At 38.7% G+C, this 121,896-nt stretch overlaps 3 protein-coding genes across 3 annotated transcripts; 2 read left to right on the top strand and 1 right to left on the bottom strand.

The window, feature by feature from the left end:
• Nucleotides 1-27,836: 27,836 nt before the first annotated feature.
• On the bottom strand, nucleotides 27,837-28,505 carry LOC140245430 (uncharacterized). The gene has a single exon (XM_072325012.1). It carries the CDS (start codon nucleotides 28,503-28,505, stop codon nucleotides 27,837-27,839), a length of 669 nt encoding a protein of 222 aa, XP_072181113.1.
• A 27,896-nt stretch (nucleotides 28,506-56,401) lies between these two features.
• LOC140246013 (dual serine/threonine and tyrosine protein kinase-like) lies at nucleotides 56,402-102,526 on the top strand. The gene is made up of 10 exons (XM_072325462.1): nucleotides 56,402-56,564; nucleotides 63,150-64,358; nucleotides 77,206-77,438; nucleotides 78,927-79,010; nucleotides 84,038-84,163; nucleotides 87,225-87,408; nucleotides 93,412-93,568; nucleotides 97,987-98,236; nucleotides 99,008-99,257; nucleotides 100,235-102,526. Exons 1-10 carry the CDS (start codon nucleotides 56,402-56,404, stop codon nucleotides 100,432-100,434), a joined length of 2,856 nt encoding a protein of 951 aa, XP_072181563.1. The 3' UTR covers nucleotides 100,435-102,526.
• A 6,997-nt stretch (nucleotides 102,527-109,523) lies between these two features.
• LOC140246014 (uncharacterized) lies at nucleotides 109,524-120,918 on the top strand. Its single transcript, XM_072325463.1, has 2 exons — nucleotides 109,524-109,610; nucleotides 120,346-120,918. The coding sequence occupies exons 1-2, from the start codon at nucleotides 109,542-109,544 to the stop codon at nucleotides 120,706-120,708; spliced, it is 432 nt and encodes a 143-aa protein (XP_072181564.1). The 5' UTR covers nucleotides 109,524-109,541; the 3' UTR covers nucleotides 120,709-120,918.
• Nucleotides 120,919-121,896: the final 978 nt, after the last annotated feature.

The following is a 121,896-nucleotide window of genomic DNA, read 5'->3' on the forward strand; positions in this document are numbered from 1 at the left end:
GAGATTCAGCAGTGCCGTGTCATATAAGTCGATACCCACAGATTTTTTTATTTATTTGAACTCAATCTTAGAGTAGCAGAGCATCAGTGTTGAACACAATAATGTAATATGATTCAACATTTATCGAAACGTGATATCTATATTGTTTGTTTTGTTTGTTTGTTCATTTCCATCCGAGAGATGGCTGGATAGCCCATATTCAGCTACGTTAAGTTGGTCTTGGTGCATGGGGTCCAGTTGGATGTGAGGTGGGACCACTTCACCGGGTTAAACACCCTGCTCTTTGCGATGAATGAATGACGCGGGATATTTTACGTGCGTGAGTTGTTGCTCTCTCATACACGGGACCTCCATTTTATGTCCTATCCGAGTGATATATATATATATATATATATATATATATATATATATATACATACATATATATATATATATATATATATATATATATATATATATATATATATATATATACATACATATATATATATATATATATATATATATATATATATATATATATATATATATAGTGTCCCCGGGGTCTGTGGATTTGCTGAGCCATTAAAAGCTAAAACTTGTCATTTATGAAAAACAAACACTTATCCTTTCTTGGCAATGATTGCACGTGGGTGTTATTCCAGTATCACTGGCAAATCCTTGTTTTTTCATGTTTTTGCTGAAGAAAGATTTGCATATGACAAAATGTAACGCACTGACAAGTTTGCAAGTGTGGAAGTTGGGATATTATGTACAGGTTAATGTTTTTTTAACATTCAGATTGCTGTCGAGGAAGTTGGATTAGGGAAAATCGATGGTGTAAAGTGAGTTTTGTTTGTTTGATTTTTGTGTGTGTGTAAGTGACGGGTTTGCGACATCAAAGATGAAAATAGAAACATTATTTCATGAGGCAACCGTGAAATCTGTCGCTCATTTAGGACAACCTTCATAGCCTTCGTTGCGTGCCCAGATCCTCCGCCGCGGTTGTAAAGTGCTGTGACGTCTCGCTCGGATGATCTCGCCGCTCTTTTGTAGTCAAAATGTAACATAATGAACATCAATTTGTCATATAAACTTCGACATACCTTATGCATTTCCCACTTCATAGTTTGTCATTCGTTGCAACTGTACATTCCATGTAAGAACTCATTTTAGAATAGCTTCTAGGCATCTACAATCCACAAGCAACGCATTTATATAATGAGTATGTGTAGATTCTTCATATTTACATGGTTGTATTCGTACTCGTATTTGTTGGTATTCGATAATTTGCACATGCCATTCTTGATATTAATATGTCTATAATTGATAATTCACTCGTGAATTAAAATGTGGAGTATGGAACAATCAAACTAGATCAAATTAACGCACACCAAATCATGAACAACAAGAACTTCAGGCAGCTTTGTAAGCTTCTATTGTGAATTATGTGGATGAGCAAACACTCATTTGCATCTATAAGTGTAAAGAGTTGCATAATAAATTCAACATTCATGCATATACGTTATCTTGTGTTCGATGAACTGTCCTTATCAGATGAATGAAAGTCAAATTGACAACATATACCTCTTTGAATCATTTTTTTTCTTTGATGGAAATGAATAAAATATTATATTGGAATGAATTGAAAAAAAAATGATCAATAATTACGTGCTTGCTGTTGATCAGTTTACATTTGTAGACATAATGGCCCGAATTCACGAAGGTGGTACAAATGAAGCCATGGTTTAAACCATGGACAAAAACCATGGAACACCAAGTGTCGCATGGAATATTTCGTTACGAAATCAGTCATTTCGTCGATGAAATGATTTGTAACGAAATGACAACATTTTATAGCTAAATGAACATTTCGTCCACGAAATGATAATTTCGTTAACGAAACGGTAATTTTGTCGACGAAATGACCAATTTCGTAACGAAATATTCCGTGCGACACTTGGCGCTCCATGGTTTTTGTCCATGGTTTAAACCATGGTTTCATTTGTACCACCTTCGTGAATTCGGGCCAATGTATTGGTATATATGCGCTCAGCTACCGCTTTTTGTATATATATATATATATATATATATATATATATATATATATATATATATATATTTGCATTGATAATTCCATGTCACAATTACTCTGATTTTAGGGGCTGATGGTTATCATAATATTATTGTTCGTGGTCTATTATTGGATTGCTAAAGACATGAGAGACATCGCCATGCTTCATGTTTCTCCCTTTGAATTCTTGTCAGTGTAGAAACAGAATGAGGGAATCAACGTGCAAGATTATATTTGAAGAGAACGTTTTAATGGTGAGATGCGCTCCGCGGCAGATGGACCATAGAGGAGATGGTAGTTGGTAGACATGCCTGATTGAACATGGCGCAAATCAAAAGCCGTTCAAAAGCTGTTCAGCGTCAGCCCCTCAAATAAACACCACATCTTCAGTCAAGCGACAAATACCTCACTATATGACAAACAATACTCTCGCTTGTTGTCATGGTGATAAATGGATTTTTTTTTTCGAGGCCCCCGCTCACCTGTTCCGCCTTCATTTTTTCTTTTTCGTCAAGAATTCTCCGCTTAAATATTCTCTTCGTTGAGAGTGTAAGACAGATCAAAGAGCATGCTGTAGCGCCATTACTGCTCTTTTCCATGGCCAATTAGATTAGTGCGCCAAATTTGCGTTGCCAAGACACATTACGCAGTAACCCCCGTTCAATCATGTCAATCTCGTCCTGAGCTAATTCACTTTGATACTAAAATCACAGCATCTGGGTGATTTACATTTTACGGGGGTGTCCTGTGGTCATTTTCGTGGCAAACAATGGTGTTTGCAATTAGATGGGGTAATTCAGCGCGACAATTAATACTCTGTCACATTTTCTTGAGTTACTGATACTCGATTCCCCTAGGGTACGACGTGGAAGGTCCGTGGATCAGATGATTGAATTCGACAGGCTCTAGTGCCTCGAGTTGGCCCAGAGGGTGAGGTATGAGATATGCCGAGGTTGTCATAGTAACCACAACTTTTGTTACTGCATCATGAATGTTGAGATCTCAGTGCACAGTGCAGAGAGGGTAGGAAGGGCAGTCACCCGGACCTGATCTTCATCTACGATGGTACTTAGACAGTCACTCACACACACACACACACACACACACACACACACACGCACACGCACACACACACACATACACGCATACACAGACAGACATACACTATATGAGTGTGTGATGTTTGCTGTTTGTGTAAGGAATATCCGACGCCTTCTTTCGTAAGCCAGATGAAGTAATAATATTGATGACAAGAATACAACGTATAATACTAATGATGATGATGATAATAATATTGACAATAATATTATGAATCGTGACGATACTCCACTAGCTCACCACTATTGGATTAGCCGTTTTCAGCGGCGAATTTTTGTATGGTTGTTTTGCTATAAAAATGATAGTAGTGGTTACTTTTATGGTGCTATATCGACAGATGATTTTCAGACTTTTGCTGTTGAACATGGAGCTACTTGTTGTAGCTCTATGATTTAAACATCTATGCTGGGTTTGCATAGAGAGCTACAGAATTCATAGTGATTGGGATAAGTAATGTGAATAATTTCAAAATTTATAACAAATCACAGTGAACAAGGATGATGACGTAGCAGCTTCACCATAGGAACGCATGAGTTGGGGCTCAAGGAAGCAAGACAAAAGAAGGAAGCATGCATGAATTCTACACAGGACTGTGAAGTTGTCAAGCAAGTGGTATTGTAATGGAATTACATTGCTACATTACTGGAATATGTGAGCCTCCTATGTCATCATCCTTGTTCAGTGCAATTCGTTTTGGGTTTTTTCCGGAGTATTGGCCTATCCGCTCAAGGACCACAATAGGTTCCACAAATCTATACACATGGCACTTTTGATTTATGTACTACATGATGTGAAATTATGAAAATCGTCCGGAATTTCCCTTTAATTTTTTTTTTTGGAAAATGAATGAAAATGGAAAATGTAACACAAAATAGAGAATAACCCAAAACAGACAAGCAACATACAACAAAAACAAACCACTTGTATATAGAAATCAGAAGGTGGGATTTTAATTTATCTATGAATATACTAATATTGTAAATTTCCCCGAATGTCTTTAATTGTAATTTATTCCAAAATATTGGACCTCCCATGGATAAATGACCGATTCCTCATTTAGTTTGAATTTCAGGTGCAACATGATTATTATGAAATGGATTCAGATGAGAGGAGTGGGATACACATTGATGAACAAGAGGTAATCAGGGGCAGGGCCATGGACACAATGACACATGCACGAGTATTTTGAATAGATTTCTTGATACACGGGCTAACAACGTAATGATCGTTGGGTATATATGATCATGACATGATAATGTGATCATTTATTTTTTCTTGAGTGAGTTGTACTGGCAACTGCAGTCTGATGTGTTTCAAGGCATGAGAGCTGATTTTGAAGCAACTAAAAGGCCCGAATTCACGAAGTGGGCACAATCTTGTCCATGGTTTAAACCATGGACAAAGACCGTAGTTTTGTATGGGGCGCCAAGTGTCGCATGGCCTATTTCGTTACGAAATCAGTCATTTAGTCGACGAAATCGACGAACACCTGGCGCCCCATATAAAACTAAGGTCTTTGTCCATGGTTTAAACCATGGACAAGATTGTACGTATACCACCTTCGTGAATTCGGGCCAAAGAATTGAACATTATCAAACTCTACCCAGAGGATAAAAGGGCATGCACAAGTTTCTCGGTAATATAGACTTTTTGAAATATTTCTGAACCAATCCCAAAGAGCGCAAATAGTGAACAGATTTACAAATCACACTGATACTGACAGACATGATAGACATTGACGAATCAATTAACACGACTCCTAGATTCCTGACAGCATCAGATAGTAGCATATCAGCACTGCACTAGGGATATCAACTTACGACGTGACTTTCGACATACACCATTCAATTATTATTTCTCATAATGATCCAGTGTTGTCAACTTACCCAGTGATGAAGGGATTATTTTAACTTGATCAAATACACTTTACTAAGAGGGTTAAAAGAAAATCATTAAGTTGGTGATCTTATGCATGGTCTACCCAATTCTTTTGATAAAAATTTGATATTGCTTTATTTTGTGTGTGCTTGTGTATGTGCGTACACACATTTTTGAAAAATGGCGTCACACCAACATGTTTACCTCTACGGCGATTGATTGCTAAAAACGGGCAATAGCTTGACTCACAGATAATATGATTATTCAGAATCAGGACAACCAATGATGGATCGGTGCCTCTAGCTCTTTTTGCCCCGGTTTTATTTGTTCTTCAACAGATGGATGATCAGTTTGTACATAAATGATAGCAAAAAACAGAGATAATATAGCACAACTCTCCGCCACGTATTTTGAGTTTTTAAAAAAATAGACAAAATAAATCGCTTTCATGTTTGTGCATGAATATCAAAGAGAAAGTACAGCAAAAGCTATGCCCCCCCCCCCAAAAAAAAATGACTTTCAGATCACCTGTATAAGAAATCAGATTAAGAAATTTTGGGGACAGCAGCCAAACAGTAATTTCCGGTTCATTCAGCGTATTCATAGACCTAGATATAGGTGAGTTTGGAGGGAGTGGGGTTGCCTTTTTGGTGTTCTTTTTCAGGAGAGGAATTTCTTGTTTATTCCAAGCATTATTACAGTTTTGTGTGTGCTTGTGTGTGTGTGTGTGTGTGTGTGAACGCGAGAGAGAGAGAGAGAGAGAGAGAGAGAGAGAGAGGAAGGCATGAACGCGAAAATGTGAAGTAAGTGGTAACAAATTTCGATCAAGAAATGACAGTTATCTACGCATGTAAACTGTTAAGCTAGTCGAGTTTTCATGCAAAACAAATTTCGGCATTTCCACCGAAGGAAAAAGCAATCGCGAACAGGATGGTGCGTTGTTTTCAGCAGGCAATATCATATTTCTATATACCAGTGATGCGTTGAGTTCTTTTGGGCGACATCGATACCCGTACTAATTCTCGTATACCTTTACTTTGAGCTCAATTCATATGCTGTGGCAGAGTATTATTTTGTAAACAATATAACGACGAACTCGCCAAAGCAAGTTTTGAGAAGAACGTATAATTATTGTCACATGCTTTACACATATCTTTCCTTAAGGTATTTTTGTTTTGTTTTGCTTTTCAGTAAAATCTTTATTCTACAAAATAAAATACTCGAAGAGAACCCAGGCGACTTAGTCTTTTGTCAAGGCCCTCTCACTGTATGATAGCTATAACGGGCGAGCGAAGCGTGACCAGCCGAACGCGACAGCGCGATCCAACTAAGCTGAGCTCACTTGGTTCGCCCCATTCGCTCACCACCACATATCGAGAGGGCCTTGGCAAAAGGCTAAGTGCGACTGGGTTCTCTACGAAAACCTCCAAAAACCTATGAAAACCGACGGAAACCCAAAGAAGAGTTGTTGTTGTTGTTGTTGTCGCGCCTCAAACACAACAACAACAACAACAACAACTCTTCTCCAGGTTTTCGTAGGTACTGACTTAAAGGCAACATAGAATGTCAAATAAAATTCGTTCTTTGCACAACTTACAAATACATACGTACACAAAACTATACAGCCGGTCTGAATTGATATTACCTGTTTCATACCTTGAAGTTGAACACTTTGTTGACAGGTCAAACGACAGATTTGTAATTGCTGTAAATTCTATTATATTCTTGTGGGGGAAAGATCGCAAAAGTACTCACTATTCAAACAGATACAGTATGCAGAGGAATGTGTTTAAATAAAAGCGACTGTTCTAATACATACATTAGCGTGTGATTTATCATTAACCCACGTCATTTGTTTCGATCAATGTTCCCTAGATTTCCCTTCTATCAAAATCAAATTGGTGAAAAAAAAATGTTAAAATGACATGACACAAGTAGGATTATATGCGCAAAGTCCATGTGACATATTATGCGTCATTCTTTTTTGTTTTTCTTATTTCAGACAAGTTTATTGTGTTTACCATACAGTGCAGCTGTCTCACTTGTGCGCCATGTGCATGAAATTGAAGGTAAAATGCCATAATAATGACAAACGGCGTTGATATACGATACAAAACAAAAATATTTTTCAAATCACATCTATGGTTAACAAGGATTTGTGAATAATGAAAATGATGATACTAGTATAATACTTATACATACACCTATACATATTACATACAGTGTATATATATATATATATATATACATATATATATATTTATATATATATATACTTATTACGAGAATATAATGACAGGGCCCTAACAACAATAATAATGGATTATGTATAAAGCAGCCTTAGGAAAGAAAACACCGATCTTCAGGCAGCGGCTTTTAGCAAATTGGTACGCATAATTCATGGTGGGCCTGAGGATCTCAAAAACTGTGTGGTATGGCTTTTTACTAGAAATGTACCCTTGACTACCCCTCGACAAAGGTGTACTAAAATTTCAACTGGGAAAAAACTGAAACAAAAAAGGAAGCTTATATTTCAATTAATTGTAAAAACACCAAAGGCTTTTAATCTTTTTCTTTTTTAAATCTGAAAGGCGGGAAAGCGGACATACTGTGACTATACCATTTGCACTGATTTGTCATAGATTAGAATCCCTGATAGTGTCGTAGAAAGAAAGCCCGAAGCTTATCGCAAGAACACACAAACACGCACACACACATACATACATGCACAGAGTATAGTGAATACATAACAAAACATTTTAAAAGTATCGATGAGATGGACTGAAGCTGGGTTGGTATCCCCTGTGGTTGATATTTGCACTTTTATGGGGGTTTTCTCATATGTCATACATCTTTCTGAAAGGTTGCAGTATATCGGTAACTGGAAATCATGAGGGTAGGGTAAGTGATTTGGAAATCAGCGGAAAACTTTTATCAAATCAATATTCACCTCTCTGCGAATTCAAAACAGGCTAATGTTTGACTCAGAGCAATTTTGGTACTTGTTTTGATATGTTCCGAGAATTCCCCCAGGCAAACTAATCAGGTGCGTATCTACTGTGTTCATCATAGGGAATTTTCCTCTTCTTCATCTTCTTCATCAGCCACGTATTTGAACCACCCTTATTATACTCTCCTTGAAATCAAATCTCCTGTTTATATAACTATTTCAGCGACAAACATTGATGTGACTTTTTCTTCTCCTTCTTCTTGTTCTTGTGCTTCTTTTCACACAATGTGCCTGGTTGATACCATTTTGCTGACAACTATTAGTCATCTAGGGCAAATCTCGAGAGTTCGGGATCATTTGCCCGTTATCATGGTCATGTAAGTATTACGGTATGATTATTTATTAACCCTAAAGCTACGTTTACACCAAATCCGGCACGGGTCACGGAACGGGGTTTTGCTATGGTGCGCCAAGAGGAACCGTGTCTGGTTCTGCTATCAAAAAAAAAAGTTCAAAATTAACCAAAATGTTATTCTTATGTCAAAATCAAGAACAACAAAATCAACAGTAGAATATTCATTTTGTAACAAAATTATTAGTGGGAAGTGATATTGTAACAGAACTGGATATGGTTCCTTTTGGTGCACCACAGCAAAAACCCCGTTACTACCAAAACTACCAAAAGACCTGTGCCGGATATGGTGCAAACCCTGTGATGGAAGGGGAGATTGATACATACGTATGCGTGCATATAAAACGGTGTACCATGTTGGATTCACGTATTGTAAACAATTGATATGCACTGTAATGATAACACGAGGTTGTAAGTTTACTTTCTTTAACACTTGTTACAACTAAGCATAATTATGAAGGCGTATCATAAATCATGCAAGAGCATATAAAAACCTGTGAAACCGCAGTGAACTTTTTGCCTAGTATTGGTGAAATTCATTAAGTCATACATAAATGTCGTTTATGTGCCAGAGGAAAAGATAGAGTACCGATATGAACCTGTTGTTATTTTTTTCTATTTCTATTTTTGTAATCTGAGAATGGAGATTACTTTCACAATATAAATATTATTAGTATGCGTAAACAAGTCCCTCAACGGGTATATAAATAGCACTGAAGTAAGCAAATAAGCCAAGATTTGAAGATCGCGTGTGGGCGGTTAATCTAAACAACCTAAAGAGTTATCGTAAAACATGTTGCTTAATGTTAATAATGCTGTGTTCCCACTATCACGATTAGCGCCACGATTGAAATCATAGAGCAATCGATATAATCTTATTAGATCTTATTAAATCCTGAGGTCAATTGCGGCAATCGCGTTAATCGCAGAAATTGTTTGGACGGTTCAAAAAATGTCTACGATCAACACGATTAATTATCAATCGTGATCATTGCATCAGATCGTCTTGGATCGTAACAGCGGATTTCATCTGAGAGTGGTTCTTAATCGCGTTGATCGGGATCAGTCTTTACACTTCCCTTCCGCTTATATTTGCACATCTATTTTTGCATATATTTAATATCTTTTAAATCTAATAAATGTAATATCGATACTAACTTTACATATAGATTCAGAGATTTGTGAAGATGACCAAATATGTAATCTATTTTAATGCGTTTAATGATATTTTCAGTTGAGGGTATGGCATATTAGAGGCTGACAGAAATCGACTAAGGACAACTGAGCTGCTACTGATTTAACAAAGGCACTAAAAACTTAATGGCATGGAGATATTTAGTCGGATTATACAAGGTTCACTTTTCATTGATTTTGTCACTTCGACGACGTTATCAAAATGAAAAACAAAATCGACACGTGCCATTGACATTAAATGAAATTTATTAAACCATAACATATTGACACAAACTGCAAAGCGAAATCAAGGTGCTACTTCATAAAATGATTCAGCTGACTTTGTCTCAATGAGTTCATACGTAAACAGTAAGCCACTAAGCATATAGAATAGCGTCAAATAAGAATACTTGACCTTTGGCATTTATTTCCATAGTCATAATGGTGTCTGATAATAAGAAAGATGTCATGTTAAGAAACGTTTCATTTGGCATGCTCTGAATTTGTGCGAAATTATTATGGTGGCGTAATAGGGCCATAATTTGATTTGAATAGGCAAGATGGCGTTTAAAACAAGATGTTATTTTATGAAATTATCAATTTGACATGACATAAATGTGTTCCAAATGAAGGGGGGGGGGGGATATAGGGAATGCGTTTCCCAAGACACAGAAATGCAGATTTTTTTTTTTCTTTGACTGCAATTTAGGATCGACATTATCATGATTATATTTAGGGCTTAATGCTATTACATTTGTAGTCGACATAACATTAAGGGTTAAAAATATTACAGCTGGGGTTAAACTTTTTGTTACATTCATGTTCAATACTGCATTTTGGGCTAAAAGTTATTACTTTTAGGGTTACAAGATTCTACATCATACGTTTGCTCTATTATTACCGTGAGGGTTTGAGGTTACTAGTACTCGATATTGCATCTAGGGTAAAAGCCGTTATATTTAATGTCGATATCAAATATGTTTAGGGTTAAAACGTTACACATTAGGGTCGATAATACATATCGGGTTAATTTGAAAGTTATTACATTTAGAGTTGACTTGATTATTCCATTTAGCAATGTTTAGGGATAAAGATAAAACAAAGTTTCCACATGACTGCAGAAACAGTCGATTTTTGCTCTAGAATGGGCATAATACATAAGAATTAAAGATATGCGATTTCAGTTGAACTAAGACGAAAATGCGAAATATTCCCCGAAAAAAGGTAATGTGGAAGTATTGTAATCTCAGATTATACACGATCAAGGTTGCTAGGTGATGTTTTATAATCGACTACATTTAGGGTCAATTTTACATTTTGATCACATTTAAGGGTGATAAAATACATTGTGGCATAGTAGTGCCACAATTATACAATATGGGTAAACGTTTTTTCGCAAAGATGGTACGGGTACGTGAAAGGACTGGTGACATGCGTCGCTCTGGCAAGTGGGATGAGAATGAATTGAATTGAATTGAATTGAACTGAATTGAATTGAATTGAATTGAATTGAATTGAATTGAATTGAATTGAACTGAACTGAATTAAATTGAATTGAATATTGAATTGATTTTAATGGAATTGAATTAAACTGAACTGATTTAATTGGACTGAATTTAATTGAAATGAAAATTGAAATGAATTGAAATGAATGAAATTGAATTGAATTGAACTGAATGAAATTGAATTGAATTGAATTGAATTGAAAAGGTCTTTATCAAAGATCTGACTGGCAACCAAAGGTCGAATTGCACCGATGTACATAATTGCTCAAGAGTAAACATTGACATAAGAGGAATACTTTCATGTACATAAATTGAAATGTGACAATCAACGAATTCAAAAATTACGTGCAAATAATACAAAATAAACATTAAACATTATTGTGGGATAATTCCAACCAGATATAATATAAAGAACGAGTATTAGAGAAGGCCTTGTACATAAAAATACCAAGGTCAAAGTAAAACTAATCCGTGATCCGGTTTGTAGGGGACAAAACTCGGCATGATTGATAGTTATTATGGCGCGTTTTTGAATGCGAAAAAAATTCTAATGATACGCTAGTTGTATTTCCCCACCCATGAATTCCATCGCTGAGGTAGGGAGATTTGAAAGTGGAGTATAAATGTTTTAGTTTGTGAGGAATTCCGGTGTTACTGGACAAGATTTTGTATAAAGAGTTGACATGGCTTTTCCCAGATAATTCCCTGTCAATGTGAAGCCCTATAAGAACTTCCTACTATCAGCTTGTTTAAACTTACATAAATTATCTTTACATTATCTGGGAAAACATTCAACGAATCACTAAATATCTTAGTTTTTGTTTCCAATATTATAAGATAATTCATTGGCATAAATCCAAAATTATCCGGTATCCATTCAAGTTAATAATTCATCCTCTCAATATATAGATTATCATAATTGGACACCCTATGCAGTCGATTTGAGCTGTGAATAGTGGCCACTGATGCTACAGATTGTTTTCTAGCTGTTAAGTACATAGTTCTGAAACTATTCAATTGCTTGCACTTTTAAATGTGAAGGGGTCCAACAGCAAAATTGATTCAGAAAGAAAGAACAATGCACAGCTATTTTTCAGATTTTTTTTTCATTTTATTTCACTTCATTTCCAGCAATACAAATCATTTACATACACATTATAACACAATATCAATACAATGTAGTAACGAATTAGAAATTAACAATACTATACGCATCACTTTCAGATGGTATTGAATTAAAACTAAAGCTGCAGTACATGAAGGAGACGTGCTGAAAAGCCAAGCTTGTGGACAATATAGCTAATTACTGAGCAAAGCTGATAACACAATGGAAGCAAGTTGCTTAGATTTTAAAAAAGAAAGAATGAGAGAAAAAAAAAAACAGAGTGAAAGAAAAGAAAGAATTAGCTTTGAAGGAGAAACATTCATTAGGTCATAAAGACGTTCTTTATCAGGTGCATGTTATGTTAGATTAAACACGATGGCGCATGATTATGGAGATGCCATGGAGTTTCAAAGTCACAATAAATGAAAATGTAAATATTGTTAAATAAGGGCACCATTTGTTGAATTGTTCATTTGAAAAAAAAAAAAGTCTATTGATGACGTATAAGCTTGTATTACTCGCCATCGAAACATTACATGAAGATGCATTTTTTTTTAATGTGGTCACTGTCGCGCTTTTGTGTGTGTTTTTTTTTTTGGTAATATTGTTTGTAAGTCTGTTAATCTTCTCAGCATGATTGAAGAATGGTTGAGGGAGCCAAAATAGCTTGAATTAATCATGGAACCATCAGCGACAGGTGACCAATATGTATCATGAGCCATTATTACCATTATTATGAGCCGACATAAATGATCAATCTAACACCTCCCACAGGGCATGAATGCTATGAGAACCCCTGTCCTGTCTTGTCAGACACACCCACCGTGCACCCCGAGAGACTAAAAGAGGTATACGCCTCGGTACCTCCTTGGAGACACACCGCAAATAGGGTCACAGCTACATTTCGGGCAGAGAGCGATTGGAACGGAAGACAGCGCCCAGGAGCGCGCACGCACACACACACACACACACACACACACACACACACACACACACACACACACAACAAAACTGATGATAGACTGATAGCTTATCCCAGACAAATTTGACTGATAGGGAAAATATGCATAATCAGTCCTTTTGCTCACTTTTTTTTTTTTACGATGAACGATGCGAAATCTATATGACTCGCATGCAGTGTTGTAAAGGGGTGTGTTCAGTCAGCTTTGACAGTACGTCGTCCGCATTCTCAAGTCAATTCATATTTTCCTTATTCACTCAAATTGGAATATGATCCCATAGTGGCGATTGTATCGATGGTCAAGCACCTCGCTCTTGAGAAAAAGTCCGAATGTAGAAATCTCTTAAGTAGCCACGTCATCTTGTTTTCGGAGTCTGTATTTAAAGGGATAATTGCTCAAATCGTTATAAGCTCTCGGAACTAGGAGGAAATAAGAAAAATATCTAATACAGTGACGATAGGAATGTTGACGATAGAATAATAATGCTGACACAAAAACAAACAATATCATATCAATAACTGTACTGATGACGAATTTTTGCATTGTAATTAACAATATGATCAACATCATCTTCAATATGTTGTAAAACATCATCTTTATTTTCACTATAACATCAAATAAAAATGGATTCGAATTCAAAACTGTTTATTTTTTCCTCGAGGTTATTTTTTCCGTTATGCGTCAATGATCACGAGAGTTAAAATCACTTGCCTGGAGTGGAAGGGATCAACGATCATTATATCGGTAGCAGCACAAACGAGTAACCTAACCTAGATGTTATATTCAAAACTGAGAATTAGGTACAATCATAAAAAAAAAGTAAGACGAGTTTGTCCTACTTTGCGCGGCAGAATTGGAAAACCAAATATTCTGTTACCATGAAAAACGATTCTGTTAGGGGAAAGTATATAGGACATAATATATTTCATCAATATGGGCTTAAAGTATGATTGAAATAGAAATATTAGTCCTTCCAACTTACCCCGCCGGCAAGTTAGTTTGATAACAAAATAAATATCAACAAGTACACGAAGATTTTGGAAACTTTTTTTTTTCAGGTAGTGTTGCATAAATGATGGTTGACTCTGAAAACTCGTTGAAGCTCCGACGCCAGCGCCGCGAAATACCAGAGGCTTGATGCTGACACAAGGTCTAAAACCAGAATAAAATCTACTGGGAGAGAGGGAGAGTCATTTCAACTGAATTTGTTCGCGGCAGCGGGAGAGTTGTTGAGCGCGCTGCCAAATCATTCAAAACGCGTCTTTTCCACTGGACGTCCCTGGGATTAGCAACGCTCGTGGCGTTGATCCATTACTGCGACCTACTTCTGCGAGCTGGCCCGGCTTCGGTGTTCGTCATCTCAGATTGTGTGAGAGGTTGGACAGACCGTTACTGTCACGTCCATGTGGATTCAACACACGCTTGACTTCGCGGGAAATGAAATATTCACTAATTTGAATGTTTTACCCTCTTAGCATGTACGTCGCGTTCTTTGAAATCGTTTGGACGGGGATCAGGTCAATCGACTGTGGTTGGAGTCACATGTTACTCAAGCTTTATCAGCACTTTTTTTTTTTTTTTTGCAAAGTAGCGATGCGAAAGAAATGAATTGTAAAGAGGTAGAACTTTTTGAAGAAAGAATGAATTCAACATCTGAAAACAGCACCAGATCAAAAAAACAAACAAAAACAAAACAAACCCAACAACAATAAATGAATAAGATATCCAGAATAAAGCTCATCCATAGGAATCTACTTGTAGTCCCCCCCCCCTTCTTCAAAATATATAAAGCTATTTCGACGGTAAATCAGTATTCAAGGAACTGAAGTGCAGAACAACATGATGCTAACAACAATATCAACAACATTAATGAAAAGTTGAAAAAAAAGATACTAAAAACTAAAAATAAGTATGACGAGTATGACCTAAAATATTTTACACAGGCGCAAAAACGGCAGAATGCATTAGACGAGATAAAAGTGGGTTTCATCAATAACTGTATAAACGAAACCATTAATATACATATGAAATTATCGCTCACCAGCATGAAGATTCTTAAATGGCATAAACCTGACAAGACGGTCTACAGTGGGAAGAATTAAAGGAACATTGCCAAACGAGCCATACAAGTGGGTAAATCAGGAGAAAACAAACATATAATGATAATAATATGACCCTGATCTACTCAGTGTTCCCAGCATCCAACGTTCTCAAAATCTTGATGCAAACACTCGACAGAAACAAACGTCTGCGTGCTGTTTGTTAATTTTGCAATGCTGCGAGAACTATTCTGCCTTCACTGTAGCGAGTGGTGATCCTCTGAAGACGCCGTGTGCAATATTTACCGTTGGGAAAAGGGATCTCCGTCAGCGTTTCGGTAAAAACGAACATCTCGCATTTCTGTGCATGATTCCACTTTTTATGTAAATAATGGACCGGCGTTTTTCCCGTCTTCTCTTTGCCGACGACGCTGAGCAGAGGGGGACACGGAGACATCAAGAAGACAAGCAAACTTGAAATGAGGTCGAGAAATTGCCATGTGAAGAAGCAAAGTCGGAAAAATCAAGCTAATGCCAAGATCGATCTTTTCTTCAGCTTAAGACGGATGCAAGAGAGCGGCAGAAGTGCCGCGTCCTAATCAACTGCAGAGACAAAGTAGCAGGTGATAGCAACTTTCCACGTAGGACAATGACGACCACAGCAGGGAAGAAGAAAGGTTGTACATCCTAAATACACAGTGTCTTGATTTCCCCGACCACTTTCTTACGGCGCTGTAATTCCAACAGTCACTCTTTCCAAAGCATTAAGTCTATTCTCATGGGTGATGGACAAACGTCAGACACAAATTCTGTAGTGTGTTTTAATTAGATTATAAAAGCAATGTCATTCACTTCAACAATACAAAGCTGTGAGTTCTCACAGGCAGCTTTATTACATGTTTATCCGTTTATTCACTGATTGGTATCCCTTCGAGGAAAGACGTGGCGTTTTATCAATTTCGACCTGCCCTACATTATCCAATTCTGCATGTCTACTTTACAAACTATAAAAAACTTTACAAAAAACCCCCACAACTTTACCATACTTTACAGTGCTTTAACAAACTGATAATTATGCTGACTGTTGTGTATTTGTGAAACACAACTTAATAGTGTTAGTAGTGATGGTGGTAGAAGTAGTAGTTGTAGTAATAGAAGCAGTAATGATAGAAAATGTGATGAAACAAAAGTTGCAGCCACGCAGAAGTTGTCTTTGTTGTAGTGTCGTAATTGTTTGATTTTTTTTTTGTATCTGAGAATCAGCAGCATTTAAGAGCAATTATTAGCTTTAATAACACTTGTTGTTCTTGCCATAGTAGTAGTAGTAACAATATGGCTGTCACACTGGACGTGAAGGATTCGTGTGTAGCAAATGTAGATATAGACACTCATTTTTTTCCCCTTCGAAGTTGCTTTATCGGAAAAGGAGCGATTTGCTCATGGAGTAGATCCTATATTAGGATTTGCATGCCCAGCAGATGGAATTATACAGAATTATTCAGTGTCCAACCTCAGCATGGCTGTTAATATACGGCGAATATAGATTACAACATTCCAAGAATGAATAATTGTCGTGGTGCTGAATAATCACCCCTGTGGCGTGTTTGGTCCACCTCCGCTATTCGTAGGCCTGCCGTGGGTTTGACAGCCGTGATGAATTGATCGTCATAGCCTCTTGTACCACATCACTTCGGCCAATTTGTCTCATCTCTGTCTTCTTATGATAAATAGCCTTACCGTCTCCTTTAAGTCCAGAGGCATCAGCCCAGGCCTCGACTATAGATGTTCTACTGATCTCCACCAAATTTTATGTCAAGATGGCATTTGGAATATATTTTTATTTATATCTATATGTAAAGAGTATCAAGAGCCTAATCAAACCACCTCCAGGTTCAGGAATAAAAATATCCGTGCAAACAAACAAACAAAATCGAATCTCCTCTCTTGATCTTTCAGCGTCCGTGTTTGTTTGCCTGTGGCTGCTGAATACATCCACCGTCGTCATGACCTGTGGAAGCATTAATACTAAGTCTCCTTCTATCGACAGTCATCCCTGGGAGCTTCCGGGGAAGATCGTGTAGGAGGAAATCAGTCAAACGGCGTTGCCATTCCCCGTGACGGCAAAGTACAGGATTTGCGAGAGCTGAGGTGTCACCTGAATAAAAATCAAGTTCGTGTTTTTCCTCCTCCTCCAATGAAATGTGCATGAGATTTGACATCAATGTCACCAATGGCAGCTCTTGATTTGCCAAGGATCTAAATCAATATATGACTTTAGGTCTCTCGTCTTCGACACCAATGAAGTCTCCCCCCCCCCCTCCCCCACACACACAACCACCCCATGTCATCTTGGTATCGTAACTCACGGTATACATACACATCGGAGAGCAATATCATTCAAAGGGCGGTGAGTTGGCTCATTTGGTAGCGCTTCTGCCTCACGATCCAAAGGACCCGGGTTCGATACCCGAGTCCCACTCAGCAATGTTGTGTGTAATCATACTGTCCCCTCTAACTCTATGAGGCAAACCACTCTGTCTCATACCGTCCCCTCTAGTAGGAGGCAAAACACTCTGTCCCTACAGGGAGGTGGGAAGATCCACCTCCCTGGTCTCTCGGATTAGGACATAAAATGGAGGTTTCGTGTGTGAGAAAGTCGCATCTCATGCACCTAAAAATACCGCTTCATTTCATCGCAAAGTGCAGGATCGACGTTTAATCCGGTCGGGTGAAGTGGTCCCGTTTAACATCCAACTGGACCCCACAGAAGATCAGCTATTGCAGCTGAATATGGGCTATCCAGCAATCTTCCTAGATAGAAATGAAACAAACAAACACACAAACAAACAAACAAACAAACAACAAACAAACAAGCAAACAAAGGAAGACAAGGTACACTTTAGTGTGTGGTGGACTTTTTCCATGGCATCCACAGGTGAGAAGTGCCTATTATACACCCGATTATCACATATAATCAGGTGATGGTCATGATTTATTTATTACATTTGTTTGTTTATCTATCTATATATGTTTTTATTTATTCATTTATCTATTTAGCTATCTGCTCATTATTCATTTATTTTAACATAAATCTATGCAGGATTAAAACAGTCGGCTTACAGCTGCTGTTTTACATTAAAGTCTAGAGGTACCCCCTTGGGAATTATCTCTGGACGAACCTTGGGAAAGTCGTGGGTTTTGTTGTTTTCATCATTGTTTGTGAGCGTTTTTATATCATTTTTTTTAAGAGCCCCCTCCCCCTGTTCCAGACAAGACTGCCAGAGGCCCTACATTGCTAGCTCGCGTGAAATGCTAGCGTTACTCACGCTGACACTGTAATGTACACATTTACATTATCATTCTGTAGCCACTGCTGCAAACTTTCCACCAAACAAAAGGTTCTCGGTACCCATCATGTGTGGCTATTGGTGGGTAAAACACGAATCGTTATAGTCATCATACATAACAATAAATCACAGTCTCATGCTCCAACTTCGCTGAAGGTGAACCATTTGATATGGTCCACTTGTACAATTGACGAGCATCCGTTCCTTCCCATTACGTTTCCCCTGTTCTTACATTTGTCATCGTTTGCTAGATTGAATTGTTTTCCTCTGTGTTTTTCTTATACAATAAACCTCTTCAGACAGCCATTGTATATAAGACAGGCATTGTATATAGTGTTGCCGATGGTATGTTAGAGATAAAGACATATTCAAGCTAACCTTAATCTAAATAGTATAAAGATCAGACAAAAAGAATTGCAAAAGATGATTAAAAACGAACGGAGAATGAGAGATATGACGTGTGTGTAAGCACTTTCACCTGTTGTCAGGTAACAGTGGACACAACCATGATATTTGCTTTTACAGAGGAGGTGATGAATCCAGTACGTCCATCACACGTCTTCTGCTGACGTAGACATGTCAGATTATCTGGCATATAAATATATGTCTCTCTCCCCCCCCCCCCCCCAATTTAGATACTTGAAGCTGTGCTTTCATATTTCTGTGATCATAGTATACCAAACAAAGTAAAGCGGTATGTAGAGTCGATCAGTATATTCAAGTACTGAAACGTACTTTTGACGTAAGCGAGCTTTCCTAGTACAAGTGTACCTCCTTGGTCATATACATACAACAAAGATTTAGAACACTGTATACGACACACCAAAGCGTTACCTCAACACGTTAAAGATAATATGGTAAAGTTTTGGTTTAAGTGTAGATAGGGCTTCGGGTTTATGAAAGAGCATAGAATATATAAGAGGAATCAAAGTTTATTTGATGAAACTTGGTCTTGAAATAGCTGAGTTATCAAAAATTAAGCGATCCTGATAAAAGGTGGGATCCATCTTACAGTATCGCTTTGTTTTACTTTGTTTTTGGATATCTCAGCCATTTCAAAACTGATTTTCATCAAACAAACTTTGAATTCCTCTTAGAGTCATTGTATGCTCTTTGACATTACATGAAGCGGTTTTTAAGTCGACTCCAGCCAATGTGCGATGATTCCGAGACATAACAAGTGGTCCTACATCCATCCAACTTGATGACGCAACCTCAGACCCAGAGTTTGGATCGCACCATAGCTGTGGACTCCGCCGAAACCCTTTTAATCTCACCGCCATCACTCGCACCTCTCAACGATGTTCGTCAAGTTCCGAGGTTATGAAAGGGGACTATAGGGCAATTACCCCCCCCCCCCCCCGCAATTACCCCGGACCCTTCCCCCTGACTATAACCCTAATCCTAATCCTGAACCTAATCCTAACCCTAATCCAAACTCTAACCCTAAACCTAACTGTCGCTACGCTGGAACGAAAGAGATGGCAATCGTTGAAGGTCTTTCGTATGCATAATCCTAATCCTGAACCTAATCCTAACCCAAACCCAAACCATAACTCTAACCCTAAACTTAACTGTCGCTACGCTGGAATGAAAGAGATGGCAATCTAGAAGGACTTTCGTATGGTTGTAACTTTTTGCAGGATAATTAGAAACCACTTATATAAAATATCAAAGAGCATACAACTCTTAGAGGAATTCAAAGTTTATTTGATGAAAATGGGTTTTGAAATGGCTGAGATATCCAAAAACAAAGAGATCCTAATAAAAGGTGGGACTAAACTTTTATTAGGACCATTTTGTTTTACTTTGTAAGTAAGTGGACGGTGAGTGTATAAAGTAAGGTAACTATCGGACTACACATCCATTCATTTGTCACAGACACAAGCATGACAAGGATGATGATCTATATGTGCTACCCGCTAGTTCTAAGTGTCCGTGAGTGTGTTTATGATTTCTGCTTTTAGGCAGAGAAAGAGATTTCACTTTCTCATGATAACAAAAAGGGGGAAAAAGAATGAAAATATGATAAAGCATTCAGAACCAAAGCCTTAGTCAGGGAATCGCATTGATACATGTTACAGTCAGGACGGCTGTTTTGGCATTCTTTCTTCTTTCTTTCCTTCTTCTTGTTATGTCCCAGAAACAGCATAAGCCTGGAGCTGGATTGATTTCCTAAGGAAATCAAATTTATTTTGCTGTTCCTGCCAGATTCCTCAAAGCAAATTCGAAATTGATTATAAGGCGACAATCTTTGCACGCATAAAAAAGACACACGATTCTACATGTGATCAAGGAGTATATTCCGCGAGTCGTGATCATGGCGGTTCGCTATCAAGCAGGGAAATTGTATCTGAATGGCGCCACCCAAATAGAACAACCTGCGTTAGGGACATATCGGCATATAATGCACAATGCCTCCGATGTGTCAAAAATCTCACGTTAATTCTGAACGCATTAAGGAAGAACTCCCTGATCCCTCCCAGATCGAAGAACCATAAATGATGGGGCGGAGATCATCATTTATCTGCTCATTCCTAAAGATTCCAAATGCTATGACTCATCTTTAAACCTGTCGAACAAACAAGAAGTCTTTTACAAGAGCAAGTCGTCTTCACATTTACTAAATGAAAATTGAGAAAGTCACAGATTCAAAGACTGGAACAAAATGTGTTTGGCAATTCTGCGAAGTCTTAAGTTTGTTTAAACAAATGGTATTCGTCATATCCTTTGTATGATTTCAGGGTTCTTTTTAAAATCCTTTTTGTCCTTCAGAGGAAAATCTTCAGAAACATACAATGTCAGATATTGAGACACTGACGTGAGCAGAAAACAATCTTTCAAGTATTTTTCTTGTCACAAAAGTAGATCAAGATGAATTCAAGCATCAAAATAATGTAACTTGTACTTGTTTCCTCGCGCCCAAGATATTAAGTGAAACTCTTGTGCCTGGTTCGACAAATACAAAGATTCTTTGGAAGCTTAAAGAATATCATTTAATTCATGAGAGTGTTGTTTGTGAGGCATTTGTGAAAAATATGATATAAGAAAGTTTTCAGAATGTGATGATCATCGCACAAGCATTGTTCGCCTATCTATACAGGAATTATTACCCCCCCCCCCCTCAAAAAAAAATCATAAGAAACAAGATCCAGGATATGACGGTCATATCGAACTATGCAGCAGACTTTTCTTATTACTTATAATTCATACCATAAAAATTCATCCTTTTCAATCATAAAACCGAGTCTCATCTCAATACTCACCCCCACATGATAATGGGACATTGATTTTGTCTTCACACGCTTTGTTTGCAGGTCATTCATAATTGTGGATTGCGTGGAAAGGGTGAGTTGTAGAGTCGCGTCGCGTCGCATCGCGTTTACCGGAACCCCAGCCAAAGAGCACACAGCCTTGTCGAAAGGCTGTGTTCTAAGCGTGTCGGCTATCAAGTAATTTTACTTGTTAATATTATAGGAATACTAATGACAACATTAAAATAATAATGATAATGTTGAAATCATTAAGAAGAAGAAAGAAAGAAAGAAAGAAAAAAGGAAGAATATGAAGCAGAAGAAAAAGAGAAAAGAGATGAACAAAGAGATGAAGAAGAAAAAGAAGAAAAAGAAAGAAGAAGTGCTTCATCCTATTATTGATCATTGAGCTACTTTGATTTATGTGAACTACTTGTCCTTTATCATTGAACGTAAACAAAATTGAACATGCATACAAACTAACCATTTGAAGTCAAACACAGAAAGACACGATGGTGAGTACATGCACACAAACACACACAAACACATACTATGGAGGTATTATACGAGCACATACACAAACATACACCCACACAGACATAAGGCCAACAACACTATTACTTCATTTACAATTTTTCCATGTTTGTCCCAAATGAAATGAACTTTGTAAATATCTCGCTGCGTGAATTGTAGACACTTCGCTCCTGTTATTAACGTCAGAGAAAATATATATCATTACTCTTGGCAAGGGTTGCTGATATATTTGTGTTGATTTTTTGTTTTATTAATCAGAGGGTATGTACTGCATTATACAAGTTAAGCTTTTTAGCGGTTCCCTCCTTTTCCAGCAGCCTACTTTATAATTACTCATTATTTAATTCACAGGTAATCAATTCTACATGACTTTGTTTAAAGTTTTACATTATATTATAACAACCACGCCCTGATATAAATATTTGAATTCTTTTATACTTTGTATTCCGATACTTCCGTTGTGTATATGATTGCGTATGATTTCTGTTTCGAAATGGAAAATTGATGAAATAAAATGAAATGAAATGAAATGAAATGAAATGACTGTAGAGCAATGCCAAGAAAGCTATATTTAAGGTTGAACATGACCCATAATTTAGGCAATTTCTATACTTTATTTCATAATTTATTTTCCTATAAATGTTCTTATGTGGGAATCTGACGGGCTAAAGACGCATGCACAAAATAACACGTGTTTGTGGACACACAACACACATACAGGTACATTGAAATAATATTTTGAGGACATTTTAACTGTTTAGAGGCTGTTTTTATTTCGTTCATGTTATGGTCAAAACTATGTGAATGTGCTGTACGAGTATTTTTCTTTTTCTTGGCGAGGTAATGTTCTTAGATCTACCATATTATTGATGCATAGGCCTATACCACAGAGAGAATTATTTAAAGGCGTTGTTTACCATTTGCAGATGAAACAAAACCCCGTGCACCTTTAGTGCTTCAAAATAGTTCTTAAATGTGAGTTAGGGATAGAAACAATCAGTGTAAATGTGTTAATCTAATAATCAGTGATAAGTATTGTTAAATAAACAAAATGTGAACAATAGTGATAATAAAATTGTTTCCAGACTAAACCGTCTACAGTAATGGTTTACACTGGTTTAATGAGAAAAATAGTAATATCTCCTTACATTTTAGGCTTTATTGCATTTTTTTATGTGGTAGGATGTTTTGTGATACAACTGACCTACACAATGTCATATGCATCAAATGTGATTACTCGAAAATTTCTAAAATCACTTCTCCCAATGGTAAACAGTACCTTTAACTTTTATCTCATTAACCTATCAACAACACAGCACATTTATGAAAATTACTTTGCCATGAAATCCGTTGGAATCTAAAAAAAAAAAAGGCGGCTCAGAGTAACTTAAAAAGAACATCATAAGGGAGAGATGGACTGCGTTTAAGATCTGTGTGTAACTTCCAATGACCAATCACATCTTCTTCGATTAAAAGAAAAAATGGAGAATGCAAAGACCAAAAACTCAAATTTCTAAAGCTGGGTTCAAATTTCACAATTTATATCTTACATATTTACTGTCGCCTTCACAGTGGTGACAAATCAATAAAATGTGTTCTCGCTCTCTCTCTCTCTCTCTCTCTCTCTCTCTCTCTATATATATATATATATATATATGTGTGTGTGTGTGTGTGTGTGTGTGTGTGTGATAATATCTAAGTAATAAGAATGATAAAAGGTTTTGATTAAATCAGGACAATCAGGTCACAGCTTACTGTATATACTGGGATGCCGCGAGGTGCAACGTTTTTGGCGCGACTCCACAGAGGATTTGCAAATAATTGGGGAAAAAATCCACAACAATTTTGCATTATTGCTCAGCTCCTTCGGCATCATCTCCACTTCCTTTTCTTGTATAATTTGAAATAATTATCATGTTGTTACCATCAATGTGTGGTGGTTTTTTTTTTTTTTAATCAACAAAGAAAAGTATTTGAAAGCTGAACAGCTCCCAACGCCCCCTATTGGCAAAACAGGTGAGGTTTCAGTCAACGCGGCTCGAAACGACGCTACCCACTCAACTCAATTTGAATTCAATTCTTTCGGTACAAGACCATACATATTCATCAACTAGACTTACGTGCAAATGTATGCAAAATACTGATCTAGAGCTATGTATAGCTCATCATCACATATAGCATGATTCATGAATTAGTACTAGTTGTATATATATATATATATATATATATATATTGTGACGAATGTTCGCGTCGCTGTCATATATCCCACTGGTCCTGACGCCATATATGTGTTGTGAATAACTTTGGTGGTAGATGTGTGTGATGATAGATTGGTGTCTACGACGAACTTCGGTCAGGATGGCCAAGCTAGGCGCGAGTTCGTTCGGCCGCAATATACGGCCCAAGATACCAGTTAATTCCTACCAATTATTTATTCCTACCAGTTCTCCATCAACAGTCCATCATACCAGCTTCACACATTTACTACTGAATTACGTCTACCAATAGAACTATCTTTACTACCAGTCACCACCAAAGACCACTCACCTGCACTCACTTTAGGGTTCTCACGTAGGAAAAATCACTCTTCCCTCAATGGTTTAACTTCCAACTGGTAGTATTTAATTCTGAATACTTGAATAACAGTCCAACAATCCAACACGCGTTTACAGTTCACTGCGCCCGCCCACACGGTTTTGCTACCATCAAATTCCGAACCTTAAGTCCTGCTCCAGTATGCTATAGGTTACAAAAACCTAGGGTGCGTTCGAGCGCTCTCCTAAAGTGAACTGTACCGTACCGTACCGCGCCAGGGGAGCGTTCGAACGCTCCTAAAGTGTACCGTACCGTACTGTACCGAGCCAAAAGTGGACCACTTCTCGATGTGCTCCAAAAGCGTACCAAAGCGTACCAAAAGTTCGTTGTAAAGCATGCGCGTATTATGCACATACGTCACAATGCAAAAACATCATTCTCTTTGTTCTGGACAGCTGTAAGTAGTTCAAGCGCCAGGGGTGAATGACTTTCATGCTACAAACAAGCGTGACCTTTCTAAAAATAACTCGTGAGTACGCTTTCTCCACAGAGCGCTCGAACGCTCCAAAATTGGCATGGTACGGTACGGTACGCTTTAGTTCAGTTCGCTTTAGAGCGCTCGAACGCACCCCTAGACTAGCGTCACTCTTAGTCCCTGCAATAAATCTGCTAAAGGCTCGAACGCTAAAGCTCGATCCACTCAACACGTGCTACGACATGTTTACCCTATCCGTCCCAACTCGACATCGAATCGTGAATTTAATTACCCTATTATATCTTTACTCAATAATTATAAGCGTAGTTAATCAATATTTCTACCACTAAATTACCAATAAAAGGGAGCAATTCTCACCAAACCCCTACATATTTAGTCTCAAATTACTGGTATCTATTATTTCTCTCTGAATCATAAATCATCTTACCCCCTCCATGCCCCTATCTTACGTAATATTCAATAATTTTACCAAAACCGGGATTTTAGACCTCGCTTAGTAACGTCATTACCATATAATAATCGATTACACTTTTAGTACTATCGATAGTGAATTATCAATACACAGCTTATTATACACAGACTATACAGCGGAATTGATCAATTTCGCTACACGACCCCCCGACCCACCAAGCTCGGTCCCCGAGCTTATACCACTTAATATTCTGAACACTTTAAACGTCAATACTTTAAACACAAACCGACCTCCATTACATTCCGACTGGTATCAACTACCCTGGTATCAACTACCAAAATACTTATACTGGTGTCCACCGACCACCAAATCTTTTAAAACATCATCTTATGATTTATAAGAACACTCATTACTTCTTTCGGACCATAAACACTATGTACATTCTAATGCTACTTCTCCAACCTTGTCTATTACCTTTGCTTCCAACATGGACACAACAAACTCTAAATGTGAGAAGAAGAAGAAAGGCTATGGCTCCAAAACCAGCCGTCATATATACCAATCGCAATGTTGATACCGATATGATTCTACCAACTCTTCCGAACAATTCTACCAACACCTGGTATCGCTTTAATCACTTTACTCCACTACCTCTCGGGACGATTACATCTCCGTACATAAACTTCACTGATTCCAACTTAATACCATCGTTTTCTTTTGAGAACAATTACATTGGTAATATCCATCAATCTTCAAGAAATGTTCAACTGTAACAACTTAATGTCCAATTTAAATTGGGCAGATTAAATTTAGCGTCCGTATCTGCCCTTCTCTACCAATAATCGCTTCCACATCTTCCTTCCGGTATCTGCTACCACTTTCACTATCTTCGCGAACAATTAACTTGGTAATACTCATCAGTCTTCAAGAAATGTTAAACTGTAACAACTTAATGTCCAAATTAAATTGGGCAGATTAAATTTAGCGTCCGTATCTGCCCTTCTCTACCAATAATCGCTTCCACATCTTCCTTCCGGTATTCGCTACTACTTTCACTATCTCCGCGAACAGTCCTCAAAAACGTCCAATTATAACTTATTGTCCAAACTCAAATGGGCAAATTATGTTTAACGTCCATACCTGCCCATGAATTTCTACCAAATTTCGCTTCCACTACTTTTCCTCCACGGTTTCCGTCACTACCTCCAAAAACTCGCCACCGGTCGTCAGGAACCGCTCTGTCTTCCTGGTCCACGTTCGGCCAGGCCGCAACATCAGCGTCTCGGTAGCGCTGAAACAGGTCTTCCCTCTGCGACGTAACTCTCCTAGCCTCCCTCGGATAATCCCCCCGTCAATGTCGGATGGTGACACCTGGACCCCGATTTCACATGTTACCGGGGATTTGACTTCAGGTACCACGTCCTCGATCACGAATCGCCTCCTTCCGCCCGTCAAGTCGAGGAGCCCGCCGCCATAATTATCCTCATCCAGCACCGGGGTACTGCTTCCCTCAGAGGTGACACTCCTCTCCGGGCTAACACTCTTCTCAGGGGTGCACCTCTCAGGCGTGCGTCGGGAAGGGGTTGAAGTAGAGGGGTGCAGGGGAGATCTACTCCTGGGTCTGCTTTGCGTTGACGGCGGCTTCTTATTCTTAATTGGCGCATAAACTGGGGTTTTCAAATGTACGCGCCCTGGAGCTACATCGGTGGCGTGAGTTCCGTAGTGGCGTTCTAATTCTCGCCGGTGCAGTGTCTGGAAAGCACAGCGATCGCACTTAAATTTAGGGGTGTGCACGTCGAATTCGTGTCGTTGCATCGAGCTTCTACTGGAAAAGGACCGCCGGCACACCTTACAACGGTAGACTTCTCCTCTATCTGAACAGGACTTGGGCTTGGGGGTAGACATCGTTCTGCATATTCGACAAATAATACCAATCGAATGTTACTCATGTCTTTAGTCAAATTCCTACAGTCATTCATACACATCTTAATAATCAATTCGTGCGAAGCTGGTATCTGACATAGTCCATATTCGCTGCTGCTTCTTCTCTTCCGGTGTTAGTTGCTGGATGCTGGCGGTACTACTACCTAGTATCACAGCTCCTAAGCCGTCCGGTAGCATTCCGTGGGGTTTTGAAATACAGCCCCGCTGTGCTGACGTCACTGGTAGATCCAGGCCCTGCTGACCCAGGCAGCTTTTTCTTCTTTAATAACGGACAGTACTTAATGGTGTGAGCCTCGTCCCTGGTGGCGCGACAAATCGGGCATCTGTATGCCCGAAGCACAGGACAGGTAGTTTTTCCGTCTATGGACTTCAGCGCATGGCTTCCGTAGACTTGCAAACTTTCACCATTGTTTTTGCAGAAAACGCACCAGGGCACTGATCTGCTGAGTGGTCCATCACTTCCATCTCGTCCTCGTAGAGCGGTGATGTCTGGTAGAATCCCCTCGTTGCTCAGCCAACGGCTACCAGTTGACAGACACCCAGCTGCATCGCCGTCCTTCCGTAAGGCCGGATACTGGTATCTCGCCCCTAGGTCCTGGGATCCACTCTTTTTCGTCACTGTCGCTTTACATTCGTTTGACCCCAGGTAGCTATTGAACGGGCCTCGCACCTGTTCGAAATCAAAGAACTGGTTGCCCGTCTCTTGGTCCATGGACTCCCTCTTCTTCTTCCCCGTTGACACCAGCTTACTCAGCCCGAAATAATCGTTGAAGGGACTGTACAAATCGTCCCCTTTGGAAGATGCCATGGCGTCACCTGCACTGCACCTGCACATTAATAATACCACAGTCTTTAATCCTCTTTATTTAGCTCGTCGAATATATTCGAGTACCACTCGATTATTTAGATTCGTTACTTAGTGCCTAGTTATCTATAATACTGCGGCCGACGCCTATCCCTCCTTGGATAACGCCTTCCCCCATTCCATTCATCATCGTCTTCTGCCGTTGGCACAGTCGGAGACTCCCGGTTCCTAACTGGCGATTGAGAATCCACTTCTCCCTCTTCATAGGTAGAGGGGTGGGTAGCATCAGCTTCTTCCAGCCCTGACTCTTCCAGCTCTACGTTGGCAGCAGTGCCTTGCTGCTGGGTTCCAGCCTGTACTGCCTCCCTGTTTGGCTCGAACTCCCAAACTGGTCTTGGTACCCCCGTGTACTGCTTCAAACGATCTACGTGGACAACCAGTGGCTTGGAGCGAGGTGTCAATTGGAGTCGAACAGTCACGTCGGATAACTTGGTGACTATCAGGTACGGTCCCAGCCATTTGGTCTGCAGCTTTGGACTCTGGCCTTTCACCCTCATCTTGCGCCGTAGCCATGCATACTGGCCCTGGTTGAAGGCAGATCCATAGGCCTTCTGGTCATAGAACTGTTTCTGCTTCCTACAGGCCGACATCTGTTTTGCCCTGGCTCGGTTGTGGGCCCTCTGCATCCGAATCCGTAGCCCCTCCGCGTAATCGGTCTGGAGGTCCTGCTGGCCGTCAACATCATCTGGCGTGACGAGATCCCCGGGTAGTACCAATTCTCGCCCCAACATTAGCATGTTGGGAGTTTCCCCAGTTGATTCCTGAGCACAGCTACGGTAGGCACAGGTGGCGAAAGGGAGGAGTTGATCCCAATCCTTTTCCTGCCTCTCCACGTCCAGTAGTGCAGCAACTGTGTCTATTAGTGTGCGGTTGTACCTTTCTACGAGCCCGTCTGACTTTGGGTTGTAGGCTGTGGTCCTGGTCTTGTTCACCCCCATCAGTTTGCAGACTTCACTGAAGACTTCAGAGATGAAATTGCGGCCTTGGTCTGAATGCACGAATCTCGGCACTCCAAATCGACAAATGTACTCCACCACCAACTTCTCCGCCACTGTCTCCGCCCTTTCATCTGGTATTGGGTAGGCCTCCATCCATTTTGTGAAGTAGTCGCCAATCACCAGGATGTACTTGTTCCCATGCTTGGTCCGGGGGAAAGGGCCCATGATGTCCAGTGCCACCCTCTCCATCGGGAACCCACTAATTCTTTGTTGTAGTGGTGCTCGATTACCTTTACCAGGACACTTCCTTCTGGCACATACGTCACATTGTCTGAGGGCGGAACGAACATCAGCCGCCATGCCGACCCAGTAGTACCGCAACTTCAATCGCCCTAGTGTTTTTTTGAAACCAAAATGTCCCCCAGTAAGAGCTGAATGGACCTCACGTATCGCATCCTTGATGAGCGCCCTTGGTAGGATGGTCTGTCTCCGGGTGTTGGTACCATCCGCTGACTCCCATCTGCGGACCAGCACGCCGTCTACCACTTCCAATGCGCCCCAGTGCTCCAACAATCGAGTTGCTTTTTCCGGCCAAGATGACACCACTTCATTGGCTGGCTTCACCCCTCGAATCTTCGCAGCTCTCACCACTTGTATGTCCTCATCCTTCTCCTGAAGATTCCCAATACTCGGGGCTCCCAACGCCTCCTCTGTCAGTGCTCTGACTTGCCCGGGTGGGGTTTCTTGGTCCCGGCCACACTGCCTACATGGTCTCCGAGATAGACCATCAGCATTTCCATGGCTCCTCCCCTGCCGGTGCTGTATCTCGAAATCGTACTCTGATACCAGCTCCAACCATCGTGCCAGCCGCCCTCTGGGGTCCTTGAATCGAACCAACCACTGCAATGATCCGTGGTCAGTGCGGATGATCACATGCCTTCCATAGAGATATTGTCGGAACTGGTTGAGGAAGGCTACCACTGCCAGTAACTCCTTCCTGGTGACACAGTAGTTGGCTTCTTCCCTACGTAACGTGCGGCTCCCGTACGCAATAACTCTCTCAATCCCTCCTTGTACTTGAGACAGCACGGCTCCGATTCCATGCTGACTGGCGTCTGTATCCAAAATGTAGTCCCCTTCTGGGCAGGGATATGCCAGAATTGGAGGTGACACCAGTCGTTGCTTCAATTCGTCGAAAGCCTCCTGGCATTCCTCTGTCCAGAGAAACTTCTGGTTCTTTTTGGTGAGTTGGTGGAGTGGTCTAGCGATCGAAGCAAATCCTTCCACAAACTTCCGGTAGTAGGAGACCAGTCCTATGAAGCTCCGCACCTCTTTGACGCTGTTTGGTTTCGGCCAATTTTGGATGGCCGCGACCTTCTCTGGCTCTGTGGTTACCCCAGCAGATGAAACGATGTGCCCCAGGTATTCCACACTAGTGTGGAACAGTTGGCACTTAGCTGGTTTCAATTTCAGACCAGCTCCACGCAATCGCTGGAACACAGTTTTCAGTCGACCAAGCTCCTCTTCCATCGTCTTACCAAAAACGATGACATCGTCCAAATACACCAGTAGCGTCTCCCACGTCAGGCCTGCCATCACTCGATCCATCAGCCTCTCAAACGTGGCCGGTGCATTGCATAGGCCAAAGGGCATGACCCGCCATGCATACAGACCACCATTGGCAATGAATGCTGACTTCTTCTTGGCTTGTTCATCCAGCTCCACTTGCCAATACCCGCTTGCTAAGTCGAGTGTAGAGAACCACTGAGCCCCACTCAGCGCGTCTAGTGTCTCATCGATTCTTGGTAGAGGGTATGCGTCCTTCAGCGTGACAGCGTTCAGCTGGCGGTAGTCCACACAAAAGCGCTTACTACCATCCTTCTTCCGTACGAGAACCACATTGGATGCCCAAGGACTACTGACCCGCTCGATCAAGCCCTGGGAGAGGAACTCGTTTATCTGCTTGTCAATTTCCTGTCGTTGTTCCATTGGATGCCGCCTTTGTGCTTGTCTCACTGGCCTAGAGTCACCGGTGGAAATTGTGTGTTGTACCAAATCAGTTCTGCCCAGGTCCGTTGGTCCTTGGGAGAAGACATCAGCAAATTCGCACAGCAATTCGGCCACCAATGAGTGGTGTTGCTGCGGAACCTCTTGAATACTACGATTTAGCAGCTCCGTCAAATGTGATGGTACCCCATCACTAGCTTGTACCCCACCGTCTCGAATCGCCTCCACATCTTCGGTATCACGTACTCCAGTTAAGCAGGCAACCGTCGTCCCTTTCTTTACTACCCTCTCTTCCTTCGTTGGATTGAAGACTCGTACTGGTAGTATCTCAGCGTCTGCTTCGATTACTGCTCGTGCTACCAGTAGTCCCTTGTTTAGTAACTCGGTGGAAGTTGTCGGTGCTTCTAACAGACCAACTCCAGTCGCCTGTTGCCGTCCGTCCGCTACTTCCCCCTTTAGTATGGCCTCATGGCCTGCTGGAACAGCCGTGGTTTCACTGGCGACAATTCTATGGCAGAATTGTTGGCCCCGGTAGTCTCGGCATGGAATGATGGCCCATGGCGTGCGGAGCTCCATCTTCTGACAGTCCAACACCGAATTCGTCTGCATCAGGAAATCCAACCCCAAAATTCCTTCGTTGTTGACATTAGCTACCACTACTTCGAGCACGAACAGTAGCTCTCCAAGCTGGATCTCGGCCATGGTTTTACCCCTGGTCTCCAGTGGAGTACCGTCCGCCTGATGTACTATGCTGTCCACACTCTGCAGCGACGGCTTTCGTTCCTCCGCAATCATGTCATAAATGGTGGTAGACACGATTGACTGGGAGGAGCCCGTGTCGATCAAGAAGGTAATTGGCTGCCCGTTGATTTTGGAATTGATGAAGAGGCCCAGTCGCCTACCATCTGCGGTACCCAATGGTCGTGCCTGCTCCATTCGAGCAGGTGGTGGTTGGAGAGTTGGACCCGTATTACCTTGTGCAGATACTGGTTCTCCCCCTTGGTTGCTGCTTACTGGTGGTGGTCTCTCCATTTGCCCATACGGACAATATCTCCACCCATGGCCCACCTGATTACAGTTGTAGCATCTTCTTGCATCCATGACGGGTGTATTGGAGACTGGCCGTCTTTGTGGAAAGGGGCAATCCTTCTTCCAGTGCCCCATTTGTCCACAATTGAAACACCTCTCATTCTGGTAGATTCCTGTTGGAAGAGCAGGTATCTTTCCCGTGTTGGCTGCTTTCTGGTTGGTAGACTCAGACCGTGCAATTAGACTTTCTACGGCCTTTGTCATCTTGCTAACCACTCCCTCAGCCTCCTTGGTGGTCCCCTCCTTCTGTTTTCCCCCGGTGTTTGTTAACACCCGACTGTAGCGTGGTCCCCTTCCGTCGCACCTTTCCGCCTCCATCTTTAGGAATGCCTCTGTGCTTAGTGCAGCCTCTATCGCCTCATCCAGCGTGCGAGGCTGTGCACGGAACATCCCCTCTCTTATTTCTGGCCTCACGACAGCATCCATGAAGTGTCCCCTAGCCAGACGGTCCTGCCCCGCCTCATCGAACTCTTGGTAGGCTAGAGCCGTCAGCTCCCGAATGCTCTGGCCCAGCTCTTGAAGTGACTCTTTGGGTTTGCGTCGCCTCGTTCGTAACTCCGCCAGAAACATCTCCGCCTTCCCTGCAGGACCAAATCGGTGTTTAAGTCGCCCCACTAGCTCTTGGTAGGTTAGTTTTCTCCCCGTTTGTTGCACCAGTACCTTAACTGCAGGACCTCTCATGCTGGCTGCCAAATACTGCAAAGCCTCCTCTTCTGACCACCTGTTTACCCCAGCACATGCCTCGAAGTGGGTCAGGTAATCTAGAATTGGTCCCTTTCCATCGTACCGGTCCGGTGTCATCCTCACTATTACATCACGACCCCTCTCGTGATGCTTGAATTGCCCCTCGTCCCACAGCTCAGAGCGGCGCCATGGGGTGCTGATTCTTATCGGAACTTCTCTCTCTGGTACCGGGTTGGTTGCTGCTGTCTCCCTGGTTGAATTTGATGCAGTCTGCCATTGTCTCGTCTCCGCCCTTCTGTCAGCTGAAGGTGGGTAGTAATCGTCTTCCAACGTTACATCTGCCCTGGTACTGTCGGCCCAGCTCCCTGCTATAGCACCAGTCGTCCTCCCGCTGCTGTTGGTGCTGGTTTTAGCCCCCGGAACATCATATTGTGGTGGTAAAATACCACCCCTGCTTCTGGTCCCGTCAGCTGGCTTTACTCCACCAGTCCTCCCTGATGCTGGTGGTGGCCGCCTCGTACCTATTTCAGCCCGAAGTTCATCCATCATCCGCTCCACTTCTATCATCTCAGACTGCAGCTTCCTCCATAGCTGCGCCGGTGACAACTGCTTTGCCATGGCTGGTTCCTAATTTCCTAGTTGCACTAGCTGGTTCTTATCCCCTTGGTAGCGCTGGTTCTTTGAAATCCCACTCCTGACACCACGTGTGACGAATGTTCGCGTCGCTGTCATATATCCCACTGGTCCTGACGCCATATATGTGTTGTGAATAACTTTGGTGGTAGATGTGTGTGATGATAGATTGGTGTCTACGACGAACTTCAGTCAGGATGGCCAAGCTAGGCGCGAGTTCGTTCGGCCGCAATATACGGCCCAAGATACCAGTTAATTCCTACCAATTATTTATTCCTACCAGTTCTCCATCAACAGTCCATCATACCAGCTTCACACATTTACTACTGAATTACGTCTACCAATAGAACTATCTTTACTACCAGTCACCACCAAAGACCACTCACCTGCACTCACTTTAGGGTTCTCACGTAGGAAAAATCACTCTTCCCTCAATGGTTTAACTTCCAACTGGTAGTATTTAATTCTGAATACTTGAATAACAGTCCAACAATCCAACACGCGTTTACAGTTCACTGCGCCCGCCCACACGGTTTTGCTACCATCAAATTCCGAACCTTAAGTCCTGCTCCAGTATGCTATAGGTTACAAAAACCTAGACTAGCGTCACACTTAGTCCCTGCAATAAATCTGCTAAAGGCTCGAACGCTAAAGCTCGATCCACTCAACACGTGCTACGACATGTTTACCCTATCCGTCCCAACTCGACATCGAATCGTGAATTTAATTACCCTATTATATCTTTACTCAATAATTATAAGCGTAGTTAATCAATATTTCTACCACTAAATTACCAATAAAAGGGAGCAATTCTCACCAAACCCCTACATATTTAGTCTCAAATTACTGGTATCTATTATTTCTCTCTGAATCATAAATCATCTTACCCCCTCCATGCCCCTATCTTACGTAATATTCAATAATTTTACCAAAACCGGGATTTTAGACCTCGCTTAGTAACGTCATTACCATATAATAATCGATTACACTTTTAGTACTATCGATAGTGAATTATCAATACACAGCTTATTATACACAGACTATACAGCGGAATTGATCAATTTCGCTACAATATATATATATATATATGCCTGGTTCAACTCTTGCGCTTTTCCGAAAAGGAGGAACAGTATAAGAGGAATAATAATGTCAAAGCTACGCACCGATTTTCTCCTTCCTTTCTCATATCTCACATAATATATATACATAAACGTACATTTTAAAGTAAGTCCATTGTCAGATATAGTAAGATCTCGAAACTCATTTTGCGATGTCACTTCATGATAATGTTGCATAATAGGCTAATCTTATGTATATGTATATATATATATATATATATATATGATGAAAGAAGGGCTAATAATTTATGCAACTTGTTATACATTATCAGTATATTATGTGTATTTCAGCTAAGTACCTTTTTTCTCACAGTTATCTTCTCGCTTTTTTTTTCTTCTTCCACTTTTGTTTTAACAGTAACAGTCTGTACGAGGTCTGCATGACAGCAACAATGTTTTCATCAGTGGTATAGCGTAATGAATTATTCGGCCTCAGTGTTCCTCTCTATATGGAGCAGCAGAACGTTTCCACCAAAGATTTAACACATTGAGGCACACAAAGGCTGGCAGAAGTGGTAAAACAAACTGCTCTTGGACAATATCCGTCCTGAAGCCCACGGAAAATTAGCATATCGGAAAAGACAGGGGGCCAGTGGCCGATACGAGTCGCCGTGGCGAGCGGGGGAGGCACGTAATGTGATCGGAGACAATCTCATCGCGCTGTAGGTTACCCATAGGCACGTTTTGCAAACATGAAATTTGAGAGCATCTCAGGAAATAATATCGCAAGTAATCGCACCTGAGCAGGCATTCTGTTTGCAAATTTATATGAAAGAACAATTTGTGTTCTGTTTTTAATTTCTGGTATTTCTTTTTTTTTCACATTATCTGCTACACTTCTGTGATCGAAATGTAGTTATTCTTGGATTTCGCGAAAGAGTAAAGAGGTTTTTCGTTTTCCCTTAGCCTGAATTCAATTAAGCTTCATTTGATGCTAGATATGAATTTCTTGAAAATGAAACCTTATAAGCAGAATCGAGGGACTCCAGCGTTCATGGTAATTTCTGCGACGTGTTATTTCAAATTATTGCCAGCATTGGTATTATGACACACTTATCAATTCTATACAAATACCATGATGACCATTACTATGTAAAGACCGAGATAAGGAACACGGATACCACATAGGACCAAAACAATTATAGAAAACAAAAAGAAAAGAGAAGATACTCGGGGGATATAGAAGAGTCTTCTCAAATAGAGATAAGGAAAACAAATTAACCTCATCCTGCAGACGGATAAACAGTTATGATAGCAATGTTGAAAATATAGTGTAATGACGTGATTAGAACAATTAGAACTATACATTTGGGTCCTCAGGAAAGACTGGGTTATAGTATTCGTTTTACGCTAGGTTCAATACTGGGACCTACGCTTAATAAGATTTGCTTTGAAGTATAGGTTCCATCATTAGCATCATATCTAGATTCAAATTTTCGTAGATATTCATTGACAACCATGTCCTATATGCTTGCAATGATTTATTGTGCATTCTTAATAGCCGGATATTATATATTTTTTGTAGTGTGTCATACTTGATGTATTTTTTTTTTCATTTCGAAAAATGAAAATGAATTGAAATTGAAATTGAAATTACTGCATAGGGGCTTTTCTCTCACTCCCTCTCCCTCTCTTTCCCTCTCCCTCCATCTTTCTCTCCCTCTTCCTGGCCCTCTCTCCCGCCTTCCTCCCTTCCGTTCTTTGTAATCTTCTTTCTTTCTTTCTTTCTTTCTTTCTTTCTTTCTTGGGTCTCATTGTCTACAAAACGGCGCAATATAATAATGTTGCTATGGTTACTGATTAAGAGACTTGTTTCGGCGCACCACTGCCATGACTGCTGCTTTATTTATGACGTATGGGAGTAGCGACAGTGATGATGATGATAAGCATAATGAAGACTTTTATGGTGACAGTGCTGATCGCAATATTATACAAAATCGATGCACAGGATAGAGTGCGTTAGTGGAGGCGTAGCGCACTCGAGGGTATTTACAATTGTGAAACATGCATGAGGCGGAGCCGAGTGCATGTTGCACTACATTGTAAATACCCGAGAGTGAGCTGCGTCTCCACTAACGCCACGAAATAATCCTGTGCATCATTTGTTTTATAAAATGGGTCGAAAGCTAACAACATTTTTCACGTACCTTTGTGGATCAAGATGTCCGAAGATGTTCGTCCCAAACACGTCGCACTCGGAAATCCCGCACATATAAGTACTGTACGTACGCCACAATATGCACACAAGAAAGGCCGGCCGGCAGCGCAGCCCGAACTAGAAGTTGTTTACAAAGTAACAACTGATTGAGTGCGCACTGCTAGTGCAAACATTGTGACGTCGGCCGTGGATGTTAGTGAGAAATTAATACAAGCACACGTGACTCATTTCAGCGCTTCCAATTGGCTACATTCTTGAACCCATTTTATAAACGGTGTTGGTGCCAGTAAAGGTAATGGAGAATGTCAGGGTGTTAGTGGTAGTGAATGGTGCTGGTGATATATTAGTGATGATGGTGATGTTAATGGTGGTGATCATAACGGTGATATATGTGGTGATGGTAATGGTGATGATGATACATTATGTTAGTGATGATAAAGGAATTGTATAGTATTGTTGTAGATGAGGATTGGGCTTATAACTTTCTGCGAGATACCAAGAAACGACTTATGAAATAACACAGAGCATACCATAATAGGAGGAATTCAAAATTTATTAGAAGAAAATCGGTTTTGGAATTGCTGAGATATCCAAACACAAAGTAAAACGAAGCAATCATAATTAAAGGTGGGACACACCTTTTATTAGGTAGCTCTGTTTTTGATATCTCAACCATTTCAAAACCGATTTTGTAACGTTGAATCCGTCTTGAAATTAAATACTCTTTCATACTTTATAAAAACTTTCTCAATATCTCACCAAAAATGTTAGAAACCTGAAGTTAGGTCTCTACCAAAGCTATACGACCCCTTTAATGGTGATAGTGGTAGTGATATTGATAGTGATAATCAAAGCAATACATTGCTATGAATTCTACTTTTTTCCAATAAAGAGCACACAAAGTTAGCGTCTTTGGTGATAATGGTGGTAATAGTAGCGGTGTAGTGATGGTGATGGCAATAATGATGATGATATATTAGTGATGATGGTAAATCAATGGTGACATCCCAGTGCTGATGGTGATGTTGGTGCGTGTCAGTGTTGGTGATATTGATTGGGATAATGGTGCTGATATTGGTTGTGATGGTGATGGTGACAATGATATCGATACTGATGGTGATGGTGATGGCGATGGTGGTAAGGGTGATGGTGATGGTGGTGATGACGGCGATGGTGATGGTGATGGTGATGGTGATGGTGATGGCGATGGTGGTGGTGATGGTGATGGTGATGGTGAATGGTGATGGTAATGGTGATGGTGATGGTGGTAACGGTGATGGTGATGGTGATGGTGATGGTGATGGTAATGGTGATGGTGATGGTGATGATGGTGATGGTGATGGTGATGGTGATGGTGATGGTGATGGCGATGTTGATGGTGATGGTGATGGTGATGGTGATGGTGATGGTGATGGTGATGGTGATGGTGATGGTGACGGCGATGGTGATGATTATGGCTGATTAAAGTAGCATGAGCTAATGTCCTTTACTTTTGTACTGCCTCTTTCCCTTTGATTTCATGAGACCAAGCTACTGTGTTTGATGCATCTTCAGAATCTGAAATCATGGTGTCATATGTATATATATGTATATATATATATATATATATATATATATATATATATATATATATATATAAATATGTTGCGAATTCACGTATTGGCTCCAATATAGCGAAGAATCAAGAAATAAACTAGTAATGCATTATTTCGCCAATAAGAATGAGTTTATTGAACAACTCAAATTTTCGGTGGCCTCCACCTTCTTCAGGAAGAAGAATGACGTCAACAAACCATCACCATCACCATCACCATCCGCGTCGAGACTCCTGAAGAAGGTGGAGGCCACCGAAAATTTGAGTTGTTCAATAAACTCATTCTTATTGGCGAAATAATGCATTACTAGTTTATTTCTTGATTCTTCGCTATATATATATATATATATATATATATATGTGTGTGTGTGTGTGTGTGTGTGTGTAAGTGTGTTTGTATAAATCTAGGATGTATGTTATCATCTTCGGGCCACCCTCCTAATTACGTTTTGTTTTGATTACTTATTGTTAATTGCATATTGTTTGCATACATAGAATTCAAGATGACATTTTTTTTTTGCCATGTAAAGTTATAGAAATCAAATGAACTTCAATGAATAATGTAGAAAAATATAAATGTGTGTGCGTGTGTGTGTGTGTGTGTGTATGTGTGATCCATTTGGAACGAAATATCCCTGATATTTTGTGCCACCATAGCGCACGTGCTGTCAATCACAGTGACAATGAATCATTTATTGGCGGGACCACATCACAATTCTTTTCGAAGCTCTGGCTCTATTGATTTGAAATTGACGTCATTCACATCTCAGTGACGTCATGTGAACCAAACCAATTAATTGAATGTGGTAAAAAGAGCGGATATGTGCTACTAAGCGGGAAATTGCATTCCGAATAGATATAAGTTCGATATACGAGACCAGTATGTAGTCAAATATGCTTTATATGATTGCACTCATTGTTCCCTCTCGCGTTTGTTCTATTTCACTACCAAACCGCAGTGAAGCTCTGCCATTTTAATTCAATTCATCCCAACCTTGTTTCACTTCCCAATAGAACAACAACAACAAAAAATGGAAATGCAGGGTTTGTTGACACATTAGTTTTTAGAGGCAAGAATGTATAGAGAGTTGATTAGATTCATACAATTTTCCATGTCATTCTGGTGACATTATTGTGTTCAGCCCAAAAGTCTGCGCAGTTACCAAATGTTTACCGCACTTGTGATTACCGGTACGAGATTTGATGCAGCTATTATGTACAGGATTGTGAGATAAAAGTCCCCTTATCTTGTTCCGTTTTCGTGGATATGAATTTGAATCTCTTCCATCATGAAAACTTCTCTGTATCAGATTAGATACGGTTCAGGTGTCGACTATCAAATATAGGCATATGTTCAGACGTCGTATGTAGAACTATTTAATAAATGGGAAGCGGTAACGAAAGTTTAGGGCTTGTAAGAATTATAAGTTCCTAAATATAAAGTAACGAAATGCTGCGGGCCTTACATGCACAACAAGACAACAAAGAAATACATCTTACACATGGAATACTGATATACAACAACTTATCCTTGAACTCTACAGGGGAAAAAGGAGTCAGGAAAAATGCCCATAAACATCGACTTCAAACGTTGTCTTCCCACACAGCGGTTCTAGCTGACTACATCGAGTTTTCGGAGGAAGGCTAACTAAGATTATTTCCATGTCTGTATTCAAAGTAATTCCCAGACGCCACTCTCTTCTCCTCTCAAGCTAAGAACCCCATTATCACACAAATAAAACTTGTAACGGTAAACTGGTAATGCCCATAGTCGTTATCTTCAGATAGCAGAGCAAAGGACTGTTCGTCGCAGTTTTCATACTGGTATTGGGACTTTTTTTTTTTTTTTTGAGTGACCATGTTTGAACTCTACATTGTCCCCATTTTGGGGGTGTCATGTCAAGAGTACAACGTCCTCATTTCTGCCCCCATAGACAAACAAATGTTTAAATGACATATGTCATTTATATATATATATATATATATATATATATATATATATATATATATATATATGCGGTGCACGCTGTGATAACAGAAATACATGGCATTTTATGTAAATTGAGTAAGTGTTATTCTGCCTGATGATAGATCGAAAGAAGTGACTATCTTATCGTTTACCAGAGTGAGATAAGAAAAGATGACAAGAGTTTGTGAAATGTCAGAGGGAGTTGAAGTTAATCCAGCTCAGTTTGCCGGCTGCTCAAACTGTCACTTGGAGGTATAAGTTGTATATAGCTGACTTGATGTGAGGATATTCCCCCTTGGGTGACAGGCTTAATAGCTGATAAGAAAAATTGTTGCAACAAGTCATGTGAAGATCTGTTGAAGTGTATGACTTATCTTTCTTCTATTTTTCTTGTTTTGTTTTGTTTTGTTTGTCTTTAAAAGGTGAATATACGCAAAGGAGGAGGTTATCCAACACTCTTGTACAAAAACATGGACAAACAAAATATATGGCAGAATGGGGCAAATTCTATGAGCAAATATACAACCACTGTCAACAGTATATCACAGACTTGCAGAAGATACCGATAGCTTGTTCCGTGACTTTCGTTCTCTTGTCAATGTGGATTGTCACAAAGTGGTCATTCTCCCTATAAGGAAGCAATGTTAATGGCTGGTTTCAATGTATGCTAATAGCCGAGAACATTTTGATAGCCAAGAACCTTATGTTTAATGACTATACTCTAAGGAAAATCAGGATTACCATAATTTATTCTGTTTTATGTAAGTAGAAAGGAAGGACCAAGTTCTGGACTGCCCGTTAGAGGTGCAATATAAGATGACATGTAGAGATCTACGTTAGATAATACGATGACACTTCATTTGAAGTAGTATTGAGATTTTTAAGAATTTTTTCAGGATTTTTTTTTTATGTGATCGGTATAGTTGACAAGACTCTAGATTTGCAAGCAAGAAATACTGGCTTCGAAGCTTGCTCTATTCGTCCATATTCGGACAAGATGTTCTGTTCCAGGTGTATAACATTAATGAACACAGCTTGGAGAATAGTGATAACACCGCAGAGGCTATTCTCGGAAAATGATACTTATCATTCATATATGTTACTGTCATTTTATCATAATCACTAATATTCAACATTTTATGATTATTTCTACTATTACTATGTATCATCATCATCGCCACCTATAATTCTAGCCATTATCATTACACTTTTTCTTTATGAAAATACAGATTTTGTTTTGTAGTGTTTATAACGACGATGTCTTCCACAGATTAATATATCAATTTGGTATAATAATATTCAATAATCTTATTCAAAGTTAAAATGTTCCAGCGGGGTATTCGCTAATCTCGCACTTGTGTTTTCAGACCTGTGGTGTCCTTTATTACTTTTCAACCTCAAAACAGTTAACTTGCTCAATAATTGCCGTATAACAATGAAGACTACATACAGGGTAATTCAGCGAAAGAAACTGACAAAAACTTGATTGAGAGAAATCGCATGATTTCCTGCTGCCTTCAGAGGAAAATTAATAATGCCACGATTTTTCCAAAATTCGTGAAATTATGTAAAGAGCTACGGGGGGGGGGGTGGGATGAAATAAGTAAAGTTGTGTAAGCGGTGACCGGTTATCAGCTTTGCCAGAGTGACGTGACATCTCCTCGTTCACTCAAATTGAGTGGAAAAGTTAATCATCGATTTTCTTATAACAGGGTCCCCGCAAAATCGACAATTTATCGCGCCTTTTTTTTTCCATGTAATTGCCGTGTCATGCATCAATTTAATCGGCCTGAAAGCGCATATGACAGTCTTTTTTCGCTTAGTGATCCATGCATTTCAGCCTCTATATCCTTCTCCAACAAAATGTTTTGCATTTTTGTTTCCCCTGACGCTCTTTCTGGAAAGTAAGTATGACGCATGATGTCGGCAAAATTTGAAATTTCAGTGTTCCGTTTCCGAATTGCGTGGTTTGCTTTCATAGATTGATTGGAATCAATTTGATTAAATACCCTAATTCACCCCCAGTTTGCCCTTTCCCGTGTCAGTTCCTATATAGCTTGCGGTTGCATCATTATTTTGAAGCAAAAGCAGTGTAAATTATAATCTATGAAATAATGTTACATGATATGACATATATGCTAGAATACTATGCAGATATTGCCTTTTCGAGGTGTAATATTTGACGTCCCCGCCAGTTAGATTTTCTCGATGAGATAATAGTTTCAAGGGGTGAATGTAAATTTCATCGGTCTGTCAAGACGACAAAGTGTTATATCACAATGATAGACAAGGCAATAATTCAAATTCAAATTTCAATTCAAACTTTATTTTCACTTTTTTTTTCAAACAGAATGTACAAGAAACAATATGTACAAGAAACAATATTATAAATTTGACATGCGAGTAATAAAATATACATAACCAGACAGGATTAACAACATCTTCATGTCTACATGATCAGTACAAAAAAGATACATACATAATAGTATGTATTCGTCCACAAGTATTACAGCCAGTCAAGTTATGAAATTATGATACACCTGACGTGACGTCACTACTCAAAATATAGATGTATCATGACTATCACCGACCAGTATTTATGCAAACTGTTCAATGTGTTATTATATCACCTCGTATCGTATCATATCATATGATACATGTATATAATACATACCCACACCGGAATGTACGATTTATGTTTATTGGACCTTTATCAAAACGTAACTCTCATCGTGAGAAGGCTTTTTTTTTTTTTTTTTTTTATTGCACTTCGGGGATAAAAGGTTTGTGCTATCAGGCAGACCGAAGGGGAAAAAAATGACTGAGGAGGAGAACATGCATATCAGAAATATCATGTTGTTTTAAGTTGCTGTTGATTTTTATGTTTGACGAGTGATCGATGAGGGCAATTAATCGACATCATTAACACAGTCAAAGCTGTCATTCTAAAACGCAGTATAATTGTAATGTTTCTGTGTCTGCAAAAACAGAACTCCCGCGTTACATTCTACCACGGATTCGCTTGTCGCAGTGGCACTTTGTATAGTTATGGTCGTTTACAGCGAGAAAGGTGAAATTGTCAACGTCACAGAAACGTATTGAAATGAAGAATTGCATTGAAGATACATTAGGGATCCGCTGATGGCCCTCTCTTGACCCGGAACCAGAAGTGCTGGGTGATGGTTAGGCCTATGTATAGGACAAAAAGCCCTCACATATACTAAAGTGAGTTGTATATGGTAACCTCGTAGTTATTGAACTGTGAACTGCGGTTATTATGACCATACAGGATGTAGGCCTACACTGAAAATTACTTATGTAAAACTTTCAGGACGGTTAATGACATGAATTTGAATTCGGGAAGAGAAAACAGACTTGGTTGAAATGAGAAATATTAAGAGAAGATGATCAACTACTTATTGCGTTTTTTCAATAATCAAACATGTTGTTTTTCGTTGCTATGAGCGAATAATAGTAACATAAGCCAATGTCCCTTCCTATGTAAAAAGCTGGGATCAAGAACAAGTTACTGTCCGACTCGCCTTTGTCGCCATAAACAGGTTAGAAATAGACATGGGTGACGTAATCGTGACGTCAGTAATAGTCACGTGTGATGGAGTGTATCCATCCTATATTTTTTGAGCACACAACCCACGTCCCATCTATCTTCCTTATTTGTATACTGTGAGTGAAGAGTAAAACAGGTTAGGTGCGATAGCTGTAAAAGTTATAGTTTGGCTTAGTTAGACTGAAAAACAAAAACAACCACAATGTCATGATGAAAACTGTAATTAAGTCCGTAGTGTTTAGTGTGCACCTGTCCACAAAGCGCACTGTATACGTTTCCCTCGTGCGGTCGTTATGTACAGATATAAATGTAAAATCTGCGCATTCACCGTGTTCTTAAATTTTAGTTTTCAGGAGTTTTGTCTCTGTTGTGTTTATGAGTTAAACCTTTCATAATATTAATAACCACGTTACAATAAGTGAGTATTTTATACACTACAGATGACAGTGTATTCTCACATTATTTTGACAGGTTCCGAAAATGCATACCACATTCTACACACGCACGCATTCACAAAATCATACATGCACAAACAAAAAAGATAAGAAAATTCACGCGTGAAACGCAGTAAACTTTTAGCATCCTGACGTTCACTCTTCATATTCGAGTTTAATTTCTCCATTAATATCTTCCATAGTAATAATCATGACATTTACTGAGAGATTGACCCCCTAAACAAAAACAAAAAAAACAAAACAAAACAAAAAAAAAAAACATCGGTAACATTGCACGACAAACACATAATCCTACACTCTTAAAACATCCGGGTCAGAACTGACCTGGAAACGGTCCGTTGGGGTCACACCCCGTTCCGGGTCAGAAATGACAAGGAATGGGGTCAGATATGACCCCATTCAGAGTCATGAATTGGGTCAGGGTGACCCCATTCCGGGTCTTCATGACCAAATTCCAAGTCATTTTTGACCCGGAACGGGGTTTGACCCCAACGGACCCGGTTCCGGGTCAGTTCTGACCCGGATTTTTTAGAGTGTACATAGCGAAACAGGCAAAAACAAGAGAGAGAGTATTACGGAGGATGTTTACATTATATGTAAAGCTAAACCCTCTGTATTCTTGAGAATGCTTCACAAACACACACATAAGCACAGAAACACGAATTATCATGTTACACATTGCTTGACAACTGACATGATACTGCACGTCATGCAACGAATTTAATAATGTAAGACACATATCTCTGTACAAAGATCAAGTGGTGGGAATATTCTATGTAGTATTTCATTTGTTATTTTATTCGTATCAAAGGACTTGTGTATGTACATATGTATCAAAAAAAGTTTGAGGAAGCCACATGAGCTTATTCATGTTACTATTCATGATATCATGAGTATCTAAAACCACTGCGAACTGCCTTTCACGTTCATTTTTCAGGACGATGAGAATCGAATATTCATTATGCATCAAAGTATTTACAATATTTTGTAGTTCAGAGCATAAAATATTGTGAGAACTTTTTTTCCTGATTGCTGACGAGATGCATCGCCTGTAACCTTCTCGTGTTTAGAAGTGTTTTGCTGTAATGGGTAGAACGAAGATATAAGGTCGAAAAATAACATAATAAATGAAAGAGGAGACTTAATTCGATACTTGGGGTCATAATCATAAACGTCCTGCTTACCTACTCAAATGAATTCAGTTCGTACACACATTTTCACTTGCACTCAGAGGGCAGCTTTTTCTTAACCCAGTATCATGATTACTTCGTATAAATTTTAAGAACTCTACGTAGTCTGTACCCCAAGACGAACAGATTTTGATAGCTGAAGCTAAATCTCTTCGAAATAGATTTTTATTTAAGAAAGACAAATCCATGGCTCCAATAATTTCCCTATTAAGGATGTAAAAATGAATTTAAAACAACAGTCGGTTTACATTTACCGTCAGTTCTCCCTCACATCGACTTAATAATTGTTATCCACGGGTCATTATTTAGGCATAATGTAGACTCAACGAAGAAGTTGTGAATAAAGAAGCAATAGGTTATTGGCAAACTTCGATTAAAAAAAAAAAAAAAATGAACCAGACGGATATCAACGCTACATGACTGTTGGGACGTAATTTTTATTCGAAACCTCGTACGGTGTTGCGACCACAATTATTCGCAGAAATAGTTCCATAAAGTTCAACAGTTGGTAGTGATACGCCGGCTGTAATATACAGATATTGACTTACCAGAGGTGGAATATAACATTTGAGATCCTCGCGGGAAGTTATATTTTTGTCGAGGATTATTATATTTTTCCGAAGCGCGTAGCGCTGAGGAAAAATATAGTATTCCGAGACAAAAATATAACTTCCCAAGCGAAATTAAATGTTACATTCCTACCGAAGGAAAAAGTCAATATCTGTTATATTATATGACCTACAGTACAAGAAATAAACTGCTGTATAGGCCCTAAAGCAAAACGACTAGGGTCCCGTTGCATAAAACTTTTTTAGCAACCTTAAAAAATTCAGGTTGGGATTTGCCCAACCTGAATTTTTTAAGGTTGCTAACGTAAGAATGTAAAATCCGTTGCATAAAAACTCTGGTTGGGAGCTTCCAACCGGAATTTTGTGATTTCAACCGGAAAAAAATCCGGTTGGAGTTTTATGCAACGGGCCCTAGGTCTAGAAACACTACTCCTTTGCATGAACGCGCGTACCGCACCGCATGACAACAGTGCGCTAGTGCCAGTGGTATTCAATCGAGCCACAAGTAACCTTTTGATACGTAGATCTAACTCCGATGGCTTTCACGTAGGCCTACCGGGAATTCGTTCTTCCGTGGAGTACGACCGTTGCCTGTTTACAATTTATCACAAAGTAATTTCTAGAACAGTCGTTAATCAATCGTACGTAGGGCCTAGTTTCGTGGCGGTAGAGCCAGATTTTGTAATGAGATATGTAAAAATTGTAGAAGACTAGACCAAATGCCACTTTTGGTCTGGGTAAAGCAAGCTTGTTGACATAACATTTGTTTGTGGTGATGTATGAGAATGTGAACTTTCTGATAATGTAGGGCCTAAAATCTCTTCTGCTTGCGGTCACTAGTACAAGAGCTGTTTAGACTACGGACCTGGCCCTGGTCCAGGTCCTGCGCTAGTACAAGTAGCATAAAAACTTACTCAGTTCAGGCTCTGGTAATGTAATGGGAAATCCTTTGGCTTTCCTGTCATGACTGTCTAACATTGATTGGAGTACAAACAATTCTTTCTCTCTCACAAGCGAAGGGCAGCTGCTCATCAAAGCTGCCATGCCAGTTTGACGAAAACAAATCAGTTGCAATTTCGTAATTCGCGCTTGCAGTGTTCTAGCGTGTGTCAGTGTGATGCTCATTTAATACCGCTATTGTTATCTAGCGCATTCTGTAAACGTATGTGGTATGGTGCGTGTGGTCGGTCGACCGGTCACGATTACATTCGTAAGTATGTGTGTGTGTGTGCAAAGCGTCTCTGTGTATGTTGCGCGCATCATAACAATTGATTTTTGATTACGGGCGTGATGTCGAGCTTGGCAATATTACTTATCTCTCCTTCTCCCTCAGTCTTTTTAAACATCTCTCCCATCTTTCTTCTCTTTCTATTCTTCTGTCACACTCTATACTCCTCTTCTCTCCCAGCTCAGAAAACTTCTCCTCTTTTTATTAATGTTTGTATTAGAATGATTCTGTGTTCTTGAGGATAATATTGATCTATCGAGAAGTTGATAATGTCATCACAACATTTCAAGCTTATTTTACAGTTATTATAGTAACAGCGCATAAATAGTATAAATACCGAAAAAAGCACTGTTCCTCTGATGGCGATGCTATCAGAACGGTAATACTAATTTTGCTTCTAGTAAGTAGCTGTAGTAGTAGTAGTAGTAGTAGTAGTAGTAGTAGTAGTAGTTGTAGATAGTAGTAGTAGTAGTAGTAGTATTAGCTGGTAGAATCCTCAGATAAGGGTTTAGTCCTTTAATCATGCAGTGGCTGATTTCATCCCCGAAAATGTTCCTTTTTAATGTATCTCTAACAAAGTTCTTTGACTCAAAGAAAGTAAAAGAAGCTGAATTATGTCTTCGTGTATACAGTGACGGATTGAGGTATCGTATCGAATGGTCGATTTGAATAGGTATCGTATTTATGTGAGTCATAGGTGTTAGAAGCTTACTTTCTAAAGCTGAGGTTACCTCTCTGGAAAATAAAGGGAAGAGGGAAAAAGAGAGAGAGAGAGAGAGGGGGGGGGGCAAATTCATGATATAACTGTCAAACTCTACTGTCAGAGGAAAACAAAATTATTTGTAAAAGACAAAGGTAATCGCAATATCAATATCAATATTGTTTCATATTAAGCTGTGATGGGATGGTCTTATACCAGTATCATCATTTTTTCTTCTACCAACCGGCCACTCATTGTGTTTTCTGTCATGGATTGTTGTATAGTCCTGCTAGCTCCGCAGAAATACACCAAAAAAAAAAAAAAAAAATGCACTGATGCAGTGGCAATGTAATTCACACAAGAATCTCGAGTGTGTTCTATCTAAGCCGTCTAGCTCTTTCGAGACAAATCCACCTCTTACTTTCTAATCTGTTTTCATTGTGAAGGATTATCAGTCAACAAACCACACGTATCATTGTGACATTTCAGATATCTATTATCTCCTCTAACATTTAGCGTCGCTTCAGGATTCGTGGCGGAACTACATACGAATATCGATTTCAACTGAGTGTCAATTTTGTCAAGTCTAACTGTAAAAGCCTCCAAGGACGGCAAAACCGTTGCAAAACGAAAACCTGGACAGAGAATCGGAAAAAGTGTATTTATCAGAAGACAGGAAATGAATACTAGTAGATGATGAGGGCTAGAAAAAACAGGGAGAAATAGAAACCATGATCTTGGAAATGGGAGATGGGGAACGGAAAATGCTGTCGTTACATAAAGTATTCATGTACTCTGTTGCGAGTGTTCGCGCCAAATATCCAGCTCGACATCTAAACATTGAGATGAGATAAAAAAAAAGAAAAACACAGATTCTGCTGAAGTTTGTTTTTGTTTTTCCTCCAACTGCGTTCTTCATTTCAACATCATTTATTGTTTTAGGTTTTTATTTTATAGATTTTTTTTTTTTTTTTTTTGGGGGGGGGGGACAGGGAGGTCTTTCACCTGACTTACTTTCTTTCTTTGTTTACTCAGGTAATTCAGACTAAAATGAACATCAGATTTAAAATACGATGGTCAAAACCTCGATTCATCATCATAGGTACCTGCCATTTAAACATGTTTTCTTGTTTATTTTTTGTCGTTCATATCTCTGTGAAAGAAATTAATTCATTTCCAAGATATTTGATTGCGAGAACAATAATTAGGTCATCTCTAACTCGTACTATATATGAAACGAAAAAAAAAAATGCCATTAATATCACTCGAATTCCGTCTGTCATATCAAAATACACTTTATGTGTACACTTCATATTTTCTATTGGTCTAATACAGACACTGCTTGAATTATATACCCCGCTGACATCGACATCTTCCTACACTAAAGCTTGAAAGTGAATTCCTAAAAATGATATAAAATCATATACCGATGTCAACAAAAAGAACATCAAAATGTGCTCATTCAAAAACGGCATGCAATGGAGATACAATTTCTTCTGGAATGAAAGTCATGAAAACGTCCTCCTTTTTTTTTCTTATTTCCTGCTCACCATCATTTGCATTCATCATCACAATGCAGAGCAAAATCTAATTTGAGACCCTGACAGACTTGTCATGGAAAACGATATCCTAGAATATTGCATTAGCATATTATGTTGGGATCAAATAAATATATTTGCAGAGAAGACAATCTAAGCAGGCCCCCCAAAATACAGAGGAATCCGAAAGATCAAAAGATAAATCATAACCTCTAGTAATCTACATGTATTTTGACGGGCGGACTTTTGACATAATTGTGCCTCGTTCGACTGGACTTTTAATCCATCTTGATGGGTTATGAATAATTTTACAACTCGATGTGTACTGGTGAATACACACGGAGAAATCAATTTGCTCCGAGCCTGCAATATCAAATAACGTCGAATCTTCATTAGATTATAATCACGAAACAGACGAGAATTCTCAACAGGTTCTCTTTCAAAGGCATCTCTTTTCTTCGTTAGATTTTTGTCTTGAAGCCTGCCAAATAAACGCCATCTTCTGTTTCATTCGTTGCACGCGACTGCAAGACTCCACCATTACCTTCACGAGTGCAAGTAATGACTTGTGCAATGTGTACAATGTCTGAGCGTTGAGGGCGACGTAGTTTGGGACACTAGTTCTGGTTTAACTCAAATACAGTACTGGTTTTGCCGTTTTGTGTGGAAAGATTACAGAGGACACTCATTTACCCACACGAATAATCTCTTAAAGGACGGTATAGTTTTGGTTGAGATGGGGATTTAGGTTCCCAACTTTTCTGTGAGATAATGAGAATCATCTTATGAAACATGAATGAGGATACATTTCAAGGAGGAATTAAAAGTTGTTTTTTCTTTATTTTGATGAAAATACTCTTGGTTTTGAAATGGCAGAGATATCCAAAAACAAGGAGGTACTAATAAAAGATGGGACCCGCCTTATATTAGGACCACATTGTTTTACTTTGTTTTTTGGTATCTCAACCATTTCAAAACTGAGTTTTCATCGTATAACCTTGATTTTTTCTTAGAATAGTATGCTCTGCAATAATTTCATTTAAAGGTACTAGCCCACATTTGCAAACCCACGAAAATCAAAACTGCATAAAACAGGTCCAATATGACTTCAAATACAAGTTATAACAGTAACATACCTCACCTGTCGCTCTTTGTCTATACCATTCGATAGAAGAGAGAAAATCATCGTTTTAAAATCAATTTTCAAACCGGGTCAACCCGACCCATGTACGAGCGCGGGCTATAGCTACGTAGGGAGCCTACATTGTACATGTAACACGTTACGTGGACCGGAGCTATACAGCGAGCGTTACGCATGCATACGGATTACGGTGCATTTTCATTAAGTTAAAATCTGAATCCTCCATCTCAACCAAAACTATACCATCCCTTTTTAGACAGGCGGCTTAAAAGGCAGCGAGCCGTGATGCAGTGTTACCCCTTTTGGTACAATAGGGGTAAAAATCACTTTTTCCCAATCTATATACATATATATATGCAGCGTTTACAGACAAAAATACAACAATAATAAAGCAATAATAATTGTGTTCGCATAAAGATATCAATGCGTAATCCTTTCCGTGGAAAAAACAATAAAAAAGAAATAAAATACTGTTTCAAAAGATCATACTCATATTCCACACACACACACACACACACACACAAACACACACACACACACAAACACACGACACGCACGCACACAAACGCACATGCACTTTTTTCAATAATCTTTATTTATTCAAATCAAAATGTAATGTTATCAGCTGATGCTGCTGTACAAACAGAAAAATCACACATTTTTGACGCACGTAACAAGTGTTCTGCCCTGGAGGTAATATACTACATTTCTTGCATAAAGAACAATTTCTTAAAAATTGACAATATATATAAACATACACGCGCTACCACACAAACGCACACACATGCACAAATCCCCAGTGATATTAGACAATTTATTATTTAGTTTCAGCTCATAAACGAGGGAGGACTTCCATTTACCACTTCGCCTTCTTTTTAGCTTTGTGCTGAACAGATGACTATATAATTATACGAGGAATGGATAACGAAAATAAAAAGAGACCCAAAAGAAAAATGACAAGCGGAATTACAGCAAAAGAAGAGGAACAAGGAAACGACAATGAGGAAAGCAAAAGAGATATTACTCTATTACTTTGATGGCGCTATCTCACTGAAATACGCAAAACAATAATAAAAAACCCCAGCAAAATTATCAGCCGGACAAACACGGGAGAGGTTACGTTACCACGTAAACGTAGTTGTTGACTGTCATTGATTTCTCTCCCCACCCCATCTCCCTCTGTCCCTCATTCCCTCCCCCCCCCCCCTCCTCTTCTGGAGTCGATTGACGTCAAGGGCACCACGTTATCCGCATCAGGTGCTATACAGAGGATTAGGTGATAATTGAGGTTGATCAGCGGGGCCGAGAAGGGGCGTGTGATGATTGGACACTCATAGAGGCAGAACGAAATGACGATCAACTGGGAGTAACGATGCTGGAGATGATGATGATGATGATGATGATGATGATGATGATGATGATGATGATGATGATGATGATGATGATGAACGACGACGACAATAATAATCGTAATGTCTTGGTGGTATAGTAATCGTAATGATGGTAATATTCATGTAGTATATTGCGTGTATGAGGCGATGGTAGTGGTGTAAGTAGTACTCAGAACATGCATGCAGCACGGCCGGTGCCACGTTTTTAAAAGTGAGGGTGGGGCAGTTTATCATTTCTGGTGCCACTTCCGGGTTTCATCAGCTGACAAGCAAAAAACAAAACAAAACAAAACAAACCCTCAGGTACAACTTGCAATCTTCCAATCGACATCGACAAACAGCAAAGCAAACAAAAAAACAAACAAACAAAAAAGCTTAACCACATATTCTTTTTCTTTTTCTCTTGTCTGTCCCACTTCCGGGGTAAAAAAAAAAAAAAAGTGGGGGCCCGAGCCCCCCGCCTCCCGGTTGCGCCAGCCCTGTGCAGTATACATTGTCGCAGTCATTGTTCCCACAGTTGCTGCCACACTAATGAAAAGAATCATCACAGTTTTGTCGTCACCACCGTTTGATACACCACCTGTGACATTTAAGGCAAAAAGGCAAGTGTTATAGCGCTTGTCAACCTGCGATTCACATTTGATTTTGTTTGGGCAATTTGAATGAAGAACATCTATAGTCTCTGACATTGTGTATTACGCCTGAAACACATGGTGCAACAAATACAATTTCTATATAAAACGAATAACGTCAATGGTGGTTATAATAGTATTATGGTGATGATGCTGGTGCTGACGCGCTGATGATAATGACAACGGGAATAATGATTTCAAAATGATGGTTTTATGAAGATGAATTATGATGATGACGATGATGATGATAATAATAATAATAACAACAACAATACAGCTGATTTAAAAACTCTCCTTTATCGACGTAGACAAAAAAAGATTATTCAGTTTCTGAGTAATAGCCAGGATAATATTACAGACCTATCAACAACAACAACAACAACAAAACAAAAAACAAAAAGAAATCGTGGGCCTACACACTTGGGTGGCATTTGTACGTAAATCATGTAAGGCCATGATTATTTATCTTGGCTATTACTAAGACATTGAATCATCGGTATCATTTACGTCGATGAAGGGCAATATGTCAATCAGTTGCAATAAAAACGAACCATCTCCACGCAGTAATGATTTATTTGCATTAATTTGCACAATAGCTATAAGAAGAAGCAAAAGAAGTCAAAACTGGTGCAGGTTCAGAGAGGAGCCGGAACTGCTGAACAAAGAACTTGAAATGAACAGTTGCGAATAAAAAGAGATGAACTTGTGAGAGCTGTACCCAGGGGCAGCTCTTCGAATGCAAACAGTGAAGATTCAAGCTATTTGAGGGAGACGTTAACCGAAGCAATGTGAGTGTGACTCTAGACACTTCAATCTCCCCTTTTTTCAATTCAATTCAATTCAAACTTTATTTCATTTTTCGAAAAGAACATAAACATTTCACTTTCATTGGTAACAGAGAATAAGAGAATAATGTTCAGAGAATAAGGTTACATAATCAAAACAAAGTAAAATTGAAAAGAGAACATAATTGTGGAACCTTGGGGTAACAAATAATGTTGTAATGAAAATTGACTGAAGTGATATAGACGATATAACATTACACAAAATATCGAACTTTTTAGTAAAGTTCAGTTTTGGTTGAGATGGGGCTTCCGGTTTTCTACTCTTTTGTGAGATAATGAGAAACCTCTCTTGAAATATGAAAGAGCATACAATTCTAGGAGGAATCAAAAGTCTATGATCTGATAAACTTTGTTTATGAAAAGGCTGAGATGTTCAGGAATAAAGAGTCTTAATAAAAAGTGGGACTCACATTTCATTAGGACCATTTTGTTTTACTTGTTTTTGGACATCTCAGCCATTTTAAAATAGATTTTCATCAAATAAACTTTGAATACATCAAATAAACTTTGAATACCTCCTAGAACTGTACGCTCATTACATCCCCATAAGTGTTTTCTAATAATTATCCACCGCAAAAAAAAATTTCGAATCTGAATCCCCCCATCTCAACTAATAATATTAATGACAATCCCTCTAAACTACGTGGAAGCTGGTGAAATGAGAGAGGTGGGGGGGGGGGGGAGGAGAAGGGGTGCAAACTGTAGTCACTGACAACAGACAGAGGCTATAGATCCCACGAGGATAAACACGTTGACATGATTCTATAGGGACCATCTCGTGCACAACTGTTCACGAATCATTCTCAGCATACGCATTTCGTATCTTTTTTTAAATGCTACCAATGAGTTCTCCAGATAAAAAAAATGGTTTGTTACATTAGGCAAATCACAAAGTATCTTTACGCAGCTGCCAAAAGCACATTAGGTTTTTGTCGATGTTTTATCATAACTTTTAAATATAAAAAATGCGATTTTATTACATAAAACGTATGACATTAAATGATATGGCTGTAATGAGCCTCATCGAGAGTAATTGCGATTGTTTTGACAATAAAGATAATCATAATAATACATTATTATTTTGATAGGAATAATCATGATGATGATGGCAGTAATAAAGATGAAAATAATCATAATAATGATGATGGCAATAATAATAATAATGATAATAATAATATTAATAATAATAATGATAATAATAACAACAATAACGATATCAATGATAAAAATCCAGAAACGTATCAATGTTAATGATACACTATGGTACTATTTCCATTTCAAGGCCCCATCTATAGCTTTTTATTTGAATATCCCAGTATAAACAGTTCCATCTCGATTTAAATAAAGTGACACAGAGAGAAGACGGTGGAAGACCATGTTTTGCATTTGTATCCAGGGCACAATGCCTTATATACTCCATAATTACGTCAACGAGAAACTGCACTGCACACCATTAGCATATTTTTTTTATCTATTTATTTTTTTATGCTTTGCAGAAAACTGAACATATGAAAATGTATGTATGTTATTGATAGTTTAAGATCAAGTCGATAATAAGTAATGAGCTGCTCGCTATATGGTTCATTTTTGCTATCTTTGAAGAAAGAAAATTTCGGTAAAGATAATTCAAGCATGCTAAGAGACTCGAACGGGAGAGAAGACGTATTGTTCACACACTAATTATCATGGCATATGGATTTCCAAGGTAAGAAGACGCCGATGTGATTAAACGGAAGGAAAATAATAACCTCTCAATGTTTGAACGGATCCTTGGTTGTATAGGCCTATATAAATAGATAAATAAAAAAATGCGGGAAAAAAAAAATCTTCTCGAAGTAGGCCCCTATTACTTCTTTTATCATGTGAACGCGATTTTATACTGAAATTTCATTTTTCCCCCCTTCCTTTGATCACCGGTCCTCATTTACATCTCTTTTATTCGTTTAATGCAAAACACTTTATAGGCCTGCCCTTTACAAGTAGAAAGTTAAGACCCACATTTTAAAAGATTTGTTTTCCACTGAGTTCTGATTGTTGACCAGTCTTGTATAATGATAATGATAATAATAGCGGCTACTTGTATAGCGCACATGTTCATCACGCTATAGGGCCCCCTACATATTATGCATACTTATGGTTTTGTTATGATACAATGTATTACAGAACACATTGTACCTACATAAAATAAGGGAAGGTGGGAAGACCCTTTATGATTTTATCTTCCCACCTCCCTGACAAAAACTGGACATGATCGTCCGGGTATGGTGTTTTCGACGGTAGAGGGCAACATGCTATGAATTACATTTTGCGCAGAGCACAACAAGTGATTGGGATTGATCGATCAATAATGAAATGCGATCTTCATTATCGATACACCACTTCTGTTGTAAACATGTCTTCCAGGCGGGGAGGGAGTTCAAGTTCCAGGCCCCGGGGCCGGGATTTGGCCCACGAAGTGAAACATTTTGGAAGCCTCACCAAGCACCTGAAGAAGATTATATTTGATTCAGACAATTGCTTGTCGGAACTTAAAACTTCAGGACATTTTGAAGAAGGTAAAACCCACAGCTCTCTGACTCTGCTGTCAACTGATTGTGTGCGTGAATGAGGTCGCCTGTGTGATTCCATACCGTTCTCATACTGCGTAGGCTATACATTACCAATTGTCCGGGTCCTTGTGCATATGTTGTGTGTAGCAGGCAGCATTTAACAGCCCGGCCCTAGCTAAACTACTTACGTAATTACGTTAAGTACCCCTTTTGGTTGTTCTCGGGAACATAGAACAAATGCCTGGTTGAACGACAAGAAATATAGGCAATAGTTTTATAGTACTGCATAAACTGGCCGACAAGTTGGCAGTTTGTTCACAACTCATCTGCTCATCGAATGCTCATGAACAGTTGAGTCAGTGCATTGGCGGTGGGCTAGGTATAGTTTGTAGTAATGAATGGAATGAAATGCCTGAAAACATTCAATTATAATTGTTACATCTGGATCTGGGAGTGAGTGGATATCAACTGTGAATCTGAGAAGAATAAAAGATAGGGATATGTTTATGATCTAGACCTCATGCTGAAGCTTTTCAGCTCTGTCAGCCCAGCACAGCATCAAGTCTGAGCTCAAGCGTATCGATCGTATTAAAGCATATCGATCGTCACTGATGTGAGCAGCTCACATGAAAATGTACAACCTTGGAATTGATGCTACATTACAACTATTCGTACATTTACACCAATTTCTTGTTGGAGTCCTATACCTGTGCTCCAATCATCTAGATATTTATAGCAGTGTAACTTGCACTTACTACTAGGTCCTAGACAAACTTCTGTCATATGACATCATACCAAATTTGTGAGGATTTGATGAATGATATTGACTTCAACTTTTGAAAATGCAATAAACTACTGGCAAAATCCGGCTCAGAATTGCATGCCAAAATCGGTGCACCATGCTTAATTTTATTGTGTCCTATTGGAGTTGTGGAAGATAGGGTATGCTTTGTCCAAAGGTAGGAAGGGCGCAATTCGAGACCCTAGGGTAACATCCCCAGTATTCGGTCACTTAAGCTTTTTTGCAATATTTTTCAAACTAAATTAATACATACATACATCATATCTACAGCTATGTATGTGAAATATATCAAATTTCTTTAATCTCAACTTTCAGTTTCATTTTATTAAATATCTCACAGAATTGCACAAAATCCCGAAATATTTCACCTTGAAAATTCCCCAGTATACGGTCACCGGCACCAGTATTCGGTCATGCGATGTGCGCGTTCAAAGTCAATGCGTGTTCAAGGCAGCTGAAAAATGTGCGCGTGCGCTACCTTGTTGGCGCAAAATTGCATCAGGGACGTTGCGGCGACCGTTAGTGACCGAATACTGGGGCCTCGGCACTTGCATTCAACCCTTGTACATTGGGACGCTGTATCGGCACGTACGGACATTTTGTTTTTCTTTTGCGTTTTTGAGGTTACTATTACACTCCAAGCTTGCGATAAGCGAAAAATCCCGCGAGAGAACGACGTATTTCTCGATTTTTAACACTTTTTCAGTGACCCATACTCTTAAAACTGGGCCTTATCCGCGCACGCTTTTGGAAAGTAGCGCCGATTCCGCACTTTTGACGGTAAAATTTGGGATTTTGGATGGATTTTTGGAGGGGGCTAAGGGAGTTTCCTGTTGTGAATGAGTGTGCAAGTATGTGAATTAATGTGATTTGCGTGTGTTGTGACAGTTGAACTGACTAGGTGGTGACTAGTGATAAGTGACCGAATACCGGGGGCTGACCGAATACTGGTGCCCTTACCCTACTTTTATTAGACCAGTTCTATCAGTCAATACAAAGTCGTATCATATGTTTCTGTCAGTTTCTCTAGACCCTATGCTGTCATTAGACATTGTGCTGACAGTCCCAACTTTGACATTCAGTACTTATTGAAATTACAGGTCTAGGCATAAATGATGCTGGATGCACACAAAATAGCATGATCTGTTATTAGGTTTTAGATGTCTACCAGTTCGCTCTACTCATCATCATTCATAGGAGTTGCGTATTTGCTTTTGCCTTGCATACATCGTGCATGCTCTACTGAAACTAGCCAGTCACTTTGTAAAAATGTCAGGGTATGGTGGCTTCTCTTTAGATATGCTCCTGAACGATGGAACAACTGCAGAGCACGCTCTAAGCATTTTGGCACTACAAGTTTGCTGTTTTTCATTCATTACTTTCTCTCTTCTCTCATCCTCCCTTTCCCTCCCCCACTGGTACATTGAAATTGTTTAATCATATTTTTCATACTGCATGCTTGTACAAGTACAGTATCGAGCCTTGCACTTGGAACTGAGGATTCAAAGGGTGACTGCTGTGGGTTTGCCACAACAGGGGTTGACCAACATCGGCCAGCAGGGTGAAATGGGCCTTGTAAACCCAACTCACACATCAGATGCCACTCCCATGTTCAAGTTTATCTTTGTTTGATGAATAGTGTATTTAAAATCAGACAGATGTTTGAAGTATCAAAGAATTAAAGAAGACTGATTGTGATACATGTATGAAAATTAAGGAATTTTAAGGATCCATGTCTTTACAAAATGAGTCTTTCATACTGGATGCCACCACACACAATTTTCCACTTTTTTTTTTGATAAAATGATAGTCATTGAAATCTAGTGTCCAATTGATGATTAAAGGGGATGGCTAGTAACTGATCAGTAGGAATCTGTGGGAATGCTGGGGGATGATTGTTCCAATCCTTGTAGGATTCATTTGAGAGTACATTATATATCTATTGTTTTGTGAAAATTATTTGCTTCAGAATGGTCTCATATTCAAGTAATGTGCAGTTTAATCGCCCGTCACTGTACAGGCATGCTAACCTGGAAACATTAAACTGCACGTTACATGAATATGAGACCATTCTGAAGCAAATAATTTTCACACAACAATAGATACATAATGTACTCTTAAATGAATCCCACAAGGATTGGAACAATCATCCCCCAGCACTCCCACTGATTCCCACTGATCAGTTACTAGCCATCCCCTTTAAGCAGTACTTAATACTGACCTAGTACTGATTTAACTTCAAAATACACAGTTTGTGTTGTGTAGTTAAAATGGAACAAAAATAAGACAATAACAGCAGCACCCAAAGTAATTTCGTTCAGTGATTCTATGCAACATGCCCAGAATTTATAGCATGTGAAACTTTGACATTCCATTTTTTTTTTTTTTTTTTTTTTTTGGGGGGGGGGGGTGGGGGGTTTCCTGGTGAGAAAGTGAAGTTGTTACCACTCTGATTTTATGCCTTTCCTCTATTTAGAATTAAAAGTAAACTTGAATATTGGAGAGTCATTACCTTTCTCTATACCTGCACAGCAGCCTGGATTATAACTCGGGGAACCCCATTCAACAGGCCTGCTTAAAATATCTGGATACATTGTAGGGAAACCTCCAAATGTACAAATGTATAGGAGTTGAAAGGACATATAAATGTAGGCAATATATTGTCTACAGGTGTATGTAGACTACAATGTAGATTAGTATTTTCACCATGGAGGTAAACATAATTATTGACATCATGAAATTTAAGTTTCGCCATATATATGAATGACTTGAAGAGGGCATTTTTTTTATTTTTTTAACTGAAACTTCCAGTATCTCTTCGTAAGAGACAATCGTCATTTTGTCTAATGATAATGAGTCTACAATGTACATTGTCTCTAATGCTTTTAGCCACTAGAGGTAGTTTACACTCTGGAATACTTTATCAGATTTTATTTTGAGTTTTATTTCATTGTAATCCAAATTATGTGTAGTGACCATGCAATGTACAATGCACTTTAAAGGTATAATGCAGGGATCAAATATACATGTGGCTGGTGACTTAATCCATGGATTTTAATCCATTCCAGGCTTATTTTCAATATTAGAAGGATCACAAATTCTTTAGGGGATTTAAAATGGTTAACATAGTATTCATTCTCTTGATAAATAATATTTGCGATAATTGCAACTTAATTTCTATTTTCAGAGAGAAATCATGTGGCTACATGCAAAATAAGTCAGGAAAAATTAATGGAATACAAAAACAATGTGTTCGATCTTTGTATTGAGAGGAAAATTAGGACACAAAATAAAGTCATTTAATCATCTTGAAGTGTTGAAAAAAATTAAGAAATGGGGAAGGGCACAAGAACTATGTACAGTATTTGAATTACCCAAAGGACTTCCGATAGACTATAAGCCAGTGTGCAGTTCCACTTCGTGGATGAGCAGAAAAAAGGCCATTTGTACCAACAGACATGTTGGTTTTTAAATTCACTGAAATTTTAAGCATCTGTGATATAATAATTATGCATGAAGTATGTAATCCTTATAAATGCTGCTTGCTAGCACATTCAGCTGACAGCAAAAGTTGTATTTGGCAATATTAATAGAAAGTGGTTGTTAATACATTCATTGCAAAATAATGAAATAGATGCTTTCCCTAGTGTAAATTGATCTACAATGGATCATTCTGGTAATTTGTCTACGCAAGTTCATTCCTTGTTGAACAGGACTGATGAATCCCATGAATTGTTGTGTAAAACTTATCAATGCAGTATATTGCTCTGAAAACGAGTGAGTGCCCCTAACCAACTGAGAAAAAAGAAAGGTTAGTATATTTGAGTATTAAAAATGTTATACCGAGTGCTGAGTTGGGCCCTTTTGGAGATATTCTACCCTTTTTTTCCAGCAAGCCTCTGAATATTCCTACGAAGAAATATTGCTCTTAATACGAGTGAAAATGAGTGAGTGCCCCTAACCAACTGAGAAGAAAGAAAGGTCATTCGTACCAGTGTACCCATGAACTGTACAACTGTAACTCCGAACTGGCTTAAATTAAAAAGACAGTTAGTCTCATTTTGTGGAATTTTGTAAAAGCTTTTCATGTATTCAGTATAAATCTATCATTTCAGAGCAACTTTTGTAAACATGACGAAAATAATCCTGAATATTTTTTTTTTTCCATTCAGTTGAAGTTTGAATATTCATGGGCATGGTATCAAAGATGAAAGTCAAATTATTTCTTCGTAGGAATATTCAGAGGCTTGCTGGAAAAAAAGGGTAGAATATCTCCAAAAGGGCCCAACTCAGTACTCGGTATAACATTTTTAATACTCAAATGTGAAATCATATCAAGTATTAATGTAAAACAGTTCAGTAGTAATTGCTAAAGTATCATTCCCAATGGAGTGCCACTTTCACTACCATTTAAGTTGTATTGTTATTTCATTTGTGTCATTGTGTTTGTGTTCCATGTTTTAGAACCATTCTCAAAGTGTTTTAAGTCAAGTTTCACTTACAACCTTACAACATATTCTCATAGGATATATTTTGCTCTAAGTGTATTGTAGGTACAATAGAAATAATGTTTCCCAAGTACAATTATGGTAGTAGTTAAATTTATGTGCTATTTTATGGGTTATAGATGGAGCATTGCTTGTGATATTGCTGATTACACTGTATGTGGGGAAACTACAACTACAGTATAAGGCATTTGTAGTTGGAAAGACTTTAGAACATGTCTGTGCTTTTGTAGTTGTTATTTTTCAGACTTTGATCTTGAGTGTGGAATAGTGGTAGAGGAAAGTCATGACAGTACCTGGAACCCAGAAACCATAACTGCTGAGGATGATTACGAGAATGAATGTAGTGAAGCATGCCATAGCCATGAACACTGACAGTGTTTGTAAAAGATGAAGCACTGATAATGTAGTCAGTATTCATACTGCACACAGGATGTACAGTGTACCTGCAATGCAGGGTTCTCTTCTGCATGTCAGACACTTAGTCATCATGAAAATTGGATCACTTTAAGCTCAGTATAATCTGATTCGTGCTATGATTCAGGGCAAGGATAGGTAACATGAGAGAAGCTGTAGGAGCAACATGTTGCACTGACTGTAATCTTGAAGCAAGCTGCATGATATTTGATTCCATGATTCATTCTGTAGAAAGTATTGCATCCCCCAAATATAATACGTTTGGGCATGCACACTTCATGTCTAGCTATAACTGAGATTAATTGAGTGCTATAAAACTTTGTACTTTGTGTGCATGCATGAAGGTTTGTTGCATTTCCTGGGATTGGTTTTCATTTCTTATGCCTTGAAGATTAATCCTTTTCTTTTCCTCTTGCTTCCTCTCTCGTTCTGTACTCACTCTGCTTTGTACTCATGAAATTTGTAATCAGTGTTCTGAATGAGTTCAGGCAGATTCTTTCTTATACCATGCATTTACAGCCAATGATTATCTACATGTATTTAAAAACTATAAAGTTACTTTGCATTCAGTATACGATCTGAGATTAATTGAAATTGATATTTCTTTTGGGAATTATTTAGCAATTGATCAGATTAAAATGAAAAGAAAAAGTCAGAATCAGAAAAGCATTGATATCTACAGTTGTAATGTTCTAGTTATAATTCAATGCCTGAATACTAAGAGTAAAAAATCTCAGTAACATGAGGAAAAAGTGCTCTTTACTGATTGATAACATGCTCTGATAAATCAGCATAATTATGGTGTCTCCATCTGAGCAAACTATCTTGTTTTTCATGTTTTTCATTTTTCCTATGTCTTTACTGCAGATGTCATATCAACTCTTGTGTTACCACCAGAAGCAGATGACCTGGTTGGCAAAGTTGTGAAAAACCCACCAGCCCTCATCATCTTTGGTCAGACTTATACCAGTAAGGCCACATTTGTGAATAGAGTATTCCGAGAAGATTTGTTCCAGATCGTAGACGAGTCAGACAACAGCAAAATTTGGCGGGCAGTGCACCTAAAGTATGGCTCACAAAGGACCACCAGACTGACGCTGACCAACAGCTTTGAACTGCTCAATGGTGAACCTAGCTCACCGGTGATGCGAAACTCGTGGACAGGCATCCCTCCCCATGAGATCCAAATTAGGAAAGAGGACATCAAGGATTCATGTCTGCTCAGTGCTACCACCGAAGCCACCCTTAATCACCCCCTTCTCCAATCCAAACTCCAGATTGTTGTCACGCCACATAACTGTCCAGGAGTCACGGTGCCACAGGCGTACAGTCTATGCACACACAACCTTCTTCCTGTGATCGTCTACTGTTTTGACCGTGACCAGCTCTCTGAGGAAGATGTTCAAGGTTTGCATGAACTCCAGGATGTCTCGAAAGGAATCCCTATCTTGTTTGTGGACTGCAGAGATCAGAGTGAACCACCTGTTCAACGACCACACATCCCTGAAGATGATGGCGAGGATGAATTTGATGAGGACTCGGCATATGATACAGATGAGCGGGTGGAGGAGAAACGAGAGCGGGAACATGATCATGGATTCTTTGGGAGATTTCGTCGTAGGAATAGAACACGGCCAGATGACAATGGCCCCAGTGTGATAGCTCAGTTGCGTGCTGCAGAATTTGTCAATCCCACAGAGGAAAATGGGAGAATACGAAGCAAAGTGGATGAATTCACAATCAAGAACCAGGTAGAGGACCTCCAAAATTCAGTAGCTATTGTGCAATTTATTCGCCGCTCCCTGCAGTATTTTCTGATACGGTGTTGCACTGCCATGCATGACCTTCATCTGCACTGTATGAATTTGTTCATCACGACGGCATTCGATATGCAGCGGGATATAATGGTGACACCGCGACGCATTGAATATGCCAGGCAGAGAGAAACTGAGCTCTTTGATTCCCTGAAGGATCTGACAAATCAGAAACAGGAGCAACTTCGACATCTGATTCAAAAGACTGTCGCTGATATGACAGAGAATTTGCTTGAACAGGCAGGAAATTATCAATTCACAGGTAAATTTCATTTTACTTTATCTAGATACAACATATTCTTAATTATATTCCACATGCTAAGAATCTTGCTATAGGATTGGTCAAGAGCTGATCACGTGATAAAGCGTAGTTTTGCCCATCACATCACCTGAGAAGAAAAGTTTGTTACACTCTATGTTGATAGTCCCTTTTTGTTTCGCTGATCTCTTCAGTCCATACAGTCCTAACGCGAGATGAGTACGTGTGAAATAAAAGTGCGCTGCACTGTGGACTATCACATTAACTAGGTTAAATGATAGTCCACAGTGCAACACACTTTTATATGCTGCGGTGCACGGAGCAAATTCATTGTTTTGTCATCTACGCGCATATGTCTAAAGTAAACAACGTACGTAGCCCTAATGATTCTGAAAGACAGCTAAAATGGTTTCAGATGTGGAAAAAATGGGAGTATCTAGGACCCTAGATGTGGAATATAAAGCAAATAATCAACTTTTAGTTATAGGCAATGAGACAAACTATCACTTCCTCGGCAATCTAAATGCGTACGCTATCTTTCCTCAGCTGCGCTTCGGAAAGATAGCTACATCCAGATCGCCTCGGAAGTGATAGTTTGTCCCATCACCTTCACCACCGTTGATTATTTGCTTTCTAACCACATGGGCTTTTAAAACTACGATGCCAAATATGTATGTTAACTGATATCTAGGGCTATCATGTCACAGATTCAAAAAGCATTCAAGGAATTTCATGTTCATAGCATTTTCAAGTTAAAATTTATGTGGGGTCAAAAGGGGCCTGAGCTTTCGATCCTAGCAGAATCTTCGTCAGAGGCAAAATTTATGTGGTAAATATCTATTCTCATCAGGTATCTGCCCAATTTTGTCTAAGACACTTGTACTGTACTGTTTCTTTTCACTGTACCGCATTCTCAAATATATAAAAAAAAAAAGGAAAGAAAAAAAAACCGAGATATTTTTTATTGAACAGGAATGATTGATTTTGAACAACAATTTTTCAGTAAGATGTTCCAATCCCTATTACACAGTTTAGCAACTCTTAGCATGTTTCATGAAAGCATAATTCATTGTCTGAGAATGATAAGGGTGTTAGGTTGCCACTAAATCCATAGTTTTCAAGCATCTTAATGCCCTTCTCATTCTCAGCCCAAGAATTGTAGTGTATACTGTGAGATGCATTCACTCAGCCTGCTATACTAATTCAACTGCCCCCCCCCCCCCCCCATGCTGTAGCGGTGATGTTTGAAGGTCATTTTCACCACACCATCATGTGAATGAGAAGCCACCAGAAAAGCTCATGCTTTTGTTTCTTAAGTCTTTACTTAGTGTAGGATCACCTCCATCAAAGGGCTGGCCTGTATTGTTTAATGTTTTTGTTCTCAATGTCCACCAAGATAGTAGGCCAGCATGTACCCTTTGTGATGAAGTCTGGGCGAGACTCTTTGTATTGAAAGCTTTCATAGATTCACCACTGAATTCCTGAGTCTTTGTATTGTGACTTCAAAGGGATGTGAAGCCAGGTCTGGAAGCTGACAATGCATGAGAGCTAGTGTTCCTTGCCATTTGTGATCTTCTTATCATATTTAAGCAGTCATTTTATTACTTAGCCTAATTGGCATTCTTATCAAGGAGATCAATTAATCATCCCCAACTCTACCTCTGCATTTCTCTTGTCATGTATAATACGCTGTTCACAGGTCAGGTCAACTTGCATCAAAATCTATCCCTTGTTTGCTTGAAATACACTTTGTCACCTGCAGTGCATGGTCTTGATGTGTTTTGTATTATACTAGTAACAGGTATGCTCCTGAATTCAAGCATAGGTTGTTCATAACCTTCAGTTTACCTAGCATGCCAATCATTCCTGTCTGTAGTATAAAGGTTGGGCTGATGGTATTTGCTATGTTTGATGCACCAGTGGTAGCATGCATTGTAGCTTGTCCCAACCCAAGCAGGAAGCTGACTGACCAGGTGCAGACCAGGTCCTGACCAGGTACACTAATAATGATATGCTGGACCAGTGACCTTGCATTGATCAGACCAAAACTAGATGATACCCCAATAAATCATAACATTTTTTTTTTTTATTTCCTTGCACAAATTCAGAAAAAAAAAATGTCTTTTTACCTGCAATTCTACGAGAACTTTGATTCGCTCTACACCATATTTTGAAGATACAGCTGTATTCTAAGTTGCCTTGTTGAACTCCCAATGTAGCATTTGCTTTTTAAAGGTAGGGAATCCCATTTGCAAGCCTTAAATGAAGAGTTGTATACTTGGTATGTTGAAGAGAGTATCATTTTAGAAACTCCCATAAAGTATTGAAAGTGGAAGGTAACATTTAGTACATTTTTATTGACCGTTAGATTTTGAATTGAATTTTTTTCGAGGCTCACCTTAAATTCCAGTACATTACTAGGCTACCTTTGCAGACCCATGCACTGCATGTGTGTCCATCATGTATATTTTGTGAAGAAACTAAAGTTCATCAAAACTTACAAACATTTCTATATATACATTCTTGCCACACACTCTATATGTTATTACATCAGCTCTTATACTTTTAGATTTGTGTTTATAGATAAGAGATACAGAAGACTGCAACAAAAAGGCTTAAGTGTGGCTGACACACAGAACTACTGAGTAGTTGAGTTTTGTGCATTATTCAAATTGTAGATAACTGTTGACTTTCAAATTTCTCAGCAGTGGCCTAAACAAGTCCCCTGAGGTTCATATTTAATGTTTTGCTGCATTTTGGTAGGTTTGTAAAAGGTATCCCCTACCTTTAACAGGCAGTTGAGACAACATCTTTAGGCCCAATACTGACCAGTTGTACTTAGACGTACACGTAAAGTACAGTACAAGTACAGTGTGTAAATGGGCAATGGTATTAGTCCACTTACACTGTTTAGTTTGACGTTCATGAAATAATGGCGAATTGAGGTCAGCTTTTATTCAGTAATGCTGTTGCATATCCAGTGTAGGAATACCTCTCTTATTGTGTACTATGCAATTAATGACTTTTTCCCCTCTTTTTCTTCTTCAACTGGTACTGTAAAAGGGGCAATTTTGCCCATTTTGTGCAACCAAGAACAAAAGCAGAACATATTTTTGCATGCCATATGTTCTGGTAATTAATATCCTGATTACATGTATGCAGAAAAAACACAAAATTTAGCGTACAGTGCACCTGGTCAAGCAGGAAAATTATGTGAAAATATCCACCTTTATAGTGTGATGGAATTTGTGATGTAAACAACAAAACAATGTCCTTGATATCTCAAGTTTTGGGGCACTATGACAGGAAAAGTATGTGTGTTGCGAAAATGTGATACTACTGCATTTAGTACTAAGATGGTAAGGAATGTTATTCAGGCTCTGTCACAGTCTTATGAATAGCAAAAAAATATGCACAATAGATTCATTCATGAATGACTAGCAGCTTTCCAGTTAAAGGCAAAATCTTCTAGGCTCAACCGCTGTTTGTCGGTTTTCTCAAACCTTCACTGACTTGCTGCATACAATGTAGGTTCCGCTGTATTCCTTTGGTATACTGTAAAATGTACCCTGGAAAGAGTTATCCCGGGTATGCCACAAACTACTAGGTAGTCTTACATGCCTTTGTGCCACCAAAATATTTAACTGGATCTTGAAATTCCTTCGAGATGTCACGTACATTTGTTTATTATTTACATGTATCTCATCATAACCCATATAAGTACAGTGTACTGTGTTCATAAGTTGTCAAAAAATGTTGACTATACAATCAATTCCTCATCTTGAAATACAGTGGGGATATTGTATACAGCCCTGATAACTTTTTTTTTTTTCAGCTCATAAATCTTAGTTTCTTTTCATCAAATGAACCCTGTACATTTTCTGTAGCTAATGTTACATCACCCTGCCAACAATTCCTTTCAGTTCAAATTTTTCCTTACAAGTTGCAAGCATTTCACTTACAAGTTTGTAGTAAAACCTTCAGTCCTAAAGGACAAGTTTACCTTTATAACTGACATGTGGATTGAGAGAATGCAGCAATATAATTAGTAAAATACACCAGTGAGAGTTTGAGGGAAATTGGACAATCCATTCCAAAAGTTATGAATTTTGAAGATTCTACTCAGTCACAGCTGGATTAGAAGACTAACTGTACTACAACTTGTAATGTGTCATGTGTAAAATGATTTAAAGAAAATATAAAGAAAATTCAACATATTTTCACTTTTCTTGCATAATAAAAGAACACAGTTTGACTTGCCTCTTTCAGAAAGCAGGGGGAAAATTATTACCCTTAACATGTGCCATCAACAAGTCGAGGATATGTGAGCCTTTTTCAAAACGTTAATTTTATGAAATTCTCTTTATATTTTCCTTTATATACAATGTACATGTATCTTTCTTTGCATGTGACATCGACTACACTGTATACTTAGTCTTCTCATCCAGAGTTATTGTGCAGATCTAAAAATTCATAGCTTTTGAACGGATTGTCTGATTTTCCCCCAAACTTTCACTGATGTGTTATGATGTTGTGGCATTTACTCAATCCACATGAAGGTGGACTTGTCCTTTAAACATTCAGTTGCATATGGTTTCCAACCTGTTTAAAATATGCAGAATACTGTAAAAGTGGAAATTTTCGCGGTGTTGAAATTTTCACACATTTTGCGCAACCAGAACCTTGCGCGAAAATAAAAGCACACGAATATTTTTACATGCCATATGATCCAGTAGTTGATGTCTTGATTCCGCAGAATTAAAGGTGCATGGTCCCGGTGTTTTATCAACTCCTCTTTAGCGCTTACGCTTCGGCCCACCTCCCCGAGTCCGCAGAAGTCCGATTCACTGTAGTCAGTGGTCCGATATCACAGTTCAGCTCATGATTCGGCTGAGGGGGATGACAGCTTTAGCAAACTTCTTTTGTGATGTCATAATAACAAGCACATACACTTGTATGCACGCACCCTGGCATTACTACAGACTGCGCGATGCGCAGAGAAGACAACGAAGGCAATGTTACTTAGCAACACTGTACGCACTTTACTCTCGATGACAGCTCAACTTCGGTAATCTTTGTATCAATGCTAACGGTGATCGGCAGTATCATCAACAGCGCCCTCTACACTACCGGGACTATGCACCTTTAAAACACGCGAAACACTTCTCACCCACTCACCCAACCAAGCGCGAAAAATAAGACGCGCGAAAATATCCACTTTTACAGTAACTTGTGAAGATATTTTTGCATTTATATGCTTAAGAATTTGCACCCAGCCAAAAGTAGTGCCAAAGTTCACAAAAATTAATGTACCATGAATACTGCTATTTAAAAAGAAAATTTTCAAATGACCTTGAATACAAAGAAAACTTAAAGCTACAGTACTACATTGGGACTAATGGGAGCAGTGATTCATTTTTTTTTTTTTCTTCAAATTGTCACATTTGACACATACGTTGTATATTTAGTTGTATCACAAAACACCCTATGGTACAAAAATTTTTCAGTAAAGCAGCAAATATAAGGAGATACATTTTATCACTAACTTTCTCAATAAACCATACGGTGATGGTTTATTATAGAAATGGTTTCTTATAATACTATTGTTCACATTTTGTATATTTAGCAACACTGAACATTAAAGGGGAAGGCTAGTACCTGATCAGTGGGAATCAGTGCGAATGCTGGGGGATGATTGTTCCAATCCTTGTGGGATTCATTTAAGAACACATACATTATATATCTACTGTTGTGTGAAAATCATTTGCTTCAGAACGGTCTCATATTCAAGTAATGTGCAGATTAATGCCCCGTCACTGACCAGGGACGCTTACCTGGAAACATTAAACTGCACATTACTTGAATATGAGCCCATTCTGAAGCAAATAGTTTTCACACAACAATAGATATGATAATGTACTCTTGAATGAATCCCATAAGGATTGGAACAATCATCTCCCAGCATTTCCACTGATTCCCACTGATCAGTTACTAGCCTTCCCCTTTAATTACAATGAATAACATATTCATGTAGATTATTTTCATTCCAAACTCACAGTTTCAGAACTACATAATATTCAAACACTAAAGAGCTGTTTTTTTCTTTTCATATGCTTATGTTAGCAAGGGTTTGCTTTGACCGCACAAAGAGTCATTGCACACTTTTTTTTTTTTGTACCTTTGGGTACAGTGTAAGTGACTTGGCCTGCTCTGTAATTGAATTAAACGATATGTACAATGCAGTGCATAATGTTTACTCCATGTGCAGTACAGTGTACGTTGACAGGCAGCCTTTATGTTTGGGGCCTTGTCGTCAAAATAGTGTGTCAAGCATGTGTGGGCGGATTACATCACTTCCATGTGTGCATGTGATTATTTTTAGCTTCACATGTTTCTTTCAAAAATATTTTTTCAGTGTGGTAGAGATTTCTTTAATGATATCAGAGTGGCCAGAGAGGTGAAATACAAATTTCAGGGGCATTATACAGCTGTACATGTACTTCAATCTGTGAAATACTTTTCAAACCTCCTCACAACTTTCAGCACAACATGTACACTGTAATATCAGCAGTATTGTCAACTACAGTTGTAGTCCATTTTGTTGCCAAATCATGGAAAGACAACATGTGTGCTGTACATGAATATAGATCTGAGAAACAGCTTAATTGTTGAGATAATCAACTTGATAAACCATCAGCTGCTCTACAGTATGAATTGTTTTCAGAAACTTCGCTGGTAACAATGTGCTTCATGAGGTTTCAACAAAAGAGCAGTATGTGCTTGTATAGGGTACACATACTTGGCTTTCCAATGAGTGTGTACGATACAAATAGGCCTGATACCTTTGAACCTTCACTATTAATCCCCTTGAAGGAGACAAGTGACTGTACTATACACCCAGGCCCTTCAAAGTGAGAATTTGATCACCTGGTGGCAGGTTGTTTGTAGCAGAATGGATATTCTGAAACAAAAGGTGTGCACTGGAGCCTGTGTGTATTACATGTAGCTGCAAGGTCTGATGAATCACCTCTTCCCATGAGGATAGTGAAGAGTATGCCTGGGCTTTTGCCTGCCACAGTGCTGTCCATTTTTTGGTGCAGGAGGGGGGGGGGGGGAATTAGGACATTTGCCCAGTTCCTGCCCAGGCCAAGAGTCGAACAATTAACAGTATGCATGATCCAAAGAGATATTGGCATGTAGGAGCTACACACTAGTTTGTATTTAACACTGGTCTGACAGAGTTGAGATAATTTGTTTTATAGTCCAGTATTTTGTGGAGATCATCTCATCTAATTTTGAATAGACTACTTAGTTTGGGAATGAGATGCTGTACACTTGCATAAAGTTTTAACCCATTGAAGACGAGATTCAAGAATTCTCGGGCAGGTGTCTAGACTGGAAATGCATGTTACATTGTACGTAGAGCAAAATCAGTCCATCCTTTAATGGGTGAAGCACACTTTGAGTATGGAAACATTTGTTAAAAAGGAGACCACTTGTTCATGATAGATCATTAGTGTAAATCTCAAAAAGTTTGTCTTGATATGAGTTTTAAAATTTGTCAATATTCATAAATTGTGACTTGTTAAAGCCCTCTTAATGTCAACAGATCAGTCACCTCCCACTCAAATTTGCACTTCAGCAGGCCTTTCTATTATTTGCATTTTCTTGTCATTGCCTTGTATTGACCTCTTGTTAGAAAGCTTTTTCTGATATTGTTACAGTCAATGTTCACTACAGTCAACTTCGGATACCTCGACGTCGGATAAGCCGAATATCACTTACCTCGGGGGCAAAATGAAAGTCCCGATTGTTCCTATGGAGTTTCCGTGTATTAAAATTCGCGTAGCTCGAAGAAATAACTCGAAGTTCGGTTACCTCGAAGTGAAATCTACTGTCCCGATCTTAATTAACTTATTGTTTTTCCCAGCATGTAGCTCGAATCGAATTGCAACATCACTCAGCATTTCCGATTAAGCGCGCGTGGACAGCGAAGAAGACATGTCACAAATCTTTTCACACTCGACTGTAAATATTCCCGACCAGAACAATCGCGCGCCCAAAGAAATACCCGATACACAGCTGACAAGAAAAATCCCCAACACCTACCTACATACATACACGGTATGCACATAGCACCCTTGCCAATGGAGTGCTTACGATAGCACTACGCTCTGCCCATCATCTTCTTTTCTTTAACCACTGTGTTTTAATTCTTGATCATGCTAGTCATACCGCGCGCGTAGATTTCTAAACCGTCGTGGCGCACCTGCGTAGGTGTTGGGTGTTGACAGTTATATCTTTGGCATTAATCACGGTCCACTGTCCAAACATCAATCTCCTGCGTAGTGCCTTTTTTAAACTTTTTTTTTTGCCTTTCACGAAGTATGTTTCATTTATTCTTCCCCGAGAACGCAAGCACTGATTTTTCTTTTTTTTTTTTTCAGCAATGCGATTATGAAAATATTGTGGAATATGATGTGGAAGTATAGGCCGAGCATAATAAAGAATAGAATAGACAGGGCTCCACACTAACTTTTATCGGGCCACCAGTATCACTGATTTTTATTTTTTGGTGGTCGAATTTACTCGAAATTAAAATTAGAAAATCCAATCATCTTATTTTGTGTTTTAAGATTTAGCAAATAGGCGTATAGATTATTATAAAAGTTGATGCCTAAAAATTTAGGAGGTCAAAACTTAGTTTGAAATGAAAAAGTGGGAGCATTTTTGTCGACATCTGTTAGCATCCGACATTTGTTTTAACATTGTAAAGATCCGAAAGTTACCGTTATTCATTTCTTATTGTAAAAGCAATCCTCCAACATTTATTAGTCTGTTAGCACCTTACGGAGCCGAATATTACCGTTAATGATTTTTAAATGTAAAAGCAAACAACCGACATTCATTTTAGCATCTTACGGAGCTGAATGCTATCCTTATCCATTTCCAAACGTGAAAGCAAACATCCGCTATTTGTTTCAGCATCTAACTGAGCGGAATAATACCGTTAATCATTTCCAAATGTAAAAGCAACAATCTGTCATTTATTTTTGCATCGTACGAAGCAGAATATTACCGTTATTCATTTCAAACATACGACATTTATTTTATCATCGTACGGAGCCGAATTTTACTGCTGTCCACTTCCGAAAGTGAAATGAATCGTCTGACAATATTATTTTATCATCGTACGGAGCAGCTCGGAGCCGAATGTTACTGTTTTTCATTTTTGAACGTCGAAGCTGACATCAGACGCGGTATTTTACCATCAAACGTAGCTGAATATTACTGTTATGCATTTCGAAATGTAATAGCAAATATCCAATACTTTTTTTAGCATCATATGGGGCAGAATATTACTGCTATTCACTTTCAAACATGCCAAAATGTAAAAGCAATCATTCGAGATGTATTTTAGCATCTTCCGGAGCTGAATGTTATTGCCATTTACTTTCGATCGTAAAAGCAAACATCCAGCATTTATTTTATCATCGTAAGGAGTTGAATGTTATTGTTACTCATTTCCGAACGTCAAAGCAAACATCAAACATTAATTTTACCATTGAACGCAGCTGAATGTTGCTGTTATTCATTTCGAAATTTAAAAGCAAACATCAGTACAGTACTTCCGAACATAAAAGCGATCATCTGACATTTATTTCAGCATCTTCCGGAGCCGAATGTTATTGCTATTTCCTTTCGAAAGTATAAGGAAACATCCGACACTTACCCATCGTACGGAGTTGAATATTGTTTTTCATTTCCGAACGTCAAAGCAAATAATATTCGACATTTATTTCAGCGTCTTCCGGAGCCGAATGTTGTCCTTAATCATTTCCGAACGCAAAATCAAATATCTGACATTAGTTTTAGCACCATACGGAGCTGGGTCTTATCGTTTTTCATTTCCAAAAGTATGAGCAAACATCCGACATTTATTTTAGTATCTTACGGAGCCGATTATAACCGCTGTTCATTTTCAAAAGTAAAGGCAAACATCCGACTTTTTTGGTGGCGCGATAGAGCCACCAAAACGTCAAAGCAAATAATATTCGACATTTATTTCAGCGTCTTCCGGAGCCGAATGTTGTCCTTAATCATTTCCGAACGCAAAATCAAATATCTGACATTAGTTTTAGCGCCATACGGAGCTGAGTATTATCGTTTTTCATTTCCAAAAGTATGAGCAAACATCCGACATTTATTTTAGAATCTTACGGAGCCGATTGTTACCGCTGTTCATTTTCAAAAGTAAAGGCAAGCATCCGACTTTTTTGGTGGCGCGATAGAGCCACCAAAACCTTCATTTCTGAAATTCTGATTTCAATTCCGATTTTCATGCAAATCATTCATATAAAATATCGATTCAATTCCAATTGACAAGCATGCAAACAATCGGTAGGCACTATAACAGATACCATGTTGAACATCGATAAACGTCGGATAAGTCGAAGAAAATTCGACGTACGTACGCGTACCTCGAATTTCGCGTACCTCGAATTTCACGTACCTCGAACCATTTTCTTCAGTCCCGACGAATTCGAGGTATCCGAAGTTGACTGTAGTTATCAAGGCTGTTACAAACTATTTTTTTTTCTTTTTGAAGTTTTCTAAATTACTGTGTACATTTGATGGAAACATTATTTGCTGTACTGACTTGAAATAGTTTGCTACTCTGTACTATTACGTGTATGGTACACTGTGCATGTACAATTGTACACACATGTATGCAGAGCATAGATTGTTTCTGTATGTGATGCTACATTGGACATACTGTGTAGATTCTGCAGGCTTTATGGGCATGAATTAGTATGTTCAGTCATGCTTTGTGGTCAATATTCATGCATAAATTACCGAATCTTGAAAATTGCTTTTGTTTCACGTTACACAAATTACTCTTGGTTTCCACCCTACAGATGTACTTAATAGCAGTAGATGTGAATACACAATGGGGTTGGATTACATGTAGGACCTTACAGATTACAGAGGATTGGAAGTTATTTGGTTTGAAGAACTTTATCACATATACATGCATAATGATAGCACACTTTCACACACACACTTTCACACACACACACACACACACACACACACACACACACACACACAAATAAGCTCAAACAGTGATTATTTAGCAACACATGCTGCTGGGTACCAAAAATATTGCTTGTTTGATGTCCACAGTAATATTTAGTTGCAACTGAGTTTTTTGTTTTTTGTTTTGTTTTGTTGAATCAATATTTCCTTTTAGTGCTGAAGTAGTAATGAAGTGCAGTTTCGTAGTATTCAATACTAATGTTACAATGCAGACCACTTTCAATGATAAAGGAACAAGTATCAAAAGTAGTGTCTCTTCTTTTTAATCATTGATTCTTCAAAAAGTCAAGTACACAGTTTTGCTGAAGTAAAACCATGTTGCCTACAAAATACTGTGAGCTACTTGTGGCGGACTCGCTGAATTGGAAGTCTAGGTCAAAGAGCTGTCAGGTCCATACATAGAAATGTGATGTGTTTTTATTTTTTTTTAAAAAGAAAAAATGTTGTTGAACGTTGGTAGTGTCTAAAATACTCTCAGTTCTTTACAGAAATGTGTCAGAAGACCTTATTCCTCCGAAATCACATGAAGGATGTAGTTTTGACTTACATTATTGTAGTTTCATGGTCATTGTAGTCTGGTGTTAAAGATAACTTCTTGAGAAAACCCTTCTTGCTTCCAGTTTGTTCACCCAGCATCAGCTGTATCTATCCACACATATAGAAGAAAAAGACTGCATGTCATCCTGCTCCTTATCATGTACAGTAAATTCATAACAAGACTTTTGCTTGAGAAGCTGGAGCAGTGCAACATTAAGAAACTGCCATTTCCAGTAAATATCCTTGATTTCCTGAAATAATAAGTAGGCCTAACTGGCCACAGAGAGAAGATGTTTTACAAAGTTTGTAAGTGACTTTCATGTTAATTTCTTAAACAAGAAGTTTCCAATCTAGGGCACTGCACAGGTTTGGAGTGCTTACGTTAAATAATAGTTGAACCACCGATGTTGTTTGTCTTTATTAATGTACTTAATTTATATTTGTATATTTTTTTTTTATATTTTCATTGTAATTGTAAATGAACACTGTACTAGGGTAGACTCAGTTCACCCAACAATTTTAGAAAGATAATGTCATCAATTTCGCCACACAAGACTATCCAGGTTGACTTTTAAAGTTATTGAATGACTTCTCCATTTCTTTTGTTAGTTATTATGGACATATGGGGAAATTTCCCAGAGCAATTTTCAAAGATGTAGTCATAGGGTCACATCAGGATTTGAATGTTACAATTTCCTTTTCAGGGTGCATATTTTTATCTTTTTTTTTTTTGTGGTGGCTTATCATTTAAATCAAATTTGCTTATTAAAAATCTATTCTTCTTCAGCACATCTGCAAAATATTTACAGTAGCTGTTGATTAAAAGAAAAAAAATGATATTCATAGTGATGCAGCAGTTTGTGGTGAAAGTTATTAATGCCATTACCTATGTTGGATACATGCACACATGTGGTACATTTGGCAAGTTTATCAAACATTTTGCCCTCATTGTACAATGTATGTCTGTAATCATGATTCAGAACAAAAGTTGATATCATTCAACACATCAAGCCCGATGTCCTTTACAAAGCTGAATGTTGGTTTGATGTATTGAGTTCTCTCTGAAAGACGTTATGCATACATGTATGTACACATTTGTTTCGAAATGACCGTGTCCCTTGTTTCCAGTGAGAGTACCCATAAGAATGCCAATGTGAATCCACCCTGAGGTAGAGCTGTTACCACTGACTGTCACACCTTTCTCCCTGTGTAGATTTGGAGGTCAGTGAAGAGGGCAAGATCCAGAGCCAGAAGGACATCAAGAAGTGTACGGAGCAGATCCAGGACCTGGTCCTGGCCCAGCTGAACACCTGTGTGGTGGAGAAGCTGATCGGCTCGGTGGAGCTCCTGCGGGAGAGCTTTCTGGGCACTCTGCAGCGCTGCCTTGAGAGCCTGGAGAAGATCGAGGGTGACATGGAGTCCTCCACCAGCACGGCCCTTACACAGGTGAGTTCACACAGGTTCTATTCAATGCAGTTCAGTTCAACATAGGTCAGTTCAAATCCTGTCAACTCCAGTCAATTCACTCTCATCTCAATTAGCTCAGTACCATTCACTTAACTCACATCTTCAATCCATTGTTGGTGCAAAGTTGGTGCAAAACAATCTGATGCGGTTCTCCTTTATGAATACACATAGTTCAACTTAATAAAGTTCAGTTCAGTTTAAATCAATTCAGCCCATCTCAGCTGCATCATTTCTTTCCATAACTTCTGCTTTATTAGTATTGATAATGTTTTCACTATGAATACCGGTACCATGAATACGAAAATGTGCATGCTCACAGTGACGCTGAACGGTCAAAATCCTGTATATTATCATTACTATTAATCCTTGCAAGGCTAAATAGGAGTCAATATGAGCGCTACTGTAAGCCAAGGTTATATGGCCATGCATTTACCGTTTTGTGATTGTTTATGAAAGTTACACAAAGCACATCAAGAAGCCAAGAAAGTAATTTTCCCCCATTCAAATTGATTTGCTCAAATGTGAGCAGGTGTGGTTTAGGGAAAGGTGAACGTCTAGTGCAGCATGGCAAGCCATACATGTACTGAAGTCAATCATTAAACACATTTGTTCAAACTTCCATCTATCAACACCGACTATGAGATGTAAGTGATATTGACAAGTGCCTACAAGTTTGTACATGTGTCTTTCCAACAATCAGTTGGTAGTTTCCAATGCTTGTAGTGATGGAATGGCTTCTTGATAAAATGTCAATGCAAATGGAAAGAGAGATAAGATTGTCAGTCAACTAATACATGAATCAATCTCTGTAAAAACACAAACCTGCAGATTATGTCATTAAACTATAATACATGAATCAATCTCTGTAAAATCACAAACCTGCAGATTATGCAGGTATACAGTGAGTTCAAAATCCTATATGGATTTGATAGATAATACACAATGAACAAAAGATTAACCTGGTGTGGTGCACAGGGTTTTGCGGCTGATACACTGGGATTATTACCCTTACACACTGCCCATGTACATTTGTGAATCCCATGGCATTGAGGCTTGGAACATGGAGGGCACTCAACAGGTGAAATACATTGATGTACATGTACACAAGGTTGATAGGCTGTTCCATATGACAGGTGTTATCATCTTTTAATCTTCTTGACTATTGGCAGTTGTTTGTCATATTTCGACCTCTTCTGTCAGTTTTTTTTTTTTAATCTTAAAGGGAATAGATATGACAAAATAATGTGAATGCATAACACTGAATGTAAATGGGACAGTCAAAACAATAAGTCCGTATCGCTGCATGAGTATGAGATGAAAATATTGAATGTGTGGTATTTTATAAATATGTGCACTGATCATATATTTTGCCAGTCGCATGGCATATCTTGGGATGGTAAATTTACTCAAAGACTCTTGATTCACGAGTGAAGCTACAAGTGTATGTTGACATGCTTGCCTCAATAGATTCTGAATGCAGCATACCAGGTTGAGGTCAGCGTGAGGACAAGTTCGTCTGTCGTGAGGATCATCTGGGAGCGGATGAAAGAGGTTTGTTTGAATTAAATCCTTAAGGCCCCTTCCATGTTCGAAGCATCTATGTACAACTGTAATGTGCAAAGCTGCTGGAGTATCAATAGAAAGAGGTTTCAGTCCAGAGTAGTTTGGAATGATATCTCATTGCCATGTCAGGCAGTGCATGATCACAATATACAGCAATGTGCATGATAAATTGAATACTATGAACCAACAGAATTTAAAATGGCATAATATGTATATGTAGTATTGTAGCACCTCAATATAAAGCCTAGAAGAACCCAAAAGATACATTGTACATGTAGATTCAAGCAGAAATTTTACTTTCTTACTGCTTACTGGGGAAGCCTGTCATTAACTGAAGCTTGCTATTCTTTTACCATGATACATGTATGTCATTTATTGAAAAGATGGCAGACATTACAGAGGGTAATCACAAGAGAACCACCACCTTCTGTGGACAGGTCCTGTCTCTTTTCTCTGGTTGTCATATTGCTAGTTCATATTAAAATATTTCCTTCCCACAATCTACCCATTAAGTCATCAGATCTGAGATTTCCTTCAAAGCTGCTTAACTTATAGAAAGATATGGTATAAGAAAGAGGAACTATATGATCACCAATTACTTGTAGTATATGCCGTCAGGAGCATCAGTCTGAGATACTAACAGTGGAAAGTACCATGGACACTGTACTTTATGATGACAAGCCATTTGTACAATTTTGTATATTATCAGAGTAGTGACAGGGGATTCCATTCAAATATCACCTTCTGCTCAAATTCTGCAGTCCTCAAATCAGCACATTTGGATTTTCTTTTCTTTTCTTCATCAAGTTAAGTTGGATGTCAAAACTCTTTTACCATAATCCTACCTGTCAAATCTTAGCTGAAGCCTCATGGCCTGTAGAATCTCAAAGGACAAGAAAAAGATCAAAAGAAATAGCTCATTTCAAGGTATTATGAATTTGATGCTTTTGCACTGTAGGTGCCAAAGGCAGTATTAGTAGGACTTTATGTTCAGGAACACAATAGTTATTTATTTTTTCCCCAATGTGGATATATCCACAAACACAAGCACACAGGCAAACAACACTATGCCATTTACATCAAAATATCTGTTATACAGCTGTACTCTTTGTTTTACAATCTACATTACACTTCGGTTCTCTTTGCATTAGACGATAAGAATTCAGAGTCTTATCTAAAGATATGTTTAATTCCAGGCAGTGCGGGAGATTCACAGGAATCCTTCCACAAGAGATTGTAACAGCTGTAAAGTGCATCATTGGGCAACAGTGATAATTGTTTGCTGTCTCCTTGTTTCATAAAAGCCTCTAATAAGTCTCCCCCCCCCCCCCCCCCCGGTCTCCCACAGTACGGACTAAAGTTGCCATGACTCCCATCCGTGGATTACTGAGATACTGACTGAGTTTAGTACAGCATATTTGATTGCTGAGAGATGACTGAACAAACTGAAACGATCATTTCAAAACCTATTATTTGTATATTTGTCTTTATAATCTTAACATTTTAAGTGTTGTCTTTGGGTAAAGAATAATGTGAATGTTTACCACAGTGTGAGAATATTATTGCTGCACTTGTAAGAGCAAATATGAACAAATTTGATATAGGCAGTTCTGATACAATGATGTCATGTACTTGATTAAAAAAAACAACAACCAAGTATTGTTAAATTGCAATGTTAAACCTTGTATCTGTGAACATCCTCAGTTGTACCTTGTACTCAAACATAAATCTTTACATAAGGACACAGGAGTACACTTTGTCCTGCTATTGATGGCATTGGCATTCACACTATCAACAGCGCAGCAATATCACAATTTGATCCTCAAAATTAGGCACTGAATACTGATGTTAGCAATCAGCAGTATTCCGTATGTCACCGTCACATCATTGCTCAGCAGTATTGCTTTTGTTCTACAAATGTATTACCTTACAAGTGAAGATTCTTGAAGCATGCTCTACGTAGGAGCAAGAGGATATTACGCCGAGCCTGCAAATATGACAGTTTTGTAGTCAATACTGAGCTCATGAAGGTTGTCCAAAGTAGGAAATATGTATAAGGTTATGTCAACTTCAGATTAAGATGTGATTTATGAGGCTTTAAGATACTCCTTAATAGTCAATACACCAGTTAGAAGTCATGTTCCAAATTGTCATTTAGGAGTTAAATGTGTAGTTCACATGTTGGTCATAGTACATGTACATGCAAGTCTTGATTATTTTGGATCTCTACTTTGGATGACGTGTGTTCAAAGTAAATAGCACATTCTGTGTGTGGTTGTCATTGTCTTCGATGTTTCCAGGAATTCACCTGGAAATTTATTTTACATGTACTTGACTTGCCATAAATTAATCCAACGAGTGTGTAAACTATGGTCCCCCTTAAATCACTAGTATTATTTCCAAGATCAAATGGTGATTTGGAACACTGGATTGAGCCTAGATGATTAAAGCTTGTTGCAATTTGAAACCAGCCTCATGACTCCTTCTTACACTGCTCGGTCTTTATTGCTGTAGCAGTTTTATGAGAAAAGGAGGCTGCATTTCGCTGTCCAACCTTAAGCACTGTGTGCACACAAAGTGCTGTAGAGTCAATACATTTGTATAAAGTATCTTAAAGGTGCATGGTCCCGGTATTTTAGTCAAATGCGTATGCGGGCGCACGGCGGAAGTTTCCTATAGAGACCTACGCTATCGACTCCTCTTTAGCGCTTACGCTTTGGCCCACTTCCCCGAGTCCGAAGAAGTCCGATTCACTGTAGTCAGTGGTCCGATCACAGTTCGGCTCATGATTCGGCTGAGGAGGATGACAGCTTTAGCAAACTTCTTTTGTGATGTCATAATAACAAGCACATATGCACGCACCCTGGCATTACTACAGACTGCGCGATGCGCAGAGAAGACAACGAAGGCAACGTTACTTAGCAACACCTGCGCACTTCACTCTTGATGACAGCTCAACTTCGGTAATCTTCGTGTCAATGCTAACGGTGATCGGCAGTATCATCAACGGCGCCCTCTACACTACCGGGACTATGCCCCTTTAAATGTTTATCCCTAGGATTAGATTGTGAGTCTGAACGGCCATATTTATTATCCCTTTGTGTGCTTTTGAGTGCCAATTGGTACAAAAAAAAAAAAAGCAAACCCTCATACACATTGTCCAAAGTCCCTGACACAGAAACTGTTGAATATTAGATTGCACATTGAATGACATGGTTGTAGCTTTGCATCACTTCTCTTGTGCTTTAAACTGCAAGATAGCAATACATCTGTGAAAAGCAACTAATCACACAATGCATATGGGCATTAATCTAACTGTCAAAGTAGCAGACTGTGTTGATGTGATTAAATGGTTTCAAACATTTCAGCAGGCATGCACACTAAATGTGAGTGAGGTAGTTTAGCTCTTTTTCAGCATTTGCAATCCATGCTCAGAAGAGAGAACTATCAATGTTTGGTTATGTGTTTGTCAGCTGTGTGACATACACGTAACAATGCAGGAGCAGAGATTTGGCACTGTAGACGTAAAGATCAAAATCTTGTCTTTCAGCAAGTCAGGCATGTACATATGTATACTCTAGCTATTTTGTGAAGTTTTGAAAATGAATAAAAGAAAGGTTTGTTCAGACAGGTCAAACCAACAGATTGAAAAGTGGTAGGCTGTATATTATACAAATGTATAGAAAGCATAGTCTTCAGCACTTTTGCTGAAAGCTTTTTTGGCTCGCAAATGAATAAAAGAAATGTTCGGTCTGACAGGTAAAACCAACAGATTGAAATGTGGTAGGTTTTAAAAAGCAGTCTTTAATACATTTGCCAGAAGCTTTTATGGCTTACAAATTTATTATTAAAAATAGTTGAGATTTGGAAACTTGGTTTGTGTGACTGTCAGTAACAGTATTTTGGTGTGTTTGCACTTGTTAAAGTTTACCCTCACGAGTACATATTTCTGAGGTTATCGTATCCATTTGCAGTCACACATGGTCCTGAGTCTTCTTTTGGGTAAATGCATGATAACTGATATTTTTTTTTCCTTTTAAAGCTGAATAGTCATGAGAGTTTGATAGTGTCAACCAGCCTCAGCTGAGTATATTTCCCTTTGAAGGCAAGCAGACAAGCTCTTTGCGATCTGAGTGTTTACTTTATAAATTAGTGTATGGTTATCACTCAAATCAGAAGAACAGCTGCCTTCTTTGATGAGACATGTAACCCAAGAATCCTTTGTCCTGTAGAATGCCTTCATGTCACTAGAATACCAAAATGACTAGTAAATCTTTGCAAAGCAAAGAATGTTGTAGTGGTGCCTATGAATTCAGCAGCCATTACATCAGCTCATTATCATGTTTAGATGTTATTCACTTTCAGGTTTAGATGCATGTGTTGCTGCATAGTGCCTGTGTGTTTCTGTGTTTACAATTGTATAAAAGTTCTGAAAATTCAGAGCTGACTACATGTACATGTACATTGATTGTACTTGGGACACATATTCATATTGTGCACAATGTATGCATAATATGCTTGCTTCGTTGCTGTACAATGTTATAACTGCATTGTATACAATATTTGAAGCAGATTAGGAATGTTTGCATTTGTCAGCACTCATCTGTAGTCCAGTACATCAGTCAATATGGAAACACTGCAGATGTAGATCATGCAGTATGTGTGTGTCATTTTCAGTAAATCCCTTCCATCCTCCAGCACCTGAGAATATTGACAATAATGTAGCTTTTCCATATACTTGCTTCATGGAATGTAGCCTCTAAAAATAAGCTAGTGAGTGAAGGCACATGGATAGTTATGATTATGATTAGGATTATAATCAGGGGAAACCAACTTGTGATATCCTCTTTATCCAACTTGTAATTTGTGATAGTTACAATCTCTGATATTTTGTGTTGGCTTGCAATATGTCCTGTTGATAAGAAGCCACACATCAGAATCAATAGTCGTTTTCCTATCATCTGTTTGTCTTAATGATAATCTCTACAACTAGCATATTTTCTCATTTCCTACAGTTCTTCCAGTCCATCAAGCCTTTCAAGACACCAACCAAGGTAGACACAGAGTGGAAGAGGAAAGTAGCTCAGACCATGATCAACAACCTGGATGAATCCAAGCTGGCCAAGAGCATATGTTCCCAGGTAAGCACATCATCAATATAGCATGTCAACCTTGTTTTGGAAATTACGTAAAATGGGTATCTCATTGGCTTGGAGACTAGGTGCCCATCTGGTGGCGACATGAATCTCGCTGATAGTGGAGTGATCTTGGGGATGTCTCCATTTCATCTTCTGCAGACCAGCCCGGTCTCCGGGGAGTTGCGAGAGAATAGAACATGTTCATTTGTTTCCAGAGACTTTTTAACGTCTTCAGCTGGTCTTGGAGACTTCTCTGCGACTTTGTGGAGACCCATTGGCAACCTACTGGAGACTTAGCGGAGACATCTCTGTGACTGAGAAGAAGTCTTGGAGACATAGTGGCAACATTTTCACTACTTCAAAGTGAATATGTTTTCACCTTGTTTGGAGACGTCTCAGATGTCACCCTGGAATCGTCTGCTTGGTGAGAGCACAAGCCATTTCTTGGTCTTAAGAGTTGCACAAATTGAGGCCATTTGCAGCAGTCACGTGAAGTTTCCTCCCGTGAGATAGGCTTTTAAAGCTTGTGTTACCCAGTAGGTCTTGTCAATATCCAGGTAGCAACATGAGATGTGAATTACCTTCATTTGGAAAAAGCACAAATGAAGATGATGATGATAATCCACATTTGTATAGCACCATATACTGTATACGCCATATATTTCACAAGTCTAAATTTTCGCGAATCGGGAATTACCGACGATTTCGCGAGTGGTTAAATTCGCGATCATGGGAGTCCTGTACTGAACAGAGAAGTCTATATACATACGTCACATTCACATCGGGATCAGAGTCAATATTTTTGCATGTCTTTAATTTCGCGAATAGCACCTGACTCGCGAAATTCACGAAAATAAAAGCCTTACGAAATATTCGGTGTATACAGTATATGTAGTAGAAACATTCAAAGTTTCATTCGAAGAAACATGAAGAACATTCAAATGAGTGGTAGGAGGGGTACAATGTATTGTTTATGCCATAATTTGTCTAATTCAGTTTCTTGGAAAAGAAATTGTAATTTTTCTGCATTTCAGAAAGTATACAAAGTGTGTGTGTACATCCTCTGAGGCAGTTATCTGAGAAAAATAAGTCAAAGCCGTCAAAGAAGTGAAAGAAAGTCCGACTTTGTAGCTTTGACCGAATTGCAGACGAGGGGTGCTATATTCAAGACTTCAAACTCACATGACTAGCATGGCAATCAGAAATGTACGACATCACATGATTCCTGATGTGATGTTCAAAGGGACATAACTGTAATGTCGCTTTTCCGATTAGCTCAAACATTCACTGATTGGTTCCTTGGTTGGTGCATCGGCGCCTTCAAATGAAACAAATGTCTCAGTGCTGATGTAGTCTCATTAAGGTATTTGAAGAGGAGAGTAGGAAAAAAAGAGTAGACACTATTAATTTCATGTATTACAGTATGCGTGTATAAAGCTGTCTATGTGTTTGACGACTTTATGCCTCCGCCCAAAGAGTGCTGGAGACATTTATTCATTGATGTATCTTAAAAGAGAGAAAAAGAAAGTAAAAGAGGTTCCATCACCATATGAGCACTCATGTTTTTATTGCTTGTAATTTATTGGCTGGCAGCTGTCACAGAGTGACTCCTCATCCTGGCTACTGCTTTCATCATGTTTGGTATGATAATGACGAAGGGAAGCCATGTATTGTTGTTTTCTTTTTCAGCGTCTTTATGGACTCATCAGACCCAAAACTTGGCATTCATGTTCATGTACAGCCATGGTCATGTCCGGCTGTCCAACCATTCCCCCACCATCAAGTGTGGCTTGAATTAGGGTCAAGAGCTGTGTGTTTGGTACTCTGTTTACCTCATTCACTCTGTCTGTGGCATGAAGCCGTAAAAAATAAAGTATTGTCCAAACTGACCTTATCCTACAAGCTGATTGTGTAGCATGCCTCTGTGATACATGGTACCCTGTTCGGGCAAGGAAGATTTACAGTCAAACCTCATGTGGAGGATTTTGGACTTTGTCCTTTGGTGATGCTACAGTGTAAATGTGTTTTGTCATGTCAAGCTAGCACAGGATGGTTCTTAGTTGGAACAATACACTTTCCAGCTCATGTTGTGATACAGCACATCTCAGCTGGAATGCTGGCTGGAATGGAATATCAAATATGTTGTAATTTATTACACAGCTGAGGGTAGAATGAGCTATGGGTTTATTTCATTGGCATGATTGATGCTTCAAAAACATGACAATGCTGTACAAAGAACCTACCGCGGGGAAAACAACACATATTTGTACAGGGTAATCTGCTATGTACATTGCACTTGCCCAATTGCTCGGGGCAAGTGAAAATCAAAGGCAGGCAAGTGTTTTGGAACAATGAGAAACCCGATTGCTTGGGGCAAATGAAAATCAAAGGCAGGGAAGTGTTTTGGAACAATGAGAAAAAGTGCTTGCCTGAGTGTTTTGAAGCGATGAGAAAAAAATACTTGCCCGTATTGGGCAAGCAAAAAAGCGTTGAAGCCACTTTTTTTTTTCACTTTTTATCCCCTACAAACCCATGAAGTCAACCATATAGAAGTCCAGAGATAATGACTGCTTATAGTGGATGCACAGTAATGTCATTTCAGCAACTTTCAAACACTTACGTGAAGAAGCACCAATGCAATGCAACACCAATACTTGATCAAACCAAATATGTTGTAATATTCCAATGTGTTAAAGCATGCAAATCAATGTGTGCTGTTTCTTCAAATGATTACAATTGTTTTATTAAGCCCGTGACGTACAAGTGATTATCTTCATCATTTTCTTAAATATTTGGACTTTCTGTTTGGACAGGTAAAATTCATAATCGGGCAAGTGTTCTGCAACAATTTGAAAGTCTGCATGCAAGACTGGATAAGAAAGCTACAGCAATTTGTGATTATGACACAAACAGTGAACTGTATGTCTGGGGTAAATTCCCCTCTAAGAAAGCAGCATGAAACTTTTCTTAAGGTGTGAGTAATTGAGTATTTAGTTTCATAATAAAGGAAAGTCATGTGTCATATTCATTTTGCACACATTTTACACTCTCTTGCATCACACAGTTCCGTGCTAGGCTGAACAACTCTCACGAGTCCTTTTCCACCTCCTTGAGGCAGCTTGAAGCCAAGCACTCCGGCCGCCTTGAGAAGACGGAGGAGCAGCGGATGAAGGTACGCAAGGTGTATGCCCCGCGTCTGGCTCGGTTGGCGCTGGAGAGCACATCACTGCGGGACATGGTCCTTTATGGTGAGTCCTCAGCCTGCCTTTACGCTCAGTCCAGGCAACTCAAACCAGCAGCCTCCTTCAAAGCTGCTATTTTGACACACCAACAACATCAATGATGGTACCCTTTTAGTCTCAAGTAGCTGAGATTGAACACTGATTATTCCTTCTGAGCATAATGGTACTTCATGAGAAATTCAAAGAATGGGATAATCTTACAGTTAAAATAATTTTTTATGTGATGCCTTTTTAGTGCCTGCAATAAAAGAGCACATTGTGCTGCTTCATTCCACAAATTCCAGTGGACAGTTTTTCTGTCAGACTTTACTTTTAATAGAGGATTTTATTCTATTTGCAGGTCAGTCTCACCGTAGGGCTTTAACCTATTATTTCAGAAACCACTTTTCCAACATTTGTTGTCAATTTACAGATCTGTTTACCACTTTTAAAATTGATTGTTAGTGTTTCAAAAGTTATTGTGATAAATAAGAATTATCTTTCATTTGAGACCTTCACTATCCATATGTTATCATTTGTTTTGGCTGCAGAATTTTCAAAAGCCCCTTGGTTCCTGCATTTTTGACTGTCTCTTGATAGGCAACACATTTAAGAAGATGGAAAGTACTGTTTCTTTCTCAACTTAGCTCAACTGTGTAATTCTTCTCTATTAATGTGCAGATTTAATAAACTTTCACAGCGAGTTCCATCTAATCTGCATGCAGTGACACACAGTGAAATTCAAAGATGATGATTTTACCCACAGAGGACGGGCTGATTTTGCTATAACACGCATTTCCCATAGACACCTGCTAGAGTATACTCGGGACTGGTCTTCAACAGGTTAATGATGACAAGAGGATAATCTCTGCAGCAAATTTGTGTTGGACATAGAAGGGGTCTAAAGTATAGACGAGGTTCCAATGACGTCACCAAGTCATGCTGAGGGGCAAAAATTGCGTAAGGGGACCCCCATACGAGTGGGCAAGCGCGTAAGAGTTACATACCACGTCTCATGATAGGCAGGCGGGTATACGCCACGCGTACAGCGCGCTTGAGCCATGCGCGTAATACGCATGAAATTTATTTTTGCCCCTCAGCCAAAGCGTCATTTGACGTCATGGAACCTCATCTATATGAGCCATTGGACTATGTCACACTACAATGGCATTGGCACAAAGTTTGAATTAGAGTGTGCAAGCCTTTGTTGCATTGGAGAGAATCAATCATCCACACAAAATATGACCATGTATTAACTCTTTCAGCTCTGTGGGAAGCTAGGCAATGTTAAAAGGGTTGTTATGTAGGCCGATGGTCCAGAAAGGGTTCATGGAAAAAAAAAAAGGGGGGGGCGGGGAGGCACCCATATGCATGTGAAAAGTAGGATTGTCACAACAGGTCATGACCTTAATTATCTGTTGTGGTCAACTTGCAGCCTGCCTAGGTGTGCAATGTATGTCATGTACATCAGGCAAAGCAATTGTGTGCGAGTGTGTTCTGTGTATGTGTTGCAGTGGTTCACCACAAACAACAGAAGATATTATCTTAGAAGTATGACAATGGGTGCAGGATGATTCACCAAAGGAGTGCATGTACGATGTGGGGTCAAAAATCACAGAGTGAGTCATATGATCATAGCTTCCAGTTTGGTCAATGTCACATCCCACTCCCTCAAGTGTGTGCTTTATTAAATTGACTGGCAACATGATCACTGTTGATAAGCTATTCTGACCTGTCTGGCTGCTTTTATGAGGCCAGGACAAATGTAGAGTAGAATTAGCATTGGACTTTGAGTCTGCAAATTATATGTGTCTGTCAAAGGCACCCCTGCACACACACAGGCACATATCATGCACAAAAAAAGTAAACAAAATAATGAATAGATGTGATAAATTGTATTGTAATTAACACATCAAGATGACAGATATATATCACACTTTATGAATACATTTCCAATGCAAGATATGACATTCCGTTTAATACCATGTAGTGAGATAAGCTCTGTTGGTTGTCCTTTCATGAATTTCCAAGTAGATTTTTTTTTTTTTTTTGTTAATTTTTTATTTAAAAATTAACTCCAAGATTGAATGCAAGATTAGTACTGTTGTAGTACACAATATAATGTGAGTACATTTTTGAAAGTGATAAATTTTCTTCAGTAAGCTTGTGGTGCAGAAAAGTTTGTCATACCCTGAAAATAAAAATCTGTACATACTTGTACATTGTATGGCTGTAATTTTGACAGCATTAGCAAGACTAGTATAGTTGCCATCAGGTCTAGTGAAATCCTTCCAGTAGATGCTGTATCAGGGGAAAGAGATCTAGTAGTAGAAGCCTATTATCAATGTGGTAAATTACATACAATTTTTTTAGTTCTTTCTGTAATTTGTGCTAAGATGGGTGCAGGGCTCAACAAGGGTGCTTGGCAAGGCAAGTAAAATTTCATGTCAGGCAAGTATGGATATGAAAATGGTAGAATTTACTTGCCCAATCACACAAGTAATATTTCTGTCTGATAATGGGGTGGGGGGGGGGGGGGTTGCCCTTGCCAAAGCGACCCAATTATGTGTACAATTTGTTTGTATTAAAATGTCATTATCATACCAAAAGGGGTACAAGTCCAGGAAGCAAAATACACACTGCCCATGTATTGTATAAGTGTGATCAGAGACAGTGCTGGGCTGTTGGCAGCCTGGCGCAGCATTACCATTGGTTAGTTTGGCCGTCTCAGAGCTAGAGCCAGCCCAAGAGCAGCTACCTGAGCCTAGAGAATACAGTGTATTTGATATTGAGGCGGTGCTAGCGCATGCGAACATGTTGTGTATAATGCTGTGTATACAGAGCAATCATGTGACTCGGCTCAGATTGCCAACACAAGTATCAGGTGATGAGAACAGAAAAAGTTAATGACAAAAAAAAAAAGAAAAAAAAAAGAAATTAAATTCATGTCATGGGTGTTGACAGTTGTAACTTACAGTGTCGTTTATAATATGAAAACCAAATTATTCAATTATATGCATGAATTTGTTGTCTGTGTGGTGATCACTTGGAGTGTGCAAATTTGTCATCATCCCCTTCCCCTCTGCCCCTTTTCCTTCACGCACATACATGTACTGTAAAACGAGGAATGTTCGCATGCATTTTAATTTTGCGAATTTCGCGAGCGCCAAGATTCGCGAAAGTCCTTGTCTACACTATATGCATTGAATGCCAGTGGCAGTTCGCGAAAATATCATGCCGCAAAAAAGGCCGTCGGCTCCAATTCGTGAAAAATTTGTGCCGCGAATATATCATGTTTTACAGTATAGCACTGGTGATTTGAATTTCATTGTTGATTGTCTTAAAAGTTACTTTAATACAATCAATTTGCAAAAGGTAACACCATGCTGAAGGATTATCAAATGATTGCATCATCAAAATCATGGACATCAGAACCAGGGCTCCCTCTTTTCACCATATAATGAACTTTAAAAACCTGAAGACATGTTGCTACATAAGCACTTGCCCGATTGCCTGGGGCAAGTGAAAAGTCAAATTCGGGCAAGTGTTTTTGAACAAGGATAACAAATGCTTGCCCAAATTGGGCAAGCAAAAAGTTTTCACTTATACCCCCAACAAACCCATAAAGTCAACCATACAGAAACCCAAAGATAATGGCTGTGTAGCGATGCAACACACTTTATATTTCATTTCAGTAACTTTCCAACACTATGTGAAAAAGCCCCAATGCAATACAGTGGCAACACTTGATCGGACCAAGTTTGTTGCTCCAATGTGTTTAAGCATGTGAATCAATGTGTGCTGTTTAATTCAAATGATTGTGTTTTATTAAGCCCTTGTCTAACTTTCTATATTATTTCCTTGTATTTTGGACTTTCTTTTTGGGCAAGTGGTAAAATAAAGTTATGTAGTTCCCTGCTATTAAGAGATAATGAATATAAAGTTAATTAAAAACAATGTTTTGAGATGTCCATAAAAGTCATCATAGTGCCCACCTGTCTATTCATTTCCACTTTGTTGCAAAAGTATTCAAATTCTTAATAAATCACAGTTCTTGCAACCCCAGATTGAAGACTACAAACTTCAAATTACATGAAATGGCCTTAGAGGTTTAGATTAATGAAAGCAAATTACAATCGTATTTTTATTGATTTTTTTTTTCTTATTCATTAGTTTCAGGCAAGTGAAAATATGAAAAAAAGAGAAGTCTACTTGGCCAAAGGGCGAGTAAGGAAAAAAGTTTGTGTGGAGCCCGTATAATGCGTATTTACAATGTATCCATTATATGCGTGTACACATGTACCAAATTGCAGTACTTACTCAGTTGTAAAGATGTCAAGTAAGTTCCATACTGTCCTGCACAGCTGTCTGTCATCATTGCTCTTGCGCAGTAATCTTGAAACATGACACGCAGAAAAGTTGTTAACGGAACATCGAGGAAGTTACACAGAGCCATCAATAGTTTCGGTGGCCATCCAGTTTGTTTTGTACCTAGTGATTACTTGTGGTATAATGTACTGCAGTGACTGCATTGTTGTCAGACTCTGATATTAGGATATTTTCCATATTGCAATTTGATACTGCTCAACAGTTAATGTTTCTACCCCAAATGGTGGCAGAGGTATTGTGTTTTCAGATCTTACTGCCATCCATCCCTCTTTTGCATTGTTTGCTCAGAATGACAGTGGTGTGAAGTATTAGGTTAAAGGTCACCACGTTTTTGCCAAAATTGTCACTCTGCAAAGATGCACCAGCTGTAACATCCACTTGAGCAGTCCAGTGAGAAAATAGCGGAGAAATCAATATTGGAAACATTCATATTGGGAAGAGAGATGCAGGTACAAATTCCAAGTTCTGTGGTCAAAATTATTAAACTGTATCGACATGTTGATGAACAGCCATGCGTGCCTATGGCAAAATATATTATAGTCATATCGTTATCATAGCAGAGGAAGGTGGAAGCTTTCCAGTCGAGTCAAATGCTTTGCAGAGCCTAATGTTGACACGAAAGAGTAAAATACGATGTACAAGGGTATACTCGGCGTGTGGTTGGTCACTTTCTCAAGTCGTGAAATTTTCTACTTCCCCATCTTACTAGAATGGAGGCCTATAATCTAAAAGATTTTCTACTGATTGAACCTTATCAAAGAGACTTAGTGCAGACGAGTGGTCATGGAATACCTACGATACTGTCTTGCTCGTACAATGTACCTCACAGCAACATTTTGTTCAGTCTTAGCATCCATTCTAAACCTCGTCTGTGGGGACTGCGTAAGATTGTATGTAAACGCACATCATATTATCAATTGCATCTTACGTTCTATTCTGTGTGCAGATGTTAAAAATGAAACATAGCGAGACAGTTTAGTGATATGCTATGCCATATGTTTGTTGTGGTAAAGAACATTGAACTTGAAATCCTGGTTGTGATTTCCCATGCAGTGTGTTTAATTGCTTTAAATCCAATATTATTGTGAGAGACCTTTCCGGTTCATTGAAGTAATGATAAGAAGAAACAGGACTTTGTGAATAATGTATTTGCTTCGTGGCACTTCCTGTACTACATGTATTTGCAGGCCATGAAAGCTGAATTGCGTGTAGTCAGCATACAGTCGTGTTGTAGTACACTCATTGACTGAGGCATTTCCTTTCAATACCACGGGAACATCCCCCATAACTGGCATAATTTCAGACTAAAGCCCTGGTGGACTCAGAAAACTTCTGAATACCTTCAAATTCCCCTGAGAAAGTGATAAGCCTAGATGTATGCCGACTTGTGTAAACTACATTTCTGACCGTCACTATAACAATATCACAAGGGTCGATCATCATGCACTTTTTCACCCAAGATCACTTTCTAAAATGGTGACAAATCAGGGAAGTATAGCACCATGCTGGTTGTCATGACAGTAAAAAGTGCACTATAAAATCAATAGGGTTTCTATTCACTCTTGAACATTATCAAAATTATTCTGCATGAAGTGTATCAAGAAAAGTACATGTAACCAGTTATCCTTATAATTTGCACAGGCATGCCGAAACTGGAGCGTGAGATAGGGAGAGGGCAGTATGGAGTGGTGTATTCCTGCCGGGCTTGGGGTGGAATAACCCACTGTGCAGTCAAATCTGTAGTGCCACCAGATGACAAGCACTGGAATGATCTTGCCATGGAATTCCACTACACAAGGTAAAAACACCTGTACTTTGGGCATCCTTCTTTCTTTTGTGCTCTCTCTTATAATTGTTGTTGTTGTTGTTTTTTTTTTTGCAAGTGTCCCTTGAAGTTGTCTGCCCCTCCGTCTGTCCTTCATCCATAAGCAATTTTGTGGATTGCGTAACTTCAGAGCCGTTTGAGGTATCCAAATGAAACTTGGCATTTTGTATGTACATGTGTAAGTGGATGAAGCTGTTCATATCAACTTGTGGGTACATTTGCTTAAGATCAAAGATCAAAGAAAGATACCCTAGTAAATGTTTTGGGCCGTAGGGTCAATTAAAAGTCAAATATCAAGTGAAGATGCTAAATGTTCACTTCTTTATCCATATCTCCAAAATACAATGTAGCTCAATGTACAGTACACTTTCATGAAGCTCAGTAGGCCTACATAGGCCTACATGTACTATTAAATGGTACTGCTTGACAGTGGTTCTCTTGGGAGGTTTTGGGTCATGGAGTCAGAAGTCAGGTTTCAATGAAATTATACTATTTAATGCTAAAATTATTCTATTTTCGCCATACCATGGAAATGACTAAATACATACACTTAAAACTATATGCATGCATTACTGCACAATGATTCTGTAGGGGACAATTTGGGCCATTGGATCAAAAGTCAAATAAAACTGCTAAAATTTGGGGTTTTTTTTTTTGCAATGTTTTGAAACTCATTGAAAGTATTGTTGTGAAAATTGGTTTATGTATAGAACTTGTTAGTAGTTATTTGAAGAAAGTTGTGGACCATGGGATAAAAGGTCAAGGGTCAACAGACAGATGAAATGCTTCAATTCCCAAGTATGTGGCCTCTGAAACAATTTTGCTGTCCAAGTGAAATTTGTTCAAGGATTGTACAACCACTCAACACATTTTAGGGTTGTGTCATACTTTCAAGCATGTCATTCTTGCCAATCATTTCAAACTGTCATCCCACATTGTTAAGACTACTAGAGATGTACATGTTTTGGGAGAACAGTGCAAGATGGGAAGGTGTATATCAGTCACCATAGTGACATTTCTAGTTTCTGTTGTGTAATGTACCATAAATGTATACATATCCATGTCATATGTGTACACAAAACCTTAAGGTAATACCCGCAGTTACAGTCCAGTCGTGAAGAATTCCTCTAGCTAATTTGCATGAAACTGGCTCCAAGCTGGACGAGGGAGCTGAAAATGCAAACTAGTTCTTGTATCATGTTACACTGATGAAAAGCATGTTTTCGGATAATTGAGGCTGCACTTTCATGCCACAATTACGTGCTACCTGTTCTCTACCTTTTTAATATCTGTATTCTCTATTGTACCTTTACTGTAAACCTACCTTGTACCTGAGAACTCTATGACAGAGTGGTATTCATGTTCAGCTTACTTTTATGGGCACTTCCGGGTACACACATTGTTCTATTAAGTGGATGGCATGTGGTTGTATACTTTTGAGTGCTAAGACCTGTGAAACTTGTGTTTAGCAGTGCAGCTCTGCACTAGTGGTTGGTAGGGGCAAAACAAGTTAGTAGGAAATAGAAAGTGCTGTTGAGCTTGACCGCATATTCCGAAATTACAGAGTGAAACGACAGAGAATGTAGTGTACTGCTTCTTGATGTGAGACTGTTGACAGTGCTCTTCTTGCAAATCTTCCTGTTTTGCTCTTGGTGTTTAGGTAATGTGTGAAGCAGACAAAATTGAGAAGTTGGTGTCTAAGTTTGTTTCACTCTTTAGCTTTTGAGTAACTTGAATGGAACTCTGCTTTCAGCGTTAATCTATGTGTATAAGTCTGACTTGAGAGGCAGAGTATTGTATGATGGTGACTTGTATTCCAACCAGTTGTAATAGTCAACCTGTTTGTAATAGCCTGCCTTATGGTAGGAGGCTACCTGTATATCTTGGGGATAGGTAGGAGGCTACCAATATATCTTAGGGATAGGTAGGTTAGTCAGGATGTTATTTTGGAAATTCCAGGTGAAAACAGTTTTGTATAAATCATTAATGAAAGAAAAAATATGATGAATACATACATGCAGATTTCAGCATAATGTGTGGCAGGCAGAAACTTCAGGGCCCCGTTGCAAGAAAGTTGCAATCAATTGCAAATAATTGCTAATTTTGAAACAACCATTCTGATTGGCTCAGGGTCTGCCCTGTTAAGAAGACATGCATGCAACAATGATTTTGATTGGCCAGTGACAATCAGTTGCAAGTTGCGTTTAAACGCAAAGTTTCTAGCAACGGGGCCCCGTTCTGTAAAACACAATATTTTCACGGCACAAAATTTTCGCGAATTGAAGCCGACAGCCTTTTTCGCGGCATGAAATTTCTGCGAGTTGCCTCTCTCATTCAATACATATAGTGTAGAGAGAACTTTCATGTGCATTTTAATTTTGCAAATCTTGGCTCTCGCGAAATTCACGAAATTAAAATGCACACAAACATTCCTCATTTTACAGTATATTATGCAGGCAATCGCTAAGAGCCACTGTTCACATACATGTATCTGCAAAAAAAAAAGTGGAATAGATATTTGTTTAAATGTATATACACGTATATGACAGCTACTGATATGTATATCACTGAGACTTTTGATTTATTGATTTCATTTGCCCATGTCACCCTGGTATCAGTATTTGGGAACACCACCGAAGGTCACCATTTCCATATTTGTTTGTAAGTGTTGTATGTTTGTGAGTGGCGACCTGACCTTTGTATGTGTCAAGATAAGAACGCAGTGGGATTTCAGTGTAAAAACAAAACCTGAAAGCCATAATGGTTTGCAACACAAGCCCATACCAGGCTTTTATGCATATCACAACATCATTTCTATTATAATATTTATAGTTGTTTAATTTGTTTTTTGAATGGCAGGTACATGGGATTCTTAAGTTTGCATATAAAATAACACCTGCTTGCCTTCATTCTGTATTTTCATGGAATAATGCTGAATACTTGACTAATCACTTACCTGCTTCAACTGAAATCAGATTCAAACAATATTGTATTCAGTTTGTTCAATTGACTTTGTGTTATTGCAACTTTGTGTTACATTTATGTATGAAAAAGAAATGCAGAATCAAAATCAATCAACCAAACAATCAATCAGTCAATCAATATCTAGATTAACCCACCCCATAGTTTGGTTACTTTAACGAAGTGATTACAGGTTAGTGCACTGCTACTGTCACATAAACTAACAGTCGATCAGGTAACACTCATACACTCTCAGCTGTTTCCTTTCAATATTGAGATTTTTTTTTTTTTTTTTGGTCAGAATATTCTATACTCTGACATTCTGAGCTCCTGTTCCATATTGAGAAGATGCACTGTGATGTGCTCTACAATGAATGTTGGCACTTGGCAGAATATATTTAGCATCCTTGGTCTATGACTAATGCTATGATGAGTATTAATAGAAGTCTGAGGAGAGTACAAGTTTGATAATAATGACTTGGTAGATGATTTGTCATGATTCCACCCTACACTGTATTGTAGAGATTGGCAACATACCCAACTGCTGCTGTGACTTATCAGATTAGTTTGTGATGTCATGTTTTCTTTTGACTCATATACAAATATGACATTGACACTTCAATATAGATTCAAGGGCAGGCAGTTTTGTCTGGTAGCTTCTTGCAGTCAAGATACAGCAGTTAGTATTTCAAGCTGTTCATGGTGATTGCAGATTTTTTTCTCTGACGAGCAAACCTCTATACAGTAAGCTCCATCTCTTCTTCTCTTTGATTTCAACATGAAAGAGTTTAGGTTTGTCCAATCATTTAAAAGTTTTAGTACTCATTATGCGCTCTCCCCTCTTCCTGCTTGGCATTAATTCTCTTCCCATGTACAAAACTGTAGCGAAAAGCACCAATCCCAGACAGATCAAAAAATTGTTTAGAGCATTGCAGGGGTCTAGGGCAATTACCCCCTGGGCAATTACCCCGGACCCTTCCCCTGTCCCTAATCCTAATCCTAATCCTGAAACTAATCCTAACCATAACCCAAACTCCTAACACTAAACCCAACCCTAACCCTAATCTTAACTCTAACCTTACCACTAACCAGTATTTAGCTGGGGGGTAATTGCCCTCTGGGGGTAATTGCCCGGATACGTAGTGCGCTGTTTGAAAGGTCGACATCCCTGGCTTGTACTTTTAAGTATTTAAGTGGTTTTTATTTTCATTATCATTATCATTATGAGATGATGAAAACTACTTTTATGTGTTCCATCAATTTTAGATAAAAATGTACTTTCTGTCCCTTCCTGTGTGTTGTATACTGAAAATAGATGTTGATTTACACAGTATTCGTGGTAGGAATACACATAGCGCACTGCATTTACATTTCCTATTCTCACCACTTTCTGACCATCCATCTAAATTTTGCTTTCAATTATATCTCAGATCAATTCCAGAGCATGACCGGGTGGTTGCACTCATCGGGTCTGTGATCGACCACGGCTACGGTGGGATGGGCTGCTCACCGGCTGTCCTGCTACTCATGGAGCGGATGCAGCGGGACCTGCACACAGCCATCAAGGCCAACATGGAGCTACCCGAGAGGCTCCAGGTCGCCCTGGATGTGGCGGAGGGGGTACGCTACCTGCACAGCCTTGGCTTGGTTCACAGGGACATCAAACTGAAGAACGTGCTGGTAAGTGTGTGAGAGATTGGCAATGCCGGTAGGATCCATCCTCCTACCATGCACTTGTGCATCCCTTCCGCTGAGTCCTTGGCCCCGTTGCAAGAAAGTTGCAATCAATTGCAAATAATTGCTAATTTTGAAACAACCATTCTGATTGGCTCAGGGTCTGCCCTATTAAGAAGACATGCATGCAACGATGATTTTGATTGGCCAGTGACAATCAGTTGCAAGTTGCGTTTAAACGCAAAGTTTCTAGCAACGGGGCCCTTCATGGATGTGTTCATTACATCACAGATATGAGCTGTGGAGTTTGCTGAAAGTCTAGTGGATACTAGTATATGAAAAGCCATGTGAGACACTTCTACTCTTATTTTCATTTAACTCCAACTTTGCTCTGGTTTTTGCCCTCATTTTGGAGTACATTAGGAGCACACAGGTTATTGTTTGGAGAATCTGAAATACTTTGTCATGTACACTATGTGATCTGTTTATTCAGAAAAGCACATACAAAAGTGTATATCATGTTCACTGACACTACAGTGACAATCCTAGTCATTGCTGGCCAATTCATTACTAGCTGTATCCAGGGAGGTGAGACATTTTTTTTTTTTTTTTTTTTTGGTCTCAACTCCCTGCCATGTCTGAGTGTTAAACCTTGAGGTACTAACTAGTACATTACCTCAATGCAGAATGTCAGTTTAACTTGAATAGTGAAAACTGTTGGAAGAAAGAACTGGTAAAGAAGGTTTTCATTTCCCCGTTTAACTCATTACTACAAAGCTGGACAAGCATGACCGTGGCAAAATCACAGACCTTGGTTTCTGCAAGCCGGAGGCCATGATGAGCGGAAGCATCGTGGGCACACCCATCCACATGGCCCCTGAACTCTTCTCGGGCAAGTACGACAACAGTGTGGACACCTACGCCTTCGGTATTCTACTGTGGTATGTGTGTGCCGGCCATGTGCGTCTGCCGCAGGCCTTTGAGCAGTGTGCCAACAAGGACCACCTCTGGACATCCGTCAAGAAAGGTTAGTGATGCTCTTGCCCTCCTGAAAGATCAACTTGTAGACAAATTTTTCATTTGTCAATTCACATTTTTCAGGATGGGATGACTTCTGTGAAATTCCGTAAGAGACAATAAAGATGTATATAATATATATGAAAACTATTTTTTTTTCAATGCAAAATGGCATACCTTGGCTTGTTTATGAATAATGGTAGCAACAGTGCCCCCACCCCATTCTAAAGATGGTTGGTGGTGTTGTCATGAATTAAATTATTGTGCTTTCTGCAGTTGTAAAGAGCACTGTATCCTAGATGTTTGACGTAGCTACTAGTGCGAGTAAGCCATCAATCACAGTGTAGCCATTTTAAAGACTGCATACCTTTTAAGTCAGAAATGTATATCAGTATATTCTTTCAACATCAATTTACACTCAATAATGACCACCAATCTTGCCATTTCCAAATGCATGTAAGGTAATCGATATAGGAAAAAGAGTTTTGAGATTAGAATTAGCATAATTTATGTAGTCATGAATTCATATTCTGTGAATTTCTATTCTGACACACATCATGTTTTTGTATAAAAATGAGAAAAATTTCACTCCAATATACAAAAAGGAAAGTTAGTGCAATGATGCTGATGTTTGTCAACAAGCAGACGACTAAGAAAAAGTTATTATAATATTACGTCTTGTATGAGTTCAATACCATCCAATATCCATCATTGCTGGGAGTATTGATCCACAATCTTGGTTTGACTGCATACATCAAATTAGTCCAACAAAGTTCTATGAAAGTAATTTTTTAATGAGAAGTCACATTCAGGGTAATTTCAAAGGCATGTATTTCATATGAATTGCTATCCATAAGGGCTCTATATCCCAGAGTGATACAACAAGATGAGAAGCAAGTTAAGTTCGTAGACTGCCACCCTTTCCTTGCTTGTGAAAAAGAAAGAGTATTCCGGTGTTAAACAAGTCTTCCTTTCTGAATGTGGCAGGAGTGAGGCCAGAGCGGTTACGCCCCCAGTTTGACGAGGAGAGCTGGGACCTGATGCGAGCCTGCTGGGCGGGGGAGCCCATAGACAGGCCCTTGCTGGGTGAGGTGCAGTCTAAGCTGGTGGAAATCCAGAAGAGGGCGTTGGCCAAACGCAAGGCCGAGGGGCATGGATCGGCCAACCACAAGTCAGACACCATGTAGGAAGAGACCAAAGTGGAGATGTGGGAAGGAGATTGAGCTCTGAGAGAAAGCATTTGCCAGAAATCTTGTAGTTAGTCCTTCAAATTTCTTGCACAGTAGGTCTCTTTCTGACAGAAAGAGTGTGAGGAAGATCTTTCATCTGGTGCCATGCTACAACCTGTGCAGCTATCGGCGGGTAATCCCAGGGGAACTATAGGATCCTCTGGTTATGCTGACCCTCCCATACAAGAATCCCTGCGTACAGAATACTTCGTAAGTGTAAGCATGTAGAAGAAATAGTCAAGTTGCTGCTGGATATGTGGCATCCTGCTACAAACCTACCAAAATGTATTTTGGAAGAATTCTCTGACTTTTGTTGATTTTTTTTTTTTTTTTTCTGAGAAGAGGAGTCTCACTTTTAAATGGTATGTGTCTCTCTTGAAAATATGTGTTCACTGCCCACTTAACTAAGAACATAGAATTTCAAATTGCTGAAAATGTTTGACACAGAATATGGAAAAAAGGTAAAGGTTGAACTCATCCAAACATGAAGATCTCATGAACAGTTGTACAGTTGGATGATTAAGAAAATACATCAGAAGTTCATAGCAATACAAGTGAGTATATTACTTTTCTTAGAAGTCAACTTATTCTCACATATGTCCTGTATTTGGGCTTATTTCATAGTGTTCCAATTGTGACTTTGTGATGGTATTGCAATGGGCCGTCACATGTCTCAAACATGTGTGAAAGGCTTTGTACTACAGGGGTTAAACTTGTACAAAAATATGTGGACCACCTAGCTTTTGAACCAAAGTGATTGTTAAGCTATTATCAAAGTAACTTTGTTTTACTTTGCATAAATCATGTACATTGATGTGTGCAAGGATTGCTATTGTCATTCTTGTATTGCGATTAAACCCTTAACCTAGTTTGCCCTGTTGTGGCGTAGGGAAACAAATGCAGTGAGGTACGGATTGTACTTGATGCATTATAACTCGAGAGCTTTTGATTCAAGTTGAGCAGAGTTTGTGTACTCGCTCCCTTGTGCTCTCATTCAGCTGTGCTGATTGTGTGGAGACAGAATTGTGATGTTTCACCTCATGTTACAAACTTGGAACATGCAGGAAAGAGATACCACACACTTGCCGAAATACTCATACCGGTATTCACCAAGTAATGAATATATTTAGTCCACTGCACATGATGTCATGCATCTTCCAGTTGTGAAACTGTGTATGTTAGCAAACAGCAGGCTGTGAAGTTATGTCATATATATTTAAAAGTGGTTATTTTGTGATATCTTGATGATATTAACTCTTGTTCGAGTAAGTGTTAAGGCCAGTGATTTTGATGAAAGAGATAAAATTAATACTTGCACCACTACTGAGCTGGAAGTGATGAAATACACTTCAGGTCGCAACTTTTTCACCCAGGATCTTCCACTCATTGAAAAGATCCTTTTTCCCCTTCTTCTGGTAATGCAATGTGCACACATAACATATTACTTTGCAATAACAATTCATGTACTGTAGTTTTGTGAAGATCAGCAAATTTTCATTGGGAAGAAGGTGAACAAAAAAAAAAGCAAACTTTCATAATCATCATCTCAAGGAAGATAGTAGAACATGTCTTGATCACCAATTATCCAGCAAACATGACAGCCAAAAGTCTAGCAGAAAACAGTTATGATAACATGTGTTAGATAGTTTGTATGTCAACTTGTGGCATTTGTCCTACTCACTTGGCTGTAAGAACATGAACACCTAAAATTGGGTATCATTTGCATATTAATGCGATAATATGTCATTGTTTAGAATGAGCCTCTGTTCCCCCATAGATAGGTCAGTGACCTCCTATGAAAGAAATACAGTCCTTGTTATTCTTTGGCTGCAGAGTATAATGGAGCTACTTCTGCTGATGGGGATGTGCTTAATGCTATTCTTGACAAGTATATATATGTAGGAGTCTGTTTCCTTTTTTGTAGATTATGATTCAAACCTGTGCTTGCTCAACACTGAATAATACCTCAATATCTTCCATCTATCAACTTATGCCTTCACATACTTTACTCGATTACTCATTTAGATCTGTATCTTTCTTCACCACGAGCAACACAATCTTGTGCCGACTGTATGTAAAGCCATACAGCACAGCCCCCCCCCCCCCCATCTTCTCAGCCGTATGCACTGATCATGGTGAGGTTTAATGATCATTTAGACGTGTATAATTTAAAAAAAAAAAACAACACACACACACACACACACGTAATTGACTCCATATACTGTTTTGTTTTGTTTTTTGATTGACGGCATACAATATCTTTATCTTCTTTGATTGCTGAAAATATGTGAAACAACATATGCCCGCATGTCAGTTGAGTGTAAATGTTTATTATGCTGTAAGTGACCATATCTGTTGTGTCTGAGTGGATGAGACCACAGACTATCAATCACAATGTCCCTGGTTTGAATCCCTGGGCAGTGGCGGTTGTGCCTGTAGGCAAGGTAATTAATCTTTATTGCCAAGTCCTTGGGAGGGGACTTGAAGCTGTTAGTTCTGTGGCTGCTTGCTTTTAAGCATTCCATGCTTCCTTTGCTGTCAGTTAAAAACAGATCAGTCCAATCATTCATTCATCGTGTCTGTAAATTGACAGTGTGAAAATATTCTTCCAGCTATGCAATCACTACTGTTTATCACATCAATGCGTTGGTGATCGATTTTCATGAAAATTGCTGTGATTATGTCTATTGATCATCTAGAGTGTCAAAGTGTCAACAAACATTTCCAGTGTGAAAAGGGTATTGCTGATATTAGAAAGAAAAATCAGTCAGAGACTTCTTGCATATAACTGTGGTAGCTTTGCACTGCAATCAGTGGTAACAATCAGTGATTTCTCTGCTTTGATTGGCAATGGAATGATATTGCAGCTACGGTTGTAACCAGTGATGGCAGAGGTTCCTTTAATTGTAAAGTAATCATAGTTTCATGCAGTTGGCCCAGGTCTGCTAGTGATAAGTATAGTATTTGGTTAAAGAAAAAAAAAATGTTACAAGAACTACATTCCTTTCTACCAGTTTATTGGGCATACCAATGGTATGCCTTCAGTGTGGATGTGTGTATACATATACTTGGTAGTTAGGTCCATGATACATGTACGGATGTGTGTGCTTGTGTAGACGGACTCTGCTAGACATGGTTTATTAGTACTGAACTATGATTTCATTTGGCTTTGCAGTGAAAATTTGTCACATGCGTTTGCAGATTTATAGGTTTGCTAGGCAGTTGCACTCATATTTTATGGTTTGCAGAACACACCTCAAGTGGTGTATTCAGGTTAGTGTGAGTTGTGCTTCCATCACTCCAATGTAAAGTGAAGACCTCACAAACTGAACTCAAAGTTCACTATGTTTCTTTACGTCCATTCCTCACTGCAAATAAAATGCATGCTCTGATGATGATGATTTTTTTTTTTTTTTTTTGGGGGGGGGGGAATTATACAAAGGGATGCAAAAATATACAAAGGGATACATTAACTTTTACTGACTATAAAGACTTAAATCTGTATTTCATACATTCTAGCTCTTCAAGTGCAAGTCAGTGCCATCCTTGAGTTAAGGACTAAATATGAACAAAAAGTAATAGAAATTATACCATATTTTTTATTAATCATATCTGAAGTCAATCTGTATATTTCTGAGAACTAAGGTCATGACAAAATCTTGCATACTTAAAGTGATTATCAGCTTGAAAATTAACTGTTTTTGAAGAGATATGAAATGGTGGTTATGCTATGAATGATAAATTTCAGTGGTATTGTTTGTTTAGAATGTTCATTAAATCATGTTTCAAAATTGTCTTGGAAACTGGTCATGTGACCTTTCACCGAATGGTTAATCTTTATGATATTAAATCTCACTACAATATGGTCACAAATTCATAGGTATGTGTTTCTTTTTCTAGAAGATGACCTTTAACGATACGACGCTGTCTGTGCAGGGTAAGGGAGACAGGATCATGTAATCCCCTAAGTATTGCTAACCCCAGATTGTTGTGTACAGGAATTATAGATTGCAGTTATGTCTGTATGCCTGAAATTGTGGCACCATCATAATTTGTAATGTGAAGTGCAGTAGGGCATGAAAGTGGTCAGAATAAAATTTGATTTGATACTGTATATGCATTCATCATAAAACAGCAAATCATGTGAATAGATTATTCTAATGATATGTTAGACATTGAGGTAGAAGATATGACTTACATTATATGCAAAGATTGATGCATTTTCAAATCTCTGCCTCTCTTTGTATTTTCTTTTCATCAGATAAGCTGTATTGTCTTTGTAACACCTGTGGGATTGTACGGGGGGAGGGGGGGGGGGGGGGTGATGGCTACTAGTGGCTCCATCCTGAATGTGTTGCAGTCATTTCAACACACCTCTCTGGGTGTATTAAAGGGATGATATAGTATTGGCTGATGTGATAACTTTTTGTAACAGATATTTAGAAATCACTCTATGAAATGTTAAAGAGCATACAATTCAAAGAGGAATTGCAAGTTTATTGAATGAAAATCAGCTTTGGAATGGCTGAGATATTCAAAAACAAGGGAAAACAAAGCAATCCTATTAAAAGGTGGGTCCCACCTTTTATTAGGTTAGGTATGTTTCGGATATCTCGGTCAATTCGAAATCAATTTTCACAAGATAAAATTTGAATTCTTCTTAGAATTATTATGTTATTTCATATTTTATAAAAGGTTTCTCTCGTTATCCCAAAAAATTATCATTAAAAGAAAAAAAGATGGAAACCTGACGCCCAATCTCAACCAAACTATACTAGTCCTTTAACAATATTAATGTATTGAGTTTGCAGGAAATATTTGTTTCTCCTCTGACCTCCACTCTTTTCCCCCCAGTGAAAAATGTACACGGTCCTCTCAATTTAGAGCCAAGAGGATATGACTTTGGAGGGAACTTAAGCCAGTAGTGCAGTGGTTGTTTGCTCTACAAGCATTTATTACTTCCTGTATGGTCACATTTTTACAGATGATAGAATAAGAATCTATGTTCCAAAAGTCAAATGCATTGGAAGGAAGAGATCTGGTCTCACTCATGTTGTGTACAGAGGGGGAAAAAAGAAAGTTCTGTTTGCAATGTTTGGAAGTCTTAGGCTGATCAACCCAATATCAACAGTAGCATGTATCCCTTGGAAGTGCCACTGTCAAGGTGTTCTGTGCTGTAATTTGTAGATACAGACACAGTCACTTGAAAATCACGAGGATGTTAAAATACTGATAAGTGTTTAAAGAGTTTACACCTTTCTTGTCCTCAACTAGATAAGGGATAAGCTTAATGTATTGATCCAAGGATGTGTATGCTTTTATATTTAAGGTATGGGACGTGCATTATATCTTATTTATATTAATATGTGTATTGGAATGGAATCTGGCGTATTTCAGTTCTGTTGTTGATCACGACTATTATTTCTGACCTGGACTTTGGTGTAAATATTGCTTTGTACCATCATTATCACTGCTTCCCATATGCTACCTGTGTACTCCTAGCTTTTTCATCTTCAACATCTACTTAAAAGTCACAGCTTAGTGTATAATGGCCCTTGCACAATGCATGTTTATCATATGTGTATTTTGGTTCTGATTGTTTGCTTGTATAAGTTTGATTGGTGTATGTACATGAATATTTTGGTTCTTTATTTTTTTTTTCATGTAACCTACAATGTTCTGTGTTGTCTACGTTCATAATGCTGCCATGCTATACAGGTACTTAACAGCTCTGCATATTTTTGTATAATTAGTTTTCCCACTGTAGGCATGATCTAGGATTATGATCTTTTTTGGTCTATTTGTGATTCATTTATAGTTAATTACCGATGTTATGCACATACTCAGAAGCTGTCATGTATAATGTGTATAAGATATCTGAACTATGATGGCATTGTGTACATACTAGTGCAATTTAGACTGTATCATATACATATACCTAACATCTTCTCCAATGCAAATTTTGCACCATCTTTGAAATAATGAAGTATAGTTGTAATATTTGATATAAGTTTTATCAATATGAAGCACACGACCAAATAAGAGAGAAAGAACTCACCATTTGAAACGAAAATGGTTCCTTCATTTTGGGTCAACAAACCACAAGTTTAATTTGGAAGGATGTGCAAAATTCAGAGATTTAGAATCAACAATATTCAAACTTTGTCTATAAGATACAAAAAAAAAAACTAACTAAAGAGCTTTAACCAACTTTTGTATTCTTACTTCTTTTTTTTTTTCAGATGTTTCCCTACTGATCAGCACCAGTGTGCATGATACACTATGTGCTTTTCACATATGCTTTTTACTGGATATATGAAAAAATGAGCTTGGTGTTTGATATTGGATTCATGAAAGTCTTTGGCTGATCTGTATTCTATTTTTTCTTGAAGTTAGAATAATGATGCAGAAACTGGGAAAATACAAAATTTGATGAAAGGTATCATTATTGTGTGCCTCTCATGGATCCCACCAATTCCATCAAATTCCTCAGACTTTCAATTGTTTAACTGGATGGTTTGAAAAAATATTGCATTCTTTGAGGATGTTGTTCCCACTTTTTTCCTGTGCAAACTTTTCCTGTGTGCTCATACCAAGGTATCCATTGTCCTAAGCAATAATCCAGTGTTGTAGAAAAGAAGAAATGTAAATATCGATTGTTATTTTCACTTGTATACATATTGTTGGTTTAGATGGATTATGTAAAAGATAATACATACAGAGACAAAACAAACTTGTGCATTGCTTTTATTTGTTGGCATGTGAGTGGTTATATTTGCTCAAAAGTTTATGCAAAGAGGGGAGTTTTGTAGCTTAGTATCTAGAATTAGATGGAAGAGATATTTTCTACCTGTTTTGTACAACTACAAAGGAAATCCAGATTTGGAGTAGACATGTGTGTGCATGATGTTCGATAACTCTTTAAGTGTTCAGGTGGTTTTGAAGAAACAAAATCGGTTTCCATCAAAAAGGGGGAAACCTGCGAGCAGAAAGTATGGTTTGCATAGCTCCCTCCTCCCCCCCCCCCCCCCCCCCCATGTAGAGAAAAATTCCATCCTGATTCTATGTTGCCTTATATGAAAGCAGCAAAAATTAGAGAAGTAGACAAGTTATGAACTGTTAGGAAGTGTAGAAAGTAAAGCAAATTGCTGATTCTCTGTGACATACACGTAGTACAATGTAGTTGAGCAGCTCCCTACTTTGTGTGTACACAGAAATTCACCAATATTTATTTTTTAACCCAGATTTTTTTTTTTTTCTGCAGACCTGTCCTTGGTATATAATGGGAGTGATAATGTCTCTGCATGCCCTCATCACTTGATAAGTACTATCTGTGCCCAAAATATTTGACAAAGAGAATCTATTTTTGTGCAAACTGAAGGAAGAGCTGCTCAACAGCTAGTGTATGTCACACAGAGTTGCCAATTTTTCTTACTCTCTAAACTTAAACAATTCATAACTCTCCGCATCTAATTTTTTTTCCTCTTAAATTTTCACTGATCTACTTCTGTGATTTTTCTACTCTCATGCAATGCAACATATTATCATCAGCTGAGAACCAGATGGCCGCTGTCACATTCTTGGATTTGAGCGTAAATGAAAACAAAGCTAAACAATCAATTTTCATGAAATAAATATGTTTATTTCATCCAAAGTAGACATATTTATAAGCATTATTCCAAGTATAGGGTAAAATAGGGCCCTTGTGGTTTTAATTTTTAACATTTGACGAAAGTTTAAGATAATTTAAGATTGACACCATAATGTAGAGGAGATCGAGCTCTACAACATGATACCAATTACTCGATACCCCCCCCCCCAAAAAAAAACAACAACAACAACAACAACAACAACAACAACACAAAAACAAAAACAAAAAAACAGGGACAACAGCAAAAACAACAACAACAAAACGTGATAAAGCCCTTCTGGTTCTCAGCTGACAGTATCAGGATGGACTTTTCCTTTAATGTCATCTTGTGTATGTTGGAGAGAAAACTCTTGCCTCTGTCCTGTCCTATGATCAGGAGCAATGATTGCATCATTCCAAGTGATCATGTGGTGATGACATGTCTAGCTCACTAGGAAATGATAGCGTCTTTGTTTGTTTGTTTGTTTTTTCATCAGTTTTCTATTTCTCGTGTCAAATATTGCACGTCATCTCACCCTCTGCTCCTCTGTATTATTGGACGCAGCAAGCTGTGAGTGATTTCCTTCGTGGTGTAGACTTTATGGACTGTGAGGTCGTGATATTCTCTGTATGTGTATGTTTGTCTGTGTGTGTGATTGTGTGTTTAATTTCTTAGCCAAAATGACTTCATGTGAAATATACGAACATATTTAAAGATGCACACGGACATACATACATACATACATACATACATGACAGTAGAGAACAAAAGTGTGATGTAATAGTCATCCTTCGCCATGGAAACTGGTTCTAAACAACCACACCTAGCCAGAGTGTTCCAACCAACAAAAGACTGTGCCATTATCACTTCGGTACTCTGCACACAATATGATATGTAAGTAGGCCTGCATAGCCAGGTAGACAGATATAAGTACCAAGTGTGCAGATGGAAAAAAAAAAGATAAAACCTCTAATTTGTGATATTGTTAAGAAACAGGTATTCTGGTCTTCCCGTGTACTTTGTCACCTCTGATCTCCACACAATTACCCATTCTTCCTTTCTGTCGGTCATCACATGGATGCTGTCCCTGCTTTCCCGGCAGGCCAACGCCCTCTGTATGTCCTCCCACATCTCTCTCGTGCTTTGCGCCCATTGGTTGGTCGAGCATGCGCAGCGGACCCACTTGCCCCCAAGGGCCTTCCGCTTGTCACCATCTGGAAATGTAGTTGACAAGGTGCCCCTTCAACACGGGCGATTGGCGCCAATGTTGTGGTCTTGCGTTGATGAGTGCAACCTCCCGCGAGCACCTCTGACCCATAATGCTCGTGCTTAGTGTTGCACAGGTTCTCGGAAGGAGCGGTGCACGAAAAATTGTTTTCAAGTGCAACTGGCCGGGAGCGATATATTTATCTACGGTTCTTGATTTCTGCTGGAATGAAACACTTTTTGGTAGCCACATTGTTGTCCTTACTTCTTCTGCTGATGCTTACCTCGGGCGAGCAGGTAAGAATGATTATCGAAAGTATACGGTTTTTTAATAGTTCACTGTTTTTGTTTGTTTGTTTGTTTTTTACAATTTCGCGTCAATAATTACAGTTCCATTCAAAATGCTTGACCCAAGCGTGTACGCGTTCTACAATCACTTAAGCCCCCTTTTAAAATTCCTTCTTCCAAATATTTCTGAAATTTCCGACTTCTGTTTATATTTTATCAATCTGCTTTGTGTCTCTTTCACCCCTTTTCCTGTTCCCTTGTATAGTAACCTTTCATCTCTTATTGGAGGGGGAATTAAATTTAAGGTTCGTTTGCAATGATTGATATTTGTCTATTTCTCATTCATTCTCAAGACTTGGTCTTTCTAGATGAGTGAAAACGTCTAACTCCACTGCAGTTCCGTACATTTTAACAATAATTCTGGCTTTCCGTAGAGTTGGTCAGCCAAGTATATAGAGTGTTGACGTGCAACAAAATTGACTTCCAATCAAAGGGGCTGTACAGATACTGAACATTATAAAGTAAATCTGATTTCACCTGATTTAGTAGGGGCATGATATTACAGTATGTTTATTTCATTATCTTGAAGTTCTTTTTTTTTGTACGAACACTTATTAGAGAAAGTGATATATCACCGTTATTTTGATAATAAGCGAGGAAAAAGATAGAAAAAGTAACCGTTTACCGAGCTGAATTGAGAGCTTGAGACGATATAGACAAAGAGAAAAGTGATTGAACGCATTTTCTGCGATTGCTCCATCGTGCCTCGGGAAACTTTCCACATCGCTTGATCAGTCTGAAATGGAACACTATACCTGCCTTCACAACCGCCGTGTGTTTTCTGGACATATCAAATATCTTGTTTCGCAGAAGAGCATATAGATTGCATCAATCTCGGCCGATCAACTTGCAACGGAAATAAATCCTGCCGTAATAATGCAGTTAAGATGCTAAATGTGATTTTAGGGCTTTAAGCCAAACATTAAAGATGGAAACACGATATATCTTTGCGATGCAAATTTCCGGCGGTATAGCGGTAGCCTAAAGGTTCGATATTTTTGTGTAGTTCTTCACCTTAAGCAAAAACATCATATGGAGATATAGGAATACAAGAAATAACTATTTGCATCATATTCTTCTACAGAAGAAGTGGCTCTGAAACTGCGCTGAAATGAAGAATCACTTCTATATGATACTTTGAAAGTCACTTTTGATGGATGATTTATGCACTATCTTCACAATAACCTGCCTTAAAATGACTTGTCAAATGTTTATAGAAGTATTGGCGAAGAATTCTTCATTTCGATTGTGAAGATTTAATTTTGAAGTTACAATCTGTATTTCTCTCTCATGAAGAAATTTGATTTCAACCAGCTGCTTGCTCAACACTCAGATATGAAAGACAATTGAATTTTATTGTATATTCTCTGAGCGTTTGTCGGTCGCTGTAAGACAAGAAGAGATACAGGGCTTTGATATCGTGTATTAACATAGCGATGTAGCATTAAAGGCGTGTCTACCATAGTAAAAAAAAAAAAAAAAAAAAAGACTGAAAATAATTGACGTATGTTCTCTATCGAAATATTTCACAGTTGTTACATAGTTATTACGAAGTGCGATATTTATCTGACATCCGCACAATTCTCCCAAGTAAGTGATAACAAAACATTGCCATTCAGAACCTGATAAACGATGTGTCGCAAATGACAGCTACCACCTTTAAGGAAGCCATGGGTTAATTAGAGACGAATATCTTCTCTGGTCGACCTCCAACCCGCGGCCCGAAACTATTTCATCGGTTTCAGGCCGACGGTTTTAATCATCACGGGTAACGAAGCGAAGACGAGGTCTCCTAATGGGGGTGGCGTACCCGGGAGGTTTGGGAGAGATGCCTTTAATATTTGATGCCCGGAGTGAAATTATTGATGTCGAAGAAAGACGTGGAGCGAACGCTACACGGTGTTGCGATTGAACACACATTTTGTCACTTTGAAAAGAACTGGAGGGAATGATGGTCATAGGCAGTTTCAGGCGTTTCAGACAACAGACAGGTTTACATTCCTGGAAGTCCCAAATAAAGACATCTTTACTAGTATATTGGTAGTCCTGAAGGTTTATGCTAATGGCAGCCAATGGCAGATCTTTATATCAACTGTTGGCATTTTGCTTTAGTTTGCGTGTTGTTTTGCAATGGTTTTTATTTATTTGTTTGTATCTTTTTTTCTTTTTTTCTTTTTTTTTTGGGGGGGGCGGAGGTATTTAATGTTCGTGAGTATATTTGTATGCGTGTGCTTGTATGTGTGTGTGTGTGTGTGTGTGTGTGTGTGTGTGTGAAAGTGTGTGTTTATGTTTGTGATCCCCCGACTATTTGTCTTAAATAATACTGATAAGGGTTTAAATCGAGGTCGAAATTCTGATCTATGATCTCATAATTTCGATCATCAAAATTATAATATTGATCTGCATAAGCATCTGTTGATTGAAATGTGACATGAGAGCATTATCATGATACAACAAAGAGCTCTTCTTGTTAGATGTCGTACGCTCCTGATTTGAACATCAAAGTATGTAGACGAGCATTCATCTTTATAAGAACACACAGACACGTACACAAACACACACAGACACGCGCGAGCGCACACACACTCACACATACACACGCACACACACACGCAAACATACATGCAAAACACACATACACACACAACACACAAGCCGAAACTGTAAAATTGCTGTGACATAATAATACAAATTAATTGATAAAGATTTATATATTAACATTTTTTACATCTATGTAGATCCATTTATTGATGCATTTCATACTGATGCCACTGTCATGACCACCAAAGCAGATACCAGGAGGCATTTTTCTTTTGATAGGCAAATTATTTACTTCCATTCTGGAAAATGGTTGAAAGTCTTCGAATTTCACTGAGACGATTATCTCATGCTGATGTGAAACTAGCGTCGCTATCGTCACACGCAATAATCTGCAAGAAAGTTAAACCTTAATTGAAAAAAAAAATCTATGAAAAGTAAGATATTCCTGACGACCCTTGCGATATCAATATATCTACAACGACCCGACATGAGCAATGACATGGTCATAACTGAGTATCCTTGTATAAGTCAGCAAGCGACTGAGCAGACATTCTTTGCTGAACAAAACGAGGAGGCCGCAGGTTCCTGGGGTAATACTTGGAAGCTCTTTATGTACACTGGAATTTCATTTTGATGCGGTCTTGCATTTTCAATATCGCCTCGGTACTGCTTTACCAGGTATCCAAAAGAAGACAATTTTAAAGTGGAAAGTGGTGTCCGTGAAATGCATCACTAAAGGCTCACGGTTATTTGATGTCTCCAAAAGTGGCATAGTCGGGGCTTACTCTCTTTGGGAGATAGGGATCCATTATCCTCTCGTTATCCTATAGCGAGTTTACTGAAGCGTATACAAACATGATGTAAATGTTATGTATGTGTTCGTTTGTTTCTCTGTTAGTTTGTTTTTATTTTTGTTTTTGGTAGGGGATCTCTGGCTATATAGCTATACGGTTGTAATACAGTATGTCCCCCCCCCCCCAAAAAAAAAAAAAAAAACAACAAATTTTCGCATTGATAACACCCAAAATGATTAAACTGTCTAAATGCTACTTCAGGATCTTGAAATATAACATCTTAGCTCTATTTTGCAGAAAACCTCATTCACTTTGGTTAAGCGGTCACAGAGAAATGTGAAAAGTTGTAAAGCATGTCATGAGTCTGATTCTTCCAAGTTTAGCACTTCGGTGCTTTTGTGTGTGAATACAATAGACAGAACTTGGATTCTTGACATCCTCTGCAAAATTCCTCATTTCTCTTTGACCACTGAAGCAAATCGAATGGGGATTTCTGTAAGATGTGGGCAATGAGTTATAGTTTCATACCCTGAATTTGTTTTTCGATTTATTCACTATTTTTAAAGGTATCATTGCGGAGGGTCCCGTTGTATTTTTTTTTTTTTTTTGGGGGGGGGGAGGACATTAGTATAGTACTCTGTAGTAGTAGTAGTAGTAGTAGTAGTAGTAGTAGTAGTAGTAGTAGTAGTAGTAGTAGTAGTAGTAGTAGTAGAAGTAGTAGTGGTAGTAGTAGTAGTAGTAGTAGTAGTAGATAGTAGTAGATAGTAGTAGTAGTAGTAGTAGTAGTAGTAGCAGTAGTAGTAGAAGTAATAGTAGTAGTAGTCGTAGTAGTAGTAGTAGTAGTAGTAGTAGTAGTAGTAGTAGTAGTAGTAGAAATAGTAGTGGTATAAGTAGTAGTAGTAGTCGTAGTAGTAGTAGTCGTAGTAGTAGTAGTAGTAGTAGTAGTAGTAGTAGTAGTAGTAGTAGTACAATTGTAATAGTCGTAGTAGTAGTAATAGTAGTAGTCGTAGTAGTAGAAGTAGTAGTAGTAGTAGTAATAGTAGTAGTAGTAGTAGTAGTAGTAGTAGTAGTATAGATAGTATAGTAGTAGTAATTTTCCGCATAAAACTGTAAAACGATGAAAACGCTGATTGATTGTTTATTTTCAGCTTTGTTAACATGATAATTCTGGTTTCCCATTGGGTTGATACAAAGATTACACATACAAATTGCAACAAACAAAATCAAAGCATAATACAATAGATCGAGCGAGCAAAAAAAAAAACCGAAACATAAAACAAAAACAAATGAAATGAGTAGTTGATAAAATAAATGGCTTATTACAATGAAATTATATAATTTTAATTTAAGCAGCTAAATGGAAGCGAAATATACATCTATCCAAATTACTTAAACTATCTTAAAAACTAACTGAAATTTAATTAAAGAATTAAATTGAATAGGTAAATTGAGGGAAAGATTTAGAAATTTGAATATTGCACAAAATTCATGGATAGATCTGTAAATGAAATTTAAGACAAGAAAATTATCAGTAGAATTAAAGGTTACAAAATATGTTGCATCAAAGCAGTGTTCTTGAAGAGGAGTGCAAGGAGATTAATTGTAGCTTCAGTTCACGAGGATTTAGGATGGGATATTCTTATTAGGAGCAAGGGATGCGTGAATAGTTTTGCTTTAAGGCATCAATGCTAAACTTGCCTGCTTATACAAAGAGAGAGAGAGAGACAGAAAAAAAAATCATTGCTTTATTCCTCATACAACAAAAATCGAGTCATCTTTATTGGTAGTGCGGGGACATACGATCTCAAATTCCTGAATGTATATGTAAGTTTATCCCGGAGAGAAATGTCCTCGGTGGATTCAATTGAAACTACGCGAGGAGAATGTCCCCACCCAGGACCTTTGCGACATCGCCTAATGGCTGCTAGGGAATAGTAGAATCATCATATCCTGAATTTGCGTTGGAGACAATGGGGAACACATGTCGGGGAATGATATCATGTAGAAAATTGTATACAGCTAAAAGCACTCAATCTATTAGGGACTGACTTCTCGGTATGCATGTGTGATTGTTATGCGTGGGTTGTTGCCCGGGGAATGCCATCGAGATATATACGGTGCAACTCGAGGATTGCCCGAAGTCACAGTTCTCTCTGCCAGGATGATTTCGGCAAGGTTTGACATATTATTATACCCACGCGATTTTCTTGTCGCATTGTAAGGGTGTAGCTATGACGTGGCGATGCTGGAATAACGTCACTCTCATCTAGTTTCTATCATCTACGTCATAATATGTGTATATAGGATTGACCCTATTCAGATGTAATGATGTAAGATGTCAAAAAAAAAAAGCCACATTAAAGGGATGGTATAGTATTGGTTGAGGTGAGGATTCAGCTTTAAACTTTTTGCGAGATAGTTAGAAACCATTTCATGAAATGTTTAGGAGCATAAGAGGAATTCAAAGTTTATTTGATGAAAATCGGTTTTGAAATGGATGAGATATCCAAAAACAAAGTAAAAAAAAGCGAACCTAACGAAAGGTGGGTCTAACCTTTTATTACGATTGCTTTGTTTTGGATATCATGGCAATTTCAAAACCGATTTTCATCAAATAAACTTTGAATTTCTCTGAGAATTACATGCTCTTTCATGTTTTTTTCAAGGTTTCTCATTATCTCAACAAAATTATCATTAAAAAAAGTTGAAAACCTGAAGCCCCATCTCAACCGAAACTGTATCACCCCTTTAACGTTGTCCCTTTTTACAACCAGCCAACATGTGCAATTAGAATGCAAACCCAGGCAAACACACATGCGAACAAACATACAAACACAAAAACATAGACACACACGGGCACATGCAATCTAGAGTAACAAGACTATATTCCACACACAACTATACCTGTAACATCCTTGGATCTCAACTTCATCCCTTTCTTATCCTATGCGCTTGCTATTTTGTTTCAGATCTGCCACGATCTACATTTTACTGTAACACCAGAGCTATATTCCGTAACATTTCGACGAAAATATCGGGGTATATTAGTCCTGTCAACTGAAATTCATTTTCTGGTTGGTTCTCTTTGATCATTTCTGTTTGTTTTTACCTATCAATTTGAAACACAGTCATAGTGAAACTTGTTACCATTTACCTCTGAAATGAATCTCTTTATTTTTCTGAACCGTTTCCTCCTTTCTTTCTCGGTGTTGTTGTTTTGTCGTGTTCTTGTTTGATAAAATATAAAACGACAAAATCTGAATTCTTTATTATTTTTAGCTCTAGTTCGGCATTAACCGTGTCCGGTAGAGTCTCTTGACTGAACAATATTATTTATTACGTCACCATTACAGGCCACTCAAACGTACTCCACGTTCTGATAGTCTGGGTGACAAAGTCAGAATTCTAGCCTTATTTTACTGTCCGCTCGACTTCCCAATGTTTATTAATGGTTTTACCCTATTCCGAACAATATGTCGAAGGTGCTGAATCCGAATCTGTATGATGTAACTCTTTTATCCTTGATTGTTTTGAGATATTCAAGATGGCCGCCAAAAAGGCCGCCAAAGTTTGCTATCCTTAGGCTCAATATCTTTATAAATGGTGAAAAATTACGAGATTTGATGGTTTTAGCCTATTTTGTGGGGGTCGAATCCGAATCTGGGTGATGAAATTCTTGCATCTTCGAGGGTTTTGAAATATTAAAATGGGCGCCAAAAGTTTTAATCTTGATATACGTATAAGTTCCTTGTAAATGATGAATAGATTGAAAACAAGTTCATGGTTTTACCCTATATTTCGAGGGAGCCGAGTCCAGATCTGACTGAGGCAACACTTGCACTCCTGAGGGTTTTGAGATATTTAAGATTTTTGGTGGCCATTTTGGCGGAAATCTCGAATATCTCAAAACCCCCAAGGATGCAAGTTATACATTATCCAGATCCGAATTCAGCATCCTCGAAATAGGGTAAAGCCATCAATAAGCATCGGACGGTAAAACAAGCTTCAGCCTCTGGCGCCTAGACTAAAAATCTTTATACAGATTAGAATCTTAAGACTGTCAATAATCCTGGAGGCAATATCCCACAAGAAGGTATCACTATCCACTGATCGTTTTGCGCTAATGATGACCTTCATTCTGCAACTGTACAGTATAGGAAATGTGGAGTATCACATCTGACGTGTAATAACTTGTTTAAATTTTCATGCTGCTCTGATAGGCGAAGGTATCTCCGCTGAAAGTGAGTGATAAAAAGACGCCCACGTTATAATTCGTTTCGCAGATGGTTGGCGTGTCTCATCTTTTGGTATTTTCAGTTGCATACTCCTGCTGTCACAGAACTGCGCTAACCAATCGAAATTTTGTTTTCGGTAATGCCGTCTCTTTCTCAAATTGGCTTTAGACGTTACTGCCATGTATACATTTCAGGGCCGGCGGAACGAAGGGGGGGGGGGGGGGGAGCTCTACTTTTTTTTTTTTTTGCACAATGCATAGGAATACATAGATACTCAATAAAATAATTAAGTCAACTGGCAATTTAAGCTCTAATCACTGTCATAATCACTATAATCGGACGCTGACGATTCAGAAATGCCAGGTCGACGTTTTGATGATCATCCGGAGAAGGAAATATTTTCGTTGTCAGTCATGGAGTGAGGAAAATTGTTAATTTCTTCATGGACCTGGATTGGTTGGTTAAAAATTTGAAAAAGTAGGAGTACAGACGCACTTAAAAGAGGCAACGTCTGTAATAACTGCAACCTTTTTCATTCACAATACTGATAGCAATGAAGTATAATTTATTAATCTATGATTCATCTTCAGTCAGAGCCACGACCTATGTATTTGAAAGAAATGTAGAGAAAGCAAAAATATTACATAACATTTCTCACTCTATGCAAACACCGCTGCTGTATAAACGTTCTTAAAATCTTCCTCGAAAAAAAAAAAAATGAAATGATTGAAGAGAAGCGACGAGGCCAGTGAAATGAAATATGGCGAGAAAAAATGATAAGCTTGTTCGGATATCTGAGATAGCTCAGAAAGTCTCTTCGCCATTAACCAAGGTCCAAGCATCATCAACCCAGATTAAGAATTGTGATAAAAGATCGCAACAATTCACACCGGAAGGTCTCAAATGAGTAAGAAATTGCCAATAGCTATCGTGCGAGTTGTGCTTAGATTGTGCATACATGTACAGTATGTCCCAAAGAAATTACAACGGGACCCTCCGCAATGATATCTTTAAAAATAGTGAACGAATCTAAATACAAATTCAAGGTAAACTCATTGCCCACAACTTACAAAAAAAAAAAATCCATTCGATTTGCTTCAGTGGTCAAAGAGAAATGAGTAATTTTGTAGAGGATGTCGGGAATCTCTTCCCTCCAAGTTCTGTCTATCATTCACACACAAGAGCATTGAATTGCTAAAATTGGAAGAATCAGACTTATGACATGCTTTACAACAATCAACATTTCTCTGTGACCGCTTAACCAAATTGAATGGGGTTTTCTGCAAAATAGAGCTAAGATTTTTTTTTTAAACAGTTTAAGACCCTGAAGTAGCATGTAGACAGCGCGATCATATTGGGTGTAATCAATTCGAAAATCTGATTGTAATTTTTGGGGAACATACTGCAGTATGTCCCAAAAAAATTACAATCATTTTTTTTTCGCATTGATAACACCCAATATGATTAAATTTTTGAATGCTACTTCAGGGTCTTAAAATATAACATTTTAGCTCTATTTTGCAGAAATCCCCATTTGATTTGGTTTAGCGGTCACAGAGAAATGTGGATTGCTGTAAAGCATGTCATGAGTCTAAATCTTTTAAGTTTAGCACTTCGATGATCTTGTGTGTGAATAATAGACAGACCTTGGAGGGAAGAGATTCCCGACATCCACAACAAAATTCCGTATTTCTCTTTGACCACTGAAGCAAATCAAATGGGGTTTTCTGTAAGATGTGGGCAATGGAATATAGTTTCATACCCTGCATTTGTATTTAGATTGATGCAATCATTGCGGAGGGCCCCGTTGTATTTTTTGGGGGACATACGGTACTTTTAGTAGGCCTACATCAGTCAACCTGCGTTGATGCAAGAGTCGTTTGGTTGTAATGGGATTTATCACTTTCGTATCAGCAAATTAATCATAATATTCTCAGTTTCACTAAGATAGAATTGATAATAGCTCTGACAATATTATCATAGTTGTAATTTTCTGCGCCATTATCATTATACATTACTGTAGGAAACTAACCTTCATGAGAGATAGACAGGAAGGTTGTTGACCTTAAAGGGGATGGTTAGTAACTGATCAGTGGGAATCAGTGAGAATGCTGGGGGATGATCGTTCCAATCCTTGTGGGATTCATTTAAGAGTAGGGTACATTAATATCTATTGTTGTGTGAAAATTATTTGCTTCAGAATGGTCTCATATATTCAAGTAATGTGCAGTTCAATGTTTCCAGGTTAGCATGCATACAGTGACGGTGCGATCGTTAACGGGCCGTTAACGATCGCTCCGTCACTGTACAGGCATGCTAACCTGGAAACATTTAACTATAATAATGTACTCTCAAATGAATCCCACAAGGATTGGAACAATCATCCCCCAGCATTCGCACTGATTCCCACTGATCAGTTAGGGCCCTACTCGCCATCCCCTTTAATAACGGTAATTGACAAATTGATCTTTCGAATATGGTGTCTACAATTTTATCATTCTTCACGTTTTGCATACGATTCCCCTCTCCCATCATTGAGCATGAATGTTTTATGCACGCACGCACGTACAAACATATACACACACTTACACACTGTCTAAACAAACAAGGACCTTGTCAAGGACCTCAACGTTGGAAAGTTTGTTCAACTTGTTTTTCGGGCGCCACAATGTAGCTCCTATTGCTTGCGGTGTCCGCTGTACAAAAGGCGCCTATTACGTACATGACTTGTATATAAATCACTGCGGACTTATGGTTCTCAAGCAAGCGTTGAATGAAAATATATGTGCAAGCTAAACTCCTTTCATGGAAACTGAGAGTTCCTCATACAGAGGATAGTATACCTGTTCCTTGGTCTTATCTTTTCTCTACTCATCTGGAGTTATCTTGTCTGTGTATTGCATGAATAAGCTAAAGCCACCGGCACTTGAGAGAATCCCGTTCGTTCGTCTTCGAGAGCAAAGCTTGGAGTTTAAAGAGTTTTGAAAGCTGTGACAATGATTGTTTCAAATACACTCATGCTATGAAGGAGTAAATCGTTGAAATTGCTTTTAATTATATTGTTTTGTGTTGTCCTTCCTCCTTTCTTCTTGTTTGGTCCTACTCTATACAAAGGAGCTCGTCCGAGTTAAACGTATGCATGATGCATCAGCAGGAACCAGGCAAACTTCAGACATTCTTCACTCTGCCGAAAGCACGAGATCTCGAAGGGAGATAGCATCTGGCATCGCCGGAGTTGGACCTCACCCTCCTTTGCCTGGTGTTCAGGGCGACGTGGCGAGACGAGATGGCCGTGTGAGGAAGGCTCCACTGACGCCGCTAGCCAAAGTTGCCAGTAGTCTGACAAGATGGAGGAGGATGGTTGAGGACACGGGATACCTCAAGCGGACGGCAGGTCGAGGCAAGCACGAGACGGTGATTGATGAGGAAGGGCTGAAGAGGGAGAAGAGGCCGATGACGGCAGGCAATCCGAGATGATAGTCGTTTCGCTAACGATCAAGCAGGTCTCAACTTCCAACATTCTGATAGATCGACCACTTGCAGTGAAACCTTTCCAGAATAGATCGCACTTGATAAATCGTTTTAAACAAACCGAGACAGAGCTTTTTACCACCCAAAGGAAACTGTAAATGATTGCACGAGAGTGCTGCGATCGACGCTAAGTTTAGTTCACCCCCATCCCGATTTAAATCCGCCACGTTGAAATAAATGTATTAATACGTCAGGATCTTCTTTCATTGTGCCGAATTCGCTGCCGTAGGAAGATTATCGGATGAGGGAGCGGTAATAGGATCTTTTCTAATAGCATTGCACTATGTATTTCATATCGGTGTCTTCTGCATACAGTACGTAATATACGTGTTTTCGTAGTCAGATTTGTGATAAGTAGGGTATCCGTTGTCAGGTGGAGATTCTATTCTAAACATAGTTCTACGACACCGATTTGTGTGTGTGTGTGTGTGTGTGTGTGTGTTTGTCTTTGCTGTTTTGTGTTTTAGTTTACATTTCCTTTAAAGATGGATTGTATCTTTGAATGAAAAGGTACAACTGTGAAAGTTATCATCATGAATAGTACTTTAAGGCATGATATTTTACTACCAATAACGTATTGCCTGCTTGCGTGCGTTTTTTTTTTTCCATTTAATATCATTAAATTTTCTCGTCCTGTGTCACATTACAGTGTACCTTACATCACGGGTTGATAGAATTCTCATGTCTTGATGCTTACCTATTTTTATCATTATGATCTACTAACATATGTAATACCCGGCCTACAGCTCTGCTTCGTTGTTATTTCACACTTTTTACTTCAAGTTTACTTTGATAGGTGGAATAAACTCACACTAACATTATGGTCCCGTACAGCTGTCAATGGCTGTAGAGTTCTCGTCCAAACCAGACCTTAATTAGGCACTTTACGGAACTTTGCGTTTCATGTAGGGTTTCATGAAAGAATAATACTGTACATTATTGTATACACTACAAAGTATCAGCACAAGAAAAAAAATCTACATACGATCATAACGATTGTACTCCATGTACATGGTGATTGTGTAGCCACCATTATTGGGCAAATTACTATAGGACAGTGATATAAATACTTAGTAGTTGAAAACAGTGATGTTAATATGGCCTCGCAAGTCTTCCTCTGATTCAAACATAAAT

This window comes from Diadema setosum, chromosome 2 (genome assembly GCF_964275005.1).
Source record: "Diadema setosum chromosome 2, eeDiaSeto1, whole genome shotgun sequence".
Lineage (NCBI taxonomy): Eukaryota > Metazoa > Echinodermata > Echinoidea > Diadematoida > Diadematidae > Diadema > Diadema setosum.

What these genes read in the sequence shown, in the direction of transcription:
- LOC140245430 (XM_072325012.1), bottom strand. Translation starts at nt 28,505, where the DNA reads ATGGCATCTTCCAAAGGGGACGATTTGTACAGTCCCTTCAACGATTAT.
- LOC140246013 (XM_072325462.1), top strand. Translation starts at nt 56,402, where the DNA reads ATGTCTTCCAGGCGGGGAGGGAGTTCAAGTTCCAGGCCCCGGGGCCGG. An exon ending in CCAGCACGGCCCTTACACAG is followed by an intron (nt 77,439 to 78,926) that starts GTGAGTTCACAC and finishes TTGCCTCAATAG; the next exon opens with ATTCTGAATGCAGCATACCA. An exon ending in ATGGAATTCCACTACACAAG is followed by an intron (nt 93,569 to 97,986) that starts GTAAAAACACCT and finishes ATTATATCTCAG; the next exon opens with ATCAATTCCAGAGCATGACC.
- LOC140246014 (XM_072325463.1), top strand. Translation starts at nt 109,542, where the DNA reads ATGAAACACTTTTTGGTAGCCACATTGTTGTCCTTACTTCTTCTGCTG. An exon ending in TGCTTACCTCGGGCGAGCAG is followed by an intron (nt 109,611 to 120,345) that starts GTAAGAATGATT and finishes CTCTATACAAAG; the next exon opens with GAGCTCGTCCGAGTTAAACG.